Genomic DNA, 123290 nt, shown 5'->3' on the forward strand with positions numbered 1-123290 from the left:
CCTTATTCTAGAAGGATCAGAAATTGGAGGCACCAGTCTCTCAGATGGCAGGGATAAGGGATAGTTTATATAAGGTTTATATAGTTTATATAACATTCTTAGTTTATAAAGTTTTACAGGTCCCTACACCCACTCTTCTCTGACCAGACCCAGGCAAACTCCCAGCAGGAGATGTGAGGTTTATTCTCCAGAGAAATTGAACCAGAATGACCCAGGGAAGGGAGGACAGAACATGAAGCCAGACTGAAAACAGGGATTTAGGTGAAAATCGCTGTATTAATTTTCTGTGGCTGCTATGACAAATTACCATAAACAGGCTGGCTTTAAAACAACAGATATTTATTATTTCACAGTTCTGGCAGCCAAAAGTCTGAAATCAAGGTGTCAACGGAGTCACACTCCCCACAAAAGCTCCTGGAAAGAATCTCTTCCTTGTCTCTTCCACCCTCTGGTGGCCCCAGGTTTTCCTTGGCTTATGGCCACATCCTTCCAATCTTGGCTTCCATCATCACATTGTCTTTCCCTCTGTGAGGGTCGCCACCTAATCTCCCTCTGCCTCTCTCTTACAAGGGTAATTGTATTTAGGACCCAACTGGATAATCCAGGATAAAATCTTCTTCTTAAAATCCTTAACTTAACCACATCTTTTGCTACACAAGGTAATTTTAACTCCTTTGTCAAACAGGGTAATATTCAAAGTCAATATATCTTTGGAAGGGGAAGCATTTTTCTGCCTACCACAGTTACCATAATGAAGAACAAGACCCCTTTTCCTTTCCTGCTACCAGTGCACTAACAGCCAGAATTTCACCCACCATACAGAAAACTGGAGTATTCTTCTCTGAAGAGACCGAACAGTTCCAGAATAAAACACAGATACTGACACTCGGGTGCCCCTTGACAAAAAGCCAATTCACTGCCTGCTTACCCCACAATGAAACCCATTCATCAACATCCCTCTCTGAAACACACAGAGCTTCTAACCAGTTTTTTTTTAGTTCCACATTCTTGGATACGAACGTACAGTCACAGTTCACAAGACATGTGAGGAAAACTTCCAATATGGAAAACTGGGACCAAAACAAATAAAAAGTGAGACGTGGAAGAAACAAAGAGAATAAGCAACAGGAAAAGATATTTTTAAAAACATATAAACTTTATATTTTTAGATACAAGAGAAAATATCAATCCTTGAAACAAGTACAGGATGCTTGATATGGTTATGATAATTATTCCCTCCAAATCTCATGTTGAAATTTGATCCCCAAATTGGAGATGGGGCCTAGTGGGAAGTGTCTGGGTCCTGGGGACAGGTCCCTCACAAATGGCTTAGTGCCTCCTTGTGGTAGTGAGTGGGTTCTTGGTCTATTAGTCCCTAGGAGAACTGATTGTTAAAAAGAGCCTAACACCTCCCTTCCTTTTCTTGCGCCCTCTCTTGCCACGTGATGCCTGCTCCCCTTCACCTCCTGCCACGAGTGGAAGCTTCCTGAAGCCCTCACCAGAAACAGATGCTGGTGCCATGCTTCTTGCACAGCTTGCAGAACCATGAGTCAAATAAACCTCTTTTCTCTGTAAACTACCCAAGCCCAGGTATTTCTTTATAGTAACACAAAATGGGCTAAGACAATGCTATTTTTTATAAATCAAAGAAAAGAAAAAAAGTGATAGAAATTAAAAGTATGATAACCAAAATAAAAACATTCAATTGAAGGTTAAAGTCAAGGAAATCTCTAAGTAGAAAAGAATTAAAGAGTGACAATAGGAGTGTGTAACCTGAGAGACCAAAATAGTTGCCTCTTTATCAACTAGGATGGACCTTAAGTTTAAGGAAACAAAAGTTACCTACTGGCTGAGGGTTCAGGGCTCAACTGGCTTGAAAACTTCCTAAATTCCTACAGATATAAGAAAAAACACACTGTTGCTAAAGTCCCTAACAATAGGAGCTACCAGGCAAATTGTCAGACCCTTTCTAACTCTGATTTACAACCCGGACCACTACAACTCTGACTGGACAGAGGACTGGCCTTACAAACACTCCTGTTAAGCAACTGCAGGCCTCAAGCACGTTTCAGCCAGTCTAAAAAGACTGCACATACAGGCTGGTGTGGTGGCTCACTCCTGTAATCCTAACACTCTGGGAGACTGAGGCAGGAAGATCCCTTGAGGGCCTGAGCAAGAGTGAGACCTTGTCTCCACTAAAAATAGAAAAAAAGTTAGCCAGGCGACTAAAAATAGAAAAATTAGCTGGGCATCATGGCGCACACCTGTAGTCCCAGCTGCTCAGGAGACTGAGGCAGGAGGATCCCTTGAGCTCAGGAGTTTGAGGTTTCTGTGAGCTACGATGACCCACTCTACCCAGGGCGACAGAGTAGGTAGGACTCTGTCTCAAAAAAAAAAAAAAAAAGACTGCCGTATAGTTTACCTTTTGATGTGAAGAGCCAAATTTGACCTCATTTTAATGCTAAAAACCCACCCCAAATTGAACGTGTGATGTATGTCACATATATGTTTACCCATTGTGCATGTGCTGGACTCCCCTCATAAATATGTATAGCTTTTCCCTCAAACCTAGTGAATATGTATGACTCTATTGTGTAATACAGACCCTATGAAGCATAAAAACCAACCTGCACTTTCTGTCTTTGAAGAGAAATCATGTTCAGTCTGGAGAATATCTTTTCCCAGTTTGCAAACTGAAATTGCCTGTAAGTCTCTCCTTTATGCTATTTACCCATCCTGGTGTTGTTTTGAACGAAAAGTGAAATAGGTAGAAAACTCAATGAAGAGATTTAATATCAGAAAGGGAGAACAGGGAGAATAATAGCAAGGAGGAAATTATCAAGTAAATAATACAAAAATGTTTCCCAGAACTAAAGGAGATTAGTTTCCAAATTAAAAAGGATATGCCACGCATCCAGAAAAATAAAAACAAAACCAGAAATATACTAATCACATCATCAAGTGAAAAAGAGGATCATCCCAAAAACTTTCAAAGAGCAAATACAGGTCATATACGAAGTATCAGGTATCAGATGACATCTGTTTTCCCAATGCAGCAATGAGGCCTGAAAATGAAGAAACAGTGGCCTTCAAAATACTGAAAGAAATTATTTTCAACCTAGAATTCAATATGTCAATGAAAAAGAAGCCAAACTCTGTAAAATAATTTAAAGAGGTTTATTCTGAGCCAAGTTTGAGGACCATGGCCTGGAGCCACACCCAAGAAGCCTTGAGTAAGTGGACTTCCTGTGATTGGGTTATAGTTTGGATTTATACATTTCAGGGAGACAGGGATTACAGGTAAAATCATAAATCAATACGTGGAAGGCATACATTGGTTTGGCCTGAAAAGTTAGGACATCTCAAATCGGGGACTTATGAGTCATAGGTGGGTTTAGGGATTCTTTAGTTGGCAATTGGCTGAAAGAGTTAAGCTTTGTCTAAAAGATCCAGAAATGCTTGAGTTAAGATAAAGAAGTCTGTTAATCAGAGACAAGCCACTGGACCTATACCCAGACTCAAGTGACCTGTTAAGTAAACTGATGACCTGCAGGTGTGATTTAAGTTTTGTCTTGTATAGCCTTAGGCCTATTAATGAGTTACAAAGGATATCTCCAAGAAGGGAAGAGGGGCATGATGAGGTGAGTCTGACCTCCTTTCTCATGGCCAGCAACTCAGCTTTAGGGTATTTCTGGAGTCCCCTTCGCCAAGAAGGGGTCTATTTAGTCAGCTGGGGATGGGGTGTCTTAAGATTTTATTTTAGTTCACAAATATTCAGTCAACTATAAGTCAAGTGTGAAAGTAGAATAAAGGCATCTTCAGAAATACAAGCTCTCAAAAACTTTATATGCTATGTACCTTTTCTCAGTAAGGTGTTCTCCACTAAAAAGAAGTAAGCCAAGAAAGAGGAAAGCATGAGAGCGGGGAAATAGGCTACTACCCATGAGACAGGTAAAAATCACTCCTAGGATTGTGGCAAAGGGAAATCCCGGGATATCACTTTGTAGCAGGCCCAGAGAGTAGCCAGTCCAGACCTAAGGACACAGAGGTAGGCCCCAGAGGGATGTTACCAAGTGGGAAAAATTGAATAAACAGATTATCTAAGGATTTGGGGAAGATGGCAGAGTAGGAAGCCCTGGAAATCTGTCTCCCCACCTACACAACTGCACTGGCAGAATCTATCTGGTGTTACCTATTTTGGAACTCCGGAGTCTATTGACTGCTTGCAACTTCCAGGGTGTGGCTTGGACTGTAAATTGTGGCTTCTTTAAGTCAATTTCAGTTCTTAGCACAGTAATAGCTACCCATTCCCCACAGCTCATCCACCTGGCACATATTCTGGCAGCAGCTTGCACACAGCTTGCAGAGCCAGGGTGGGCAAAAAATGACTCTAGCCCAGGCAGCAGAACAAGACCCTGTCTCAAAAAGAATAAAAAATAAAAATCTTCATTAATAATAAATACCTTTATCATTTAGTATAAATAACTTTTTTTTAGTATTGGTATTATAGTTTACACAGTGCCTTTATATTCATGATCTCATTTTTTAATTTTCATAACAATGCTGCAAACCAGGTTTTATCATCATTTTTTTTTTCTTTGAGACAGGATCTTGCTCTGTCACCCAGGCTGGAGTGCAGTGGCACAGTCATAGCTCATTGCAACTCAAATTCCTGGGCACAAGCCATCTTCCCTCCTCACCCTCCCAAAAAACCTGGGACTACAGGCATGCACCACTGTCCCTGACTTAAAAATACTCTTTTTTTTTTTTTTTTGAGACACAGTCTCACTCTGTTGCCTGGGCTACAGTGCCATGGTGTCAGCCTAGCTCACAGCAACCTCAAACTCCTGAGCTCAAGCAATCCTCCTGCCTCAGCCTCCTGAGTAGCTGGGGCGACAGGAATGCGCCACCATGCCCGGCTAATTTCTTCTTATTTTTCCAGCTGATTTCTTTCTATTTTTTCAGTAGAGACGGGGTCTTGCTCTTGCTCAGGCTGGTCTCAAACTCCTGAGCTCAAATGATCCTCCTGCCTCAGTCTTCCAGAGTGCTAGGATTACAGGCATGAGCCACTGCACCCAGCCTAAAAATACTCTTAACAAAATATCCATGTGACTAAATCTTTACATACCCCCTTGTTCTTTCCTTAGGAAAAATTCTTGAAATTACTGTGTCAAAGATAAAAGCATCTTCTTAGACCTTTCACACCACTCTAGCCTAGGCAACAGAGCTGGACTCTGTCTCAAAAAAAATTTCTTTCTTTTTATGGCTGAATAATATTGCTTTGTATGTATATACCACATTTTAACCATTCATCTGTTGATTGCTAGTTAACAGATCAGCTAACTAACTTGGGTTTTTCTATTTTTTGGCTATAGGCCTCTAATATTTTTAACAAATTGTCCCTACAAGAAGACTGACAATTTGCACCACCAGAAATGAGTGTGCCCATTTCCCTGATACTTACCAACAATGCCATGGCGTCAGCCTACCTCACAGCAACCTCAAACTCCTGGGCTCAAGCGATCCTCCTGCCTCGCCCTCCTGAGTAACTAGCTGGGACTACAGGTTCATGCCACCATGCCTGACTAATTTTTTTCTATTTTTAGTAGAGACGGGGTCTTGCTCTTGCTCAGGCTGGTCTCCTGAGCTCCAGTGATCCTTCTGCCTCAGCCTCCAGAGTGCTAGGATTATAGGCGTGAGCCACAGCCCCTGGCCTCCACCATTGCTTTGGTCTGAATGTTTGTATACCGCCACCCTAAAATTCATATGTTGAAAACCTTGTCACTAATGTGATGGTATTAGGAAGTGGGGGCCTTTGGGGTAATTAGATCATCAAGGCTGCCCTCATGAATGCAATTAGTGTCTCTATAAAAGAAGCCCCAGAGAGCTGCCTCACCACTCTCTGTGAGGACACAGCCAGGGAGCATCATTCTATGAACCAGGAAGCAGGTCCTCACCAGACACCAAATCTGCCTCTGCCTTTATCTTGGAGGTTTTGGCCTCCAGAATTGTGGAAATAAATTTCTGTTGTTTATAAGCCACCCAGTCTATGATATTTTGTTATAGCAGCTCAAACTGAGACAACCATTAGGCCTCCCCATCTCCCTAATGAGAATAAATTGCGTTTCTATTTTTTCTTTTTCTTTTTCTTTTTTTTTTTGAGACAGAGTCTCACTAGTTTCACTCTGTTGCCTGGGCTAGAGTGCCGTGGCATCAGCCTAGCTCACAGCAACCTCAAACTCCTGGGCTCAAGCGATCCTCCTGCCTCAGCCTCCCCAGTAGTTGGGACTACAGGCATGTACCACCATGCCTAATTTTTTTCTATATCTTATTTATTTATTTATTTATTTTTCCTTAGTAGAGATGGGGTCTTGCTCTTGCTCAGGCTGATCTCTAACTCTTGACCTTGAGTGATCCACCCGCCTTGGCCTCCCAGAGTGCTAGGATTACAGGCATGAGCCACTGCGCCCAGCCTGCATTTCTTTCTTAACTCTCCGTCAACACATTGTTGATACCTCTACCACAGCAATAAATTCATTTTGGGCCGGGCGCGGTGGCTCACGCCTGTAATCCTAGCACTCTGGGAGGCCGAGGCGGGTGGATCGCTCGAGGTCAGGAGGTCAAGACCAGCCTGAGCAAGAGCGAGACCCCGTCTCTACTAAAAATAGAAAGAAATTATCTGGCCAACTAAAAAATATACATAGAAAAAATTAGCTGGGCATGATGGTGCATGCCTGTAGTCTCAGCTACTTGGGAGGCTGAGGCAGTAGGATTGCTTGAGCCCAGGAGTTTGAGGTTGCTGTGAGCTAGGCTGACGCCACGGCACTCACTCTAGCCCGGGCAACAGAGCGAGACTGTGTCTCAAAAAAAAAAAAAAAAAGTAAGTTGGGAGTATAATGGAAGCAAGTAAGAAGAGAACCTAGATTAATATTTGAGGGAAGCGAAGGCTTCCCAGAGAGGATAACATTTAACAGCCAAAGGCTAAGAAAGTGTTGATTAGGGAGAGGAGGCCAGGAAGAGTGTTCTAGGCAGAGGGAAAAGCAGAGGCATAGGACTGAGGCTCACAGAGAAATGATTCATTTGAGGAACTGAAAGTAGTTTAGTATAGTTGCAGCATAGAGTTTAACAAGAGTTGGAGAAGGGAAAAAAAATGATGCTGAAGTTAAGTAGGGCCAGATTATGTGGGACCTTGTGAGTCAGGCTAAGAACTCTGAACTCCTGAGACAGCTAATTATAGCTGACTTCCCCTCCCTTGGTCTCTACTCACAAACTTGTCTTCCTGTGCCAACCTTAGGAGATAAAACACCTACTAGGAGCTGAAAAGAAAGAGGCAAAGCCACATGTTGTCTACTTGAGTTTATTCTTGTTCTTTAAAAAAAAAAGAAAAAAAAAAAAAAGGTGAGGGACGGAGAGGGAAATAACCCATGAACACTGTGAACAGGAAACAAGCCTCCAAGACTTGGGCATACTCCCCCTACCCTCAACCTTAGTTCTCTGAGAGATTCCCACCCACCCAATTTTCTTTTAAACAAGAAACCCAAATCAGCAGCAAAGGTACCTGGGGTAGTCACTGAGATTTTGAACACTGGGGATAGGAGAGGGCAAGTCCAAAAAATAGGAGCTGGAGAGAAAAGAGAAGGAATGAGGGAGAGGTCAGGCTCTGGAGGACAAAGTTGGGCTGCAAGAGGTGGAAGTGAGCCAGTATGGGGGCTACCCCTCCTGACTGCTGCCGTCCACATTCCGCCAGCCCCAGAGAACCCCATGGTTTGTTCTGCAGTCCATTCCCTATTTCCCAAAGGCCTCACAGGCCTAGCTCCAAGTCCTCTAACTCCTCTTCCAGCGCCCTCCTCCTTGCTAGCTTCTCCAGCTGCTCTTTGCTGGGCTGGCTGACTTCCCCCGCCTGGATCCGTTGCTGCAGCTCTTCCACTTGCCGAAGTTTCTTCTTTAGGTTCTTTATCTTCTTGGCTTTCTCAGTGGTGTTAGCTGAGTCAGGCTGGTCAGAGGTGGTTGTGGGGGCTGGCCGGGAGCCCTGTGGAGCACCGGGGAGTTGGGCTGTCTCTCCCAGAGACACCTTATCAAGAGTCCGGCTCAAGGCCTCTGCCTCTCCTTTCTCTTGCTGCTGCCGCCTCTTCTCCTTTCGCTTCAGGTTGCGTTTGGTTGTCTTGGAAAGGCCTGGTTCACCACCTTCAGGCCTGGATGGGGTGACAGGAGCAGTGGCCTCAAGGCTCAGCCCTGGCGGCAGTTCTGGTTTACTCTTGAAAAACTTCACGTATTTATTCTCATACCTGCAGGAAACAGAAGATGTCAACCAAGTTTCAAAGAATCACTGACTTTTTGATCCCCTTTCTTAACCTTCCAAATTATTTCACTCTTATTACATTCCCGCTTCCTTCCTTTTTATGGTCCCTCCCCAACTTTCCTGTGCTCTGCAGGAGAGGTTGTAGGAGGGTCCCTAGAACCTGAAGCTCTGGATTTCTGAATGCTATTTGGAGGTTCTGATAAACAAAGGTCATAGCACAGGACTAGTCACCTATAACCTTCACTCAACCCTGAATCCCAGACCCTCCCTCTCCTTTCTCAGATAGCTGCCCTCCTTCCATTTCCTTAGGGTTCAAGAGAGCCTGCCCTGAACTTGTGGGCACAAGTATATTCTATCCTTCTGTAGGGACCCCAATAAATACCCCTCCTCAAGCCTAACCACGCACACTGGGACCTCCTCCTGGGGCACATAGCCTTCTTTCACCCTCCGTTGCTTGCGCCAGGTCCCGTCAGGTCTCTGTGTTGAAGCAATGTACTTGCCTAAAATGAGAAAAATTAAGTTGGAGAGTTATTCTTTCTTATTTTCAAACATTTCTCAACATGAGAGAATGCATAAATGTACATATCTTCCCTCAGCACTCATCTGTCCACCAAATGTAACCATTAAAGCACCTTTTCTCATATCAACCCTCAATGCCTCTCTCATCATTATTTACTGAGTGCCTATACACTGTACAACATACCATTCTTGCCTTTAAGGAGCTTCTATTGTGGTAATTTCTTTGGAAAGACAGGATGGCACAGAGGAAAAATTTTTTAAAAACACAAGGCAATAAGCATGGGAACATGAAAGTCAGTAAATGAATAAGAGGCTAAAAAGGGGTAAAAACAAGAACCATAGGAAGGATAAATGACCAGAGATGATACTGTAGAGAAGGGGAAATTTTATGTAGATGCATCTTGAAAAATATGACAACTTTTAGGAATCCATACTATAGATATATAAGCATGGTACATAAGGATATATGTAAAGGATGTTTGTTGATGCATGATTTAAATTAGCAAAAAGCTGAAAGCAACTTAAATGGCCATCAATAAATGCTTAAATAGATTTGGTTTATCCAGACAATGGAACACAAAGTTGTTATTAGAAAGAATGTTAGGGGCCAGGCATGGTGGAGCATGCCTGTAGTCCCAGCTACTGGGGAGGCTGAGGCAGGAGGATTGCTTGAGCCCAGGAGGTTGAGGCTGCAGTGAGCTATGATTGCACTGTGGTCTTCTGCACTCTGGGCAACAGAGCGAAATCCCGTCTCAAAAAAAAAAAAACCAACAGAGAAGCTCTGTGGAGGGAGGACTGAAACTAGAGCTGGGCTTTGAGGAAAGGGTCAAACTAAAGTAAATGAAAAGGGAAACGGAGTAGATTTGAAACAGAAGTTCATTCTAAAGCAAAAATTCAGACATGGGCATATATATGGCATTTTCAGGAGATGGCAAATATACCAGTCTGGCTGAGCCAGAGAGAGGACTAATGTAATGAAGGGAGAATGCTCAGACCTTGAATACCAGTTAAGGGGTTTAACATCTGGCACATGGCATGCATTCAATAAATATTTGTCAAATGAATGAATCCTTTATCCAAACTATTGTTTTAGGGCTTTCAATAATTGAATGAATCCTTTATCCAAAGCAGTGTTTTAGGGCAATTATTCTAGCATGATAAGAGGGTGGATTGGAAAAGAAAAATACTGGAGACTGGGGAAAACAGTTAGGGAAAAAAGACTGCAACAATCCTGGCATAAAAGGGCAGGACAGGCTGAAACAGTGAGAGTGGAAAGGAAGAGACTGATGCCATATACATTATCAAAGAATCAACACTTGGTAATTAACTGACTAGGGAGGAGTACAAAGGTTAGAAATCAAAGGTAATTCAACATATTTTGTATTAGTAATCCCAATATTGAGAATTTGGCATAAAGAAAGAGTCCCAACAGGAAACAATAAAAACAAAAAGAAGAGGGAAGATATAATCATGTGAAAATTATGATATTACCAGTACATAGCTAAAAATTAAAAACAAAGTTCACATCCAATTATATGGGAATGGCTAAATATATGTCTGTTAAAAATGATAATGGTTAAAAATTTCAAAAAATTATCTAATATATGACATAATATAAAACACAATTATATATACCCCATGATTTCAACTACTAAATGTGATATCTATAATTTTAGAAAAGAATGTATAATAATGAAAATGTTATGTTGGGGTTATATGATCATAAATAATTTTTCTTTTTAAAAATTCCCATTTATGTTGTTGTTAAATTGTGGGGTTTTTTAATATATGGTTTTACATTTCAAGCCTAAATGGCTTAGAGAATTATAGGTACACAGAGAAGAGTGAAATTAATTTTGACCATGAAGATTTTGTGGAGGATGTAGCATCTGTTGTGATCCTTGGAAGATGAGCAGTGTTTAGACAAGTGGAGATAGGTGTGTGGTTAAGGAAAGAGGAGAAAAGGAAGTATTTCGGGCATAGGGACAAGAACAAAGGTAAAAATAAAACTAGTCACACCTCTACTTAAAATTCTTTCTGGACTCCTATTGCCCTCAGGGTATATACATGGAGGAGGAAGCTGGACACAAAAGGCCTTGACCTACCTCTTGCTAATCTTCAGCTTCTTAAGCACCTACACTCTCTGCTTTAGACACTGAAATATTCACAAATCTCACCAAGAGGCTTGTCTCTATTCTCTAGACCTTTTTTTGTTTTTGCTTCCCTTGGCCTGGAATAGACTTTCCTTGCTTACCTTAGTTAATTCCTACCACTCTTTAAAAGTCAAGTTCAAGTATAAACTCAAAGTGGCCTTCCCTGATTTCCTCAACCCAAGCCAGGTTAGAAGTTGCCTTTTGTGCACTCACAGCACCTGTTTTAGCCTTTATCATGCTCTAATGTTTAACATAATTGTTTGCGTGAGAGCAGAGATTATCTTTTTTTTGTTCTTTCTTGAGACAGAGAGTCTCACTCTGTCCCCCCACCCCCTCTGCCCTGTAGAGTGCAGTGGCTTCATCATAGCTCACTGCAATCTCAGACTCCTGGGCTAAAGCGCTTCTTCTGCCTCAGCCTTCCAAGTAGCTGGGACTACAGGTGTGAACCATGATGCCCGCCTAATGTTTTCTATTTTTAGTAGAGACGGGGTCTCCCTCTTGCTCAGGCTGGTCTCAAACTCCTGAGCTCAAGCAAGCCTCCTGCCGAGGCCTCCCAGAGTGCTAGGATTATAGGTGTGAGCCACCTCCCCTGGCCAGAGATTGTCTTTTGAACTTTGTACCAAAGAGCCTGGCCCACAGAAGACAGCAAATATTCACTGAATTAATGAATAAATAAATGTAAGTGTCACATTAGGGAATAGCAAGAATCCAGTATGTTTTGGGCAAAAAGCATATGTAATGGGAAAAGAGACTAGGGGTAAATTAGTGAGATTATGAAAGGTCTCCAGTCTCCACTGAGTTGGGACTGAAGCCTTAGGCTGCGGGAGAACACTGAAGGCCAGTAAGGCAGTAGAGGTGATCTGCTCAAAGCAATGCTTTAAGATTAACCTGAAAATGTGTACCATAAACTAAACACAGAGTAAATGAAAGCCATAGCTTCAATGTGAGAAGATTTAACTTAGATGGTCTCTATGCATATTGAAAGGAAAATGAAATTCATCATGAAGGATAAATTAACAGGGTCCCAAGACTGCCAAGATTTGAATTAGAGAGGAAATAAAACAGTGCTACAGTGGATCTGGTGCTTTTCACATGTATTCTCATTTTTCACAACATAGCTGTGAGTAAGTAGTGCATATGGTAATAACATTTATTCACACATGGATTTTAAATGTTTATTGCACACTTACTGTTGTGCCAGGCACTGTAACAGGAGCTAGGCATACAACAATGAATAAAACAAGCAAGGTTCCTGCCTTCTTGTAGCATACATTCTAGTGAGGAAGAAAGATAATAAACAAGATGTTTATTGTTTATTATGATGTTATTTGCTAATTATAATAAGCTAATTATCACTCTTGAATGTGGAAAATTGGAAAATAAAAACCACTGATAGAAACAAAGTACAGAGGAAAAGATAACTTTGTGAAAACAATTAATTCAGTTTTGTTTTTGGAGACAGCGTCTCTCTCTGTCACCCCAGCTAGAGTGCAGTGGCATCATCATAGCTCACTGCAACCTCTAATTCCTGGGTTCAACTGATCCTCCTGCCTCAGCCTCCCGAGTAGCTGGGACGACAGGCGCAAGCCACCACACCCGGCTAATTTGTCCATTTTTTGCAGAGACGGGATCTCACTCTTGCTCAGGCTGTTCTGGAACTCTTGGCCTCAAGCGATCCTCCTGCCACGGCCTCCCAAAGTGTCAGGATTACAGGCGTGAGCCACTGTACCCGGCCTAATTCAATTCTACACAAGTAGTGTTTTTCATGGAATCAGAGAGAAGAGGGGACATTACTAAAAACATATATTTAAGTTAATTGCATAGAGAGTATAGTTGAAGGTTTAAGAGGAGAGGAAAGGCAGGAATAATCTTTTCGAATGGCCATCCTGTGTGGAAGCCCTCAGAAATACAAATAGCCAATTATCACAAAGGAGCACCTATTTTATGTTATCTTGGTTCCATCCTCTGGCCTTGATGGTTTCCAAAGATGAAGTCAAAAAGAAGGGAGAGATTTGATGGGTCCTACCCCTAGAAATAAAAACCAAGGGCAGAATATCAGGACTTTCAGATAATATCTATAAGAATTTTTTAAGCTTTGTTATTTTCCCACTTTTGCTGTTTTGTAATCCTCAATCTGTTTCCTTATATCTATTAGCAATAAAAACCCTCAAACTGAAAAGGGCCGTGTTTTCAGGGGTTGCTGAAAGACAGTGAAGAGACAATACTGCAAGGCTTGGGAGAACTCCAAGGAACTAGGGGAAGTGACTGTTAAAGATGTGTTGAGTCCCCAGGACCTGCTTCAAGTAAGAAAAGAGATCGGAGTCACAGATCCGAGTCTAAGAATGACCTCAGGGCCAACAATGATAAGACCTAGATGTGGTTTCCAACATAGAGAAAATATAAAAAGAGAAGATCAGAGCTGGAGGAATGACCCTGGAAAAATGGTCGTGATCATTTCCCTCAGGGAAGAAAAGGTACTGGCAATGACAGGAAGTGATTCATAGGAAAGGAGAATTAGGACAGTGCTATGCTGTGGAGAACAAGAGTTTTAAGTAAGAGCAGGTGATTAACAGTATTAAGTACTGTTTTAAGGGGGCAGGTGATTAACATTATTTACTACTGCAGAGAGCTCAAGAAAAGGGGAACTGAGAAAAAGGTTACTGATATTGGCAATTTGGAAATCCCTGGTTATCTCTAAGAATATAGTCTCAGGAAAGTGGAGTGGTCAGAAGCCAGAGTACAAATTAATTAAATATAATAAACATTTATTGAAAGGCTCTAATGAGAAAAGTACTATACTAAGTGCTACAAGAATTATCAAGATGAGCAGGATGGTCCCCTACTTTTAAGAAATTTACAGTCTAAGAAAGGAAGAGGTAGGCACATTAGGCAAGCAAAGAATAAGACAAAAGTAAAAATGTCACAAGTATCATAAAAGACACAGATAAATACTAATAAGAGATTTCAAAGGAATAAATAATCACATCGCATTTAATGGGAGAAGGTGATAGGAAATCAGGAAAGCTCAGGGACTTGACTTTAAAGACTAGGTAGCTAAGTGCAGTAATTTACACCTGTAACCCCAGCAGCTTGGGAGGCTAAGGCAGGAAGATTTCTTGAGCCCAGGAGTACAAGACCAGACTGGGCAATATAGCAGACCGTGTCTCAAAAAAAAAGACTAGGTAATAATAAACTAGCAGCCAATATTTCTGCAGGCAGAGAAAAGAAGAGAAAGGAGATGCTAAGAGAAACAACAAGCAAAATCATAGCAGTGGAAAACTCACAGTATGTTAAGAATGATTAGGAAGGAGCATTTATTATTACTAAGTAGCTACATCACACCAGGAACTTTGCATACATTATCTTGCTGAATCTAGACAATGGGTGGATACTACCATTTACAGCTGAGGCAACAGAGTTTCCAAGTGATTAAAAACAAGTCCAGAATCACAAAGGTAGCATGTAGCTGTAAAATGAACTCAAGTCTGGCACCAAAACTTATACATCATCACACTGCTGTTCATCTGTCATATACAGTCTAGATTCACTAGAGGGTACAGGCAAAAACACAGTATGTGATAATACTATATCAAGTGCTTGTATTAAGAGAGTGGTGTCTTGGATGTAAGAATGAACAGTACATATGTAAATTTGATAGTCCCAAAAGACCCTTTATTGAGTGCTTGCTTACCCAGTACAGTGCTCATGTGTTTATATACATTATCTTATTTCATTTTCACAATTTCATCAAGTACTATTCCAGTTTTACAAATGATAAGAAATTTAATAACTTGCTGAAAGGTACAGTTAATAAATGGCATCAGAATTCAAATGAGACCGTGGGTTCCAAAGGCTATGTTCTTTACACTACTATTGTATATTGTGTTATAAAAAAGAAAAAAATACAAAAAAGTTCAACCTCAGTAATAGTCGAAGGAAACAGAAATTAAAACAATGAAATAACATTTTCACCTATAAAAGCAGAATTTTTAAATATGAGAATAACAATGCATTCAAAGCAGTGGTAAAACCAGCACATTCACATACTGGCAGTGGTAAAACCCTTGTAGAAAGCAATTTGGGGCAGAGCGAGGGTGGCTCATGCCTGTAATCCTAGCACTCTGGCAGGCTGAGGCAGGAGGATCGTTTGAGCTCAGGAGTTCAAGACCAGCCTCAGCAAGAGCGAGACCCCATTTCTACTGAAAATAGAAAAAAACATTAGCCAGGCATGGTGGCGAGTGCCTGTACTTGGAAGGCTGAGGCAGGAAGACTGCTTGAGCCCAGGAATTTAAGGTTGCTCTGAGCTAGGCTGACGCTATGGCTCTCTATCCTGGGGACACAGAGTGGAGACTGTCTCCAAAAAAGAAAAAGAAAGAAAGAAAGAGGAAAAAAAAACAATTTGGCTAACACAGCAAGAGAACATAAGGTAGTCTTAACATTCAGCAGCACTTCCCAAAGCTTTTGCTATGTAAAATACTACTTTCATAAGATATTAACAGGGGTTACCCCAAAAAGCTGTCTTAAAGAAGTCTGGGGAATTCTGGGTTAAACACAGAAAAAAAGATTTTGTGTTTGTTTTTAACGATGAGATTTAAATGAGTTACTTTGTTCTTGTTCATGTGAATATGCAAGCTGGGAATATGATTTACAGTTTTCCCCAAATTTATTTGAGCATAGAAATCTTATTTTTATTTTAGTTATTTATTTTGTGGCACATCTCAAGAGTACTACCAACTGTTCTGTGGATCATATTTTAGAAAATATAGCCATTCAGTATGATTCCAATTATGTTATTTCACATATGCTATATATGTACATAGAAAGAAAAACTAAAAAAAAATGTTAACTGTAATTATCTCTGGAATTACTGGTTATGAATATGATTTATATTTTATTTTAATTACAAAAATATTTTCTAAATTTTCTAAAATCAACATGAATTAATTTTATAACTAACAAGAAATAAATTAAGTCCGAGTGTAGTGGATCACACCTGTAATCCCAGCACTTTGAGAGGCCAAGGTGAGAGGATCACTTGAGGTCAGAAGTTTGAGACTGGCTTGAGCAAGAGTGAGACCCCCATCTCTACAAAAAAATGAAAAATTAGCCAGGCGGGGTAGCATGCACCGTAATACCAGCTACTCCAGAGGCTGAGGCAGAAGGATGGCTTGAGCCCAGAAGTTTGAAGTTGCTGTGAGCTATGATGACACCACTGCACTCTACCCAGGGCTACAGAGCAAGACTCTGTCTCGAAAATAAATAAATAAGTAAAATAAAATAAAATAAAAAAATAAATGTGTGTATCCTTCAACCCAGTAACTCCACTTCTGGGAAATGTATCCTAAGAAAATAACCCTAAATGCAGGCAAAGATTTATGTACAAAAACTCTATGCATGAGTCCTTGTAACAAAAATTCTGAAAACAATCTAAAAGTCCAGGTAGAGCATGGTGGCTCACACCTGTAATCCCAGCATTCTGGGAGGCCGAGGCAGGAGGATCACTTGAGGCTAGCAGTTCAAGACCAGCCTGGGCAACGGAGTAAGACTCCATCTCCACAAAAAATTAAAATGTTAGGCACGGTGGCACATGCCTGTAGTTCTAGCTACTTGGGAGGCTAAGGCAAGAAAATCACTTGAAGCCTAGGAATTTGACATTACTTGAGCTATGATCAAACCACTGCATTCCAGCCTGGTGACAGAGGAAGACTGTCTCTTAAAAAAAAAACAAAAAAAAAACCCCACACACAAACTCTGGAAGGCTGAGTCGGGAGGACCACTTGAGCGCAGGAGTTTGAGACCAGCCTCAGCAAGAGTGAGACCCCGTTTCTACTAAAAATTGAAAGAAATTAGCTGAGCAACTGAAAAAAAAAATAGAAAAAATTAACTGGGCATGGTGGTGCATGCCTGTAGTCCTAGCTACTCGGGAGGGTGTTTTTTTTTTTTTTTTTTTTTTTTTTTTTTTTGAGACAGAGTCTCACTCTGTTGCCCAGGCTAGAGTGAGTGCCGTGGCGTCAGCCTAGCTCACAGCAACCTCAAACTCCTGAGCTCAAGCGATCCTCCTGTCTCAGCCTCCCGAGTAGCTGGGACTACAGGCATGCGCCACCATGCCCGGCTAATTTTTTCTATATATATTTTTAGCTGTCCATATAATTTCTTTCTATTTTTAGTAGAGGTGGGGTCTCGCTCTTGCTCAGGCTGGTCTCGAACTCCTGAGCTCAAACGATCCGCCCACCTCGGCCTCCCAGAGTGCTAGGATTACAGGCGTGAGCCACCGCGCCCGGCCGAGAACAACTGTTTAAAAAAAAAAAAGAAAAGAAAAGAAACAAAAATTAAAAAAAAAAAAAAAAAAAATCCCCCACACAAAAAAGGAATAATCTGGTAGTAATGTGTCAGATGAAATGGATGACAGAAAGAGAGAGACAGGAGACTGGAGATGACTATTTAGGAGTCACAGCAATATTTGCAGGATAATGGAAACTAAAATTTTTAGAATTTTAGCAGGCACTTAGAATGGCCCAAATACTATGCTTGGTACTTAGCATATATATAATAATTTCTTCTAATCCATACAATAATCCCTACAAGAACAATGTGTTGGACACTTTTTATGTGCCTGACATGTACCTTTTTTTTTGAGACAGGGTCTCACTCTGTCACTCAGGCTGGAGTGCAGTGGCATCATCATAGCTCACTGCAACCTCAAATTCCTCTCCTCCAGCAATCCTTCTCAGCCTCTCAAAGTGCCAGGATTACAGGTGTGAGCCATCACACCTTTCATTTAAATTTTAATTCTCAAAATAATCCTGTGTTGTAGGAGATTTTTTGTTCATTTGTTTTTTTTTTTTTTTTTTGAGACAGAGTCTCACTCTGTTGCCCAGGCTAGAGTGCTGTGGCGTCAGCCTAGCTCACAGCAACTTCAAACTCCTGGACTCAAGCAATCCTATTGCCTCAGCCTCCCGAGTAGCTGAGACTACAGGCATGTGCCACCATGCCCAGCTAATTTTTTTTCTATATATTTTTAGTTGTCCAGCTAATTTCTATTATTATCATTATTTTTCTTTAGTAGAGACAGAGTCTGGCTCTTGCTCAGGCTGGTCTCGAACTCCTGAGCTCAAATGATCCGCCCGCCTCGGCCTCCCAAGTGCTAGGATTACAGGTGAGCCACTGCGCCCAGCCCTATGTTATAGGAGTTATACAAGGCTTAGACCCCCAAGACTTAAAATTCCCAAGGCCATATAGCTAACGAATATTGAAGATAGGATAAGGCTAACAGCAGTAGGAATAAAAGAATGATATTCTGACAACTTTTGACAATGGATATGAAGCAGGGGGCAAGAAAGGAATAAAAAATGGCACAAAATACTCCAATAGCAATGAAAACACCTAGTGCTCAGATCTTGGTTTCTAACATCACTTTTCAATAAAAGGAACAATCAGCCTAAAGAAATGGCTGATTCTAGGACAAGAGCAGGAAATATTCAAGAGGAGCCTGGAGCATCTTCAAAAACTCAGGAAGAACTAAAAAAAAAAAAAACAAAAAACACAAAAAAACCCAAAACCCACCTACAATCTTACAATGATGGGTATGTCTAAGCGACTTGGGCAAGCTAAAAAACTAAAAGAGCTCCCAATGTCCAAAGCTGGAACATTTGAACAATAAAACAGTAATGGATTATAATCCAGAGTATAAAATATCTGTAAGTCTATACTGATATAATTAAATGATTGAATAAATAGAAGAAAAGAGACAAGTCTCCTGTGCAGAATTCAAAATAATCTCTGTCCTTAAGGAGGACAGCATAACTGTCCACTCCTTATTTGGGGGCTGTACATAGTGGCTTGTCTCCAAAAAGTACAGTATGGAAAGAAGGATCGGAAAAGAGCAACTTTATAGTGGTGAAGCCTTACAAACAATATCTCTGCCAGGTGATCATGGTCAATGTTAACAGTAAAAAAATCACTGTGATACTATGGACCCTGATATGATGTGATAAAAATGTCACTTTAAGGCCGGGCATGGTGGCTCATACCTGTAATCCTAGCACTCTGGGAGGCCAAGGTGGGAGGACTGCTTGAGCTCAGGAGTTCAAGACCAGCTGGATAAAGAGTGAGGCCCTGTCTCTACCAAAAATAGAAAACATTAGCCAGGGATGGTGGCACACACCTGTAGTCCCAGCTACTAGGGAAGCTGAGGCAGGAGGATCACTTGAGCCCAGGAGTTTGAGGTTATAGTAAGCTGTGGTGACGCCACTGCACTCTAGCTGGGGCAACAGAGCGAGACCCTGTCTCAAAAAAAATAAAAAAACAAGGAAAGGCCGGGCGCGGTGGCTTACGCCTGTAATCCCAGCACTCTGGGAGGCCGAGGCAGGTGGATCACTAGAGGTCAGGAGTTCGAGACCAGCCTGAGAAAGAGTGAGACCCCGTTGGTACTAAAAATAGAAAGAAATTATCTGGCCAACTAAAAATATATATAGAAAAAATTAGCTGGGCATGGTGGCGCATGCCTGTAGTTCTAGCTACTCGGGAGGCTGAGGCAGGAGGATCGCTTAAGCCCAGGAGTTTGAGGTTGCTGTGAGCTAGGCTGACGCCATGACACTCTAGCCTGGGCAACAGAGCGAGAGTCTGTCTCAAAAAAAAAAAAAAAAAAAACAAGGAAAGTCTGAGAAACTGTCACAGCCAAGAGGAGCTTAGGGAGACATGACAACTAAATGTAATGTGGTATCTTGGATGAGAACGTGGAACACAAAAAAATTACATAAAAACTAAGGAAATATGAATAATGTATGGACTTTAGTTAATAATAATATATCAATATTGGTTCATTAATTGTAAGAAATATACCATATTAATTTAAGATGTTAGTAATAGGGGAACCTGGTTTGTAGGGTATATGAGAATTCTCTGTAGCATGTTCTCAATTTTTCTATAAATCGAAAACCATTCCAGAAAATGAAATCTATTTAAAATCTTTTTAAAAGAGAGAAAAATGATGCAAAAAGTTGATCTTGGGTTGGCTAGAACAATGGTGCCTTTAACAGAAATGATGGAAAAGCTAATACTGATTTCGGTCAGGTTGGATTTGAGGTGTGACAGTATATCCAAGAGTGAAAGATAGTCACCAAACAATTAGAAAAAGGCATAGGCAAGTTAAGTGATAAGATGGTACTAGAAATAATGAGTACAAAGAGTTAAGAAACAAATAAGCAGTGAGGAAATGGAAATAGCAGGTGTAGATCTGATATTCAAGAAATCTGGCTGAGAAGAGGAAGAAACAGAAAATGATAGGTCTTGATTTTTCAGTGAAACAGAAAGTGAAGTCACCTGCCAAAGGAGGGAGAATGAAAAGGGAGGGTCACAGAGAGCTGAAAAAGGTTAGGAAAACAGCTACGGGAGAGTGTAAAAAATAATTTTTTTTAAATAGGAAAAAAGAATTGGAGAGAAGCCATTATTCTGGCAGAAGCTAACATTAAGCTAGCTAGCTTTTGTGCTAGCTTCTGTGCTTTTTCTCTAGCAACATCCTATGGCCTAGAAGCAGAAGCCAAGAAAATAGTTGATGGGTATGAGTCAAGATAACAGAAGTGCTTACTTAGTATAGAAGGACAAAATGAATGAAGAAAGCAATGAGGATAGTATCAAAGTGCCTAGTCATACAGGTCTAGCTGGGCAGCATCAAAGGTAGCCACAAGGTACTGACAGACTCAACGAAATGCAAAGGTTAAAAACTAGAGAACCTAAAGAAGACAAAAAGCTGATTCTGTGGGATTGAGGTAGTGAAAAAGGTGACTGGTAAGCAGGCTAAATAAAGTCAGTGACTGGGAGCAACTGAAGTGAAAGCAGTGTTATAGATGACATCTAGGTCTTAGTGATTCTGATGTGTAGCTGGTTTGAAAACACAAAGCAAAGTCAATGATCTCATGCTGAGGAACTATGAGATCAGAATATTCCAAAAGTGCCGGAGACACTGAGAATGACAGCAAGGAAGAGAGGAGAGAAAAAAATATGATGCAATAGTCTGGGTCCTTGTGAGCAGATGATGGCACTTAAGTTTTAGAGAAACTGCTATAATTGCATGGCAATACCTTCCACAAGAATTAGAGTAATTGTGGTAGATCAATGATCTGGAAGTAGTAAAGGAAAACAAAAAAGCAGTTTATTCCTTCTTCTCTTCCACATAGTCACAGGGAACAGACAATATCTCTTGGTGGCAGGGTAGGGTGAAATGTGATATCTGGATTTTCATTAAGTTAAGGTAAAGAAAACGATTAAGAGTGAACAGAAGTGTACTAGACGCTAAGTGGTATTTTCAAAACACATATTAAAAGATGATAGTTAAATCCTCATTATTATTGTGCTGAGTAAAAAAGAAAAAGTTGATAGTTAAAGAAAGATCTACTAGGTAAAAATCAGGAGGAAAGACGTACCACTTTGAAATGTGAGGTTGGGGAGAAGCAGCAGAGACCTGGGTTGCCATTAGGTACCAAAAGATAGGTGGGCTGAAGTGTAAGAAACATGGAAAGGAACAGACCAAGAAGCACAAATGGCACATTTTAAAACAGACCGCAGACTGTGTGTACCAAGGCACAGGCACAATATTGCTTCTACAGAAGACTACACACATGCAATGAGGGCTACAAATGCAGAAACACCTTGCATTTGCACAGCATTTTACAAATTGCTTTCACATATATTATCTTACTTGATCATCACTGGGTAGATATTACTACTACGCACATTTTTCTAAAGGTGAGGCAATTAGGAAGTGGCAAAATCAAGATGAAAGCCTTGATTGTTTCCTACACATACACCTCATATACATAGCAGACACTTCAGCATCTCAGATAGCCAAGCTGGAAAGTCTTTAGCCAGAAGGAATAGTGGGTTTCATCAACTTGTCAAAGGACCTGGCAGAAATGCCACTAGACACCTTCCTGTTTGCCTTCTTCCACCTCTGACCCCTAAATCCCTATCACCATCATCGGAGAAGGTAGATGAGGGTAGCGCCATCAAGGAGAAAACTTAACCTGAAAGTTATATTAGGTTCTTCTTCCCCTCACACTTCTGGACCTCACTGACCCAACAAATGAAGATGAGGGAGAGAATGGAAAAAGCACTACATAGCAATGAGGAGGTCTTCAGCAAATATAGCTTCGAGAAAAAGAATGAAAACGGGGCTGGGGTAAGGCAGAAAGCAGGTATAGCTAAGAGATGGGGGGAGGGGAGGAGGGCAGGAATTGAAGGGAACTGAAAGTGTAGAAGCCCCCAGGGCTGAAAAATCCAAAAGAGATATGGGTGCTCCAACCGCTGAAGAAAAGCTAAGGGCCCGTGAGGGTCCTGGAGCAGGGACCAGCATTGAAGGACCCCAGGGTTTGGGTGACCGGAAGCAGAGACCCCCAAACACAAGACCAGAAGGGGGCGCAGGAGACACCCCGTAGGAGAGAATGAATGAGGAAGGCGGTCCGGGGGGCGGGGCAAAGGAGGGGCCCCGGGATGGGCGGGGCACAGACCCCTTTCCAAGTCCGAACCCCTGCCCCGAGAGCCCAGGGAGAAGCGGCTCCGCGCCTCCCGCACTCACCGCCGGTCTCGTCAGTTACATAGGGAGTCGCCATCTTGAAAACGCAAACCACTTCCGGCGCGAGGGGGCCGGGGTCCCGCCCCCTCCCCACCGGAAGTGGAGTCCTAATCGTAGCAAGCCACCATTTTAGTCTTAAAGGGAGAGTGCACAATTTCATGGGCGGAGGTGGAGGGGGAGGAAGAGGGGAAAAGAAGCTGAAGCAGTTAATAAAATAAACTCATGGGCTCTTTTCCTGCCACCGATACCATTATCGAGTGCCTGCTGCGTGTAAAACAGTCCTCGGGGCGCCGAGAGAAGTTCCCAGGCACAATCCCTCTCATCCCAGGCACTCTCGTACGTCCACGACCTGCGCGGGAAAAGGGCGCAAGGCCCAGCTGCACCTGGGAACGGGGGCTAACGAATGAAGAAAGAAACAATATTCAGGCCCTGGCCTGTACCCAGGTCTCAAAGAGTCTTGGTGACACGGGGCAGGCAAATTACAAGAACGCAGTAGGGCGCACGAATGTTGCTGGTGGCGAATAGAAGGCCCCAACTAACCCTCTCTAAGAAGGTGGGGAGGTCGAATTCGCGTGCCGATTGCTCTCGGCCGCCCAGCTCAACTCTCCGGACAGACTCGCGAGAGGGGAGTGCATGGCGGAGGGCGCTGTGGGTCGGTCACCTGTCCCCGCAGCCTCGGGGTTGCCGGTAGCTTCCATGGCCGAAGAGTCGGCGGCCGGATTGGGCGGACGGCCCTGGCCTGGCTCTGCCTCTGGGCGGCGCCGGGGATTTGGCAGCGAAGTGACGAGGACCCAGATCACTTCTTGCCCCGGCCTTCTACACGGGGATCCTCCTCGGGCTGGGCCCTAGGGTCAAAGGGCAGGATGAAGGCTTCTGGGCGGATCTACTTAGTATTCTAATTAACCTCGTCCAACCGCTGAGGATCTAAAGCGGGGCCACTTGCCAATGATCCGGGCCTGTATGGTCACTCCCTTTGTAGGCCTGCCCTGCCCCGTGCCTCCCTATTCTTCAGACTAGCCCAAATGTTCTGCCTCCCCCTCTCCTTTCACCAACTGTTGTTCCTTCAGGGCTAAGTCCTGTTAAACTTGTTTCCCCTACAGCCTGGGAGGGGCTGGCAGCAGGTTCCTCTCCTCAGGTGTTGGCTCTGCCCTCCACCCTCATATGGCTTTTTCCTTTTTGGCCCTTTTACCTTCCTCCATATCTCCCACTTTGGCTTAGGTTAATGTCTAACAATACCCTTGGAACCAGGAAGGAGGTATTAGTGACTACCTCCAACACTATGCAGCAAGCACCATTTAAAAAAATTTTAAAAAAGACCTAGAGGGGGAAGGGAGGGGCAAGGGCAATATACATAACCTAAACTTTTGTGCCCCCATAATATGCTAAAATTAAAAAAAAAAAAAAAAAGACCTAGAGTAATGGCTGACTAGGACCTTCATAAAACAAATTAGGCTCTGAAGTTTTCTGGGGGCCACAGCTTGCCTTCTTTCCCATTCTCCTTCTCCTTGACTTCCACCAGAGGCCCAACACAGGTGGTCTCAAGAAAAAACTCATTTAAAAACTATTTGCATACAATACACAATTTTTGCAAGTGTTCTGACACTGCCATCCTTAACCCCTGCTCTTCTTTTTTTTTTTTTTAACCCCTACTCTTCTTTCACCAGTTATGCCTCAGCCCTGCCTAGTCTAGCATCTTGGCCTTGGCCTTGTTACTAATGATTAGAAGTGAGAGCGTGGGATACTTTGGTCTTCACTGAACTACCTGAGGAGTGGTTTCTGCAGCTTCCAGATGGGCCAATCAACAGATCTTTCTGCAGGGGGGATCATAAAGTGGCCCATGTTCACTACTGAACCCTAGGCCCCTCACTACACCCCCAGACATCCTGCCCCAGCTCTGGGTTTGACAGGAAGTGAAACTCAATTGTCTGCTTAGTAGACCAGCCTGGGCCCCAGCCCTAGGCCCCGGATGTGGCCCCCCACCCTGAGGAGGAAGAGGGGAAAGAAGAGGCTGGGGAGAACAGGCTGTTGTTTTTTCCTTTCCCTTTGTTCATTGTGGTTTCTTTCTTTCTGATTTTGATGATATGGTTGATGAAAGAAATGAGCACCTGGAACCGTAGGCATTAGACACCTCCTCCTTAGATGTTTCTTGGTCTTTCTTCCCTCTCCCCCACCAATAACTGACTTGGGGTATGACAGAGCACAGATTATAAAGAAGACACAAAGAAGCCTAGAGTTAAGACTGATTCCACCTTATTCCTTATTAGAGACATAACCTCATACCCACTTTGAAGTCCTAAAAAATGTATTTAAAAGGAGTGTCTTGCCTGGCGTGGTGGCTCATACCTATAATCCCAGCATTTTGGGAGGCCAAGGTGGGAGGATTGCCTAAGGCCAGGAGATTGAGACCAGCCTGGGCAACATAGCAGGACCCCATCTCCACGAAAAAATTTTTTAAAATTAGCTGGGAGTGGTAGCTCACACCTATTGTCCCAGCTATTCAGAAGGCTGAGGCAGGAGGATCGCTTGAGCCCAAGAGTTTGAGGTTGCAGTGAGCTATGATAACACCACTGCACTCTAGCCCAGGCAACAGAGCAAGACTCTGTCTTGAACAGGGGGGAAAAAAAAGGAGTGTCTTTAATTTTATGTAGGAACATATCTGAAGATGGTGGAGCAGGAAACCGAGGTTATACACAGGGTGGTATTGCTGCAAGTGTTATTTGCAAAGAAAGCTAAGTGCCTTAAATATTAATATCATTCCAGGATTTCTAGATGATTGGCAGAGAGAACTATTCTTACTTACATTGTATGTTTGTGTTTAGGGTAGCTCAGAGCAGGGAGGCTTTATACATACATCAAGCCACTCTTTGGTGCAATCCCTAAACTGGGCTGTGTCTTTGCCTGTACTGCAGAACTAAGTACAGGATCTGATGTATAGAAAACCTTCAGAAGCGTTTATTGACTATGACTAAGGAGGTCATATAGGAAGGGGAGATGAAGCTCTCCTAACAGTGAAGAAAATATTGTTAAGATGAAGGATGGGTACTGGCAGGGCCCTTGTCTTTTTAATATTGGAGGTGAGAGGGTAAGACCTGGAAGGGACACAGGAGTAGAGAGACAGACCCTCTTCAACCTCTGCCCCAGATCTCAGTTTAGATACAACAACAATACTCCTAAACCCTATTACTCAGCAGCTATATTTCTGGTAAAAGAGAAGTCTGTTCCAACAAACCTGTCTTCACGCAAGAACTGCTTAGGTTCTTCTGTTTCCACTAGAGGGCCTCATGTATTCATTCCATTTCCTCTCCATTCCCCACCAAAAATGTGTGTGTGTATGGGGGGGGGGGTGTACATATATACACAATACACACACATACCCTTCCAGTAAGAGGTCTCTCCTCTGCCTCCTTCTCACCCCCAGGTGTAAGAGGGAGGATTCCAGGAATCTTTTTAGGTTCCTGGCTTTATTACTCTGCCCTGTCTCAATGAAGGGTAGGAGGGAGTTAGACAGGGGTTGGGGCGGGGCCAATGAGCAGGATGCCTGGCTCCTCAGTTTCTACCAGTAAGTCCCTAGGCCTCTGTCTCTCTCGCTCTACCAGCCTCACCGCCATCTGTACTGGCCCAAGAGCCCTGACAACTCTAGAACAGATTCCAGGCAGGAGAAGCTGAAAGGATCTCCTTTCACCCCCTACTTTTGGCCAGGGTCTTCTGCACCACCTGCCAAGGTCAGCAGGTAAACTGGGAGGGTACAGCAAGGAGAAAAAGGGTGGACACAGACCAGAGTACTCTTTGCATCCAAACCTTCACCATAGAATTAAGGAGAGAATATAAGTCTTGAAAGGAGGTGTCCTTTGAGGAAAATAGGTCTAAAAGAGAGGTGACGAACCTGGAGAAGGTAGACAGATTGTCTCAAGCAGAGTCAAGTAGTATGGAGCCCACGAGGGGAAGGAGGTGTTTGGGTCTCAGGATGTACAGTCTGGAACTTTAGCCTTGCCCCTGTGGGATCTCCTGGGAGTGTGAAATCAATGGTGGATGGAAAGGACTTGGGTAGGGAGTTGGGCAGGGAGGTCCAGGATAGCAGCAGTGGGGAGAGGGTAAGAAATTGGTCGGGTGGGCAGCTACTGAGCCGTTCTGTTATCAGCCTGCCTCCTATCTTGGCCTTACAGGTTTGGGATGAGGGGAGAGGCTGTGAATGATTAGAAAGAAGGGAAAATAGATAGAAGCAGAGCTGCCCCAGGAGCGGGAAGAAGAGGAGGAGCGCAGGAAATGGAGAAAGTGGCACAGGCCACAGACCTGGACATATTCGGGGAAGAGGGAAGCAGGTTTTGGTGAACTGGAAACCTGGAAACTAGGGCCTTCCCAGAGGTGGGGGCGCTGGGAGCGGGCGCGGACGCGGGCGGGCAGGCTGGGGTTGGGGGCGGGCAGCTGTGTCGTCAGGAGTGGGGCGGCCCCGCGGCGGCCGCGTTTGCCTGGCCCGTCCCCTCCAACCCAGCTCCGGCTCCAGCTTCAGCGCCGGCGCTTCAGCTCCGACCGCGCGCCCTTCCCCCGCCAAGGTAGAGACCCCGAGCCCCCACCGCCCCCTCATGGAGCAGGAGTGGAGCACGGGAGGGGACGACCCACCGGCTGGGTTAGGGCTGCTGGGTCGGGAAGGAGGAAGCGTGACAGCTGGAGCGGGTAGCTAGGAGCGTTTGCGCTGGAACGCGAGGGGCAGCGGGAGGGCTGGGCCAGAACCCGGTAGGCAGCATTTCCCAGCCCAGACCTTCCCCTCCATCCCTCCGCTCACTTGGAGGGTTGGTGAAGCTGGGCTACTAGCAACCCGACTCAGAGGAAAGTCCCTTTTGGAACCTCCACAGCGCTGCAAGGGTGGAGAAGGTTTCTTGTTTGGCCTCCTAGTCCCCAACTTCCCACCCCCATCATTTCTCCACCTGTCACTGGGAAGTTTCTGGAAATACCTGAGCCTGAATCTCACTTTTCACCTTTAAATAAGAGAAATAAGCTTTACTGAGGAAGAAATGCAAATAGTATTGGGCATCTCTTTAGCCTCAGAACATACGAGCCCACATCCCCCAACCATGCCAACATCGTAACTTCCTCATGTACTATGTACGCAATGACACCTTCCACGGACACACACCACACACACATATTACCCCCTTAGCTAGGCAACACTACAATCATCAGTGTTTGGGGACGTTTAATGAGCTTTGAGACTTCAAGCCAAATGTTCCCTCTCAAGACTCACTGACTAGTAGCAGGGTTGGGGAGGGAAGAGTAGACCCTCCCTCCGTTCTGGGAGAGAGAAGGAGGATACTGTTCTAGCTGTGCTTAAGGAATTCAGAAATACAGTTAGTCAGGCCTGGGCCCTCAAACTAGGAGTGCCTGTCCCTTTGGGTTTCTTGCTGGGGCAGCCTGAATGTTCTGGGGGCATAGCTACCTCTTGGGTAATGGTCAACTTATATTACTTGGAACGTGAGCAATGAATGCTGAAGTGAAAAAGGAACCTTTAAATTTCCAAGCACTGGCTTTGGAAATAATATTTACCTTTTGGTGTCTAGAGTCTGATTGTGACCCTGAGACTGTCACACTCTGTCTGAACCTCAATTTCCTTTTCTGTAAAATATGAGGGTTAGTGACTCCTAGCTCTGAGAATGTTCTAAGATTCTCTGCTTTCAAGTCAACTTCTGCCTTTCTCACCCTAAGTCGTCGGTAGGAGCAGGCAGGGAAACCAGAGGAGGGAAGAGAAGGATGAGTCACAAATAGCTGGCAGGCTGGCAGCAGACCCCACCCTCCCAGCCCTGCTATTCGCCTGGACTAGCCCAGGTTATAGCTTCAGGGTTGGGATGGAGGTAGAGGACAGAACTGGACTTGTTCCAGGTCTTTAAGGCCCCAGGATCCTACAGTTTGCTGCCCTTCGGCTCCAGGAGTAGCCACACTTTCAGTCAGAGAAGTCAGGAAGACAACGGAAAAGATCCCAGGAGCCCTTATGTCCAAGGACCCACCCCAGGAATGTCCTTGGACCCTGAAAGTCTAGTTACTAGCCACCTTATCATCCCCTCAGAGGCAAAGTACAGGGTCCTGGCACCACATGTTTGCACCTGACGTGTATAATAAAGGGGGAAGGTGTATAACTGGGCTTCACTGATGCTGGGAGTCCCTGGAATTTATGTCTTCCTGGCTCAAAGACATCATTTTTCCTAATTTCCAGGTGTTTCTCTAGGTACACCCTTGTATAATAGCTAATGTTTATTGAGTTCTAATTTCTGTGGCATACTGTTTGCTATGTACATTGTATATATCATCTTATTTAATCCCTACATTGTTACTGATTTCTCTAGGTACCCATTTTACCAATGAGAAAACTGAGGTTCAGTGAGATGTAGTGACTCATGCAAGAGCTGGCATTCTAAATCGTGCCCAGCTAATTTGGAAGTCCGTTCTCTTAACCTCTACTATATACTGCTTCTCTAGGTTTAAGACCTGGGCAAGAAAGAGTTGGGTCATTGTAAAAAGAGAGGCAGGGGAGAAGTGTCCTGCCTTTTCTCCTTTTTATCATTCCTTGTTTGCTCTCTCTCTATCTCTCTCTATCACTTTCTCTCTCAGATTCCATTTCCTAGAACTTTAGAGTCATCTAAGAATCCCCTCGGGTGATCAGAGAGGCTAATTAAGCCATACATTTCCCATTAGCCATAATACTATTATGTATTCATTCGATCTGTTGGCAGCAGAAGTTGCATTATAGTTGTTGAAAGGGCCAGAGGAGCAGAGTCCTTTCTCCAGGATGTCAGTGTCCCAGAACCCCCTTCTCAGTGTTCCCAGAGAGCAGCTGGAACAAGAATGGTGTGCTGCATAGAGGCAGGCAGCAGAGATATCCCAAGGGCAGAGGCTGCAGAGAAGATTCTTGCCCAATCAGAAAGGAAAGGGGCTGGGCTATTCTTGTAGGCCCTAACTGCTTCCCTGAGCCTGACCCAACAAGCCCTAAATGAGTGGGTGGAGGTCAGAGTGTTTGATGGAGTACCTCAATAAGTGCTTTTTAGCATTATTCATTCATTTGACAAATATTTATTAGCACCTATTATATGTGCTCCAAATTATCTCATATTCCCGTGACTGTCATACACTCTGGCATCCCATTTAACCTTATTTGGATTAATAGTCCCAAAATATGACTCCCCAGCTTTGTATAACCATTTGTATTACCGATATTGAGCACCCACTACATGTAGGGCACTGTTTTAGGTACCAGGGACACATGGTGAACAAGACTGACAACTTCCTGCCCTTATGGAACTTAACATTTTGGTAGAAGACAAAGAGTAAACACTGATGCGAATAACTAGGGAAGGTAATTTCTACGTGTGATAAGTTCTATGAAGGAGACAAAGGAGGCTGCTGTGCAAAGGAGGGAGGCTACTTTAGGATGGAATGATCAAGGAAGTTCTCTTGGAAGAGCTGACATTTCAGTTGAGGCAAGAAGTTGGCTCTGCCAAGAATGGGAAGGGTGTCCCAGGCAAACAGAGCAGTAAATCTCCTGGCCCTGAGCAGGGAAGAATTTGGCATGCTTGAGGAACAGAAAGGAGGGCAATGAGGCTAGATGGCAGTGTGTGAAGGGGAGAGTGGAAGAAGAAGAGGACACAATGACAGGCAGAGGCCCTAACTTGTGGTCCTTGGGCTGAAGCCTTGGGTTTTCCACTTATCAACTGCCTTAGGAAGTCCCAGCTTCTCTGAGCTCCAGTTTCTTCATCTGTAGAATTGCTATTCCACTAATTTCCTATCTCACAGGATTTAATTCTAATTGTTACTAGAATAACAACTCCCATTTCTTGTAGGCCTCCTATATGCCAGGCATTATACAAGGCACTTTTCATATATTATTTTACTTAAGCCTCATAACTGTGAAGTATATTAATAGGTTATCATTCTCCCCATTTTAGAAATGTAACTTGCCGAAGTCACACAGTGGTATTAGGGCTAAGAACGGAACCCAGATATGACTGACTCTAGCTCTGTTTGACTCCAAAACGTGCTATACTATACTAATGTAAGATATATTATTGTAATTGCTCTTATTGAATCATCAAGTTGCCCTCTCAACTTGCTCCGTGGGCAGGATCCACGTGACAGCTCCTCCTTGGTACCTGGGTCCAATAGCCAAAAATTGGGGCTCTCTATAGACACTGCTAACCTAGCAGGGCGGAAAGAAAATCCCAGCATCCACAACTGCAGCGCTCGGCCCCACCGTCCCGGTACCGGGACTGGGAAACCAGGTGGGTGCTCAGAGCCTCTTCCCCTGCTTCCTCCCAACCCGGTGCGCGTGCCCGCCTTCCTGCCCTTCCCCAGTGGAGCCCCGCCGAATGCAGGAGAGGCGGGGCTGGGGCTAGGGACCCGGCCACAGCTGGTTCTGTGTCGCGCGTCAGAAGCGCTAGAGGTCGTTGCGGGGCGTGGGTGGCTCGGGGAGTGGGTGGCTGTGCGAGACTGGGGACCGGGGCTAGAGGCGGAGCAAAATGGGGTCATGTTCGGGAAGGCGAGCCACCGCAGTAAGAACCACCCGGAGGGCCGGTTTTGCGTGCTGGGACTGGGACGAGAGAGAGCGCAGGCTGGGGAGAGACTGCAGAGATTGGGAGTGGCAGGAGAAAGTGCAGAAACAGTTAAGGGACACACCCACAGAAACACATATAGACTGGGAAAGCCAGGGTGGGGTTGGGGAGGTAAGGGTGGTCAGATGAACCAAGACAGATTGGGGAAGAACTCAGAGAGGGAGAAGGATCCAGAAATGAAGGAGAGAAAGTTAGAGATGAATCAGAGTCAGAGAAACAGAGACAGAGGACAGACACTATCTGGGAGAGTAGAAACATAGGAGAGAGGGACACAGGGAAGGGGAGAGATTTAGTGGGGACTCAGAGACAAGGAAAGAACAAAAAGAATAATGGGAGTAGACAATGAATGGAGCAGATGGAAGAAAAGACATGCAGACAGCTGGCTCTTCCCACTGCAAGCTCTTGTCATCTTCCCCCAGGCCTACCCTCTGAAGAGGACCAAGCACCGGCAATACTACTACGAAGCTGCCTTTGTGGCCATCCTTGAGAAAAAGAGACAGATGGCCAAGGAGAAGGGCCTAATAAGCCCCAATGATTTTGCCCAGCTGCAAAAATACATGGAATGTGAGTCTTCCTCTTGGCCCTTCAATTCTGCAGACCCTACAGGAGAGAATCCCTCATGCTTCTCATCACACCCCCTCTCCCACATTTTCCCCAGTGGCCTTGAGCTAGTCTGCTCTTCAGATATGCCTGTGACTGGGAAAAGGAGGAAAGGGAGATGGGGAGATGCCTGAGATCCCAGCTCTCTAGTCACCTTCTCTATACCTAGACTGCTTGCTCCAGTTCACAGAGAAGAAGAGTAAAGAGTGGTACCACTTTGGAGGATCTGAAAGGTTTTTCCTTCTGTAGTTCTCTGTTTCTTCTAGGAATTTCTTCTTTCTTCATCTCATTCAAATTATTTTTCCTGCTGGATGTCTGGGTGGGGCTCCTGCAGAAGACAGGGAGAGCTGAGCTGGACTAACGCTCTTCTCTTACTCTCTTCACACCCTAGACTCCACCAAAAAGGTCAGTGATGTCCTAAAGCTCTTCGAGGATGGCAAGATGGCTAAATATCTCCAAGGAGATGTGAGTGGCAGCTGGGGAATCCTTTTTCCTTGACCAACTCCTTTCATTTTTGTTTTTACTATTCCATTGGGATCCCCAACTTCCAGGGATTACTCTGGTCCCATCTTTTCGCTATCCTCCCACGAGATACCCCAGTGTCCATTGTCACTGCAGCTATTGCTTTAGGACAAAACAAGAGATTCTATTAACTCAGGACTTGGCCCAAGAAACCATACTCCTGCCTCAGATGCTTCTCAGCTCTGTGCTTATTGTCTCTGTCCCTGTTACTCTCAATTCTTTAGTCCCCAACTCCCACCCTGCAGATTCCCCAGGGTAACACTCACTCTCACGATAGGCTATCGGGTACGAGGGATTCCAGGAATTCCTGAAAATCTATCTGGAACTGGATAATGTTCCCAGTCACCTAAGCATGGCACTGTTTCAATCCTTCCAGTCTGGTCACTACTTAAACGAGACTGTGACAAAAGGTATGGTCAAGCAGATAGGACTGGGTTGGACCTCAGAAGAAAAGTCAAATTAATGTGGGTTTGGGAATGAGAGTTGACTTGAGTCACATGCTGTGGGACAGGTGGAGGGAGAGAAGTGGAGGGTAGTAAGGCTGGACCAGGAGCTAGAGGGAGGAAAGCTAAATGGGAGAGTGGGAACAGAGGAGAAGAGAAGAGCCAGACTGGAGGGAACCCTGACCTCAGATCTGCAGTACTTTTTTGTAACCAGATGTGGTGTGTCTCAGTGATGTCTCCTGCTACTTTTCCCTTCTGGAGGGCGGCCGGCCAGAAGACAAGCTAGAATGTGAGTTGCCATTCTGAACTGGGGGTGGGGGTGGGTAAAGGGAGAAAGAAGTGTTCCCTAGCCTCCCTCCCCTCATTCTTTCAGGAGTCATAAAGGCTGACAGGGCCAGACAAAGGTGGGGCCAGAGAATGAGCCCATTTCCTCTGTTCCCCCAGACTGCTGATACCTAATGCTATCCACCATAGTCACCCCCATTCCCATGTCTTGTACATTCCCATGTAGGTGGCCTGGGATGGTCTTGGGGTATGGAGTGTGTGCCACCAGATTCACCGAGGGTGGAATCCACGCTTGTTTTCCCTCCCTTTTTGTCTCCTTTCTAAGTCTCATCCCAAGCTCTAGGCTCTCTCTTCACCCAAAAGCTCTCTCCCTATCTCTGTTTCCCCTGTATTCTGGTATGAGTTCTTTGAATGTCTCTCACAAACTGACCCTGCCCCCCCCTAAAACACCCCACAGTCACCTTCAAGCTGTACGATACGGACAGAAATGGGATCCTGGACAGCTCAGTGAGTTGGGGAACCACTGGGTATGCTGGGCAAGGGAATATGTGTCCATTTGTCTGTGCCCTTCTGCCCCAACTCTTCCAGGGTTTTAGAAAACAGAGGAGGCTAGGGGGAGAGGTTGGGTCCTCTAGGACTAAATTTGGGATTAGGTCCCAAGCTTTTGACCCTCAAAGAGAAGGCTGAAGACAAAAATTGGTGGCCTGCCTTACAAACACAAACGCATTCATTTACTTGGCAGAGGCACCTGAGAATAGACATGGGTCTGGGGGTGGAATCCAGGAACACTGATTTCTGAAGAAGAGTTTGGATAGTGGTAGTGAGAGGGATATGGCTGTGGCTCTTACCCTCTTTGTCCCAGGAAGTGGAAAGACTCATCCTACAGATGATGCGAATGGCTGAATACCTGGATTGGGATGTGTCTGAGCTGAGGCCGGTAAGGCAGTTCTTCATATCCCTTCTTGCAGCTTCTTCCCCATGAATTCTGCATCTGCCTTACCCTGTTTCTGACAGGCAGCCTAGTTCCCCTGACTGATATGGCTGGGCTGGGTGTCCCAAAAGACAGTGGAGAGGTGTCAGTTCTGAGAAGCCACTCATACCAAAAGTCCCTTCCCACTCTCTGCTCAGATTCTTCAGGAGATGATGAAAGAGATCGACTATGATGGCAGTGGCTCTGTCTCCCTAGCTGAGTGGGTCCGAGCCGGGTCCACCACTGTGCCACTGCTAGTGCTGCTGGGTCTGGAGATGGTAAGTAGAAGAGATTTGCCAGGGTGGGGAAGACAGCTGCATTGGGTTGTGAGCACCAGGGTTGACCCTCCAAGGGCTTAGACATTCCCTAGCATCTGCTGTGCCCTCCCAGACTCTGAAGGATGATGGGCAGCACATGTGGAGACCCAAGAGGTTCCCCAGACCAGTCTACTGCAACGTGTGCGAATCGAGCATTGGTCTTGGCAAACAGGGCCTGAGCTGTAACCGTGAGTGATGGGACCTGGGAGTGTGGGAGAAGAGGGGCAGGCTGGCTATCTGTGGAAGCATGGCGCTCTGAACTGAAAGACATTTGGGTTTGAATCCTGGGCTCTGCCACACACTAGTTATGTGACCTTGAGAAAGCTACATAACTTCTCTAGGTCTTAGTTTCCTAAACTGAAAATGAGGTAATTGTGAGCATTAAATAAGTTGGTACAAGAAAAGTGCTTCACATGGTGCATACGTATACTATAAAATGCAATAAAAAGTAGCTATTAGTACTCTTGTTGCACCTGGGCCTCCCTTGCATCATCCAGCTCAGTTCCTGCCTGGCTCATGGATGGTGTGGGGACAGGCATGGGATAGCAGTTGCTCTTTTAGGAGGAAGAATGAGGAAAAGGCACAGGTCTTGGAGGTGAATCCCCACCCTAAACTTAATTCTTTGCCACACCCTCACAGCAAGGGATTGTATGTCTTATTCCAGTGAGTGATCCTTCCTCACCCCCAGGTAAGGAAGAAACAGGGGGAGGGGCTGCAGCTAAGGCTCTGACCTTCTTTCCTCTCCCTCAGTCTGTAAGTACACTGTTCACGACCAGTGTGCCATGAAGGCCCTGCCTTGTGAAGTCAGCACCTATGCCAAGTCACGGAAGGACATTGGTGTGAGTGACCTCATGACTCCCGACTTCACCAACCCCATCCTGGCCCTGCCTTTGGCCCGTGGCGGCCCTCAGCCCCTTCCTCACCCCGTCCCTGCTCAGACCCTCCCGGACAAGGGACTGCCTTTCTTCCCAAGGTCCAATCACATGTGTGGGTGCGAGGAGGCTGTGAGTCTGGGCGCTGCGATCGCTGTCAGAAAAAGATCCGGACCTTCCACAGTCTGACCGGGCTGCATTGTGTATGGTGCCACCTAGAGGTCAGTTTGGGAGCTGTCCCTCCAGGCTGTGCCTTAGGGCCCCTCCTGGAGCTGCCGTCTCTCCGGCCTGCCAGCCACATCTCCCTTACAGTCACAGCTGCACCTGTTCCCAGGGCTCTCTTTCCAGTCTAGACCCTCAGGTGGAGAGGCGGCAGGGTCCCCTCCATGATCTATGTGCTTTCAGATCCATGATGACTGCTTGAAAGCCGTGGGCCATGAGTGTGACTGTGGGCTGCTCCGGGATCACATCCTGCCCCCATCTTCCATCTATCCCAGTGTTCTGGTGAGACCCTCGGGCAGCAGCTGGGAGGGACAGGAGTGCCTCCCCGATTTCCCACACACATAGAATGCCATTTAGAACAGAGAGCCTATATTTTTAGGATTCAAGTCAGACTCATCTGTTTAGGAATTCACATGCGATCCAGCTTTCCTTCCCTCTGCTTTCCTCCCCTCTCAGGCCTCTGGACAGGATCGTAAAAATAGCAAAACAAGCCAGAAGACCATGGACGATATAAGTTTGAGCACCTCCGAGGCTCTGCGGGTACAGGGCTGTGGGGCTTCGGCTTCACGGTTGGGGGCAGTTTTTCACTCATGGCAAGGAATGAAGTGGGGAAGCCTGGGGGTGATTCTAGCTCTCTAGAAGCTCCACCCTGGTAGGGGAGGAAAGAGGGAGGGGAAAAACATTTGGTGGAATGCCAGTCTTCTGCCCCTGTCTCCAGGGGCGACCTTAACTCTAACAAAATCCTGCTTTCTTTAGCCTTATTTTCTTCCCCCAATGCAGATTGACCCTGTTGCTAACTCCCACCCACTTCTAGTCTTTGTCAATCCTAAGAGTGGCGGGAAGCAGGGGCAGAGGTGAGGAGAGATATACTGGGTCTTCTAAGATGGAGAGGGAGGGCCTATGGGGGCTTGGAGGGAGGAAGGGCATGTGTGTGTATGGAAAGGCATACCTTGAGGAGGACGTCAAGAGGGTAGGGGATGGCCGGGCACGGTGGCTCACGCCTGTAATCCTAGCACTCTGGGAGGCTGAGGCGGGTGGATCGCTCGAGGTCAGGAGTCCGAGGCCAACCTGAGCAAGAACGAGACCCCGTCTCTACTAAAAATAGAAAGAAATTATATGGACAGCTAAAAATATATATAGAAAAAAATTAGCCGGGCATGGTGGTGCATGCCTGTAGTCCCAGCTACTGGGGAGGCTGAGACAAGAAGGATTGCTTAAGCCCAGGAGTTTGAGGTTGCTGTGAGTTAGGCTGATGCCATGGCACTCTAGCCAGGGCAACAGAGCGAGACTCTGTCTCAAAAAAAAAAAGAGGGTGGGGTAGGCCAGGTGCGGTGGTTCACACCTATAACCCTGTCTCTACAAAAACTTTTTTTTAAAAATTAGCCAGGCATGGTGACATGTGCCTGTAGTCCCAGCTACGTGGGAGGCTGAGCCCAGGAGTTCGAGGTTGTAATGAGCTATGATCGCACCACTGCACTTCAGCCTGGGCAACAGGAGTGAGACCTTGTCTCAAAAACAAAAAAAGGAGGTGTGTGCTCGCTTCGGCAGCACATGTACTTAAATTGGAATGATACAGAGAATATTAGCATGGCCCCTGCACAAGGATGACACACAAATTCATGAAGCGTTCCATATTAAAAAAAAAAAAAAAAGAGGGTGGGATACAGAATATCGCCCTGCTCTTGCCCCCACCATGAGCTTTCCTTTTTCCCTCACACAGAGTGCTCTGGAAGTTCCAGTATATACTAAACCCTCGACAGGTGTTCAACCTCCTGAAGGATGGTGCTGAGGTGGGGTGAGTAGAGGTTAGGGGCTGTATCACAGTGTTTTTGTGGGTCTGTGTATCTGTATATGTCGGGAGAGAGCAGGGAGGTGTGCATGTTGGGATAAGAGGGCCAGAGGACAGCAAAAGGCCAGAATTCAGAATGGTTTTGTCCCTAGGGCCCCTGGGTATCCCATCCTCTGAGCTCTCCGGCCCATCTTTGCTCTGCGCTCAAAGGATGAAGATACCAGTTTTTCCCAAAAACTGAGGAGTGCCTATAACTCTCCTCATTGTCCTTTTCTCTGCCCTTAATAGGAACTTAAGTCTTTTGACAAAAAGGAAGAGGGTCATAAGAAGTAATCTGGCTGCCCAGGAGATGGGTAGCCTTGGTCTTGTTATCCTTCTTCATCCTTTCTCTCCCCTTTTGTCTCAGGCTTAGATTCTTCAAGGATGTTCCTGATAGCCGGATTTTGGTGTGTGGTGGAGATGGCACAGTAGGCTGGATTCTAGAGACCATTGGTCAGTGCAGGGAGAGGCTCCACCAAGGGGACTAGGGCAGTAATCTTGCCTAGCTAACTCCCTCCATCCTTCTCCTCACCTGCTTCCCCAGACAAAGCCAACTTGCCTGTTGTGCCTCCTGTTGCTGTGTTGCCCCTGGGCACTGGAAATGATCTGGCTCGTTGCCTAAGATGGGGAGGAGGTAAGTAGTTAGAAATTGTTTTGCTGGGGGCTAGGGAGAGTTGGGTAGCAAGGGAAAGGCACACAGAAGAATCTAGGCAGGTAGTATAGAAAGAGGGTTGGGAAAGAAGAGAGGCACAGACAGAAAAATTTTTTTCTTTTCTTTTTTTTTTTTTTTTTGGTAGAGACAGGGTCTTGCTCTTGTTCAGGCTAGCCTCGAACTCCCGGCCTCAAGAGATCCTCCCGCCTCAGCCTCCCAAAGTGCTAGGATTACAGGCATGAGCCACCAGGCCTGGCCAATTTTAGACATTTTGACATATTTCATGTCTTCATTGTATATTCTGCTAATGAGACTCTCATAGGAATTTTCTGCTAACTCAACCTGAATCATGACAATAAAGATATAAATACAGCACTAATGAAAATTTGTGTTGACATTGAATAAAGTCATAAGGTTTAAAGAGAGGGAATTGAAAGGCATATCACTGTGGGAGCTCTGTGGAGGATAGATCAGAGGAAGGAGACAGCGGGATAAGAAATTATCTGTGTTGCCATAGTCCAGGCAAAAGATGATGAACACAGAAGCCTGGGCAGCAGCAGTGGCAGTAATGAGGTCGAAGCCACAGCACTTGATAACTGATGGGTTATGGAGGAGGAGGTAGGGACAAGTCTAGGTTTGTGGACTGAGCAGATGGGGCTGCCATTGATTAAGATGGGAAATACAGGAGGGAGGCCAGTTTAAGGAAGAAAGATTCCATCTTGGACACATTGAGGTGTCAGTGGAGCAAGCAGATGGAGGTGTTGTGGTGGGTAGTTAGAAACAGATGTCAGGAATTTAAGAGAGAAGTCAGGGCTGGAGAGACGTGTTTGTCTACTCCTAGGTGGTAATTGACATTCTGAGAGCAGATGAGATTACCCAGGGAAAGAGGCAAGAGAAGGTAGACAAAGACAGCAGATCCTGGTAAACACCATATTGAACAGTTGAGCAGAAGAAGAGGAGTTATTAAAGAAGTGTCCCATTGCTGCTATAACATATTACCATAAACAGTAGCTTAAAGCAACACAAAATTCTTATAGTTCTGGATGTCAGAAGTCCAAAATGGGTCTCACTGGATCAAAATCAAGGTGTTGGCAGGGCTGTGTTCTTTGCTAGAGGCTCTAAGGGAGAATCCCTTGCCTTTTCCAGTTTCTGGAGGCTGCCTGCATTCCTTGGCTCAAGGCCCCTCTTCCAACCAGCAGTGTTATCTCTCCAACCTCTGCTTCTGTTGTCACATCTCCTTCTGTGACTCTTCTCTCCTGCCTTCCTCTTTCACTTATAAGGACCCCTGTGATTACTTTGGGACCATCCAGATAATTCAGGATAATCTCAAGATCCTTAAATTAATCACACCTGCAAAGTCTCCTTTTCCATGTAAGGTAACATATTCACAGGTTCTTGCTGGGTGGTGGGGAGACTATTATTCTGCCTACCACAAAGAATAAACAGGAACAGTCAGACTGTATCCTCCGTAACTGAAAGAGTGACATTTCAGAGGTAAGTGAGGAGTTTCAAGAGCTAAAATGAGGGCCCAGTGTGGTGGTTCACGCCTATAATCCTAGCACTTTGGGAAGCCAAAGTGGGAGGATCCCTTGAGGGCAGGAGTTCAAGACCAGCCTGGGCAACATAGTGAGACTTCATGTCTACAATGAATAAAAAAATTAGCCAATTGTGGTGGCACACACCTATAGTCCTAGCTACTCTGGAGGCAGGAGAATCGCCTGAGCCAAAGAGTTTGAGGTTGCATTGAGCTATGATGACACCACAGTACTCTAGCCTGGGCAACAGAGCGAGACCCTGTCTCAAACCAAAAAAAAGAGTTAAAATGAGAACTAAAGATATACTATTGGTTTTGGCAAGAGTCATTGTCAATGTTTTCCAAAAAGAGTTGCAGCAGGGGGCTGGATGTAGTGGCTCACGCCTATAATCCTAGCACTCTGGGAGGCTGAGGTGGGAGGATTGCTTGAGCTGGGAGGCCAAGGCAGGAGTATTGCTTGAGCTCAGGAGTTTGAGACCAGCTAAGCAAGAGTGAGACCCCTTCTCTACTAAAAATAGAAAAATTAGCCGGGCATGGTGGCGTGCGCCTGTTGTCCCAGCTCCTGGGGAGGCTGAAGTAGGAGGATAGCTTGAACCTAGGAGTTGGAGCTTGCAGTCAGCTAAGTTGACGCCAGCTAAGTTGCAGTCAGCTAAGTTGAGCTTGCAGTCAGCTAAGCTGCCTAGGGCGACAGAGTGAGAGTCTGTCTCAAAAGAAAAAAAAAGAAAGTTTCAGAGTTTTGGCAGAGTGGGATGGGTGAAAGGCAAAGTACAGTGGGTTGAACCATCAAGGGAATGTGAAGTAGTGGAGACTTATTTTTTAAATCTTTTTTTCTCCCCCTGACTGCAAAAACAATACATGCTGATGGTAAAAAAACAATTCAAACATTTCAGATATACATACCAAGAAAGAGAAAATTCCCTGTAATCTACTCCCTAAAGTTTCAAGAGCTATTTCTCCATGTTCTTCTTTCTAGACACCTACTAGTATGTAAACAATAATAAGATCGGCCGGGCGCGGTGGCTCACGCCTGTAATTCTAGCACTCTGGGAGGCCGAGGTGGGCGGATCGTTTGAGCTCAGGAGTTCGAGACCAGCCTGAGCAAGAGCGAGACCCCATCTCTACTAAAAATAGAAAGAAATTATATGGACAGATAAAAATATATATAAAAAAAAAAAAATTAGCCGGGCATGGTGGTGCATGCCTGTAGTCCCAGCTACTCAGGAGGCTGAGACGGGAGGATCGCTTGAGCTCAGGAGTTTGAGGTTGCTGTGAGCTAGGCTGACGCCACGGCACTCACTCTAGCCTGGACAACAGAGTGAGACTCTGTCTCAAAAAAAAAAAAAAAAACAAAACAAAACCAAAAAAAACAATAATAAGATCATTTTTAGATGTTTTGCTTCTTATTTTAACTTAAAAGTTCATATTGATTATCATTATATTTCAGTAAAGTTAGGTTGCCTCACTCTTTTTAGGACTGAATAGCATTCGATTGTGTGAATGTGTAACACTTTATTTAATCAGTCCCTTATTGATGGCTATCAGTGTAGCATTGAGTTTTTCACTATCACAAACCATGCTGCAGTGAACACCCTCACACATCTATCTGCACACAGATAAGAACATTTCTCTAGGAGAGATTTCTAAAAGTGGAATTGCTGGCTTAAAGAGTATGAACATTTTACTAGTTATTTTCTTTTTTGAAAATTACACAAAATAATCAGTGCGTTGTCACTGTAAAAGATTTAAAGACTTTTCACATACAGGTCTCCTCTTTCCTGTCCCCCATGAAATTCTATGTACCTTCTCAGAGATAAACATTGTTTCCTTTTTATACTCATTTTTCTGTTTTTACACACACATTTTACAGGCTCACATTTTAACAAACATAAATGGACTCATACTACACATCGTTTGGGGATTTTTTTTCTCACTGAGTATGCCTTGGAGATCTTTCCACGGTAGTACATAGAGATAGATTCCACTCTGTATACAATAGCTGCACAGTATTTCATAGTATGGATTTGCCATAATTTATATAACATTCCCCTATTGATGGACTTTTAGATCGTTTCCAATTTTTTACTATTTCCAAGAGTACCTCAACAAACATCTTTGCACATCCATCTCTGTGCACATGTGTTAGTTTCCATAGGAGAAATTCCTAAAAGTGGAATTACAGTGTCAAAGAGTTTTTTTAATAAAATTTGATAACATTTTGATAAACATTGCCAAATTGCCTTCCAAAAATGAGTTAGCAATTTATGGTCCAACTAACAGCAAATGAGAGTGCCAATTTATTAAACTGATTAACACTTGGTTTTCTCAATCTCCTTATACTTTGTCAATCTGATAGGTAACAGAAGGTTAACTGTTTTTTTTATTCTTTTAATTATTGGTAATATTGAGCATTTTTCATATGCATATTAACCATCTGAATTTTTTTTCTGTGATAGGCTTGTTTGTATTATTTGCCCATTTTTCTATTGGCTTTTTTAATACATTGATTTGTAAGCATTTTTTGAATGTCAGGAAAGTTAATCGGTTATATGTGCATTTTTTAGCAGTTTGCATTTTGTCTTTTTTTTTAAAAGACGTATGTTTATTTATTTAACCATACAGAAGTTTAAAGTTTTTGGTTTTGTCTTGTTTTGTTTTTGAGATGGGGTCTTGCTTTGTTGCCCAGGCTGGTCTCCAACTTCTGGGCTCAAGAGTTCCTCCCATGTAGCTGAGATTACAGGCCCTCACCACTGCACTTGGCAAGTCTTAAATTTTTTTTCCCCCATGGGGTAGATGCATGTGGACTTAAATTTTAATATAATTATATTTATTTATTCATCCATTCCTTTTTGGCTCCTAGTTTTGTACCCAATCAAAGATTATGAAAACATTCACTAATGTTTTCTTCTAGTACAAATTCTGCTTCATTTTTTTGCATTTGAATTCTTTTGATCCATCTTGAAATAATTTTGGTATATATAAGGAGTGACTTCTCCATCTAGCACTATTTATTGAAAAATCTATCTCTTGAAATGTCATCATATACTAAATTTCCACATATACTTCAGTCTATTTGGAGCACTCTATTCTTTAATATTGAATTCTTTATTCTATTCACTGTGCCAGTATAATACTTTTGCTTAATACTGTGTTCTATCTTGTGGAATGTGGAGAGAATGCAAGGTGGGGGTGGACATGAGACAGAGAGATTATCCCTATTTGTCACTCACCTTTTTTTAGCATTTTCCTGGATATTCTCTCCAATCTTCCAGATGAACTTTGGTGTCATTTTTATTTATTTATTCATTTATTTTATTTTATTTTATTTTTTTTTGAGACAGAGTCTCGCTTTGTTGCCCGGGCTAGAGTGAGTGCCGTGGCGTCAGCCTAGCTCACAGCAACCTCAAACTCCTGGGCTTAAGCAATCCTTCTTGTCTCAGCCTCCCCAGTAGCTGGGACTACAGGCATGCGCCACCATGCCCGGCTAATTTTTTTCTATATATATTTTTAGCTGTCCATATAATTTCTTTCTATTTTTAGTAGAGACAGGGTCTTGCTCTTGCTCAGGCTGGTCTTGAACTCCTGAGCTCAAAGGATCCTCCTGCCTCAGCCTCCCAGAGTGCTAGGATTACAGGCGTGAGCCACCGCGCCCGGCCTATTCATTTATTTTTTGAGACAATCATAGCTCACTGCAGCCTCCCACTCCTGGGCTTAAGCGAGCCTCCTCCATTAGCCTCCTGAGTAGTTGGGACTACAGGCATGTGACAACCATGCTAATTGTTTTCTATTTTTTGTAGAGACAGGGTTTCACTATATTGCTCAAACTGGTCTTGAACTCCTGGGCTCAAGTGATCCTCCCGCCTCGGCCTACCAAAGTGCTAAGATTACAAGCATGAGCCACTGTGCCTGGCTGGAGTCATTTTTAGATGTGCACACACATTGGAAACAGTCACCCTCCGCAACAGTTTGGAGAAAAGTGTCAGCAAGAGGCTGACCTAAGATTGGTCCACAGGAGCTGTGACTGAGCACCCTGCCTTTTCACAGGCAGGACCAGGGCACAGGATCCCTGGGAATTTGGGCAGCTGTGTGCTGAAAAGAGGTCTTTCTGGGAATGAGCACTCAGTGCTCACCTGTCTTCTCCATCCCTAGGGTATGAGGGACAGAATTTGGGGAAGATCCTCAAGGATTTAGAGATGAGCAAAGTGGTATATATGGATCGATGGTCCGTGGAGGTGATACCCCAACAAACTGAAGAAAAGAGTGACCCAGTCCCCTTTCAAATCATCAATAACTACTTCTCCATCGGTGTGGTCAGTGGAGTGGGGCTTGGGGAGAAAGGAGGAAGTGGGAGCTAAGCAGGCAGAGGCTGGTGGAGGGCAGAAAGGGAAGGTGGAGGTTAAGGGAACTGTGACACAGGGAAATTGGGAGTAAAACACGGTGATGTGAGTCACAACAAAAGAACTTGGGACATGCTGCTGCTTGACTGGGGGTGGGGGGTGAAAGGGAGAAAGGGGGAGAGGGAGAGAGGGAGCTCTGTACGGAGAGGTAAGGCAGGCCTCTGCTCTTACATACCCTGAACTCTCCAGGATGCCTCTATTGCTCACCGATTCCACATGATGCGAGAGAAATATCCCGAGAAGTTCAACAGCAGGTGAGGGAAAGGACAGGGGGGTGTGGGCATGCACAGTGTTAGGGACCAGGTTGTGACCGAGTTTGACTCAGAATGCTTAGATGGGCAGTGGCAACTCTAGGAAAGCCCCCAGCCAAAGCTACCCTGGTTCCCATGGGACTGGAGTTGTCACTTACCACCCCTGCAAGCTCTGTGTCACCTGTTCCCTCTCTACTGGGCCTTATGTTGGAGCTGATGCAGAATGAAGAACAAACTATGGTACTTTGAATTTGCCACATCTGAATCCATCTTCTCGACATGCAAAAAGCTGGAAGAGTCTTTGACAGTTGAGGTGCGTGTGGTAAGACCCAATCCTACGTCTTTTTCAGCTTCTTATATCCAAGTTTCTCCCTCCAGACACCCTTAGAACTTCCCATATTCTTGAGCCTATACTTTTATGACCACCCAGCTCTCCAACTCTGATTTTGCAAGTCCACAAGATACACTACTCCCTAGTTCCCTCCATCCCTTGCCCACCTCCAAATCCTGGCCTTCCTTGTCATCTGCTGAAGGAAGTGGTTATGCTATGAGGTGAGGATCTGTTCCTCCCCAACTGGGGCTGTGCCCCCCTCCCTTAGATCTGTGGAAAACCGCTGGATCTGAGCAACCTGTCCCTAGAAGGCATCGCAGTGCTGAACATCCCTAGCATGCACGGTGGCTCCAACCTCTGGGGTGATACCAGGAAACCCCATGGGGATAGCTATGGGATCAACCAGGCCTTAGGTGCTACAGCTAAAGTCATCACTGACCCTGATATCTTGAAAACCTGTGTACCAGGTGAGAAGAGCTGCCTTGGGAGCTGGGTGGGTGGGACTAAGGGAAGGTGTGACTCTCTTTGGGGACACCCTGCTTATGTTAAACCTATCTCTCTACCTCTCACCCCCAGACCTAAGCGACAAGCGACTGGAAGTAGTGGGGCTGGAGGGTGCAATTGAGATGGGGCAGATCTATACCAAGCTCAAGAGTGCTGGACATCGGCTGGCCAAGTGCTCTGAGATCACCTTCCAGTAAGGAAGACTCCAACCAGGGGCCTGAGGGAGGGAGTGGGCCAGGACAGCAGAAGTGTCATGGGAACGGTGGGGAGGGGCTTTACTAGCTCTTTCTCAGTGAAGAGGGTCTCAGAGCCAACCTGAGAAGTAGTGTTTTGGTATTCAATTGGTAAGGAAATTTCCATCAATCTTCCTTGGCCTTCCACAGCACCACAAAAACCCTCCCCATGCAAATTGATGGAGAACCCTGGATGCAGACACCCTGTACAGTGAGTATTGCCTACATTTGCCAAAAAACCCTCAGGCACCGTGGATCCTAAATCTCCAATCCATAGCTTCTTTACTTGCTGCATACCATTCCTCCCCAAACCCCTATTCCCCAGCCCCTGGCTTCCTTACCATGGCCTCTCCAGGAACCCAGTGATCCAACCCAAATCCCACAGATTTTCCCCCAAATCTCTGATGCTCCAGCCCCAAAGCACCAGGTCCTGCCTCTGAATGTGCTCCCTTCTCTTCCAGATCAAGATCACCCACAAGAACCAGATGCCCATGCTCATGGGCCCACCTCCCCGCTCCTCCAATTTCTTTGGCTTCTTGGGCTGAGGGGGACACCCTCAGCCTCCAAGCCAGCCTTGAACCCACCTCCCTGTCCCTGGACTGTACTCCCTAGGCTCTGTACATTGCTGCCACACACTCCTGCCAGCTCCGGGGAGTGTTCCTTCACCCTCACAGTATTTATTATCCTGCACCACCTCACTATTTCCTGCGCACACATGCAACACACACATACACACACACACCACAAGCCCATAGACTGAAAGTGCCTCATTTGAATAAAATGATTTTCTTTTTCCATTGGGATGTCTGTTAAGTAAGTGGCACACTTCCTTCTTTTACCCTTTCACTCCTTAAATGACATAGATTCTCCTGAGTAGCAAGAAAAAACAAAAACAAAAACAAAACAAAGAAACCAGGACTAGGTTCTGAGTATTTATTTCAGGTTATGGTAGTCTCCAAGGGAAGACTGGAGAAAATAAAGATGTTGCTGTCAACCCCAGGAAATCATGGCATCATATGAGAGTACTCAGACCTGCTGCCCACTGAGGAGTGGGCTGTTCTCACCAACGGGGCAAGTGCGAAAGACCTGGGGCAGACGCAGCCAGTGGGTGCTGCTGTGAGGCAGCTGGGGAATGGGGGGCGCTGAGCCCTGCTTTAGAAGTCTGCGCCTGATATTGGGAGAAGAAGGAGGAAGCTGGTTAGCAAAGGACAAAGGCAGGCTGCCTGTTCTTCTCCAAAGAAGGGGACATACCCCTATTCCATGTCTGCTTGGCCTTGATCCTAGCTCCCTCCCCTTCCCCTTACCTCCAGGGTTTATTCTCTTTTTTCTGTGGTAACCTCTGTCCATTCCCCTCTCACCCTAGAAGCTCCCCTGCTTTGAGGATATTGGCGCCCCAGGCCTGGGGATCTGCCCTTCTTGCAGGTGGAGAACTCAGTTCACCCAAACTGCTCCACTCTTAATATTATTGACAATAGTCATTAATATCATCAATTATTACACTTTTGCTTCAGAGCCAGGTGCTTTACTCACATTGTGTCTAATCTTTACAACAGCCCCACAGGGAAGATACTAGTTTTCCTACTTTTCAGAGGCTCAGAAAGGTTAAGCTACTTTCCCAATGCCCCACAGCAAGACTGCAGCCCACGTCTACCCAGCTGCCAAGCTTGGGCTCTTTCTTGGACACCATGCTTCCTCAAAGGGAGTGGTGGTTCCTTCTCCCCTTGAGGAAGAGTGAGTAATGGTAATGAGGGATAAGGGTGTCTGAGCTGGATGGTGGGGCCCTTACCTATATATCAGAAATGCAAGAACCAAAACAGTCAACACCAGCAAGACGCCCACAAAGACGGGAACCTGCCCAAAGCCTGCTTCTTGACCTGTGAGCAGAATCCCAGACACTGCATTAATCAGCGTCTGCTCCCTGCCAGCTGGCCTCTGCCCACGCCCCTTCTTCACCCTAGCTCTTGTCCAGGTACCTACCTGGCATGACAAGCTGGGTGCTGACCATTGCCAGGCTGTTGGCATCAACCAAAGACACATTGAGGCAGTAGGTCCCTGAGCCACCCTTCAGTACTTGGTGCAGAACCAGCTCGCAGGCTGGGCTGGGTGGCACAGGCTGGCACAGCCGCTGGGCAGGAGGCTGGCACCCTGGTGATGAGATGTCCATACAGGCTTCCTTGGGCAGCCTAAAAGAGGTATCAGCTTATATTGGGGGATCTGGGAAGGGACACTAGACACCAGAGAACCAATCAACAGTCAACCCAAGAGTTATCAGGGCAACCAGTGGTACACTCACCCGCCTTGGCAGGACACAGTCAGCTCAAATGCATCCCCTTCACTGGATGGTACAGCCTGCAGGATCTCAGCATTTTCAATACCCTCTGCAGAGTTGCATGATTATAAGTTGGGATTCCTCTACCAGGCCTCCTTAAAAGCCCATAGACAGGAAAGCCCTAGGGCTGTTCTACCAATCCCATCCTTGTGCCTTCAAAAGAGGACCCTGGCATTTGAATATTCTTCCTGTCCTTCTAGGTAAGTAATTCCTCCCAAGGTATGCTTCCACTGACCTGCCCTAGGCAGCACATACATCCCTCCATCAGCCCCCAAGGTAGGCAAGACTCACGGACAATGTCCAGGGTGAGGGAAAAGGAACCATATCGATACAGAACACAATCCAGGGGGACTTGTCTCTTCACCAGCCTCAAGGTGGCTGTATCATCCAGCAGGGGGCTCAGGGAACCTGGCAGGAGAGGATTGAGGAGGCAAGATCAAGACAGATGACTCACCCAGAGGCAGAGGCCAAGCAGGCATCTTTCCAGGTTGAGCCAGAACTACTGGATCCTGGAGTCACTGGTTTGGAATCAGATAAGATGTGGGAAATCTCATTTTATAGATAAAGAAACAGGTCCAGAAGAAGAAACTGACTGCTCCAGAGTCACACAGTTAGGGACAGAGTTGAAGTTTTAAAAAAAAATCCTCAAATGTGTACTATGCCCCTTACTGTGCCAGGTCCTGGACTAGACATTCAACATGTTAACTCTTTTAAACATCATTATCTCATTCTTCCCTTTTTGCTTTGGGATGGGAATCCAGGGGTGGAAAATGGGAGGATGGGGGTCTCAGAATCTAGGAAAAATTTCTGTGCATTTATACTTGAGCAGAAAATGACATATAAATATTATGCAAATGACCACAGTCTGTTCTCTGGCCTTCCCAATAGTTCTCAGTGGTAGAAAGAGCGCCAAATCCTAACCACTAGGCCACCAGGGAAGACACCCTCAGTGATGGAGAAGCAACAAGTTATCTCCTCATGGCCTAAGGGAAGACTCTGGTTTCCTGAACTCCAGATCTATTTTGTGTCATTAAGAAAGACTTGAGGGCTTTATAGCCAGGCCAGTGAGAACTCTGTGGGGACCATAGTGCTAAGCAGAGGACTAGGTGACATCTGGGTCCTGGGTAAGACTTTCAGAGTACAGCAATGACAAATATCCCACCTCAATGAACCTCACTCACACTGGTTCTCTTACCTGTGATACCTTCTGTAGGCATGATTGGGCTGGCATCTGGACCCTCAGGCTCAGGGGTGGGTAACTCTCCAGCTGTGGTCTCTACCAACTCTGTAGTTGTTACCTGTGCAACTGTGGTTCCAGAGGGCTCTACAGTTGACACCTCTGCAGGTGTTGTGCCTGTAGCCTCTGTAGTTGACATCTCTGCAAATGTGGTACCTGTCACCTCTGAGGTTGGCAACTGCTCAAGTGTTGTACCTGTGCCCTCTGCAGTTGGCACTGGCACAGGTGTAGTACCTATGACTTCTGTGGTTGGCACCCACGGAGCTGTGGTTCCAGGGGGCTCTGTAGTTGGCATCTGACCAGGTGTAGTACCTATGACTTCTGCAGTAGGCACTTGACCAGCTGTGGTGCCAGGGGCTTCTGCAGTTGGCATATGCCCATCGGTGGTGCCTGGAACTGGGGAGGAGCTACAGGAGGTGAGAGGAATGGCAGCCTGCAGGACCACATGGGCAGTGACTAGGCCAGGCTCCAGGTAAGTGTGAGTGACCACAAGAGCCCGAGAGATCAGGGTCCCTGTACTGTCTCCAAAATCCCAGGTATAGGAGAGGTCAGCCCCAGCCAAATAACCACTGGGGTCATGGAGCTGGAGGGCAAAGGTCAGAGGTTGATTTTTCAGGAAGTGCTTGTTTCCTCCATCCAAGGCCTGTAGCTGGGACACACTCACGGAGAAAGGCACCTGGTCTGGGGTTGGAGACAGAAAAGATGTGAGCCCAGCCTGGGCCACAGCTTCTCTTTTCACAGCCACATTCTCTAACCCCAAGCCGACTGCCCAGCGGCCTTTTACTGGCTCTAAGCCCCACATTTCTCTGCCCAGGTCTTCCTGAGGCTGCCCCTTTAGGGTCACACACATTTCCCCTTCCCCTTTCCAGTCCAGCCAAGCCTCCCCACCTTCTCCCCATCTATAACTAGCCTTGCCTCTTCCTAAACCCTTACCAGTAATGGTGAAGGCTGAGCTGGAGTGAGCAAGGGGCACGTAGCTCCGGGGCCCTCGGCGGTGGTAGACAGTTACTTCCATGGTGTGTGTGCCCAGCATTGCCTTGCCTGTCCCAATGCTCAGCGCAGACACTGGGCCCCCTAGAACTTGCCAGTATTGGCCTGAGGTTTTTGAAATGAAAAGCAGGGAGGATGAGGTTACTGGTCAAAGAGGACTGAGGGACAGGATTAGAAACAGGACACTAGAGTAGAGAGGTCAGGAGGTCTATTGAGGATGATTATTTCTGAGGGTGTTTGGAAGGCTGTGGTATGAGGGGCTGCAGAGAAGGGGTCTTAATGGGGGGGGTTCTGTGGAGTGGGACTACAGTTGGAAAAGGGCTACCAGACAGAATTCTGACAGAGAGTTGAAGGGGGCTATGTGCTATGAAAGAGGAAGGAGCCAAGGGGAAAATGAAGATAAAGGAAAATCACAGAAGTTAACAGGTGAAGCCAAAAAGAAAGGTGATCAGGTATGAAGAGGTAAATACAAGTGTGGATGACAGGCCAGAGAAGGGAGTCCCTCACCCCAGGTCTTCCAGACATAAATAAAACTTCTCCTCCGAGACCAAGGGCCAGATGGGCAGGGTTCACCATCAGGGAAGACGCAGGTATCATCAGGTTCTTGAGGATACACTGGCTGTCCTCCCCATACCTGGCTCCCTGAAAGGCAAATACAGAGTCACACTCAAACCCTGGCATTCTTTATTATGCACCAAAACCTCTAAAATTTCTCCTAGAGGATTAGAGAGGGGCTCTGGGAATACTCCCTACCTAGACAGTACATTCTCCATGGTATAACCCATTTGGGGTGGTAGTTGGGGGTGTGGAAACTACAATTTAAGATTCGTATGTATATATTAATACTTATATAGGAAAAAGATTGGAAGGTCATATATCAAAATGTTAGTGATTTGCTCTAGCTAGTGGGATAAAAATAAAAATAACAGCACTAGATAACATTTATTGAGGCTTTGCTGTAGGCTAGAGCAGACCTTATGTTAAGTACCTTATATATTATCACTGTTTTGCTTTTGTTTTTGTCTTTTTTTTTTTTTTTTCTTTGAGACAGGGTCTCGCTCTGCTGTCTGGCTAGAGTGCAGTGGCATCATCATAGCTAACCGCAACCTCAAACTCCTGGGCTTGAGCAATCCTCCTACCTAAACCTCCTGAGTAGCTGGGATTTCAGGCATGCACCACCACACCCAGCTAATTTTTCTATTTTTTTTGTAGACATAGGGTCTCACTGTGTTGCTCAGGCTGGTCTCAAACTCCTAGGCTCAAGCGATCCTCCCACCTCAGCCACCCTAAGTGCTGGGATTACAGGCATAAGCAACTGCACCTGGCCATTACCACATTTTAATCCTTACAACAATCCCTTTATGCTTTGGAAATAGAAGCAAAAAACAATCAAGTAACTTGCCCAGGATCATGTACCAGTGACAAGTTTAAACCTAGGTCTGTCCAGCTTCTGTGTCCACTGGATTCCACTGTCCTCCATTTTAAGGACTGTAATTTTCTTTTTTTTTTTTTTTGTTGAGACAGAGTCTCACTTTGTTGCCCAGGCTAGAGTGAGTGCTGTGGCATCAGCTTAGTTCACAGCAACCTCAGACTCGTTGGCTTAAGCGATCCTACTGCCTCAGCCTCCCGAGTAGCTGGGACTACAGGCATGCGCCACTATGCCCGGCTAATTTTTTCTATATAGATTTTTAGTTGTCCATATAATGTCTTTCTATTTTTAGTAGAGACGGGGTCTCGCTCTTGCTCAGGCTGGTCTCGAACTCCTGACCTCGAGCCATCCACCTGCCTCGGCCTCCCAGAGTGCTAGGATTACAGGCGTGAGCCACCGCGCCCAGCCTATAATTTTCTTTTCTTTTTGTTTTATCTGTGTTTTCTAATTTTACTACAATGAGTACATATTACATACATAACTTGCTGAAAAAAAGTGGAGGGGGAAGGGGGCATTCCCTGAGCTCACTAGGGATACCGGGGACTTGAGCCCCAGGTATAAGGGCCTAGAGTAGACAGGTACTCACCATTGATGATGGTGTTGTTGGCCCAAATTACCTGCCCATCTGGCAGTACCTTTTGGCTTCCAGGGAAGTGCAGGGAAATAGAGAAGGAAGCATTTGCACCAACCAGTGTAGGTCCATCATTACTGACCTTCAGGGACACTTCACCACCTGGGAAGGGAAGCTGCATTAGCTGGGATTCCTTGGCTTCCCCTCCCACATTGTTTCCCCTCCCTATCTTCCCAAACTACATTCAACCCAGTTCTTCTTGCTCTTCTCCCCATCCCATTCCCACCATGCCTTCCCTTGGAACTTCTAAGTTCCCACCTCTCCAGCAGTCAAGTCCCTGGACTTCTGTCCACTCTGGATATAGCTTCCTATTCCAGGCTTTAGTTCTGAGCTGCCTTGAGACACCAAGCCAGTCCTGATCTCTGGGTCCTGAAAGAAATGTGTCATGAGGGTCCTAGGATCCTCACTCAGTCTCTTCTCAGGGAATAATACTCTCTCCCATATCACTCCATTCACTCTCACATTCAAAATGCATTTTAATTTACTGAATACCCACCAGGTACCACTGTTCTAGGTACAAAGGACTTAAGAAATGCATAAGATATGGCTCTGAAGGGATTCAAGGTGAAGTATAGGAAATAGACAATACATGTCTTTTTTTTTTTTTTTTTTTTTTTTTTTGAGACAGAGTCTCACTTTGTTGCCCGGGCTAGAGTGAGTGCCATGGCGTCAGCCTAGCTCACAGCAACCTCAAACTCCTGGGCTCAAGCGATCCTACTGCCTCAGCCTCCTGGGTAGCTGGGACTACAGGCACGCGCCACCATGCCTGGCTAATTTTTTCTATATATATTTTAGTTGTCCATATAATTTCTTTCTATTTTTAGTAGAGACGGGGGTCTCACTCTTGCTCAGGCTGGTCTCGAACTCCTGACCTTGAGCGATCCACCCGCCTCGGCCTCCCAGAGTGCTAGGATTACAGGCGTGAGCCACCGTGCCCGGCCGACAATACATGTCTTGAATTAAATTATTATAATTCAAGACACTCTTTAATATGTGCCATAACAGACATACAGGTAGTACAACAAAATAACAGACTAAATAGATTAGTTCCATTCTAGCTGATTGGGAGAGACTCCAACGGGGAGTTACCCTAGGACCAGCATGAGCAAATGCATGTAGACATGGAAGGACATGGCATGTTAGGGGGATTCTAACAGTGTGGTTAATGCACACTGTGAGAAATGAGGCTGAGAAGATGGGTTGGGGACTTTGAGTGCCAGGTTAAGGATCTTGTAAGGCAACGCCACCTCTGATAGTTTTTTGTTTCATTTTGTTTTAAATTAACTTATAATTCACATACCACAAAATTTGCCCATCAGAAGCTTTTGAATATGATCAAATTTATGTTTTAGAAAGATCACTATGGCAAGCAGTGAGGAGGATGGATTAGAAGCAGGCAGAGATTGAAGGTAGGAATGGAGAAGCTAAAATTATTAACTGACTGAGAGAGGTCTAAGGGGAAAAAAAGGATATGATGGACCTCCATATGCCCTTACCCAGATCAAACAACTATCAACATTTTGCCACATTTGCTTTATCTGTCCTTCTTGGTTGTTGCTTTTGGTTTAAGGGGTAGGGGGTGGAGTTGGTTAAAGTATTTAGAAACAACTCCCAGACATCTTGTTTTTTTTTAATTTTTATTTATTTATTTTTCTTTTGTGAGACAGAGTCTCACTCTGTTGCCCTGAGTAGAGTCCCCTGTGTCAGCCTAGCTCATAGCAACCTCAAACTTCTGGGCTCAAGCGGTCCTCCTGCCTCAGCCTCCTGAGTAGCGCCTGGCTAATTTTTCTATCTTTAGTAGAGATGGGGTCTCACTCTTGCTCAGGCTGGTCTCGAACTCCTGAGCTCAAGCAGTCCTCCCACCTCAGCCTCCCAGAGTGCTAGGATTACAGGCATGGGCCACCACACCTGGCCCATCTTGTTATTTTAACCCTACAAATTCAGCATGTATCTGTAAAAAATATGAATATTTTCTTGCATAAGCACAATGTCATTTCACACTAGACAAAATTATCAAACTCAGTCCATATAAAATTTCATAAGCATCTAGAAAAATGTCTTCTTATAATTTTTAAAATCAGGATCCAAAATGTAAGCACAATCTTTTAAGAGCCTCGGGTGGGTGAGTGTGAACAGACTGTTTCCAGAATACATTACGGAATATAGTAAAAGAAAAAGACTTGAAACTGCAGCACAATGAGGGAGTCAGATTAAGGAGACCTTCCTAGAAGTCTATGAGACCAGGGATATAGATAGAAAGGGAGACTGGGATAGGATGTATGTATTTCATATATCCTCACCGCCTGTCAACTGTGTGCTGGAAACCTAGTTGATGCTGCTGGGAAAGGAGTTGGAATCGTCTCATTGAGCATCCCATCACTAGAGCAAGAGAAGTCATAAGATGCCCCAATCTTTCTCCACTTCCAACCCTCCCTCTTCAAAGCAGCACATGACATTCCAGACCCTCTCACTACCACCACCCCTGCCCCCGCCCCTTGCTCCTTGTCACGAGGCCCCAATCCCCCAGAGCCCTTTCATGTGATGCTCAGCTGAGACCCCTCTGCCTGTCTCTCCCAGGCCCAGAACAAAAGGACTGGGCTGTGTTCACCCATCTATATCCCAAGGGGGGAAAGTGGTATCTCCTTAGCCTTCTTATCCAATACCACATTCTCTTACTCCCCACTTTAAATTCCATACCTCAAGTGCCTGAGACATAACCTAAAATCGTCTCCCACCCATTTCACCCTTTTGGAGTCCCTGCTTCAGCTCACTGCCAAGGGGGCATCAGAATTAGTGCCACAAAGACCTACTATCCTTCTGCCTCTCCAAATATGTGAGATTATTTCCAGGCTCAATCCCAAATCTCCATGTACGGAAGGAGCTCAGATGTCCACATCCTCACTGAATCAAATGGGTGGGAGAAGCCTGAATTTTTGCTGGTACCTCCCATTAGGAGGGGAAAAACCAGGGTAGGTGTCCATCCCCAAATTCACACCTTCTCACCGTCCACATACCCACACTCACCTTCTGTAGTCCCTACAGCCAGCAAAGCACTCATCACAGCCAAACATAAAAGGCACCTTCTCAGCACCAGACCCATCCTGTTCTTCTCTCCAACAACCAAAGTCACTAGGGGGCTGGGATAAGCTCCTATATAACAAAGGGGTGCTCATTTGCATAGCCCTTCCTCTTCTCCCTCCAGGGGAGGCCTGGGAGGGCCCGTAGGACAGGAAAGAGGAAGAACTGACAAGAAGAATTGGATCCTTGGACGTTCCTTTCCCATCTCACTACTCAATGTCAGTTTCTGGTTTCACTGGGTCACTCTCATCTTGACACACTCCATTCCCCGGGAAAGAGTTGACTGAAAGACAGCTATGGAACGCATACCAGACACATGCAGTTCATCGTGGGAGAGTGAATTAATCAAGCCGGGAACTTATTAAAAAGACAGAAACAGAACTTGCATCCAAAACCAGAGAGAGACAGCATTGGAGTAGGCTGAGAGGCTGAGGCAACACTTCTCAGAGGTCGGGGAATCCTTTACAATGAGACTCCCTGGGCCAGGTGGAATTTAATCTTAGGTAAGTACCCATTTTCCCCAGGGGTGGTGGTGAAAATAGAGTTAGAGATCAGGGAACTCCTGCAGACTAGAGACACGGGTAGGAAAGTCGAACCCAAAGCAGATACTTAGGAAAAGGTTTTCAGCTGCCCCACGGAGAAAGAAACTTGTCTTGCCCCTCAGAACCAAACTTGCACGGGGCGGGGTCACTGGCGGCGGGGAGCGAGGCGATCGCCCCGCCCCCGGCTACGTTGGCCAATAGGAAGGCCTGGGGGCGGGGTCATGGAAACGCGGGAAGGAGGGGAGGAGCCTCTGGTGGAGGTCGGGAACTGGGGGGCAGGCGGCAACATTGTTTCAAGTTGGACAAATTGACCAGAGCGAGAGATACACTGCGTTCCATCGCGACCTGGGGCCAAGGTGCTGGGCCCTCTTTCCCCCTCCTTGGCCCCCGAGAGCCGGGGCCCGCTTTCTGCAGGGTTCCCGGGCCCCCGCTCCAGGGCCGGGCTGACCCGACTCGCTTGCGCTTCATGGAGAACTTCCAAAAGGTGGAAAAGATCGGAGAGGGCACGTACGGAGTTGTGTACAAGGCCAGAAACAAGTTGACTGGAGAAGTGGTAGCGCTTAAGAAAATCCGCCTGGACACGTGAGTGGCTTCTATACCCGGGACTCCAGCTGGGGAGCTCCTTGACTGTCCTCCCACCCCAACAGGCGGGTAGCAGTCCAGGGACCGGAAGAGAGCAGGGAGGGACTTCTTTTGAAGTGGAGAGTTGGGTTGGGGGACAGTAGAGGGTTTCCCTAGGGAAAGTATAAGATTGTGTAGAATCCATGGAAAACTTTCTTCCCGAACTGAGCTGGATGATGCCCCCAAATATGCAACCAGAGACTCAGGAAGAGAAAGGAGGCCTCTGGGATAAGGTCCAGGACTCTCCACGAAGTTAGGTTATGTGGGAACCGGTGAAGAGCACCTTTCTGAATGAAGAGCCCTCCTCACTGCCCCAACCCCATCCTCATCTTAGAATTCTCTCTTTCAAGAGAATGGCAGTTAAACCTCACTGGCCCCACTGGTCTCTCTCCCACATTTTTTGTCTTTTACCTGCTCTCTGCTTAACCTTCACCAGGAGGCTTTACTTACCTACCTATGGGAAAAAAGGAAATAAAGACCTTAATGTCTCCAAAAGCCACACCCTGACGACCCAAGAATTAACTCCTTACAGGACACTTTCTCTTCTCTCATTTTCCTAGGGGATGTTGGGATGGTGTCTCCTTGAGGGGAAAGAATGACTGGGCTTGGGGAAAAGGAATATTTGTAACCATATTCTCATCTCTTCTTTCCCAACCTCTCCAAGTGAGACTGAGGGTGTACCCAGTACTGCTATCCGAGAAATCTCTCTGCTTAAGGAGCTTAACCACCCTAATATTGTCAAGTAAGTGTGTGCCTGGGAGGTGATCTGATAGGAAAGGAGGGTGAGTTGTGTCTGTATAATGGGGGCATTTCTCTCCCTCACCTCCATTTCCCGGACCTCCCCTTCCCTAGGCTGCTGGATGTCATCCATACAGAAAATAAACTCTACCTGGTTTTTGAATTTCTACACCAAGATCTCAAGAAATTCATGGATGCCTCTGCTCTCACTGGCATTCCTCTTCCCCTCATCAAGGTAATTCTTCTCATCAGCTCCTCCCCAACATGGGCATGTCTTGGGGTACTGGAGGCAGTCAGTTCAGGGCCATAATTTGTGATCTTGGCCTCCTTCCCAGCCCTCAGCCCCCTGCACAAGCACACACACACACACACACCTTTCTTTTGTGTCTCTTTCCCTGCTCATTATACTCATTAACCCTAGGGTTGGGCTGAAGAATCAAAGTTGAAACTCTAGTGAGTCAATCTAGCAGTTTAGGTGGGAGGTCAGATGAAACTCAGGTAAACGAGTTTTGAGAGCACTTGGTAGATTCTTCCAAAAAGCCCTTCCACCTGTTGGTGGGGAAACTAGCCTGTCTCTGTTGTCTGTTTTAGGGCTGGATTCTTCATTCTCAGAGCTACTTTCAATCTATCAAGAAACATTTATTCAATGCACATTTATTGAACGCCTTCAATGTGCTAGGCACAGGATATGCAAAAAGGATACAAAACTGAACAAGATTTGGTCCTTATCCTCACTGGGCTGCCAGTTCAATGGGAGAAATAGCTTATAAACATGTATTCTAATCCAACATAGTAATGCTTTAGTAGAGCTTTGGGGGCACAGAGCAAACCTAATCCGCTCACTGTGGAGAAACACAGTCCTCTCTCTCTCCCTTGTCAGAGCTATCTATTCCAGCTGCTCCAGGGCCTAGCTTTCTGCCATTCTCATCGGGTCCTGCACCGAGATCTTAAGCCTCAGAATCTGCTTATCAACGCAGAGGGGGCTATCAAGCTAGCAGACTTTGGACTAGCCAGAGCCTTTGGAGTCCCTGTTCGTACTTACACCCATGAGGTGAGTCCCTCTATAAGTCCCTCTGTACATTTCTTCTCTGAGCTTCCCCAGGAGGTGTTCACAAGGGCATTCATAAAGTTACTAAGGATATCTGGACAACATTTTCTCTTTTAGTAGATGGAAAGAATCTCTGACACCCTAAGGAGTCTTAGGGTATGCACAGAATTCATACTGTGGGGCTAACTGGACTTAGATACCAAGCCAGGACAGCTGAATGGCATACCATTAAAATTATGATCATTTGTCTCAAGTTTTCCAGGAAGATCCCAAACTGAGGGTTTGGAAATGTGGTCTGCAGTGACATGTACTATGCTAACTCTGAGCTAAGAAGTTGTGTGTAGCCATTTCTTTTTCTTTCTTTCTTTCTTTTTTTTTTTTTAAGAGACAGGGTCTTGCTCTGTCACTCAGGACAGAATACAGTGGCTTGATCATAGCTCACTGCAGCCTTGAACTCCTGGGCTCAAGTAATCCTCCTACCTCAGCCTCCCAAGCAGCTGGGACTACAGGCACCTGCCACCATGCCCAACTAATTTTTAAAGAATGTTTTTGTAGAGATGGCGTGTTTCCCAGGCTGGTCTTGAACTCCTGGGCTCAAGTGATCATCCTGCCTCAACCTCCCAAAGTGCTGGGATTATGGCGTAAGCCACTGTGTCCAGCTGTGTATAGTCATTTCTGTTAGGGGAAATCAGAGGGAGGGGAAGGATGGAAGCAAGGAAACTATTAAGAGCCTGAGAGTTAGCAGAGTAGTATTGAGGAGCTGAGATATGGGAATCTCTATGCCCTATAAACCACCCCTCCCCTTCCTATTCTTGTCCCCCAGGTGGTGACCCTGTGGTACCGAGCACCAGAAATCCTCCTGGGCTGCAAATACTACTCCACGGCCGTGGACATCTGGAGCCTGGGCTGCATCTTTGCTGAGATGGTATGGAGGCTTGCCCAAGTTCCACCCAGCCCACTCCTCCCCACATCCAAGAACAGCAGAACTGTTTCTTGGCCCAGATCTATGGCCCTTCCATCACAGGGCTCTCTCTCTAGAGTAGCACCAGGGGGTGGTGGGGAAGGATGGGACTGTTGCCTCTGATATCAACCACATGTTAGGATGCCCTCAAACAGTCTTAGTATGTATAATATATCTCTTATTCCTGAAATGAGCTGAATCATTTCTGCATATGTTTTAACTTCAGTCTGCATATATTTGGGAGATTGAGTTCTATTTAATGTCTCCTTCATTTCAGGCCTTCATTTCAAGATTTGTAGACCTTATTGTAGGGTGCCAGGATTGCAGTGAAGCCAACTGCAGTCACTTTATCCATACCCTTCTTTTAAACTACAGGCTTAGATTATGTCCCCCCTCAACCTCTGGCTTTTCAGATTGAAGGATCCTTGAGGCCCAGCCTTATGTGGGAGCTCCCATCCCCTTTAATACAACAGTGCAGTAGGCTGAGTCTTCAAATCAAGTCAGCAACATGTTTTATGGTCCTTTATCTGAGTTGTAACTGGGGACTTGGAGACCATTAGCCCATATATACATATATATATATATGTATATACACACACACATATATATAACGTACATTTATCCCCTAGTGCATTACCTTACAATTGCCCATATTCCTCTCTCAATTCATCAAAAAATATTTGTTAAGCACCTAGTGTGTACCCAGCACCATGCTAGGTGCTGTGGGGAACACAGAAGAAATGGAAGACACAGTCTCTGCCCGCTGTGCTCCTATCTAGAAGTGGCTGCATCACAAGGAGGGGGGATGACCGCAGTGTCTACCCCACACCCCGTGAGTGGCTTGGGATCCCTTTGCTACATGTCAGTGGCACCCCAGACATTCACCCTCTCCCAGCCCCACCCAGCCTTGGGGATCTGCAAAGCCATGGTTGGGGGAAGGAAGGAGGGGGCGAGGAGACAGATGAAGGGACTTCATTGTCTCAGGCTCTGTGTGACTGACCCTATGAAAAAGGCCCTGGGGAGGGAGTCATGGGGCCCTGCTGACCTTCCACTGCCTGTGGGAACCTCCTTTGTACATGGGACAGTTTTGACTGACGTCAACGTGGGTCTTGGCCTTTCCTCTTTCCCCATTTTCAGGTGACCCGCAGGGCCCTATTCCCTGGTGATTCTGAGATTGACCAACTCTTCCGGATCTTTCGGACTCTGGGGACCCCAGATGAGGTGGTTTGGCCAGGAGTTACTTCTATGCCTGATTATAAGCCAAGTTTCCCCAAGTGGGCCCGGCAAGATTTTAGTAAAGTTGTACCTCCCCTGGATGAAGATGGACGGAGCTTGTTATCGGTGAGAGTGGGGAGTGGGCGCCTATTTCCCCTCATTTATTCCCCCAGGGAAGGGCTTTTCCAGGATGAAGGAAGGATAAGACCAGGAACTCTGGTCTCAGTGTTTTGTTTCCCTAGTCCCTCCTTCTCTCCCTTTTGGTGTGCTGGTTCAGATATGGGAGGAGGGAAGTGAGAACTCTGCCTTGGGTAGAAGAAGTTGTGGTTTCCTGATTTCTGGGAACACCTGCTGCCCATTTAGTCCACTATCACATCATTGAAGTCAGCATACATCTCTTCCTCCAGCAAATGCTGCACTATGACCCCAACAAGCGGATTTCGGCAAAGGCAGCTCTGACTCACCCTTTCTTCCAGGATGTGACCAAGCCAGTACCCCACCTTCGGCTCTGATGTCCTTCTCTAAACCCCTACCCCCAATCTCACCCTCTCCTCCATGGTGGGCTTGACCTGGCTTGGCTCTGGGCTGTTTGAACTCAGGTTGGCCCTGTGATCTCATCTGGCTGCCTTAAACACTCACCTTCCTTTCTTGGCCAACCAACTCTGGGAAAACAAGAGTGGAAGGGAGGAATAGGTGAAAATGAAAGAAAATTTTTGTATTAGATGCACTTAAGTCAGACTTCACCACCCTCTCCCTCTCCTCTTAAGTCACTGCTGAGGAGGGCTGGTATTAAAAAACAAAACAAAACAAAGCTGAGTATTCTCCCCCCACATTTGGTTTGCAATCCTAATCTCTGAATGCCCCATAATTATTATTTCCTGTGTTTGGGGATGTCAGGGGCGCCAAGCCTCCTGCTGCCACTGTTTTTGTAAAGGCCAACTGATAGCAGAGGGCTAAGTTGGAACTTTTGAGAACCAAGCAAAATAAAATGTGGAGGGTCTGTTTTAAAGAATTAGGTTTAAAAAATAGATCCAATCAGTTTATACCTTAGTTTTGATGTTTCACCTCACCTAATAGGCTGGCAGACTCAAGACTCAGCCCCAGTGGGGCTACAGAAGAAATGATTGCCCCCATCGCCTTGTATGTCCCTCCTACGGGCAAAAGGGGTTGGGGAGGCTATGGGACAGGGACTGTGCTTCACTCCAATCTATTGCTTCACCTCAGCCTTATGAGGCAGGTGAGAGATGTTTGAATTTTTTTCTTCCTTTTAGGATTCTTAGTTCTTCAGTTGCCAGGAATCCCTGCTCCCATCTTCCTCTGAAGGCCACCCCCTACCCCATAGGAGTGGAAGTTAGGGTTTAGGCATCATTTTGAGAATGCTGACATTTTTCAGGGCTGTGACTGAGTGAAACATTGGGAAAAATATTTCTTTAAAAGAAGGATGAACAATTATATTTATATTTCAGGTTATAGTGATTTTTTTTTTTTTTTTTTTTGTCAGAGTGGGTAGATTTGTTGCCATGTACACCATGGGGTTTTGTAACACAAATGTTAAAAAAAAAAAAAGTATTTTTTTCCTTTTATGATTTTGTCTCTCTCTCCCACCCGTCCTTGAGTGCTCTTGCTATTAACATTATTTGTAATTTAGTTTGTAATTCATTAAAACAATGTTCCTAGTTTTATAGTTTATGTCTTTCCTCCTTTTATTTATTTATTGAAAGAATGGTGTGAGAGAGAATATGAATGTGTATATGTGATAATTGATTTCTGACCCCTCTTTTCCTAATCCCTATCTCTGCAGAGCTACCCACCCCATCTCATTTTGGTTAGTGCTGAGGGTGAGCAAAGTGGGTATTACTATCCCCATTTTATGGCTCAGGAAACAGAAGCCTATGTATTTCCTACTTCACTTTCCCCACACACCAGCACGTCCCCAGGCCCCCAACCAACACGCACAGATACGCACCCCATGTACACATGCATAGAAAGCAACAGTTACAGAATTTCAGTGTTAGAAAGGGTTCATTTCACAGTAAGCTCGCTGATTTTCCTTTTTGTTGCATATCACAAACAACAAAGTTTTCTGAAGATTCTTTTACTCATATTTACATACGATTCAGAAACTACCAATTGTCTATTAAAAATTATTATGAAGAGCTAAAGCGTCTCCAAGCTACCACTTTTTGTAGTTCCCATTGTCTCACTTCACCAAGAAACACCTCAGACCGCCCGCGGGCCACCCGAAAAACTCCTGTCCTCTGAAGCCTCACTAAAAGGAGGAAGCACTGACGTAAGGGCTACTTAAAATCCCAGGCTCCGGATCCTTAGGAGAGGTATTTCCCTTTATGCCCGCAAATCTGTCATGGAGGGCGGGGCACTAGAAGCAGCCCCCGCCAAATCCAGGGGGAGGGGCAAAGGTCCGTATCGGCCTTCCAAAGACTTATTTCAACCCCGCCTTGCCTGCCAGTCAAGTCCCGAATTTCTGCAGTACTGGCTAAAGTTTCAGTTTGACCCGCCTCCATCACTCACCTGATTAGATGTTTATGAGTCAAAAGGCGGGGGTCATGGGGTGTCGAGATTTTATTGGTTGATACATACGCCTGTCAATGGTGTACCGCCCCCTGTCTCCGGGAGCTCGCTTTTTAATGGCCTCTCACCTCATCCATCTTCAAGCTCTCTCTCCATCTATTGGTTTGGGGCCCCGCCCGTCCAGTCCCTTGCCCGTACTTGTTGGTGACAGCGCTCAAGAGACCCGCCTTTCTCCAGAGGATTGGCGGATGAGTGGATATATAGCCCACCCTCGATGGTAGGCGGGTAATCGAGCTATTGGCTGGAGCCCCCGCCCAGGGCGAGGAGGAGAAGGAGGGGCAGGAGGGTTTGGTTGAGCTGCAGCTGTTTGTCTGTTCGACACAGGCTTGGGGCCGACGGGGGAGACGGAGCCCCAGGTACCGAGCTGATGGAGCCCAAAGGGCTGGGGCAGAGGCGCCCAGGAGATGAGAATGGCCTGACCTGAAAGCGGAGGCGGGCCTGGGCCTAAGCAAGGGGTTAGAGTGGCCCGCTGGAGAGGGGAGAAGGGGGCCGGGCCCCGGCAGGCCTAATGGGGGCGCTGAGGAGGGGACCGGGCGGGCTGGGACCCCGAAGTTGGGAAGTCGGGGAGGCGGCTGGTTCTGGCGGCGGCTGGGCCGGTGGCCGGGCGCCGGAGGCCCGGAGCTTGTGTGAGGGCAGGGGCAGGCCTCATTAAGCAGCGCTGAAGAGGGAGGAGCTGGGGAAAGGGACGGGGCAGCGGGTGAGGTAAGCCCATTTGCCGGGAGGTGAGGAGGGGTCAAACCTGACGTCCGGGCCCCGAGGATAACCGGGGCTGGGTCTCTGGAGAGTTGTCTAATTGGAAGGGCCTGAGAAGGGTTTTTAGTTGGGTAAAAGGCATTCTTTTCAGAGAAAGTGGCTATTATAAAAACTGAAGGTGCTGTAGTGTTCAGAGGGATTTGGGTTAGTGAGGGAGAACTGGGGAAAACGAAGAAAGCCTTACTAATGTAGAAGACTAAGGTAGTTGATGAAATGGAAGCAGGGCCTGGTATCAGTTATGGGCCCTTCTGGGAATGCTGAAGGGTTGGCTAGACTAGAGGCTCTGGGTCGGGAGTACCCACTCTTTTGTTCCCTTTAGTGTCTAGATGTGGTAATTTGAAGTTTTTTGGTACTCCCAGGGTAGGAATGAAGATGAAAGTGAATTAATTTTTTTCTATAACTGTTGGCTACTCGAAACTCAGCCCTTGCACTTTCTCTTGACCTCATATCTGGTCTATACTGCAGTCTGTTTCTTCTTATACTGTTTCATGTCCTGAGAAGTTAGATTTGGGGGATGTTTTGTCCACTTGCACACTTAATAATGTGGTCTATCGTGAACACCATATCTCTGACTTAGAAGTGGGGAATGATTTCGTTATCTGCACAGGAGAAAGGGGCTTTGAGATCCTCAGCCATCAAGAGATCTTCTTAGCTTAGTTGGTGAAAACTTTTGTGGTATTTCCCAGGCAGTTAATGGAGTTAGCCAGGCCTGGAACTGTGAGGTGATATCACTGAGGAAGAGATTTGGGGAAGGGTGAGAAATTTCATTCCAAAAGGTTGGCATCACCCCTTGTTCTTTGTCTACTTCTTCAGGAGCCTATGTCAAACTGTGAGGTATCTGGGGAAGGGGATGAATGGCAAAAAGAAGGTCAATTACTAAAGCACAGGAGTAGATAGAGTCCCCTCCTCCACATATATTTTTGACAGTCTGGTAACCTTAGTCCCCCATAGCTTGGAGCCTATTGGATTGTCCCATATTGTACTTCTTCCTTTTTCCCTTCTATACCAATGTCTTTTATCAATACGTTTCTTAATTACAAAAATAATATGTACATATTTTTAAATATTTAAGCTGTACAGAAGTATAAAAAGTGTAAATCCTCCCACACATACATACCTCGCTCGTTATATTTCATTTAAGAAAGTCAGGGATGAGAAACAGCAGATCAGACCCATCTTGCTTTGCTTTGGGGGATGTGCCACCCAAAGGCAATTCTGTTTTCATGTTCCCACCAAACTCTAGTCTTTCATTTTTTCCACAGTTTTCCCTTCCGTAATGATACTCTGTTATTTATTGTCCTCCTTTCACAGTTCATTTTGTCCTCTGTCAAATTCAGAAAAGCAGAAGGTTGTACTATGGGTTGTCATTCAGCTTCTTTAATACGTACACACACACCCTAGTTGTGTGTTGGATATCCTAGGAAATGCCCAAATAGATGGACAAAACTTCTTTCTCTTTTATGGGTAGGATAGAAACATTATGGTGAATCATTTTGTTGGGACAATTACTGCCATCTCTGCTAAAGTGAGGAATTTGTGACCTCTAGAGTCAGTACAGCTGGGGCATTTCATACTACCACCTTATTAATTGAATTTGTCTTTACTGGCTTTAGAAGTCTTCTCATGTGTCTAGCCTTTGTTTAATACCCATCAGAAACCTCAAATGTTGTCTCCCCAAGGAACTTCTCTTACTTGCAAAGCCAGTCCTAGAGAAAGTTGTGTAGGGGTATGTGTGTGTATGTTTTAATCCTTTCTGGTCTTTGCCATTTTCTAACCCCTGGTCATATCCTGTCCATTTCTTCTGTACATCCCTTTGTGGTTTTTCTACCTCCCCCTTAATCAAAGCTTACCTTCAAGAAAGGATCTGATCCATTCTAAGGTGTAAATAACATATAATCACTTAAAATATTAATTTTTCCAAGGGTTTTTACATCTTTAAGAGGGAGCTAAGGAGTGAAATTATCAATATGAAATTTCAAACATAGACCCTTATTTGGAAAGAGGGCTCTCCTATTGCCCTTGAAGTCATACTTCATATCTTTTTTTTTTTCCTGAACAGTCCCTAATGCAGAACATACCTCATATCTTCTATTATTTTACCTAGGAGCAAGGATTGCTCTTCTATACCTTGCATGTTTGTGTGCATTGATACGAACTTGACTTCTGAGAAGGAGGCATAGGGTCGGAGAAGCAAGTGTATAGTTTACTCCTTAATCCTAAAGCATTTCAAATTGGAAAGTAACCAAAGTGTGAGACAATGAACTTAAAATAAGGAAACGCTTTGAAAGGAAGGATACCATAAAACCCTACATATTACACTCCCATTTCCCACGAATATTTTAGGAAAAATTTAGTGATTGACTGAATAGTAATGAAGCTGAATAAGGAGCCACCCAGGTGAGCAAAGTGTGGGCAGATTTCTGGGCAAGGTTGTAGCTTCTGTTTAGGGGCAGTGGGTACATTTTCAGAGTTTCTCCCGGCTCTGTGGTGGTATAAATTCCTTTCTTGTGTTTCTCAAGTCATGAATTAATATATTATGATCCAAAGCTTTTTGACCACTTAACATTAACTGAAAATTCAGGGAACTTTGTTTTTAGCTACAGTTGCCTCAGTGTTTGGGTGGCAGGGCCACATATTGGGTGTGATTAGGCCATCTGAGGCACAGTACTGGGTGACAGGAAAAGCAGTTAGCCCATGTGAGTTGCAACAGTACTTTGTGGGCTGGGTCCCAAGGGGGCCCTCCATCCAAGAGAGATCACAAAGGGGCCAAGGTGAGAATTGGTTCTCTAAGGCCTATTAAAAACATTCCCAAATGGAACGAAGATCTATCCAGATGGCACAGAAGGGGAAGAGCTGATTGGAAAGCAGGATTACTTACATTTAATTAATTTAGGGAGAACCTGTAAGGGATTGGACATTGTGCTCTGCTTTGAAAACTTAAGATGACATAAAAAAAATAGTCCCACTAGAAGTTCCTAGTTGAGCAGATAGATACAATTATTCATATAATGTGATAAATGCTATGATAGAAGTACAGTCATAATACTATTGGACCCTATGGGACACTAGAAGATGGTATAATGAATTCTGGGGTGAAAGAATAATTATGCAATTTCACAGAAGTAACATTTGAGCTTGACTTTATGAGATACCTTAGGATTTTGCTAAGCAGACAAAGTAAGGAAGGACATTCCAATCTTTCCTAGGTCAATAATAGGGAGTTTGTACTACCATGCTGATAAGAGATAAGTATTCTTTTTGCCTCTGGGAGAAATATAAGGGAGAGGGTGAGGGAAGTGGAAGGACTCTTTCATTTAATTCAGTGACTCATTGAATAACATTGGATCAACACAATCAAAGAAGCCAGGTTTGGTGGTGCAAGCCTGTAGTCCCAGCTACTCAGGAAGCTGAGGCAGGAGGATCACTTGAGCCCAGGAGTTTGAAAGTTTGAGACCAGCCTGGGCAACATAGCGAGACTTTGTCTCTTAAAAACAAAACAACAACAACAACAACAAAAACACACCCACAGTGAAAGAGCTGAGCCAAGTAGTGGAACTATCAGTTCAAGATTTTGGTGAGGGCCGGGCGCGGTGGCTCACGCCTGTAATCCTAGCACTCTGGGAGGCCGAGGCGGGTGGATCGCTTGAGCTCAGGAGTTCAAGACCAGTCTGAGCAAGAGTGAGACCCCGTCTCTACTAAAAAAATAGAAAGAAATTATCTGGCCAACTAAAAATATATATAGAAAAAAATTAGCCGGGCATAGTGGCGCATGCCTGTAGTCCCAGCTACTCGGGAGGCTGAGACAGTAGGATCGCTTAAGCCCAGGAGTTTGAGGTTGCTGTGAGCTAGGCTGACGCCACGGCACTCATTCTAGCACAGGCAACAGAGTGAGACTCTGTCTCAAAAAAAAAAAAAAAAAAGATTTTGGTGAGTTAGGTCTAAACAAAGTTGGAGGGGAAATGAAGGATATTTACTGGTTTCTGCCCTATCTTCCCTACTTAGTAAATCTGTCACATTAATCCCAAGGTCCACTGAATCTGCAAAAGTTACCATGTGCTTCCCTATTGCCTCCCACTGAATTGCTTCTATTTCAACTGTCCTGGCAGGAGTTGGTCAAGACCTTCTAGAGAGGAGTAATGATGAATTCATCATTCTGTCAGAAGGATATGGGACTGGATCCCAGTTCCCAGGGAAGGCCTGGGTCTTCCTAACTTGTGTTTAGTCTCAAAGCAAGTAATTACCTAAACTGAATAAAGACAGAAACTCTATCCAGTCTAACCTCTTATTCCAGTCCTGGTGCCCTCTTCAGAATTCATCATTTCCTGCTTCCTTAAGAGGTATAATGGTATAAAAGAGGCAGGAGTAGTTAACTAGGAGCCCTATATTTGCTACTTAGCAGCTGGCTATGTGATAACATCTGACCAGTTGACTAATTTTATGTGCCTCAGTTTCCTCACCTGTGAAATATGGAAACTAGACTAGATGACCTCTAGACTGGCTCTTAGCTGGTTAACTGACTTTAAAGGGCTGACATTTGGGACTGGGTTAGATTCCAGTGGCTATATATACTGGGAACTCGGTCTCTATTGATAGGTGGTAGACTTTTGAAGGCTTCATATGTATTTGGTATAGGAACTCAAAGCTAGCAAATGGAAGGGGGCTTGAGGAATGAAGTCTTGCTCTAGCTGGGATTGGCAGGCTAAGGACCTTTTCTGTTATGCCTACTTGCCTGTCCTCCTTGAGAGAGCTGCCTACACTAAAGAACATCCTCCAGTCCCAACCCCCACCCCCAGTGGGCTGACCTGTGGTCAGGCCTTAATCTTCCCTAGTTAATGGGTCATTTGATAAGCCATTGTTGTGAAGCTGTACTTTCTAAGGGAAGTTAAATCAGATCTCTTCTGAGCTGAAAGGGTTAAAGGGAAGAATAACCTGCTCCATCTTCCTTTTTTTGCCTCTGGTTTGAAGGTAGTACCCATCATACCACTTGACTGATTTGCTTTGGTTTATTTTTTTGCTTTTTGAATGGGTCATTAGCCATTGTCAGCTCTTGGCCAAAAGATGACCACCAGAATAGGGAAGAAATCAATTGAATCTTAGATGTATTATTTCATTTCTGTACCTCTGATCTTTTGAGAGTCTACTGCTTTAAAAATGATAACATTATAAACATGAAATTAAAGATGAAGGCTTAGAGATGGGTAGCCCATCAATTACCGTGAACAGGGAATGCCAAGACCTATTCTTGAGGTTACATATTAGGGTTAACTCAGTAGTTACTAATCTCTGACAATCAGTCCAAGGTTGCTTAGTAGTAAGAAAGTTGACAGTGTCTGGGCTCTGACTTGACTTTCCATCTGTGGGGGTTAGTGACAAGGACTTTGCAACCTAAGTGTGTCTGTGACTATTTCCTATCTTCACACTCCCCCAATCTCCTGGTGTTTTCCCAGGCCTAGAGTGATGTGTTTAGCCATGAGAATTCAGTCCATTCTAACTCCCATGTTTTCATATTGTAGAGTAGTAACATTGAAGCTTAATCTGCCCCTTGGATCAGGCTGAAATATGTAAAAATGTGAGGGACTAAGATTGAAACTAGTAACTTTTCCTGTGTTTCTTGAGAGTGTAGTATATGTATGTCACCTAAAGAAAACTTGATCAGCTAACTTATCATCAGTGTCCTTTTTTCCTATTTTGTCATCTGTTTTTTGTTTTAAAGTTTAGCGTTATGATGGCCTATCCTCTTTTCCTGTGAGACAGTGTATATGAAGTACCACATAAATACCTTTTTAGAAATCATCCTCAAAGATGCTGAGAAATAATCATGAAGTACACATAAATATAAAATGTTTTAGAAATAATTCATTCTTATCATTTCTTAGATGCCTTAAGAAAAGCAAGTTTCTTAAATGTACACAGAACTTTGTTTTTATTTTATTTTATTTCTTCTTTTTTCTTACAGTATGTGACTTTCAACCCAGTACACAGAACTTTAGAAGTGAATTCACATTGTGGTCTTTGCTGCTTTCACCAATCCCCTTCTTTCCCAAAGATCCTTACAGATAAGGAAGCTGAGGCTCAGAAAGGCAAAAAGAGTAACCTATGATCATAGTGCGTTAAGTGGCAAAGCAGAGAACAGAACTCAAATTTGCCTGATTCCAAAGCCCTTACTACTACACAAAATTGTTTCTGTCTTGGTTGGCTCTTCCCACTTTCATGATTGCTCCCTAACCTTAGTAGCAGGGTTGGGGAATCCTCTGACCTCTGGAGAACTCATCATTCAGCTTTCATCTGAATTTTAGTAGTAACTATAGCTATAGGCTGTCCAGAGACTAACTTCCTTCCATCTCTACTAACACATCTTTCAGTGTCAGGCCTCTCCAAAGCAGTGTTTTTTAAACTTTTTTTGATCATGACTCATAGTAAAAAAAATAAAATAAAATTTATGTCATAACTTGATGTGTGTAAAATACACCTACACACAAGTGAAACATTTTTCACCAAATTTTTTTTTTTTTTTTTTTTTTTTTTGAGACAGGATCTCAATCTGTTACTGGGCTGGAATGCAGTGGCATCATCATAGCTCACTGCAACCTCAAACTCCCAGGCCCAGGTGATCCTCCTGCCTCAGCCTCCCAAATAGCTAAGACTTCAAGCATGTGCCACCACGCTCAGCTAATTTTTCTATTTTTTGTAGAGACAGGGTCTCGCTATGTTGCCTAGGCTAGTCTCTAACTCCTGGGCTCAAGCGATCCTCCCACCCTTGCCTCCCAAAGTGCTAGGATTGTAGGCCTGAGCCACAATGCCCACTATCAAAATGATTCTTATGTTTACTCTTTGCCATGTACTTGGTATTTCTTGTTCTGTATCTTTTTTTTTTAATAACTGATGATGATCCAACAAGTGATTTTAAGGTCACTATTGGCTCACAGCCCACAGTTTGAGAAACATGACTCTAAAAGTTTGAGGATGAAGAAAAGCTAAAGAACTGCAACTAATGGTTAAGAGGCTAATTAATACTGACCCTTACGGTAATGGTTCCCAGAATTTTGGATTTCATGGACCAATTAATTTAAATTTGAGGGTTTTTATTTTTCCTTTAGAAAACTATTTTTTAAAATATATTCCCTGTTGGCCGGGTGAGGTGGCTCACGCCTGTAATCCTAGCACTCTGGGAGGCCGAGGCAGGAGGATCGCTCAAGGTCAGGAGTTCAAGACCAGCCTGAGCAAGAGCGAGACCCCGTCTCTGCTAAAAATAGAAAGAAATTATCTGGACAACTAAAAATATATATAGAAAAAATTAGCTGGGCATGGTGATGCATGTCTATAATCCCAGCTACTCGGGAGGCTGAGGCAGTAGGATCACTTAAGCCCAGGAGTTTGAGGTTGCTGTGAGCTAGGCTGACGCCACGGCACTCTAGCCAGGGCAACAGAGTGAGACTCTGTCTCAAAAAAAAAATAATAACTAAAAAAAAAAAAAATAGGTCTTTTTGTTTTGTTTTGTTTTTTGATACAGAGTCTCACTTCATTGCCCTGAGTAGAATGCTGTGACATCAGCCTAGCTCACAGCAACCTCAGACTCCTGGGCTCAAGCGATCCTACTGCCTCAGCCTCCTGAGTAGCTGGGACTAGAGGCGCACACCATGACACCCGGCTAATTTTTCTATTTTTAGTAGAGACAGTATCTCACTCTTGCTCAGGCTGGTCTCGAACTCCTGAGCTCAAGCAATTCTCCCACGTCGGCCTCCCAGAGTGCTAGGATTACAGGTGTGAACCACTGCACCCAGCCAACAATAGGTCTTAGAGGTTTTTCCATATATATAAAATCACACCTTATCCTTCCAGAGAAAATTGATATACTAAGAAAGTATGAAGTTAGAAATCTCATAATTAAGGGATATTCTTTTAAATTGAATAAATTTAGCATTATGGAAAAACTTGCTATATCATCTTTATTTTGATCGATTCATGATAGACCAGTGAAAACTTAAAATGGTACATGTGTGTCTGCATGTTTAGGATTCACTGGCCCAAGGAACTACAGAATACCCAGTAGCTGTGGTCCCTAACACCTGGGCCACTGGTCTGTGGCCTGTTAGGAACCAGGCAACACAGCAAGAGGTGAGTAGCAGGTGGGAGTGTGGGTGGGAGGGGAGCGGTGTAGGCGGTAAACGGCAGGAAAAGTTTCATCTGTATTTACAGCCGCTTCCTTGCTCCCATCACCACATAAGCTCCACCTCCTGTCAGATCAGCAGTGGCATTAGATTCTCATAGGAGCATGAACCCTACTGTGGACTTTGCATGTGAGGGATCTAGGTTGGGTACTCCTTATGAGAATCTAATGCCTCATGATCTGAGGTGGAGCTGAGGCAATGATGCTAATGCTAAGGGGCAGCTGCAAATACAGATTAAATTAGCATTTGTACCCTAAACATTTGTATCCCCATAATTTGCTGAAATTTAAAAAACATTAGCAGAGAAGTTTGACTGCACAATAAATGTGATGCACTTGAATCATCCTGAAACCATTCCTTCAAGACCCCATCCCTGTCTGTGGAAAAACTGTCTTCCATGAAACCAGTCCCTGGTGCCAAAAAGGTTGGGTGCAACTGCCCAGTAGGATCAGAGTAATTTGTCACATCCTTCTGTATTAATCTAGTCTACTTTGGGACTTTAAGTTCTCACCTGTCTCATTTCTTGCTAACTTTCTCTTTACCCTTTTGTTTTTTCTTTCTTTATACCTCTTTCATATCATGGTTGCTTTTTAGGAATATATTGATAACTCATATTGAGATATCCTTTTATATGTGTGTGTGTGTGTGTGTGTATATATATATATTTTTTTTTTGAGACAGAGTCTTGCTGTGTTGCCTGGGCTAGAGTGCTGTGGCATCAGCCTAGCTCACAGCAACCTCAAGCTCCTGGGCTCAAGCAATCCTTCTGCCTCAGCCTCCCAAGTAGCTGGGACTACAGGCATGCGCCACCATGCCCTGCTAATTTTTTTCTATATATATTTTTAGTTGTCCAGATAATTTCTTTCTATTTTTAGTAGAGACGGGGTCTCGCTCTTACTCAGGCTGGTCTCGAACTCCTGAACTCAAGCGATCCTCCTGCCTTGGCCTCCCAGAGTGCCAGGATTACAGGCATGAGCCACTGCACCCGGCCATCTTTTAATATATTAACTTGATCTTTTCTGGATCATCAAAAGCAGGGCCACTAAATAACAATACCTAGCTATTATTTATTAGCACTATGCTAAATGCATCTTTCACTTACTCCTCATAGCTACTCTATGAGGGTGGTATTTTTCCATTTCACAAAGGTGGAAAGTAAGGCTCAAAGAGGTAGAGAAATTTTCTTGATGTCATATTAATAATAACTAGTAGCTTAATATTTAGCACTTTATATCAAATACTTAAGTTCTTTGCATGTATTATTTAATCCTTACAACAACCTTATGAAGTAGGTGCTTATAAGGCTGTTATCCTATTTTACAGATGAGGAAACAAACGTACATATATATTTAATAACTTTCCCCAAGGGTCACAGCTAAGAAGTAGAACTGGAAAACATACCCAGAGAATTAGAGTTCAGAATTGGACTTTGTTCCTCTGCATTGCCTCTTGTATGATATTCTGTCTTTACTATCTAGTAAGTAGGATTACTGAGAGTTTTAACCCCAATTTAACTCCAAACCCACTACCTAGAGTGACAAAATAATGTGTCCCCACATATGCCATAGACTATGATGCCCATAGAGTCTCTATGACTAACTTTGGAGAAGGGGAAGATTAATTTGAACAAAGTACAACTCAAGCAGTGCTTAGGTTTTAGAGAGAGGTTTTTGCATGCTCTATAATAACTACTCTTTGAATTTCATAGCTCCTTACTTTCCCTTAACGGTCACAATGATGAAATATAGTCAGGTTTGGATGATGAAAATCTCAAAAGTCCCAACTTTTCTATTTGTTCCCTCCCTCATCAGCTTCTTTCTTAGCCCTCCTAGAAGGTAAAGGAGTTGATTCAGTGTATTCTTTCATCAAATACTGATTGCTTGCAGACTTATCCCCTATGCCATCCTCTGGAGATGCCTACATGTGTTTAGAAGGTATACGTATCTTTCTCTGCCTCTAATGTGGAAGGCTATAGTTGTTAGGCCCCTTTGATGTGGAAGGCAATCTAATCCCTAGGCACTAGCAAGACAGCTGCAAGTTGAGAGTAGGTCAAGCTTACTCTCAGACTTGATAGACTTTCAGACCTGGAGAGGTGGCAGGAACAAAGTGAAAGAGTTGATACTGAATGTGATCTGTTGGTTGTATTTCTCTCTTCACCTTAACCAGAATTGAGAAAGGATAGATTTTCTGGCAATAGGACTCTGATTAAATCTTCAGAAATTTCTTGTTAGAAAGATTGGTCATATATGAAGGATACAGAACCAGAAGCTACCCCTCTACCCTTAGGAGGGGTGACTCTTATCCCATACCCCTAGAGTTAATCTCTCATTTTAAGAAAGAGCTTAAAAAAAGGAAAAGGAAAAAAAGAGCACAGCACTAGGATACCAAGTAGCTACTGGGGATCTAGGGTACCTGTGGGTAGATCTGATTATTCTTTATGCCAACTGATGGTTGATCAATATTCTGTGACTCAAAAAAAAATTTTTTTTTTAAAGACCTGGTGGGGAATTGATGGGGGATTAAAAACTCACAGTTTTCAGTCTTTCCATTTCAGCTCCCTTGACAGTTGGAGATTATGTGGTAAGGCAAACTCTACTTCAAAAGCAGTTCTTACTTTACTGTTCCCCACTTTTACCACTGGTCAGCTGCCTGAGAACTTCTCAGAAGTATAACCTTTCAATGATGGATGATTACAAGAGCTATGTCCTCATAGGAGCAAGGAAGTGCAGAGATTCTGACCTTCCTTTAAAAAGCGATTGCAGCTTCAATGGACCTATGTCTAATTGTAGCCATTTTTTTCCTTGCAGGATTGTTGAAGCCTGGAAGTCCCCTCCCCTTCCCCCTCCCCCCTTTGCGGCATCCCCCTCCCTCTACCCTTTCCCACTCTGATAATCTGGCCATGACTAGCAGAAGCACAGCCAGGCCCAATGGGCAGCCCCAGGCCAGCAAAATATGCCAGTTCAAATTGGTCCTGCTGGGAGAATCTGCAGTGGGGAAGTCAAGCCTGGTATTACGTTTTGTCAAAGGGCAGTTCCATGAGTACCAGGAGAGTACCATTGGAGGTGAGTACCTCAGGAAAAGAAGAGGTTCAATATTTGATAAGGCTTTCTTTTTTCTTTTCTTTTTTTTTTTTTTTTTAAAGAGACACAGTCTTGCTCTGTTGCCCAGGCTGGGATGCAGTGGTGTGATCATAGCTCACTGTACCCTTAAACTCCTGGGCTCAAGCGATCCTTCCACCTCAGCCTCCTGAGTAAGCTCGTACTACAGGCGCACACCACCTCACCCAGCTAATTTTTTAAAAAAATCTTTTGTAGAGACAGAGTCTCATTGTGTTGCCCAGACTGGTCTCAAACTCCTGGCCTCAAGCAATCCTCCCACCTTGACCTCCCAAGGTGCTAGGCTTATAGGCCCAAGCATCTGCACCTGGCCTGATGAGGCTTTTGAAAGGCGATCTAGGACATGATTGTGGGACTGGCCCTCTTAGTCCCATTCTTTCCCCTAGGAATGGAAACTCTATATAAAAACAAAAGAAATGATTTTTAAAAAAGGAAAAAAAGAAAAATATAGCCATAATGCCAAAAAGCAGGAATATGTGCATCCACTTGCTTCCTGGAAGAAAGGTTGACCTCTGCACACAAAGAAAATTACTAAAATTTTATCTGTCTGTCTTCCTTTTCTCACTCTGTCTTCTTAATCCTAATGAAGTCAGTTGACTGTCATCTTGAGCATATAAAAGTTGGTTTGGAGCTGTGAGTCATGATCAAAGATGTACATCAGAATTACCAGGGAGCATTTCAACCTATGCATGCTTGGGCTGCACCATAGATCTGATTAATATTGGAGGTAAGGTAAGGTTGGTGGCAGTGGCACAGGCATATGTGTTTGGAAAAACTTCTTAGGTGATTCTGATGTACATATCTGGTAAAATAGAGGCTAGAACTATACAACATATAAAGGGCATTTGCCTTTCCCTCCTTCGCTACCTTCTCTCTGCCACTATCCCAAAACAGGGTGCTAATTCAATAAAGGATCTTTTATGAGAACTCCCATATTATTCCTTCCCCCTTTTATTAGTCAGCTTGGGAATGTGCTCCTGGACCTGTAGCAGATAGAGACTAGGTCTTGCTATGATACCCAGGCTAGGCTTGATCTCCTGGGCTCAAGCGATCCTCCAGCCTCAGTCTCTGAAGTAGCTGGGATTACAGGTGCCTGCCACTGTGCCCAGCTAATTAATTCTTGTTGTGAGGCCAGATGTGGTTGCTCACGCCTGTAATCCTAGCACTCTGGGAGGCCGAGGCGGGAGGATCGCTTGAGGTCAGGAGTTCGAGACCAGCCTGAGCAAGAATGAGACCCCATCTCTACTAAAAATAGAAAGAAATTATATGGACAACTAAAAATATACATATAGAAAAAATTAGCCGGGCATGGTGGCACATGCCTGTAGTCCCAGCTATTCGGGAGGCTGAGGGAGTAGGATCGCTTGAGCCCAGGAGTTTGAGGTTGCTGTGAGCTGGGCTGACGCCATGGCATTCTAGCCCAGGCAACAGAACGAGACTGTGTCTCAAAAAAAAAAAAAAAATTCTTGATGTGACTTTTATCAGAAGCTTATAGTTATAGGACACACTGATAATCGACACTTTGAACACACTTTTAGCCCTGGGTTCCTCCCAGGGCTATTAAAAAAAAAAAAAGAAGAAGAAGCTTATTGTTTATGTCATTATTTGTTATTTCTCTATTTTAGATAGAGGAAGGATAACTCTGGTATAAGTGCCAGTTCTTCTCTCTATCCCTCTTAGTTTATGATGTGCCCCATTCCTTAGCCAGAGAAACTTTTGACAGGAATGACTTACCCAAGGGCAGGCTTAATCCTGGTTCCAAGACTTACATGTAAGGAGAACGCTAAACCTTTTCCTGTAGCTGAGTAGCCTGGGTGGTGACTGGTCGTAGAGTGAGAGTAGAGATATTTTGAAGGGGAGTGGGGTGTTCCCATTCATCCTCCCACTTACAACTTCTTCCCCTCCATTCTCTTATCCATAGCGGCCTTTCTCACCCAGTCCGTTTGTCTAGATGACACAACAGTCAAGTTTGAGATCTGGGACACAGCTGGGCAAGAGCGATACCACAGCTTAGCCCCTATGTACTACAGGGGTGCCCAAGCTGCAATCGTGGTTTATGATATTACTAATCAGGTAAGTAGGCTAAGAAGACTGTTCTCGCTTATATGTATAGGAATTAAATTAGGTGAGGGAGAGAAAACAGATTCTGAAAATAGCAAGTTAGCATACAAATTATGCTTCCAAATGCCAAGAAGACAGAGATAATGAATTATCGGAGACCCATGGTTTCAGTGAGGAAAGGCCGCCCAGAAGTGGTAAGTTTTAAGACTAGGTTTTAAAGATGGTGGATGTGGATTGGCAGTCATTACAAACTACCCATTCTCTTCCTCATGTTTTCCTAGGAAACCTTTGCCCGAGCAAAGACATGGGTAAAGGAACTACAGCGACAGGCAAGTCCCAGCATCGTTATTGCCCTGGCGGGGAACAAAGCTGATCTGGCCAACAAGCGCATGGTGGAGTATGAAGTAAGATGGCCCATACAGTCCCTCCCTAACACACTCCCTCTGTACTTGGGGCCTCTTTTTTTCCAAACCAGTCCTCTTTGAAAACCTCATCTAAGGACATTCATTGTCTCATTCCCCAGTTCTACACCAAGTTAAATACAGCAACACTGTGACCCTAATGACAGCCAGGAGATTTTAGAGGAGTCAGAAGAAAATTCCAGAGCAGAGGGGTAGGGAAGTACCAGCTGTGGGGGTACCAGTGTGAAAACAGGAAGGAGGGAGCAATTAAATTTGAGGTAAGGGACCATTCAAGTGTCAGAACCCAAAAGCCCCCTGCCAACTTACCCTCTCCCCCATAATTAAGATTCCTGACATCTGTTTTTTGGGCTGAGTGGACATGGGTTTATCTTGAGGGAGTTGTCACTCAATTATGGATCTAGGGCCAGCTGGCTCAAAGGGGCATTAATTAAGGGGTGGGAACCTCGCTGTAGGTCATGTATGAGAGTGGAAAGGCAATACTTGTTTCCCTCCTATATTCTGAGCACCAGTACATCCAACCCCTTGCAGGAGGCCCAGGCATATGCAGATGACAACAGCTTATTGTTTATGGAGACTTCAGCCAAGACTGCTATGAACGTGAATGATCTCTTCCTGGCAATAGGTAAGGTCAGAGCAGCCTGAGAGCTTCCTATCTTTTTCCCTTATCTATAGGCAAAATCGTCACTAACCCAAGTCAAGGATAGGTGGGACTGTCTCCTCTTTTAAAAATTTTAGATATATGGAAATAACTTTCTGTTGGGACCTCCATCTTTGGCTGCAGCTTTAGCCCCCTTGTGGCCAAGGTAGTTTGCAAACAATGAACCCTCCCCTCTTCAGAACATTCTTTTAATCTCTTGAATTTCCCCTTTCCCTCTGCTTTTCTCCCACCCAATAGCCTTTGGAGTGGGGGTTGAGTGAAATCTACCATATTTTCTTCCCTTCTCTTTTTATCTCTAGCTAAGAAGTTGCCAAAGAGTGAACCCCAGAATCTGGGGGGCGCAGCAGGCCGAAGCCGGGGTGTGGATCTCCATGAACAGTCCCAGCAGAACAAGAGCCAGTGTTGTAGCAACTGAGGGGGTGGCTAGCAGCGAACAAGTATGGAGCTAGCACGAGAGCTAAGAAATAACCTCCATCCCCACCCCTCAGCACACAGCCCCTACGGTAACAGCACACTGAGCCCTGGCTCCCAAGGGCTGCCTCCTGACAGCTCCGTCATGGCACTTTTTAACGCTTCAGCAACCAACACCAGGCAGCTGTTGCCACAGGCCTCCTACCCCCTACGCTGGGGCTTGGGGGTCAACTCCCCCCAGGACTTACCTCCCAAAACAAACTTTCTTCACTTTGTATTATAGGTGCGAGACAGTGACCTACTTATCTTTTCTCCTTCTCCCCAGTGTTCTTCCCCATTTTTTCAGAAAACACTTTCGTCTTCTGCCCCTTCCCCCTCCTGCTTTTGGTCAGACCCTGTTCTTGATCCTGTTTTCCTCCTCTCCCCAGGATGGAGAAGGTGGTGAACCCAAGAACTGAGGAAGGAGGTTTCCAGTTCAGTTACATTAAAGGGCCCTGGGGGAGAATAAACTCAGAGCAGGAGGAAGTAAGGAAACATTTCTTTTTTGTTTTTATTGGGTTGGAGTTTCTCATATTTGAAAACACTGCAGTATCCATGAGTCAGCCTTGGGAGGGTATTTCTAGGTAGAGGTGAAAATGGGGAGGCAAGCTTTCAGGCACCAGGTGGGTGTTATGTTGTTAGCTAGCTGGGTGGAGGTGGAGGTACAGTGTCATCTGTGGCTCTGGAACTCTTCCAAGGCCCAGTTGGCACAAAGCCCTCACCCAGCCTCTTAGGTCGCTTCTCTCCTATAGTGGGGACTGGACCCCAGAGTCCTCCAAAGAATCTTCACTGGTTGCCTGCGTCTTTGGCTCTGCTGTGATATAATTGGAGGAGGGACCAGTTTCTGATATCCGTCCTCTGATTTATACATATGCATTTTCCCCCTCTGGCCTTTAGATGGTCTCAGCCCCAGCCACCATATCCCCCTGAAGTTTGCACTTTAATTGATGGTAATTCAGTTGGGATATTTGTTTTATGGTGGTTTTGATTGATTTACTTGCCCTCCTACCTTCTTTTTAATTAAATGGGACCTGAGGAGTATGTATGAGGTTTTCAGAGGGGCTATGGAGAAAAGTACAAGTGGCAGCTACTCAAGCCCAGTCTCCACTGTTAGCTTCCTCCAACTCTGATCCTTAACCCTCTATTTTTGCCAACCTAACTCTTGAGTATAGGTTTGCCTTTCCTGGAAAATTAAGCAACTGGGAAGTGGTCTCAGGATAGCATAGGCCAAGGTAGGGGAGTAAAGAGGTCAGGCAAAAGGGAGGAGTTTTCTGTTCTTCCCCAGGGTTCACATTCAATTTGAAATCCATTACCATGTCTTTTCTACTTCCCTGTAAATAGGTATGATCTTATTCCCACTGTATAGTCTGGTCTGTCCCCTGCCTCCCATCAGGCCCTATTTCTTTTCTCCTTTGTTAGTATCTTGAGTTTAGTCCCTCCATCCTTATCCCCCATGCAACCAGTGGTTTATTCCATGTACCACTAGGGGCTAGTACCACAGAGGCCTCCTTGTAGCCGCCTCATATCATACTACCTGTTCCTGTGGACAGGGAATGACTAGCACTGGAGGTACTTCACAACTGTCTGATATCATTAGAGTCCTTTCTAAATCTCTAGCCTCTCTTCATATCCCTCATCAGGTGTTTTAGGACGTCTTTGGGAAGCCATCAAGGCAAGAGAGAGCTCTAAGTTCCTTCTTGTTCTAACTCAGAGTTTTGGGAAAATTTGGGAAAGACAGAAGTCACAGTGACTTAGGATTGGAACCTTCTGCCCTTTTGGCTTACAGACTGTCTTCTGTCCCAGAGCAGCTGAGAAATCCATAAAGCTGAGATTCTGAAGGACCCAGCTTAGGTTCTTCCACTTAGGCCTCAATTCCCTTCCTTTTCCAGGGGCAGCCTTAGTTCCCATGGCCCTGAAACACACATACATTTTTGCCTTCCTTTTCCCAGAATCCACTAGCCCCCCAAAGCACCCAGTGCTTCCTTTTTACAAGTGGAAGAACTAGGATGGCTCTCTAAGTCTCTTAGAAATGAAGTTCTTTCTCTGTGCAGCTTTCCCCATGGAGCAGGAGTGAAGATATATTATTGCCTTGGGGCCGGGAAACCATTTCCCCAGGCTTCTTCTCCCCTCCCGAACCCCCATAGGAACAGGATTGGCCTTAGCTTCTGGGCCTATCTGCTGCCTTCCCTCTACTTCCTACCAGCTCTTCTGCCTTTGAGCTCTGTTGGGCTTGGGGATCTTCGTTTTTTATTTCCCAGCTCTTCATTTTTTTTCTTCTGGTCAGTTTTTTAGGGGGGTGGGGATGTCATGTTTTGTTTCTGGTTTTGTTTTTTGTTTTCTTTTTTCTTTTCTTTTTTTTTTTTTTTTTTTTTTTTTTGCTTTTAAGAAAGCATTTGCCTTTCTTCCTCTCCCAACATAACAATCGTGGTAACAGAATGCGACTGCTGATTTACCGATGTATTTAATGTAAGTAAAAGAAAGAAAAAATTGCATTGGAGTGTTGCTTTGTTTTTTGCTATTTATCTGTCTCATACTAGGAATTTGGAAAAAAGAGCACCCAATAATGTTTTATTAAATCAGAAACTTACCCTCCCCTGCATCTTGAAACCTCATTATTCCCTTTAATCTTTTCTTGAACAGCAAAAGAATCCAATTTGGAAAATAGCCCTTTTATGGCTATTACACTTATTTGAAGGCTATTATATAGCTCACCAAATCTGACCCTACTTTATCTTTATAGGCCCTCTTAAAAGAATGTATATATGTGTGGGGTGTGATCTATGGATCTTTGGGCCCGTTGATGGGATTAATGGGAGGAGGTGGTATTTGTGAATCCTTTGAAGTAATACATAAAAATTTATGTGCATTTTTCTAGGGTCCATTGCTATATTAGTTTCTCAAAGGGGTCTGTGACCTATAAAAATTAAGATAAAATCACTGAATTAGCTTTTTTGATTGATCATGTGGCTTCCACCTCAACAGGAAAATTTCCCTTGGATCTGCTCTTGACTCCTACTGTACTCCAGGCCCTCAGTCCATCACAGTCTAAGGGGGAAAGGTGGGGAAGAAATAGAAAAGATTAGCTATGGTTGCAGGAGGAGTTTTAAATTCCAGAGAATCTGAAGGAAGACAAGAAAGAAAACTGGTGTACACAAACCTGGCATTCCAGTCCCATCTGTGTCAACTTACCCCCCACTCTGGCCTTGATCAAGTTACCTAGTGCCTCGTGCCTCATTTCATCAGTAAAATGAAGAAAAGTTGAGGCATAAAGGTCAAATATGTAAAGCATGTGTGTGGCACACAAGTTAAGTAACACTATTTTTTTTTTTGAGACAGGGTCTCACTCTCTTGCCCAGGCTGGAGTGCAGAGGCATGATCATAGCTCACTGCAGCCTCAAACTCCTGGGCTCAAGCAATCCTCCTGCTTCAGCCTCCCAAGTAGCTGGGACTATAGGCATGTGCCACCATGCCCGACTAATGTTTTTCTATATATTTTTAACTGTCCAGATCATTTCTTTTTATTTTTAGTAGAGACAGGGGTCTCGCTCTTGCTCAGGCTGGTCTCAAACTCCTGACCTCAAGCGATCCTCCCACCTCGGCCTCCCAGAGTGCTAGGATTACAGGCGTAAGCCACCGTGCCCAGCCAAGTAACACTATCATTAGGAAGGAATCTTATCCTGTTGATTTTAGACAATCCCTAACTGACTTAGTGACTTCTCTGTATCCTGTGCTGAATGCTGAACATTTTTTTTTTTTTTTAAATAACTGGTAGGATAGGTCAGGCATCTGTCCTCTCCAATGATTTAATTGTACACAGGTTGGAAACCTTTTCATTTCCAAAGTGTAGAGCCAAAATCAACCTTTCACTGTCAGTTCCCCTTTCCTTCTATCTGTTAGTAGTACTACCTTCCCTCCCCAGGCTTCTTGATTCCTGGTAAAAAGCTCTAGTTGGAGAGCAGAAAGGAAAGGCAAATGATCGTCCAAAATTAAAGGTGAAGACATTCACTTAAACTGATTAAGATTGTAGCTCAAGCAGCCAGGCTGATGGCTCACACTTGTAATCCTAGCACTCTCGGAGGCTGAGGCAGGAGGATCCCTTGAGGTCAGGAGTTCAAGACCAGCCTGAGCAAGAGCAAGACCCTGTCTCTACTAAAAATAGAAAAAAAAAATTAGCGGGGCGTGATGGCGTGCCCGTAGTCCCAGCCATTCGGGAAGCTGAGGCAGGAGGGTCACTTGAGCTCAGGAATCAGAGGTTGCAATGAGCTATGACGACCCCACTGCACTAGCCAGGACTGCAGACCAAGACTGTCTTAAAAAAAAAATATATATATATATATAGCTCAACCCTCCGGTCTCTAGAGGGCAGTGTATGGACACGTTTGGCCATGATCAGATCCTAGGTTTGATAAATTTTTAGTCCCGCGCCAAATGACAAAAGGGCAATAGAAAATTTATTCTATTGGTGTCCCTTTCTTGGAGATAAGAGATTATGACTTTCATACTTTGGGTTGTTAAACTATCCTTGCTCTTGGTAAAGAGCGACTGTTTTTAATGACTACGCAAAGTAAAAGATGCTATTCATTGTTGGTTCCGTAACTTGGGGAGAGATTCGGCTAATTCAAGGAATCTCGAATTCTTGGAACCACTATTTTAGGCTTCATTTCTGCTGTCATTCCTGGTTATGAGAATTGAGCGATTGACCTTGCTTTCCCTAAAAGACAAACAGGGCTATTGTTGCAACACAGACACTTGTCAAAAACTAGGTAGAAGCGGAGCTCTCCTCCGCCGGGAGAAACTCGGCTATATCCCTAGGCCTCCGCCAGGGAACGCACCAGCGGCCTCTCCGGCTGTAGGGGCGGGGCGGGGGCGTCTCAAAGTCTCCCCCCTCCCAGCTCAAGTATTGGAGTCCTCACTTTACACTGCCTGAGTTCCGAACATCAGTGGGCATCCCATTCCTTGAGCACCGGGGCTATAATCAACTCAACTGCTGTCTATCCAGAGTGATAGCAAAAAGAGCCAGTCTCAGCTCAGAGCCCTAGTGGCGCCCCGCCTGCCTCGGTTCCAGGGGGTGGGCACAGCAGCTGGGAGGCGGCCCGGGGCCCGCCAATGGATGGGGGACTAGCTGAGGGGCGTGAGTGTTCCTTCCTCCGGCCAGACATCTCCGCGCTGGCCCCACCCCTTTGAGAGCACTGGCGTAGCAGATGAAACTACGTTAGTGAGGACACCGAACGGTGAGGACGCTGAACCGGGTAAGCGGGCTGAGGGTGGGAGAGAGAAGAGGAGGAGGAAGCTGTGCTAGCCAGGACGACAGACCGAAACTGTCTTAAAAGACAGTCCGGCGGGGCGGCGGAGAGGTTTTGGCACCCAGCAGTTCTCTGAATCTCAAGGACAATAAAACTACCAGTACCTGCCTCCGCTCTTGCTGCCTGGGTGCTCTTAGGGTCCTGGGGTGTTCCTACAAGACTACCTTGTGCTAGCTGCTGGGGCAGTGGCATAGGGCCTGCTGCTTGTGCCTCTAGATGCAGGACATATCCTCCTATCCAAAGTGCCCCTGGGGAGTCAGGAGCCATTACCTGCACCAACGGTGGCATTTCTGTATTGCAGCAAAAGGTCGCCCCTCCCAAACCTGGGATTCTGGGCTGACCGAGCTCACCGGCGAGTCAGCCCTACCTGCACTGCTCCAGTGTACTTCAAAGAGGCTGCTGGGATTGAGGTAGGTGGCAGGGAGAGGGAGGGTCCTAAAGCCCGGAGGTAAAGTGAAAACTGCTCCTAATCCCATCTCCCTGGTGGGTTCTCTGCCTCACTATCCATGACCCACCCACTCCCACACAGTTGTTCTCCAGCATCTCATTAGCAGTTGGGACACTTCTTACCTCTCCTCACTTTGGCCACTTTGCCCCTCCTGGGTCAGTGTTCAGCCCATTGCTGTGAGGAAGAAACTCACAGACCAGGGAGCAGAAAAATTATCTTCCTTCTCCAGCCCATCCCCAGACACCCTGGCCATTAACTCCTCAATTGCTTGAGTTCACTACAATGGCATAGATAAGATTCTGATGGGGGCGTCTGGTTGGGGTCCAGTTCCCAGCTGGGTTCAATGTTTTTTTTAGGGTGGGTGGAGGGAGAAGAGGGGACAGAAAGGCCTTCAAGACAATGTTATTAGAATTTCACTTTCCTCAGTTTCAGTTACCCATGGTCAACCACTTGGAAAATAGGTGAATATAGTACAATAAGATATTTTGAAAGAGAGACCACATTTACATAACTTTTATTACAGTATAATGTTATACTTCTATTTTATTATTAGTTATTGTTAATCTTACTGTACATAATTTATGAATTAAACTTTATCACAGGTATGTATATAGAAAAATATAATATATAGAGAGTTTGGTACTATCCACTGGGTACCCACTGCGAGTCTTGGAACTTATCCCCAGCAGATAAGGGGGGACTACTGTACTTGCTTACTCTTCTTATCAGCTCTGTCAGCTAGATCTCATTTCCAAGATGAGGATGCAAGTTCAGAGACACTTGGTATGTTGCCCGGGGAATAGGGCTGGTTAATAAATGGCAGGATCCGGTTTCACAAACCCAAGGTAATTTTCCTCCAGAATCTGGCTTCTTCACTCAATTAGGCTGTTCTTTTCACTTGCTTGTCCCTGGTTAAGTCAGTCTAATGCTCAGTTGCCCTCTGTTAACTTCAGAAATAAAAAACTGGCAAACTGGACAGTAGAGATTTGGCTGCTTCCCTTTATTCTCTTGGCCCCATGCATTGTTCTCTACAGTGGACAAAGTAGAGAGTGGAGAATGGAAGATAGGTGATTCTAGAAGCACCTGGCCTCCTCCCCATCCCCCGCCATCCTGCCAGCACAGTCTTTGGCTCTGAAGTGCTTTAAGTTTTCTCTAAGGGCCCATTTGGACCCCCAGTCTCAAGTCTCCCCATTTGCCCAGAAAGCTCCTTGCTGACCTCTGTGTCTTCTCCCACCCATTCCCTTTGGCCTCCCTAATGACCCCTCCTAAGGGTCTTCCTATCTTGATCCCAGAATCTTCCTCCTACAGGTCTGCCACAATGCTGCTGCTGCACAGAGCTATGGTTTCCGGGCTCCGACAGGCCTGCAGGTAGGCCCTCCCATCCCAGGACTTGCCTCCTAGCTCCTATCTCCTACCCTCAGTATTTTTATGATACCTTATCTTACCTGCCAGATAAAAGGGAGATAGTTGAGAGAATGGCCAGGTAGGAAAAGGAAAGCCAGATCCGAATTGTCCTGCCTATCCCTGGAGAAACTAAGTTCCAGGAAGGAAACAATGGCCAACCAGGGAGAGGTAAACCTCAGGTGTTCACTGGCCCTTTCATATGACCCTATGTGCTACTAAGAAGACCTCTCTCTCTTCCAGACTCAGGTCAACCCCCTCAAGGCTCTGCATTCAGGCCTGCTCTACAAATGATTCATTTCAGCCCCAGCACCCCAGCCTCACCTTCTCGGGTGATAACTCTGGCACTGGGGGATGGAGAGTCATGGGGACCCTACTAGGTCTCGGTGCAGTGTTGGCCTATCATGACCATCGGTGTAGGGTAAGTAGGGAAAGGGCTTCATTGTGAGAACAAAGGAGTCCTAATAAGCTCCACAGGCAACCCAGGCTGTGACCCATGTTCTTGCTGTTACCACAGAGCTCATGGTGACACTGTCTTCACGTAGAGTAGAGATGGAATCTGCCACCTTCAGTTCCCAGTGGCCTAGACTCTGGGTTGGGTCAGGGTGAACTAGAGTGATTTCTTTTTTTTTTTTTTTTTTTTTGTTAGAGTCTCGCTCTGTCACCCAGATGTCACTGGCTGGAGTACAGTGGCATCATCATAGCTCACTGTAACCTCAAACTCCTTGGCTCAAGCGATCTGCCTGCCTTAACCTCTTGAGTAGCTAGGACTACAGGCGCTTGCCACCACACCTGGCTAATTCTTCTATGTTTTGTAGAGATGGGGTCTCACTACGTTGCCCAGGCTGATCTCCAATTCCTGGCCTCAAGCAATCCTCCTGCCTCAGCCTCCCAAAGTGCTGGGATTACAGGTGTGAGCCACCATGCCCAGCCAATTACTTAATATTCTGTTTCATTTTGCCTCACCCCACCCCTGCCTGCAGGCTGCTCAGGAGTCACCACGAATATACACCAAGGAGGAAGTGAGTTCCCACACAAGCCCTGAGACTGGGATATGGGTGACTCTGGGCCATGAGGTCTTTGATGTCACAGAATTTGTGGGCCTACACCCAGGAGGCCCATCAAAGCTGATGCTAGCAGCTGGGGGTCCCCTAGAGCCCTTCTGGGCCCTCTATGCTGTTCACAACCAGTCTCATGTGCGTGAATTACTGGCTCAGTACAAGATTGGGGAGCTGAACCCTGAAGACAAGGTACCTTCCACCTTGGAGACCTCTGACCCTTATGCTGATGATCCTATACGTCACCCAGCCCTGAAGGTCAACAGCCAACGCCCCTTTAATGCAGAGCCCCCCCCTGAGCTACTGACAGAAAACTACATCACACCAAATCCTATCTTCTTTACCCGGAACCATCTGCCTGTACCTAACCTGGACCCAGACACCTATCGTTTGCATGTAGTAGGGAGTCCTGTGAGTAAGTCATTATCTCTGTCCCTGGATGACTTGTACAAGTTTCCCAAGCATGAGATCACAGTCACTCTGCAGTGTGCTGGTAACCGGCGCTCTGAGATGACTCAGGTCAAAGAAGTAAAAGGTCTGGAGTGGAGGACAGGGGCCATCAGCACTGCACGCTGGGCTGGGGCACGGCTCTGTGATGTCTTAGCCCAGGCTGGTCACAAACTGTGTGAAACGGAGGCCCACGTCTGCTTTGAGGGACTGGACTCAGACCCCACTGGGAATACCTACGGAGCATCTATCCCTCTGGCTCGGGCCATGGACCCTGAAGCTGAGGTCCTGCTGGCATATGAGATGAATGGGCAGCCTCTACCTCGCGACCATGGCTTCCCTGTGCGGGTGGTGGTTCCTGGTGTGGTGGGTGCCCGCCATGTCAAATGGCTGGGCAGAGTGAGTGTGGAACCAGAGGAAAGTTACAGCCACTGGCAGCGGCGAGATTACAAAGGCTTCTCTCCATCTGTGGACTGGGACACTGTAGATTTTGACTCAGCTCCATCTATTCAGGAACTTCCTGTTCAGTCGGCCATCACAGAGCCCCAGGACGGGGAGACTGTAGCGTCAGGGGAGGTGACCATCAAAGGCTATGCATGGAGTGGTGGTGGCAGAGCTGTGATCCGGGTGGATGTGTCTCTGGATGGGGGCCTAACCTGGCAGGCAGCTGAGCTGGATGGAGAGGAACAGCGCCCCAGGAAGGCGTGGGCCTGGCGTCTATGGCAGCTGCGAGCCGTTGTGCCAGCTGGGCAGAAGGAATTGAACATTGTTTGCAAGGCTGTGGACGACAGTTACAATGTCCAGCCAGACACCGTGGCCCCAATCTGGAACCTGCGAGGTGTGCTCAGCAATGCCTGGCATCGTGTTCACGTCCATGTGGCCTCATGAGACTATGGAATAGAGCCATCTACACCCCAGAAACACCTCAGCCCTTTTCCCCACCCTTTGGCCTCACTGCTTCAGAAAAACATTTCCCACCTCTCTACTTCTTAGGTATGGCCTTCCTAAGCCATACCCAGGTACACACATTACACACACATTGCACATTTCCACCAGAAAACCTCCCTCATTGGATACTATGTTACATACCCCTTCTGGCCTCTGACCCTGTGCCAGGAGGTGGCAGCTGTTGGAACAGGGGGCTAGAAGTGAGAAAAGTAATTTTGGAGACAAGCACTATTTTCTCTGCCCCCCCCCCCCATCACCATCAAGGCCTTGTTTTGCGTTTCTTCTTGGATTCTTCAGAGAATCTGTGTGGCATGTGTAAGAAAAGTATTAATAGTTATATGCTACTTTCTACTGCTTCGCTGATTGCCAGAGAGTTGTCAGGAGAGCAAGGAATCCAATCCTTTCCCTTTATAATTCTAATTTTCAAAATACATCAATAAAATGTCTCTTTAAGATTATGACTCTGGGGCCTCTTGCACCTGGGGAATGAATATATTGCAGGAGGGAGGCTACATTGGTAGTGAGATGAGCAGTGAGACTAGCCCAAAACAAAAGGTGGGGGGAGGAGAGAATGGAAGCAGGCTCTGGGAAGTAAAGAAATGGAGCTTCCTTCTGTGAGGTTTGTTAGCATATGCAGCAATGCCTAGGTGATTAACCTCAAGATACCCCCAAAGAGGAGATGATAAAAAATTTGGCACACTCAAATCCTTCTCCCCCACAATTCCTATGTACTTAGCAGGAAAGGCAAAGAATGCTGAGGTTAAAATCAATATTGTCTTAGGAGGTACAAAGACAAAACTTGGCACTCACTAGGAGCAGACGTACCAGGGCACGTGGGGCATCCAATGTGTATCTAGTTTGCAAATTAGATGTAGATGAAGGGGTAGTCTTTGAGTTACACTTTGCAAGCGACGGCGCCTTTTGGACTTGAATCTTTCGGCGCTCGGCTACTTTCCCCTAGCTTCCTCTCCCTTTTTTCCCCAGCAGTCTCCCCGGCTTGGGGGCGCTCGGTGTTCGGCCACGCCGCCTGTCGCCTGGTAGTGGGACCGGAAGTTGTTAGGGGGAGGGGGGGACGGCTGTGATGGGGGGGAACGTGGGGGGGGGCAGGTCCCTCCTCAGGTGAAGCTGCTGATGGAGATGGAGCCGCCGCCGCCGATGGGCGCCCGGGTCCTGGCTGCGGCCTGGCTGCCGCCGCCTCAGTGACCCCACTCCCCCCGCACTGGGCCACCCGGGCCAGAGTGGGGGACCCCCGCCAATCCGCCTCCCTCTCCCAGATCACCGTCCCCTCTCCCCCACCCCTCACAGCCTGCGCGCGCGCGGAGACGCCTCAGGTGAGTGAGGGGCGGGGCTTGAGCAAAGCGGGGGCGGGGCCTCGGCAGCGGGGGCGGGGCTTGAGGGGCTAGGGCGTGAAGTGAGGGGAGACGTGGACGGGGGCGGGGGCCGGGGAAGCTGGCTCGCAGAGGGGCAAGGGGTGGGCTGGGGCCCAAGGGGCGGAGGCTGGCTCGGGGCAGTTTGGCCTGATGCCCCAGTACTGAGAAGGAGGTAACAGGGATCTGGGGGCCCTAAAAAGGCGGGAGACGGATCAAGGCAGAAGGCTGAGGACAGGCAGGAGCTGGCATGCGCGAGGCTCCTCCGTGGGGGTATGGCTAGGGTAGAACAGAGGGACAGGAGCAGTACAGAGGGTCCCTGAACAAAAAAAGTGAGGGACCCAGGGGTTGGATCGAAAAGGCTGGAGAAAAAAAAGTAGGCCTAGGTGAGAAGATCTGGGAAGCAGAGAGCAGAGTGGGAGAAACGTGGTAGAGAAGAAACTTAGGATGGAGTGAGAAGTGCTACCTGGGGTACTGTGTAGGGTGGGAGATGTAGGGAACTTGGGGAAGCAAGGTTGGTAAGGAAGATGCATTGCATATAAGCCCTAAGAAAGAAATGCAAGAGACAACCCTAGGCAGGCATCTGGATGGGAGCTACAAACTTCGGAAGCAGGCTGTCTGCTTCCTGAATATTTAAACAGTCGTCCATGTACCTCTTCACAAAGACCCATCCCCAGTTATTTCCTTACCCCTTGTCTGCTACAGAGTTTTAGATTCTCACTTTTTGAACTTTCATTTGATTTCTATGCTTTTTTTTTTTTTTAATTGTGCCTGGTCCTGTCTGGGGACAGTGGAATGTTTAATTGAATGTAGACTTTTAGATATGAGATGTTTATGAAATAAGGTACCCCATTCCCTCTCCAAAGTCAAGAATTTGCTAACTCTGCTTCCAGGAAAATTTTTTTGCATACCTTTTTTCACCCTATTTCCTCGTCTCATAAGCAAAACTGTCTACTGTGGTAGCTCCTGCTGTGCCTGTTTACCCATCCTGATTCCTCAAAGCATCAATAGTGGGCATAGTTATGTTCCTGAGATGCTCATGTGTTAGCTCTAGGTCTTTCATCATCATGGCCAACCAGATGACCATTGAAGCCTGGCTGTATTCCCTTACTGACACTTGCTCGCTTTGCCTGGGTGAAGATACATATATGTTCATATCCTTAGAAAGCATGAAAAACAGTTGTCAGACTACCTAGCATATTTCCACTTAAGATAACTCAGATTCTGAAGACAAGCCCAGATAAAAGGCCAAAACAGACAATCTTTGAAAGCATAGTGTCTTGTTTGGTAGGGTTGTATGAAATGCACAGCTGGTAATCCTCACCTCCTCATAGGCCTGCCAGTCAGTAAATCTTGCTTTGTGGTTACAGGAGGGCTTCAACCTTCCCAACAGCCTAAAGCCAGAGAATTCAGACAGCCCCTTGGGTCATGAGAACAGTCAGATGAGTGGGTCCTGAGATAAAAATAAAGTCTTTTTTTTTTTTTTTTTGAGACAGAGTCTCGCTCTGTTGCCCAGGCTAGAGTGAGTGCCGTGGTGTCAGCCTAGCTCACAGCAACCTCAAACTCCTGAGCTCAAGCGATCCTCCTGTCTCAGCCTCCCGAGTAGCTGGGACTACAGGCATGAGCCACCATGCCCGGCTAATTTTTTCTATATATATTTTTATCTGTCCATATAATTTCTTTCTATTTTTAGTAGAGATGGGGTCTCGCTCTTGCTCAGGCTGGTCTCGAACTCCTGAGCTCAAACGATCCGCCCACCTCGGCCTCCCAGAGTGCTAGGATTACAGGCGTGAGCCACCACGCCCGGCCAAAATAAAGTCTTAAAAGACGGAAATAGCCTTACCATTGGGAAGCAGGAGAGATTTCACTGGAGCTTCTGGGGTGGGCCTCAGGGTGGTGGAAGCTGCCCTCATTTTGGCAGCTTCAGAATTGTATCTTGTCCTAGTCAATGGATGTTAATGTCTCAAACACAAAATATAATGTCTTTTTTGCCCACTGAGTACAGTTAATTAGTTCAGCTGTAGCATCTGAGCAATCCTCTTCCTCTCAGTAGGTTAAGGGTAAGGCATATTTCAGGACTTGGCTCAGAAATAAGCCCTTTTTTCCAGTGAAAAGTTTCTTCTTTATTTCCTCTTAGTTTGAAATCTGCAGCTTGTGCTTCTCAGCATGGGAGAAACTTATCCCATCTTTTATCTTACCCCCCCCACACACACACACCAACATCCATAAAGGAATTATTTTTGCCAAACTGGCCATCTCTCTCTCTCTCTCCCTCCTCTTCTCCCCCCTCCTCCCCACCCCCACACAAAATAACCAAGGAAAGAGAAGTTATTATTGGGCAGGTATTTCTAGCATCATTTTACTCTATAGGAACAAATAAGAGTGGAACCCTGTGAATGTGGACAATGCCACAGGCAGAGGGACTCCCTTTCTTTATAGGTCTCTTGACTCTGCTGGAGAAGGCTTTGAATTCCAGGCTGATTGATTTGCTTCCTCTTCTGAGAAGAGTTATGGACTCTGTTCTGGAAACAGAGAGAGAGAGAGATTCAAGGTTTATCAGACAAAAGCGTCTCTAAGAAAGGGTAGTGATGATATGAATGACCTGGTCTCTGGGGTCAGAATCCACCTTGTAGGCCCTGATGCAGTACATATGCTGGGGTAGTCCTTGGGCCAAGGACCCCTGTTTCTACCTTAAAGAGACTTAGCATCTAGTTTGGCATTTTCCTCAGGCCCATAATCTCTGAAAAGAGACATAGGAGGAAGAGGATTATTTTTCCTCCTATCCATAAGTTTCCAGTTCAAGGATGTATTTAGGTCACCAAGATGCAGACCCAAAAACTATTCATTTTATAACCCAAGGAAGAAGGCAAGCAGAGTGGCTCAAACCTTCCAACTGGGGCAAGTTTAACTTTGTGCTCTAGTGGAAAGAACCCTCTCCTAGTAACTTGGGTTCTACTTGTCCTACTTCTGTTGCTAACTAGATAAGTGACTCTGGGCTTAGTTTCTTCTATTAAAAACCAAGAGATTGGAGATCATCTCTCAACTCCATTGCAGCTCCTGATTTCCCAGGTTCTGGAGCACCCCCACCCTAGGCCCTCCACATAAAGAAGAGAGAGGCTTACCAAATTGGATTATCAGAGCAAGATTCTTTGTTAGTAGAGGAGCCTGAAAATATCTTTCTGGCCCAAACAACAGTGAGCTCTTTTGATCAGCATGTATCAGGGACTCTTGGCCACTGTCTCTTCTACGTTTTTGCCACCCTATCCCACTCAGAATAGTTAATTGAGACTTCCATGTAATTTTAAACTTCAGCCGGGCATGGTGGCTCACGCCTGTAATCCTAGCTCTCTGGGAGGCAGAGGTGGGCAAATTGCTCGAGGTCAGGAGTTCGAAACCAGCCTGAGCAAGAGCGAGACCCCGTCTCTACTAAAAATAGAAAGAAATTATCTGGACAACTACAAATATATATAGAAAAAATTAGCTGGGCATGGTGATGCATGTCTATAATCCCAGCTACTTGGGAGGCTGAGGCAGGATTGCTTGAACCCAGGAGTTTGAGGTTGCTGTGAGCTAGGCTGATGCCATGGCACTCTAGCCAGGGGGACAGAGCAGGACTCTGCCTCAAAAAAAAAAAAAAAAAAATTTCAAACTTCACTTGAGAGAGCTTACCCTGTTTTGGGCATCTTTGGCTTCAAAACTGATTATTACAAAACTCAACTTGAACTCCTCTGCTCTACTTTTCCCACTCCTGTCCAAATATAAAACTGAACAGCAGTGACCTTTGGGGGCCTTTTTATAAACACAGGGCAATACTCAGGGGTACACCCAGAAAACCCAAAAAGTGTCATCTCATGTCCACCACAACTAGTGATTTAAAATGTTCAGTTTGGCCCTTGTCCCTTAGCTCCTCGAGTCCTGAAATGAGACATGGGATGGGTAGGATTGTTTCTCCTCCCACCCATAAACCTTAGCCTTCTGTCTCTTTTGCAGTCTGCATGGGGAGGACAGGGAAGCACAAAGAACAAGAGAAAAGTTGCATCCACCTGAAATCTAAAAGGAAACAACGAGGTGATATTTTCCCACTGCCCAGGTGTTGTATTCCCAGCTTTTACCCCTTATTTTTTAGAGACTGGCCATTCCTAGGATGACCTGATCCCTTTTGCACTGCTTCCCAAGCACTTAGATAATGAAGCTGAGCTGTCTTCATCTGTATTATATATAGACAGAAGGTCACCATCTATCGCCTGGTGAAAAAAATGAGTCAGACCTTTCCACTGTAAAGACAGACACATGGGCTGAGTAAAGGTTGGTGGGTTTACTTCAGAGAGCACTAGGTTGACCCTAAAGATCATTTCAGAACTGCAAATTGCTCAATGTCTAGGTCTTTTTCCTCAAAAGGGGAATGCAGTCAGTTTGCAGACAATGCCTAATTCCACATTATTCCCTAACCCTTTACCCCTCTCCAATTATACAAACCCCTGACAGACAGCAGAGTCAGCTGTGTGATTCCAACATGTTTTCACTCAGATTTCATTCAGTTCAAGAAGGCACAGACAGTAGAGGATGATGCTGTGGGTCTGATCTACTTGTAGTACCTGAACTGCTCACACCCAAAGTACATGGGAAGTTCTGTTTTGTTAATAACCAGTGGGCTCCACCTCAGAACCCAGGTGCTGTGGGAAACTGGAGAAAAATTTTCCACTTCTCCCTGTTATGGTTTGGGAATAATAACCAAAATGATGGCATGGATCCTTGCCACTCTCTCCACCTCCACCCTCTTTCCCAACATCCTCCTCAGTACCTTTCTGCACACTAGGCCACAATGAGTATGCTTTAAATTCCAATTTTGAAGTGTCACTGCATTAAACAGCAGGATTGGAGGATTTGAAGAGTTCAATTACTTGTGATGTCCACCTTATTTCAGGCTTTCAGAACCACTATATAAAGAAAACTTGACTTTCTCACATTTTTATCACCAATAGTGGGAATGTTTTGGGGTATATAGGGGTGGTAGCTGATGCCTGACCTGCCCTTGGAAGTCAGAGTCTGGATTGGTTCTCACTGCTGCTTATCATTGATTCTGGTAGGACATCTTCTGTCTAGAAAGGATGCCCATTCCTGCTCAAATGTGATATCATGTTAATGGGAGAAAGGCAGAACCATGGAGGACTCTTGTTATGCCAAGTGGATTGAAAAGAACAGGGAAGGCCCGGCGCTGTGGCTCACGCCTGTAATCCTAACACTCTGGGAGGCCGAGGCAGGAGGAGGGTTTGAGCTCAGGAATTCGAGACCAGCCTGAGCAAGAGCCAGAACCCATCTCTACTAAAAATAGAAAAAAATTATATGGACATCTAAAAATATATATAGAAAAAATTAGCCGGGCATGGTGGCGCATGCCTGTAGTCCCAGCTACTCGGGAGGCTGAGGCAGGAGGATTGCTTAAGCCCAAGAGTTTGAGGTTGCTGTGAGCTAGGCTGACGCCACAGCACTCTAGCCTGGGCAACAGAGCGAGACTCTGTCTCAAAAAAAAAAAAAGAAGAAGAAGAACAGGGAAGAGCCTGGCGCAGTGGCATGCACCTGTAGTCCTAGCTACTCAGGAGGCTGAGGCAGAAGGATTGCTTGAAGCCAGGCGTTTGAGGCTGCAGTGCATTATGATTGAATCTAGCCTGTTAATAGCCACTACACTCCAGCTTGGAAACATAGTGAGACCCTAAAAAATAAATAAATAAGACAAGCACAGTGTTGTGCACCTGTAATCTCAGCTACTTGGGAGGCTGCGGCAGGAGGATCACTTGAGACCAGGAGTTTGAGGCTGCTGTGAGCTATGATTGTGCCACTACACTCCAGCCTGAGTGACAGAGCAAGACCCTATGGAAGGAAGGAAGGAAGGAAGAGAGCGAGAGAGGGAAGGAGGGAGGAAAGGAGAGAGGGAGGGAGAGAGGGAGGAAGGAAGGACAACAAAGAAAATGTGTCTCTTACAATGACCAACCTTTCCTCCCTCCTCACAGAGATACTTCCTTTTGAACTGGAAGACTAGCTGTTTCTAGTTGCTTTGTATTCAGCTCACTAAACTGAATTTACAGTACATATGTGCCTACCTCCATCACTAAATGACGTTTATGTTACTTTAAAGCCAGTTTCCTTCCAAGACCTTTGAGCCAAACCTGTCTTGTGTAACTAACTTCTCTCTCCTCAGACCTCCTCCTCTTGCAACGTGTCTCCAATTGGCACTGACTAATTTGACCCAGTTCCTCTAAGGAGACATTAAGATCTGCCTGCCTGCTTAGGCAGGGAAAGAGGTGCTTTGAGAGGTGAAGAGTGGGAAGGCTGGGAGGAATGTGCCACAGGGAGACTTGAGCAAAGAGTAAAGTACATCTGCTGATTTGCTCCTGGCTCTCAGAAAACCAGGACTGGGAACAGCAGAGTCTCAATTCCCTCTCACTTCCAGGGTTACCGAGTTGGCATTTAGGCCAGTTGGAGGCAGCTAAGTACTGATTTTGCCCAAGATGTGTCACAGAGCACCTGTTAAGAGCAATTAAGAAGCAAGAAAGCTCAGTTTACTGTTCTGAAGAAAGTCCAACTCAGGCTGGGCGCGGTGGCTCATGCCTGTAATCCTAGCACTCTGGGAGGCTGAGGCAGGAGGATCACTCGAGGTCAGGAGTTCGAGACCAGCCTGAACAAGAGCGAGACCCCCGTTTCTACTAAAAATAGAAAGAAATGATTTGGACAGCTAAAAATATATATAGAGAAAAAATTAGCTGGGCATGGTGGCGCATGCCTGTAGTCCCAGCTACTCGGGAGGCTGAGGCAGGAGGATTGCTTGAGCCCAGGAGTTTGAGGTTGCTGTGAGCTAGGCTGATGCAATGGCACTCTAGCCTGGGCAACAGAGCAAGATTCTGTCTAAAAAAAAAAAGTCCAACTCAGAATACAGCTCCTTCAGATCCTTCTAGAAATTGTTTTGGGGCCATTTGGGCAGGAGTTCAAGAATAAGATACACGTCCTGAGCCAGTGTTAGCTGAATGCTATGCTTCAACTGCTCTGCCCACCTAGTGCTTGTCTAGCCCCTTGTTCACATGGGCATGAGGCATGCTGTGCCCACCCCCCTCAACAATTATATCAGCATATAGAGCCAGTTCAACTTGTTCTTCTTAGTAACAGACCCCACTCCCACGGGGATCACACCAAAGGAAAAGATGCCTTAATTGATGTTAGAACCATGGAAAAGCAAGAAGATCCATGAAGATCTTGAGTAGCCTGGCTTTTGAAAGGAGCCATTATTGTTTAAAGGAAAGTACACCTCAGAGAGGCAGGCGAGATCTTGTTCCTGTTCCATTCTCACCATGAGCCCTGGGACAAGTAACTTAACTACTCTGAGCTTCAGTTTCTCCAAGCAGAAAACAGGGAAAATCCTGCTCAATCTTGCCTCTCTTGCATGGGGATGTATGTGAGGGAAGTTACAAGTGGCACTTTGAGCTTTGCATTCATTTTGAAAAATCCCAAAGGGCAATTACAGAGCCAATGATTTGGAAATGAAAGGGGACCCTGAGTACCAGACTGCCCTCCCTCATCTTTGTATTTCTGCCTACCTCAAGTTCTGTAGCTAGCTCCAGAGGGTATGAATTCTCTAACTACTATGGACATGGGCTCTTCTAATCATTGCCCCTAAGGGACCCTTCAAGGAACCATTTATAATTGTGGTTTGTTCTAGTGGTCCCAAAGCTCAGTCCATTCCAGGGAGGATGTCAAGAAAAGAGGAGTTGAAACTAAACTTAGACAATGTTTTTCCTCCACATCCAGGCTTCCTAGGGAAATAGGGTTGAGACTAGGAATCTATCTGATGAAATGTAAGGGAGAGTTGCTTTGTGAAGTGAAGGTAAGCCCATGTTTCAGGTATTCTCATGAGCCTTTTAAAGGAGTCTCTCAGCTCCAGACAAGGAGGGCAGCAAAACAGACACTTTTCCCCTGTGTGCCCTATTGTACCCCATCATCCCACGTCTCTCAATATAGCATTACAAGCAAACCAAATTTTCATCTATCAGCCTCAGTGAGATTTTTCAAAAACACGAAAGAATCCCAGTGGCAGCTCAGGCTGTTCCCTTGCCCGACTCTTGCTCCCCTAAATCTGCCTCAGGGGCATTTATTTTTCATTCGATGAGTGAATGAAACCAATTTTGGATATATGTAAATTTCTACCAGATAGAATTTTTCCCCCTCCTCCCACAGGCTCCTAAGCAGATAATTCATTGCAACAAATTACCACTTTTAATTTTCCCCAGTTCCTGATTGTTGAATACTCTACTGCCAATGTCTGCTTACCTTTCCTCACCTGCATTTTAAATTCAGACTCCTCCCCTTTTTAAAAAAACAAGTATAGCGGACTAACTGATGAGAGGGTGGGGAAAGCCACTTACTGCACCTTCAGTGGAGGCCTTATCACTGAACCCTGGGTGGGCAGCTCCCCTCCACCTTCTCCTTCCCTGTCGCCCTCCCTCCCACCACACACCTCAAGAAAGAATCCCTTGAATGACTGAATCCAGCTTCTTCCTCTTATTTTTAATACTACCCCATCCTTAACTGAGGTATAGAGCTTCTGAGGGCTGAGGTATAACCTGTCTCCTGCAGCATGAGCTCCACCTACAGGGAGAGGGTCTCCTCTCATAATCCAGGACCATGCTGGGTTAAGATAGTGTTTCCACCCTAGAGTTTGGGGAGGCCTGCAGAAGTTGTGGGTTGGAGGAAATCTTGGGGTTTATAAATCAGGGTACATTGTCTTTCTCATCAGGACAAAGTATGAGGTTTTTCTTCTTTAGAATAGTATCAGACCACGACTAAGTGATGCTTTAGGTTTCTTACTAGCTCAAGAATGTTACAGAAAAACCTCCTCCTTCCCAGATCTAGCTTCTAATAGCAGCTATTTTCTCTTTCAGCAGAATCTCTTTAAAATGGACATAGAAGACTGCAATGGCCGCTCCTATATGTCTGGTATGCCTCTGTGTGTTCTATTTGCAAGGGGCCGGGAGCAGACACTCTTCTGTGGAGCAAGGCAGAGAGCCTTCAGCCTAGGCACATGACCTCTAAATGTTCTAGTCACACAGCTGACACTCATGCTTGCTTGGTAGTTCTTGGTAGTGTGTAATTATTTTGGTGATTTTTACATTCCCTAAATAGTGATTCTCTTTCCCAGATTTCTTGGGGTTAGGGAAATAGGAAGGGAATAGGAGGGGAATATGAGTGGTTACCACTACAGGAATGATATGAAGGAAATAGGTAGAAGGAAGATTTGGTTCCTTCTGCACTCTAAAGTCACCAACCAAACATGAAATTCTGTCCCATCCAGGTAAAGAGTGGAGCAGGGTTTCAAACCTCAAAGGCCTGCAAGGGCCACGTGGTTATTTCAATGAGTGAAGTCAGGTTAGGATAATAAGCAGAAGAGAATGGTGGTGGCTGTCATGAACTGATGAACACATGTCCCACCTCGAGGGACAGCAGCTATTCGGTGTCCACCAGTCACTGCCATGTAGTATATCTAGTGTGGCCAAAACTTCCAACTTTTCAAGACTAATCAGAAATCCACATTTTTGTATAAAATATCTCTATTTCAAAATAATGACTCAATATTTTAAAAAATATTCCAAAGAGCAAGTCAGACTTATCCATGGGCTGAATTCAGCCAGTGGGCCACCAGTTTTCAGCCTTTGAAGGTAGAAATATAGAGCCCAAATCTCATTTCCCAATCCTTTTCCACAATCTTAACATGTTATAGCTTTTCACACCTGCCAAATATTCTTACTAAGGCAGAAGAGATCAAAGTTTATAGTATAAATGGCTTTTAAAGATATGAAAGTAATCAAATTTAACAAGTTTAACAAACAGAAAAGAAATTAGAAACTTTGTCTAGCTCCCTCTCTGAGAGTTTAGGGAAGGGCCTAAGACAGAATTATCTCTAAGATGGAAGGAATCATTGTTTAGACCATTAGCATGTCAGGGTAGGAAATTATTTATTAGAGGTAAGGGAAGCCAGAATTGGGTTTTTCTTTCTGTTGTTGTTGTTTTTTATTCTTTTGTTTTGTTTTGAGACATGGTTTCACTCTGTTGCCCAGGCTAGAGTATAGTACTGTCATCATAGCTCACTGTAACCTAAAACTCCAGGGCTCAAGCAATCCTCATACCTCAGCCTCCTCAGTAGCTGGCACTACGGGCTTTAAGAAAAGCCCGGCTAATTTTTTAATTTTTTGTAAAGACAGGGTCGTGTTATGTTGCTCAGGCTAGTCTCAAACTCTTGAACTCAAGTGATCCTCCTGCCTCGGCCTCCCAAAGTGCTAGGATTACAGGTGTAAGCCACCACCCCTGGCCTCAGAATTGGGTTTTGATGTGATGAGTATCCCCAGCAGAAACCCAACCACCATTGTGGAAATAACCTATAGTTTATTTTTTACTCTAAAGTGGGACCAATGAATTATTGGCATGCACTAATGGAGACAGCAAGGTGGGTCAGACACACATATGAGAGTCATTGGCAACACCTAGGTAATGTAAGGTAAGACATTGACCCTATTCTAGTTTAAGGAGAGAAGGAGTTAGAATGGGTAAAGGCATTCAATACCTGCCACATGCTGGACAGAATCACAGGGATCACATAGACTGATTTAATTGGAAGAGACTTTATTGTAACTAAAGTCATGGCCCTTCTGAAGAACCAGCCAATACTCCTACCTTCTGGTCAGTTAAGTCTATTCAGAAAACCATGGGCCGGGCGCGGTGGCTCACGCCTGTAATCCTAGCACTCTGGGAGGCCGAGGCGGGTGGATCGCTCAAGGTCAGGAGTTCGAGACCAGCCTGAGCAAGAGTGAGACCCCGTCTCTACTAAAAATAGAAAGAAATTATATGGACAACTAAAATATATATACAAAAAATTAGCCGGGCATGGTGGCGCATGCCTGTAGTCCCAGCTACTCGGGAGGCTGAGGCAGTAGGATGGCTTAAGCCCAGGAGTTTGAGGTTGCTGTGAGCTAGACTGACGCCACGGCACTCACTCTAGCCCGGGCAACAGAGTGAGACTCTGTCTCAAAAAAAAAAAAAGAAAACCATGGCTGGGCACTTTGGATTACACACCTGTAATCCCAGCACTTTGGGAGGCTGAGGCAGGAGGATCACTTGAGGCTAGGAGTTCAAGACCAGCCTGTGCAACAAAGCAAGACCCTATTTCTACAAAAATTTTTTTTTTAAAAATTAGCCGGGCATGGTGGTGCATGCCTGTAGTCCCAGCTACTTGGGAGGCTGAAGCAGGAGGATTGCTTGAGCCCAGGAGTTTGAGGCTGCAGTGAGCTATGATCATGCCTCTGCACTCCAGCCTGGGCAAGAGAGTGAGACCCTGTCTCAAAAAAAAAAAAGAAAGAAAGAAAGGAAGGAAGGAAGGAAGGAAGAAAAGAAAACTACTATTGAGTAACAGGTTCACTCAGGACCCTGCTTTAGTGCTGGGGAACACTCAGATGGATAAAAACTAGTCCCTGCCATGAGGTAGGCATATGAGAAACTATGAAAGTAGCTGAGGAAATATCCCATGGAGTTCTTTTCAGTACTATCTCTGGAGAATAGTGGATACTAGCAGAAAACTGCTGAGGATATTTGCTTCACTGTGCTATGAAACCAAGCTTTCCCTGCTTTCAGCAGATTGGCATTTCCTAGATAAGAAGTGGCCTCTGCACAGGATGTTTTTTGAATGAAAGTAGAAGCCAGAAACCTTTCATCTGTACTTTGAGAATTCTAGATGTCAGCAGCTACCATAGAAAGGGAAAAGGAAAAGTCAAGAAAGGGCTACCATGAGCTCTGGAAAGTGCCCCCTGTAGGATTGGGCATGGCTGCTATAGTCACTGAAGGAGCACCTGCGAGCTCACCACTGACCCATCTCTCCTGGGCTGACATGGAAACAGAGGGAAAGGCTGCAGTGTACAGTCCTCCTAAAGCACACCATGGGCCTTTCACAGGTTATCACAGCTCTTCCACCTCCACTGCAGGGGACCTTCCCTCACCTGGCCACTTGATGAAGGGAGTTATCTCTCCTGTTCTTTAAAGAGATTTTAACACCTCACAGAACCTGATTCAGAAAGTCCATCTTTTCTCCCCTTTTCTCCTTCTAAAGGTACAGATCATTCCCTCCCCAGACAGGGGAGAAGGGAAGATAAGCAGGAGTCCATTAATTTACCGCAGGGATCCCCCCTCCCCATTCCCCTATCTTTCAAGGGAAACTGAGTTGCTCAAACCCAGCTAATGCAATTAATTGACTGAACAGTGCTTGCCCCAAGTTTTCTGGGATTGTGAAATGTTTAAGGGAATCTTAGTAGAAAGGGATTCAGGGATAGGCAGCCCAAAGTTTTACGGCCCCTCCCACCCCCAAATTCTTAGAATCAGAAAACGTAGTTTTCCAAAGTAGGTCAGTTTGTCAGTGAGCAGCTCCTCTGAAAGGGAAGGGAGCAGAAGCCTTGTCCTGATAGAGGGTGGATTCATCCAGGGCTGTCGGCTGCTGGGGCCCCTGGGGCACAGGAGGGAGGGGAGGTGGTGAGACTGTACCGGCCTTTTTGCCTGGAATCTGAAAGAACTCGGGCCACAGAGCAACACTAGCCTGACACCAGACTGTGCTGGGCCCTCTCACTGCTGGGAAGGAGGGGGCTGTCAGTCCGCAGATCTAGAGAGCAACCTCCCTCTTGGAGGAGGGGGGAGAGAGGGAAAGAAGAGGGAAAGAGTGCCTGAGTTTGGTGGGGAGGGGCTTTCTGCTGATCTGAGAGCCTCGAAGCTGCCCGTGTCCTGGGCCCCATGACCTCTGGGGCCTTGGCTTCCCCAGCTGGCAGAGGATTGGGCCTTCCCTGGGGGCCCCCCCCTTTTCTCCCTCCCACTGGCAGGCCCATCCATCTCTCTCTCTCTCTCTCTCACACACACACTCTCTCTCTCTTGCCTCTCTCAAGCATTTGTTGTGCAGTTCTTCTTTGTCTGCTGGGCACGAGGGCAACGGCATCTGCCTCTCCCTCCCTGTGCACACCCCCACCCCCTTCACTGTCTTGGAAAAGGGATGCTGTAGCCTAACATCCCCCTACCATACACAGACATTCTCTCCAGCCCCCTCCTCAAGAACATCCAAGCGTTCTGTTTTTCTCTCCCTCTCTCTCTCTCTCTCTCTCTCTCTCACACACACATATATACACACACACACTCAACACACATACACCCTGGGCTGAGCTGTTCTTGCTGGCTGCAGCCGTGGGCCCCTGCTCACCGTGCCGCTGCCGCTGCCTGCGAAATGACGGCGGTTCCCCTCACTTCCAGGAATCCACGCTTCCTGGAAGGTGAGTGGCTGGGCTCACCCCTGCCTGCCACCGAGACGCAGACATGCACACACCACCCGCACTCCCTCGCCGTTTCCAAGGCGGCGGCCGCGTTCGCACCCCAGGGTCTCACCGGCAAGGGAAGGATAATGTAAGTTCAGGCAGAAGGCGGCTAGTGGAGGGGGGAAGGGGGGTGCTGGGGCTAGGGAGCCAATTCAGTAACAACTCCCAAGCCTGAGGAGAGGGAGAGGATGGGCTGTGTGTGTGTGTGTAGCGGGGGAGGGGGCGTTCCTCCTTGTACTTGCGGAGGATGGGAAAGGGTGTTTGGTGTTGCTAAGCAAAGACGGTGACTTGGACAGTGGGAGCTTGTGGTGACATCTTGATTAGGCCTTGGGGATAGAGGCAGAGCTGCCTGGGGTGAAATGCAGAGACAGGCCTGGGTGGGAATTGGTAGTAGAGAGAATCAAGGTAAGGAAGAGGAGCCTTGGCAGCAGATGCCTCAGCCTTGAGCAGAGATCTGAGGGGCCTCAGCCTCCTCCCCACAATAGAGCTGAGGATGGGCGTCTTTCTTTGCTCTTGCACTATTCCCCGATAGCAGGTTAGCATCTTGCCACCCTGGAGCCCATGGTCAAGAAAGGGAAAGCAGTTATGATAAGGTCCCTTGCAGAGAAGTGTGGAGGTTCTCCAAGCTCATGGTCATTCCCTAGAGGCAGCCACTATTTGAAGGGAGCAAGGAAGGGCAGCAAGAGCTGAGGGCTAGTCTCCTTCAACATGTGAAACACATTTAGCTTGTGGGCTGTTTCCCAGTTCCTTTCTTTCCTGCTGCTTTTCTGTCCTTTACCTACCTCCCAGTTCCTCTGATGTGAACCTCATGATTTGGCTTTGCCCTCTGGGGGTTCAGCCAATCTATGATGACTTTGACCAAGAAAATTTCTGAAACCAGAAAGCAGCCTTAATTCTTGGCTTTGACAGTCTGGGATTTCTTGGGAGTCCCAGACATTTGAAATTCCCTCACTGGGGTTTCTGGGGCTGAGAGAGGAACTGCTGAACTTCCTAAATCTTACTGTAGTCCCCTTCACCCCCGTCTAGAAATTCAAGATCCTTGGGGCCCCAGAAAGACTTTCTGAACCCCTGAAACCAATTCATTTTTATGTATTAGCCCCATTAAAGTAGGCTTGAGCCTATTTTCCCTCTTAACTTTATCGTAGGGAGGACACCAGCATTAAAGGGCCTCTTTTTTTTTTTTTTTTTTTTTTGAGACAGAGTCTCACTCTGTTGCCCAGGCTAGAGTGAGTGCCGTGGCATCAGCCTAGCTCACAGCAACCTCAAACTCATGAGCTCAAGCGATCCTCCTGTCTCAGCCTCCCGAGTAGCTGGGACTACAGGCATGCACCACCATGCCCGGCTAATTTTTTCTATATATATTTTTTAGCTGTCCATATAATTTCTTTCTATTTTTAGTAGAGATGGGGTCTCGCTCTTGCTCAGGCTGGTCTCGAACTCCTGAGCTCAAACGATCCGCCCACCTCGGCCTCCCAGAGTGCTAGGATTACAGGCGTGAGCCACCGCGCCCGGCCGTAAAGGGCCTCTTGAATTACCGGTGTGACTCTGGAGGCTCCCGCTCTTCCTCCTGTTTCCACACCTTAATTGGGAAAGCCAGAAAGGATGCTTCCCTTCATGTTTACAAGTATCTCTTTAAAGACATTTTCCCCCATATATCGAGCCCCTGGCCCCAAGAGGCAGCCTCAGCCTAGTACACTGGGACCAGCAATGGATTTCTAGCAAGCCCACTCATCTATTTAGGGTCAAGGCCCAAATGCCAGAGCCCAGAGCCCTGTTCTTCCCTGATTACTAACGTCCAGTGATTTAGGGCAAGTCAGCACTAATATTTGAAAGGCAGTAAGAAGATACCCTTTTTCAGCCCTTCTAACCTTAGTAAATCCTACACGTAGTTGAAAGGACATATTTTAAAACTGGCTCTGAGTCTGTAAGTCTCAACCCACAACCCTGAGATGCTTACTTCATGATATGTGTGTGATTCTGATTTGGGGCTTTTTTAGGTAACCGTGGCTCACCTAAAGAGCCCCAGCTGGGAGAACTCAGATTCAAGCCATAAGGCTTTATCTATAGATAGTGAACAAATTTCCTCAGGCTTTGATGGGAAGAATGGGGGAAATGGGACTTTAGGAGAGGATATGAATGGAAAATGGTCCCAAAGTCCTGAGTGGTTGTTTTCTTCCCACTGACCAAAGCTGGAGAGGGATCCCTCAGGAGGGTGTGTTCCGGATTTCTTGCCTCAGGCCCAAGACTCCAACCATTTTATAATGGAATCTTTATTTTGTGAAAGTAAGTATGTACATAGCTGGGCACTTGGGTAAAGTACTAATAGGTGGACTTTAGGGATGAATTTTAGGGTTTCTCTCTCTCTGTCTCTCTCTCTCTGTCTCTCTCCTTCCGTCTCTCTCTCTTTTCCATACTTAGGCCTGTGGGCATATATCCATGCATGTTCATGTTAGCAGATAATATAGAAAGCTATGGGTATGTTTATCCCAGTAGGTATGTTTTCTTTATATGTATCTACATATGTGATATGTGTCTGTGTGTGTGTTTATCCACGTGTTTTTATTTCACCTATGTATTTGTGCAGAAGATTGTGGGGAGGAGGGATTTTTTTTTTTTAAAAAGACATACATATATCTTCAGGTATATTATCTAATTTCAAAAAACACCATGAAACTCTCAAAAATCATTTTTATAAAGCAATTTGTCAACAAACTAAAATAAACATATCGAGAATAAGCTGATTATTTAACTGTCAAGGCAACATCAAATAGTAAATATGTGATTAGAATCTCAGATAGAAGGCTTTCTATAGTAGTCAAATTTTTGCTGAATTTAGGAAATCTAATGGGCCCTACTCTCCGCAGCTGACACAGTACCTCCTAATTGGCTGTGTAGATAGTGGTGAAGGACATGGGGACTTACTGTCTGTGATCAGATCCAAGTTCCACCAGTACCAGCTACATCACATTAGGCAAGTAACATAACCTCTCTTGTGCCTCAGTTTCCTCATCTGAAAAATCAAGATGATATTAGTACTCACTTCATAGGGTTATTATGAAGATTAAATAATTCATTTTAAGTGCATAGGATAATACCTGCCACATAGTAAACATTCAATTAATATTAGCTGATTATTATTAATATTATCATTAGATTCAGGGACAATTCCAGCTGCCTTTCCTGCAGATCCCAAATCTGGTACTGGGAGCTCCAGAGAGGAATCGTAGGAAGGAATGTCTGTCTTGAACATTTGTCCCTTCCGAGGCCCCCATTTTCTTTTCTGCCCTGGCCCGCCCAGCCCCAGCCCTGCTTCCTGTGGACGTCAGGCAGTGATGCTCTTCCCCCCAGGCCTAGATAAAGGTAAGGTAGGCAAGGCCCCAGCCACTGAGCTCACAGAAGTCAGCACCAGGCACCCAGACTGGTAGGAAGGCACAAGGTATGGTGTCCAGCATAAAACACTGCCTTGTACGTGGCTATCAAATAAATGTGAAATTTAACTGAATTTTTTATAAGATTAGGCAATGGACAGTAGATGGCTCCAGCTCCAGCTTTACTTGCCCTCTTGTTCTCTCCTCCAAGGTAGCGGGGACTCATCTCTGGAGAAGGAGTTCCTTGGGGCCCCAGTGGGGCCCTCGGTGAGCACCCCCAACAGCCAGCACTCTTCTCCCAGCCGCTCACTCAGTGGTAAGTGCAGCCTCCTACCCGCTCCTGGCAGTAGGCATCCCGTGTGCGTTTGGCTCTCAGTTTGCCTTCCACTGGCAACCATTTCCCCACTGTCGCCTCCCTTTGGTTTCCTGCTCAGAGTCTCTAAGAGCAATAAGGAGCCCAGTGTCTAGGGTTCTCCTGGTTTCCAAAACGAAAGTGAAGAGTCACTGGCAGACTAGAGTGGAATTAAAAAAGGCATGGGTGGGATTAAGGTGAAGGTTCCAAAGAGAAATTCTGGAATTGGAGAAGCAGGTAGATAGAAATGGTCATTAGGTGGAGTTAGACAGGAAATAGAGAGTAGAAGGGCCTCCCCATCTCCCCACACCCCATTCTCCTGCCCAGACAGGGTCCCCATGACTGCCCCTCCCCAGCTGGCCCTAGATCTGTGACATTCTCTAAATGGTTGGAATAGCCAGGAATGTAGGTCAGAGCTAGAGCCAAAGCCTTCTCCTCAATGGCTCCTCCTTCCTTTATCCCCACTGCTCAGCCTCAGATTTTTATGGAGGGGGTAGAGGGGTTCAGTCTAATGGGGTGAGAGGAAAATGTAAGCCATGTGTGTCTTCCAGTTTTGCTCCCTCGTTAGCTTGCCGTCCCCCCTCAGTCTTCCTAGGACTGTTTTCCCGCCACTGTTACTTGCTGGCTTCTTGCCCAGAGCCAAGCCAGACATCTTTCTTAATGACAAGAGAGTAGAAAAAAAGGTTCCTCTTAGTCGCTCCTCTCCTCAGTGACAAAAGACATCCTATATACCCCCAACTTTTTCTCTTTGCAGCCTATTTGCCTGGTGGGTGGGAGAAAAGGAAAAGGTTGTTTCAGGTTCTAGTAGGACTCTGATATCACCACCTGCAATACTAGGGTGTTGGCCCCTTTTAAGGCCTGAATGTCTCAGGGCCTAAAGGCACCCTCTTGGACTTTAGGAGTGCCATTCTGGCATGAGGGCAGGTTCCCCTTTTGCCTGTCTCTGTTCTAAACACCATCCCACCCTCCAGCCAACTCCATCAAGGTGGAGATGTACAGCGATGAGGAGTCGAGCAGACTGCTGGGGCCAGATGAGCGGCTCCTGGAAAAGGACGACAGTGTGATTGTGGAAGACTCGTTGTCGGAGCCCCTGGGTTACTGTGATGGGAGTGGGCCAGAGCCTCACTCCCCTGGTGGCATCCGGCTGCCTAATGGCAAACTCAAGTGTGATGTCTGCGGCATGGTCTGTATTGGACCCAACGTGCTCATGGTGCACAAGCGCAGCCACACTGGTGAGTAAGCCAGAGGGACTCAGGGAGGAGCTCCCAGGGTGGGGCTGAGAGGCAGAGGCAGTGCTGGGACAACGGTAGAAAGAGGGCTGGAGGAGGCCATGCTGGGGCTAGGGTGTCCTCAGAAAGGGAAGGGTCTCTCCCACACATTTTCTGGCTGACAAAAAAAAGTGGGAGGGAATGGAATTTGGATTCCACTCAACACCTGCACTTTCCTGGCACTTTCCTCAACTATTGTCATTTATAAATTAAAAAAATAAAATATTAGGCTGGGCACGGCGGCTCACGCCTGTAATCCTAGCACTCTGGGAGGCCGAGGCAGGAGGATCACTTGAGGTAAGGAGTTTGAGACCAGCCTGAGCAAGAGCAAGACCCTGTCTCTACTAAAAACAGAAAGAAATTATCTGGACAACTAAAAATATATAGAAAAAATTAGCCGGGCATGGTGGCTCATGCCTGTAGTCCCACCTACTTGGGAGGCTGAGGCAGTAGGATCGCTTAAGCCCAGGAGTTTGAGGTTGTTGTGAGCTAGGCTGACGCCACGGCACTCACTCTAGTCCAGGCAACAGAGCAAGACTCCGTCTCAAAAATAAATAAATAAATAAATAAAAATAAAATAAAAAGTTAAATTAAGAAGCTGATTTTTTTTCTCAGGATATGATGGAGGGGAAGGTGTTGTAGCCTCAACAAGGATCCTATAGTCCAATAGGGATAGAACTCCTAGGTATTGTTTGGGCCCTCCCATCTCATAATTAAAAAAACAACAAGGGCCGGGCGCGGTGGCTCACGCCTGTAATCCTAGCACTCTGGGAGGCCGAGGCGGGTGGATCGCTCAAGGTCAGGAGTTCGAGACCAGCCTGAGCGAGACCCCGTCTCTACTAAAAATAGAAAGACATTATATGGACAACTAAAAATCTATATAGAAAAAATTAGCCGGGCATGGTGGCGCATGCCTGTAGTCCCAGCTACTCGGGAGGCTGAGGCAGTAGGATCGCTTAAGCCGAGGAGTCTGAGGTTGCTGTGAGCTAAGCTGACGCCACGGCACTCACTCTAGCCTGGGCAACAAAGTGAGACTCTGTCTTAACAAAAAAATAAAAAAATAAAAAAATAAAAAATAAATAAAAATAAAAATAAAAAAACAACAACAGAAAACAGAAGCCTCCTCTTCTCAGCTTCCTCAGGCTTTGGGCTCCTAGAGCAGAGTGGGCCCTGTGGGGCTCAGTTTTTGGTAACAGTCTTTTGGCCTTGTGTTCCAGGCCTGGTGCCCCTATCCCTGCCACACATCTCTAATCTACACAAAGCGGCATTAGTGTGTGTGGCACAGCTCTGCCTTCAGCAGTGTGTTCAGAGCACCTTCCCTTGGGCAGGGTAGGGCAGAGCGTTGGGGGTTAGGTTCAACCTTGAAAGTTCCTCATGCCCAGTCCTCTGGAATCTGTTCTTTCACTTGCAGGTGAAAGGCCCTTCCACTGCAACCAGTGTGGTGCCTCCTTCACCCAGAAGGGGAACCTGCTTCGCCACATCAAGCTGCACTCTGGGGAGAAACCTTTTAAATGTCCCTTCTGCAACTACGCCTGCCGCCGGCGTGATGCACTCACTGGCCACCTCCGCACACACTCGGGTCAGTGACTATCCAGTGGGAGAGGAGGGGATGGGGCTCTTTTCCGCACACCCAGTGAATAGAGCTCAGTGACTTCTCTTTATTTGGGGAGTTACAGTGTCTGTGACTGAGGAGGGGAGAACACTTATAGAGCAAATACGGCCCTGTCTCTCTAACCCCTCCTCTGGGCAGTAGGGCCCCATGGGGAATTTGGGGGACTCTTTGATGGGGTATTTTATATCCATCACATTCTGTGACATGGAGCAAAAGGAACATGGGCAATGTTCTTGGCTGTTAACAGTCACCCTCCCTGACTTTTGTTTTTTAAAGATTGTTGATGCCAAAGTTGCTGTTGTGTGCATAGGGTAGTACATTCATCGAGTGTGAGGCAGGTGGGAGGGAGAAGAGGGGAGAGGTATATTCACACCTAATGAGTGCAATGCACACCATCTGAGGATGGACACTCTTGAAGCTCTGACTCGGGTGGGGCAAAAGCAATATATGTAACCCAAACATTTGTACCCCCATAATATGCTGAAATAAAAAAAAAATTAAAAAGTTAAAAAAAAAAAAAAAAAAAGATTGTTGATGCCAGAGCCCTCCCTGCTCCACCACCCCTCATTTCTGAGCTCCAGGGAAATCCCTCCTCCCACTCCCATCCGCTCCAGGCCCCACACCTGTCACCATCTTCACCCTCTCCCTGCAACACCAGGTCTTGGGCAACCACTATCTGTCCTCTCCTTTACTTCCTACTGGATCCTGTAAATATTCATAGGCCTCTCATATTGGAAGAAGGGAGCCTAAGACCTCCAAATAGGAAAAGAGTATCCTATTTCCCTGTCCCTAGAAGTTGTCACCTTCCCAGAGGTATAAGCAAGTCCAGAGGGTGCTTAGAGGTCAATGTGTGGAACAGTGCCAGGACGCTGGATTAACAAGGTTTTCTAGCCCAGGCAAGACTACTTGAATCAATATCTGTCTGAATCAGCTGGACACACAGCATTTTTCAGGCATTTTACTATGCTGTAGGCTTTTGGCTCAGACTTGGGAAGAGGCCAGGAGCTGAACTGGCAGGAAGGAGTGAGCTCAAGACTGGGAAAAAGCAGGAAGAAGGGAAGAAGGGAAAGAATTAGTAGGGTCTGTCCTTGGAAACTTTCCTGGCTATTTTTCTCTTTTCTTAAACTCTCCTGAGCAGGATTTAAAGAGACAGAGCAATCATTTTACCACTCTCTACTTTCTGCATCCACTTACCTTGTTCCAGGTTCTCCCACCTTGTAACTGGGACCTCTTTATCTCTATGTATGTGGAGAAACAGGGAGAAAGATCATCGTTGATTCATACTTTATAATCTACAGAGCATTTCACTTGTGTCTCTTCATGTGATCCTCATAACAATTCCAAGGTAGATGTGATTATCCCATTTTGTTGAAAAGGAAACTGAAGCTGTCGGGAGAAAATGAATTGCGGGTTAGAAAGCTATTCTGCAGCCTAGCCAGAACCCCACTGTCAAGCAAGGTCCATTGCCAGCGATACGTATTCCTTCTCCTCAGAAAAGGGGCTGCTCCCCCTGCTGGTTTGGAACAAGGCTGACTTGGCCCCTAGAATTCTTACCAACTACCGTGAGGTCAGCTGGGTGGATTTTGGGTGTTGTTCTGTAGGAGATTATTAACAGAAGCAGACACAGATGTACTCTTGAGTCCCACCCATTTCTGTGAGATACTTTCTGTTACAACCCATGTTATAAGAAAAAAGGTGTTTAATGCATGTTTTCATTTATATGTGAAAGCTAAAAAAGTTGATATCAGAGGAGTAGAGAGTAGAATAGTGGTTACCAGAAAATGGGAAGGGTGTGGAGGGCGAGGGATAGGAAGAGGTTGGTTAATGGGTACAAAATTACAGTTAAATAGGAGGAATAAGTTCTAGTGTTCCATAGTACAGCAAGATGACTATAGCTAATAATTTATTGTATATTTCAAAGTACCTAGAAGAGAGGATTTTGAATGTTCCCAACACAAAAAAATAATTAATGTTTGAGGTGATAGATATACCAATTACCCTGATTTGATCATTATACATTGTACACATGTATCAGAATATTGCATGTACCTCATAAATATGTACAATTACTATGTAGCAATGAAAACTTTAAAAAGAAAAAAGAAAGAAAAAAAGGGGTTGGAGAATCACTCCTTTCCCAGATGTTAAACCATTTCCCCAGAGGTCTTGGGTAGATAGGGACCATGGTGTTCATCTCATTCCTACAATACTAGGGTTTAAAGAGCAAGAGCAAAATGGCAGTAGACTGATTTAGTGAAGGCCCAGCATAGGCATGGAGAGGGGGTCAGTGAGTAGTAATTACCAGCCTCCTAGAGATACTTTCTCCATCTCCCTGCTCAATAGTAGCAAGATACATAAAATATACAATACCTGTTTCTCTTCACCTTTTTGTCTCCTCTCACAAATATCATGTCTTAAGGGTTGTCTTTAAATGATGTACCACTCTGTTTTCCCAGTTTTTTTCTTCAGTAGAAATAAGATCTTTATAACCTGTTCTTTATTTAAAAACAAAACCAAAAACAAAAACAAACAAAAAAACCCCAAACTTGGTGTTCTCTTCTTTTTACTCGTCTCCTTTATTTCCTTTTCTGTTCTTTTGTTTTTTGTCTTTTTTCAGAATTTCTCTATCAGGAATGGTCTTTCTAGGGCTCTCTCGGTATCTCAGTGTAGAGAGACAGAAAGACAAAATAATCAGTAAAACCAGGCCAGGACCGGAGGTAAAATACAAGTAAAGGTCAATGAAAACCATGCCTCCCCACACTGGCAGATCTAAGGGCTCTCATTTCTGTCACTCCAGCCCACCTATTTCCCCCAAACCAAAGCACATAGTTCGTAAGCAGAAAATCCCCTTGTCTGATAAACAGCACTTACATCCGCCTGCCACGTGGAAAGGTTAAACCACAGTCTGGGCCCCAGACTCTGAGATCCTGGGGTGGTGCCTGCCTGCCTGTCAGGAAGGATCCCCTACAAAGTCCCTGGGTTTCCACTTCCTTTGAGCAGCAACTTGGCCATCTTGAAGCTACCACCAGTCTGAAGCTACATGTCCTGGGATCCCCTCACTCCCATAGCTGCACGTTATACCTCATCCCCAAATATGGTTCTTCTGTCCATGGTTACAGCTGAAGTTGGGGAAGGAAAGACAAACAGAAGAATTCAACTTAGCAACGTCTCTTCTTCCCCATGCAGTGTACATTTGTTCCCGGATGATTCTGCAGAGCCAGGGCACAGGGAGAAGTAACTGTGATGCCATCTCTCCTCTCTCTTCCACAGTCTCCTCTCCTACAGTGGGCAAGCCCTACAAATGTAACTACTGCGGCCGGAGCTACAAACAGCAGAGTACCCTAGAGGAGCACAAGGAGCGGTGCCACAACTACCTACAGAGTCTCAGCACTGAAGCCCAAGCTTTGGCTGGCCAACCAGGTGGGGCTGTGGGCAGTACTATGGAGGAGTTATGGGCAGAGTGACAGGGAGTGCAGGACAAAGGCAATTCCAGCACTTCCTCCCACGGAGGAATGAGGTCTGTGGAATAGGGGATAGTTACCCCAGTAAGTCTGTCAAGCACCCCATCCTGAGTACCCTATGTGGTACAGAGCCCGGTCTGTGATAGGTGCCTTAGGGAGCTCTAGAGGTAGGGGAAATTTGGGTCTACGTCCTCAGTCTAAAGGGGGAGAAAGAATACAAGGTGTATAAAATCAAGGGCCAAACGTATATAAGTGTCCCCAAACAATCTAAAATGTTGCTGGGATGAGCTTTAGGTGGGTAAAGTAAACACAACCCAGTTTCCCAGTCATCAGGTATGACTTCCTTAGATACTGACATGCTGATTTTCTCCAGGCAAAGGCATCTGGGCCAATGCTACCCCTACTCAACTGCTACTACCTGTCCCAACCTCCCTCCCCACTAGGTGACGAGATACGTGACCTAGAGATGGTGCCAGAGTCCATGCTGCACTCATCCTCTGATCGGCCAACTTTCATTGATCGTCTGGCCAACAGCCTCACCAAACGCAAGCGTTCCACACCCCAGAAGTTTGTAGGTAAGAATCCAGTTGGAAAGGAGACATCAGCTTTAAGCCATAGCTCAAGTAAATCTGAGATCCAGTTGCCATTTGACCAGAGATTGTGGTCTGGAGATTTGATTTAGGGAAAGAAAGCTGTCTGGTGGTCTCTGGTACTCAGAATCTACGTGCGTGCAGAATAGGAAGGGAGTGAAGAGGGAGGATGTACCTCGAGGGAGTGGAGAGGGGTACATGTCGAGGACTCTTGTGGTGTTTGTAAGAGGAGGGGGTCAAGGGCTCAGGCTCTCCCAGTTTTTGAGAATAACAAGGACTTTAGTCTGTGTGGGCCCTTAGAGTCAGAGAGAGGAAGTGAGGATGACCAGGCACTGGTCATTAGCTCTCTAAGGACCTAGAGCTTTATGGAGAGTAATGAAGTATTAAAGATCTATGGGCTAGGATTGAGTCCTTCTTTAAGATTATAGCCTAGAGTCAGGGAGCAGCCCCACAGAGGACCTGACCTCGGGGGAAGCAAATGAGGAGGAGTAAATAGTGTTACATCCAGCCCCATGGTCAAGAAAACAAAGAAGGAATCCTGGAGAGAGCTTAGGAATCCTCCAAACCCAGCCCTGCTGAGACCCTCTTCTCCACAGGCGAAAAGCAGATGCGCTTCAGCCTCTCAGACCTCCCCTATGATGTGAACTCGGGTGGCTATGAAAAGGATGTAGAGTTGGTGGCACACCATGGTCTGGAGCCTGGCTTTGGAGGTTCCCTGGCCTTTGTGGGTGCAGAGCATCTGCGTCCCCTCCGCCTTCCACCCACCAATTGCATCTCAGAACTCACACCTGTCATCAGCTCTGTCTACACCCAGATGCAGCCCCTTCCTAGTCGACTGGAGCTTCCAGGGTCCCGAGAAGCAGGTGAGGGACCCGAAGACCTGGCTGATGGAGGTCCCCTCCTCTACCAGGCCCGAGGCCCCCTGACTGACCCTGGGGCATCCCCCAGCAATGGCTGCCAGGACTCCACAGACACAGAGAGCAACCACGAAGATCGGGTTGGGGGGGTGGTATCCCTCCCTCAGGGTCCCCCATCCCAGCCACCTCCCACCATTGTGGTGGGCCGGCACAGTCCTGCCTACGCCAAAGAGGACCCCAAACCACAGGAGGGGTTATTGCGGGGTACCCCAGGCCCTTCCAAGGAAGTGCTTCGGGTGGTGGGCGAGAGCGGTGAGCCCGTGAAGGCCTTCAAGTGTGAGCACTGCCGCATCCTCTTCCTGGACCACGTCATGTTCACTATCCACATGGGCTGCCATGGCTTCAGAGACCCTTTCGAGTGCAACATCTGTGGTTACCACAGCCAGGACCGGTACGAATTCTCTTCCCACATTGTCCGGGGGGAGCATAAGGTGGGCTAGCGACCTCTCCCTCTCCCCTCAGTCCACCACTCTACTGCCCTACCTACAACAGGTGTCTATCCCTGTTCCCACATCCCAAGTTTTGATTTGTAGCCCCCACTACTGGCTACCTAACTTCACACCTAACCCTGACTCCTCCTCACCTGTTCTCTACGCCCCTGACCAATTTAAGCATTGTGATGAAACAGGCCTTTTGCTTGTTTCTCCTTTTTCTCTTTCCCTCTCATCGCAGCATACTTGCTGAGTTATTTATTAATTAGTTGATTTTTCTTTTGCTTTTTTTTTTTTAACCTATGTCACTCACTTGCCACTCCCCCACCCCCCTGCCCACAGCTCCCTTCCATGTTAGGCCTAATTTTTCTCTCTTTGATCCAGTGTCCTCCAACAGCCCCAGAGTAGGAAGCCCCTCTTAGTACTTACTAAGAGACCTTGAGCTTCTTGCTTTAAGTCTTCACCCTGTACATTATCTAATTCTTCAGTTTTGATGCTGATACCTCCCTCTAGCCCTACCTTAGCTCTGTGGCATTATATCTCCTCTCTGGGACTCTTCAACCTGGTACTCCATACCTCTTGTGCCCTCTCACTTTAGGCAGCTTGCACTATTCTTGAATGAATGAAGAATTATTTCCTCATTTGGAAGTAGGAGGGGCTGAAAAAATTCTCCCCAGGCACTGTGGGACTGAGGGTCCTCTTGATGTTCCCCTAATAATATGAGTTCCTCAAATCCTACATTCAGGATCTCCCTCTAGGATGTGATATATCTTTTCTCTCTCCTCAAACAACTCCTCAACACTGCTCTAGCCTCTTCAACCTGCCAGTCTTTACAGTGGTGGCTTTTCTCTCCTTGCAGTGCCCCAATTTTATATTCTCAGGGGCCAAGGCTAGGTCTGCAACTCTGTCTCTGACACATTGGGAGCCACAGGTGCCTAATTGGGAACCAGGGCATGGGAAGTGGGTGGGTGGGTCAATATTCTTCTCTTTCTTCTCCACCTCTCAAACTTCTTCACTCTAGTGACCTTCCTAGGCTCTCAGGGGCTACTCCCCATCCTATGAGAAACTAGTGGGTTGCTGCCTACTGACAAGGGGTTATCTCAACCCCTCGGTCATGCTGCCTTCTGCTTTTCTCTCCCAGCGGATTCACCCTCTCATTCCTGGGTTCCTGGCCCTATTCTTAGGATCAGTGGCAGAGAGAAACTCATGTCTCTTTTCTCTCTTCTAATTTTCAGTATAACCAAAAATTATCCCAGGACGAGCAAGGGCATGTACCCCTCACACCATTCCACCCTTGTTCCAGCAAGAATGGGATGGGGACAACTGAATTGGGGTCATCCTTTACTGCCCCCTTCTACACTCAGCTCCCAGACATAGGGTAGGAGGGGGTACTCTTCCTGGCTACTGCAGAGACCCCTGCTTATTTGGGTAACCTAGGATTAGCAAGAAGGGGCAGGAGGAGATACAAGTCCACTGCAAGTGGAAGTCTCTTTCTACAAGAGTTTTCTGCCTGAGGCCACAGCCATCCCACTCTCTGCTTCCTTGAGATTCAAACCAAAGGCTGTTTTTCTATGTTTAAAGAAAAAAAAAAAAACTAAAAACCAAACACAACACCTCACAAGTTGTAACTCTTGGTCCTTCTCTCTCTCCTTTTCACTTCCCTTCTTTCTTTCTTTCCACATGTCCTTTCCTTATTGGCTCTTTTGCCTCCTACTTTTCTCACTCCCTATCAGGGATATTTTGGGGGGATGGTAAAGGGTGGGCTAAGGAACAGACCCTGGGATTGGGGCTCTTAAGGGCTCTAAGAGGAGTCTACCTTCCCTTCTTGTGGGAAGGGAGACCCTAAAAAAACTTTATCCTCTCCTCTCTCCTTTTTCTTCCCCATTACGTGGTTAACCCAGGAGAACCAGATTGGCGGGGAGAGGCATCATGGGGTGATTGTTCCTCCTTGACAATGTAGCAATAAGTAGATGCTGCCAAGCTCAGAGGATGGGGAAGTTAGCTTAGAGGAGAGTGGTCTCTAGAGAAGGGAAGAATCTTCTCAACAGCACCCCAGGGTATTAGCTCCTTGCTTCAGGATGGCAGCAGAATTGAGATTAATATCTGGGTTTTTCCTGAACTATTCTGGTTATTGAGCCCCTTCCCATTAGATCTACCCCGTCCCACCTCTTCTGTGTCTGCTGTGTATTTGGTGACACTTCAAAAGGACTAGTCCCCTCTGGGGTATCAGAGCCTTAGGGTGCCCCATCCCCTCCCCCAGTCAGCTTTGGCACCTGTAACCTCCCGGAACATGAAGGACTATGCTCTGAGGCTATACTCTGTGCCCATGAGAGCAGAGACTGGAAGGGCAAGACCAGGTGCTAAGGAGGGGAGAGAGGGGCATCCTGTCTCTCTCCAGACCATCACTGCACTTTAACCAGGGTCTTAGGTACAAAATCCTACTTTTCAGAGCCTTCCAGCTCTGGAACCTCAAACATCCTCATGCTCTCTCCCAACTTCTTTTGCATAAAAAAAAAAAGTAAAGAAAAAAAAAGAAAACCACACACTGAAACCCACGTGGAGAAAAGAGGTGTTTCCTTTTATATTGCTATTCAAAATCAATACCACACACACAAAAATTTCTAAATGAACACTTTTTCAGACCTTTTTTTTTGTGTGTCAGTGTCCAGGCTGCAGATAGGATTTTGTAATACTTCCAGCAGCTTCTTTCCTTGTGTACATAATATATATATATATATTTTTAATCAGAAGTTATGAAGAACAAAAAGAAAAAAAATAAAACACAGAAGCAAGTGCAATACCACCTCTCTTCTCCCTCTCCTAGGGTTTCCTTTGTAGCCTATGTCTAGTGTCTCTTTTGACCCTTACCTTTTCACCTCCTCCTTTCTTCCTCTGGTTCCGCCTCCTCCTCCTTTTTTTTTTTTTTTAAGAGTTTTTCTCCTTTCTCAAGGGGGAGTTAAACTAGCTTTTGAAACTTATTGCAAAACATTTTGTATATGTAATATATTGTAAGTAAATATTTGTGTAATGGAGATATACTACTGTAAGTTTTGTACTGTACTGGCTGAAGGTCTGTTATAAATAAACATGAGTAATTTAACACCGCTGGTTGTTTCTGCAGACTTCCTTTCGTTTCTACTGGGAGGGAGGAGGGAGGCCTCCTTACAGCATGTTGTACCAAATACTAAACAGTTTAGGAGGTGAACAAGTCTAAGATCCAGAGGAAACCAGCTAAGAGTGCTCAAATTGTTGCTGCATAACAGAAGAATCTTCAGCCTAGCGTGGGAAGTGGAGGAGATCTTCCTACCAGGAGTGCTTTAGGACAGCAGAGAAAGCCTAACTTGCTTACCTATCCAAAGCAGAAATTCATCAAACATTTGTTGAGTAACTATTATGTGCAAAACACATTATATGCCCAGGGAGATAATAAGTTACAATACTATGAGTGATGAAAATAATAAGATCTACCACTTCTTGAGCATCTCATAAATGCTAAGCACTGTTCCAAGTATTTATTGAGTTGTACAAACACCTACGAAAGAAGGATCACAATTACTGGTGAAGAAATAAAAGCCCAAGAGAGAATAAATAAATACCTTGTCCAAGGTTCATCAGTCAGTAAGTGACAGGATCAGAATTTGAACCCAGGAGTGTGTGACTCCAAAACCTGTGCCCATCCCTTTAGGTCAAGGAATGTAGCCAGTGAAATCCCCAGGCTATAAAAATCCAAAGAAAAGCCAAAGTAGAAACATCAACTTTGTTCTGTCTTAAATATTAATGATTTTCTGTCCCCTTAACTCTGAACCTTGTTTTGTTCTCTTCCATCTACCTCATCATTATTCCCTATAATAATGTCTACCTTCTATTCATGAGACTACATGAAGTGAAAACTGGAGGCACTCCCATCTAGAAGCTATTACTTTCCATGTCCCATTGAAACTAACAGATTCAAAGTCAAAAGAGACAGTGAAGCTGGACCTGTAGTCCCAGCTAGTGGGGAGGATCATTTGAGGCCAGGAGTTTGAGACCAACTTGGGCAACATAGTGAGCCCCCCATCTCAAAATTAATTAATTAATTAATTAATTAAGAAATTAAAAAGAGACAGTGAATATACTTGCTTTGACTTCTAAACAAAAGAAAATATATTTTAGCCCCAATAAATGTTAAGAGAAACCACGATGGAAGGGAAGTGAATCTGGAGTTTTCAGACTCTAGAATGATTCATAAATGAACCACTGGTTTACATCCATATCATCACGGGAGGCCCCTTTGCCACTCTAATGTCTGAATGCTAGGAGGCCCCTTTGTTACGTTAATATATTTAACTTTGGAGACAACGGGGTTGTTGGCTGTCCATGGATAACCACTCCTGCCCAATGCTCAAGACTTCCTGATGGCTCTTCCGAGGGAAATGGAGCTCATACATAAGAAAGAGTGTCTCAGTCAGGGTTCAGACTTACAGGGAGTAGTGAAATCTCTTTAGTGGTTCTTGATCAGAGTTTCTTAAAATAAAAAGGAGACTAGAACATACCAATACACTTTATGTTGTAAGGGTCAGTGTTTCATGAAGCTTGTGTTTCAGCTTTGCATTTGCAAAATGTATTTGTGCTATGTGTCTGAATCAAAAACGTTTAAGTCACTGGTCCAGGCTATACCTCTATCCATTTGTTGGTTAGGTGAGATACACCATAGTACAGCAGAACCAGAACACTTCTTACCAGCTCTGTGTGACCTTGAGTAAGTTATTTAACCACTCTGCACCTCAATTTTTCAATCTTTAACACACTGACAGCCATACTAGAAAAATAGGTTTTTCCATGGGGCCATGTTGTTTTATTAAAATGATACTTTCTAATTTGTTACTTTTTATTGTTTTCTCTGCGGGTGAGTTATATGCAACGCAATCCATGTTTTTAGAATTAAATTGTCAATATTAATTGTAACAATAAGCATATCAACAAGTAAGATTTTCGCGAACCAACTGCAGGATTTTGCTTCCTGTGGCCCAGGGCTCAAAACTACTGTGAGTTAAATACAACTCACACGGCAGTCAATGTGTTAAAGTGAGGATAATAATGGTACCTACCTTATAGGTTTGTTGAGAGTTAAATGAGTTAGTATTAATAATGGCTTACTACACTCCTGAGCACTGTGCTAACAGGATCCAGGGATAAACAGGTGAGTGAGAACCAGCCCCAGCACCAACGCACTTGTCCATGGCTCCTCATTGTGAGGTTTCCTCCATACTGGAAGAAGGAATTCACAAAACGTTTGTTTCCTCTCAGGTTTTCCTCTTCACAACCCTAAACCTAGTAGCAGGATTGTCAGAGAAATAAATCGAGGGCGTTTCCCGGTGACGTAGCGCCACCTTCGGTCTAAGGACTTGGGGGCCACGGGACCTCTCGGCTTTGCACTACAACTCCCATCAACCATCTGTCCTTCTTTCGCCTCTAACGGAGAGCGCGCCTTGTGATCTAGCTCCGGACAACTTCCGCTCCTAGCGCCTAGTAAACCGGAAATTATAGCGCCCGCGATTGCGTCCGGAGTAGGGCGCCGCGAGGCTTGCCGGGAGACGTATAACTCTAATTTTCTTCCGCCAGCAGGCTAAATAGTCCCACAGGCATTTTGTTCTACGGATAAATAAACTCTAGGAACTCCTTTCCACCATAGAATTCAGCATAAATGCTGAATGATAACCAAAATTTAGTCTAGCGGGTTGTAGTCCTTGACACCCGTCTCCTAAGGATTCTTCTGGTGTGAGCGTAGGATTCTCGTGCTATATAAGGAGGCCCGGCGGATCGCCGGATCCTCTTTCGCGTCTTCGCGTCCAAGATGGTGAGTTGTGTCTCGTGGTGTGCGCGGAGGACTGGGTGGTGGCTGAGAAGAGCAGGTTCTGGGAGTGTGGGGATTTGGGAGCCTAACGGGCCGAGTGTACGTATGCGTTTGGGCTTGAAGAGTTTTGCGGAGCAACAGGAGATCTCAGTGGCGCCTTTCTGGGGGGCGACCTACGCGGCATGTAGCCGGAAGGGGGCTGAGGCTGGGTACGGTGCACTCCTTTCCTAACAGGATCTCCATCCTGATACAGACAAAGAAAAGAAGGAACAACGGTCGTGCCAAAAAGGGCCGTGGCCATGTGCAGCCTATTCGCTGTACGAACTGCGCCCGATGCGTGCCTAAAGACAAGGCCATAAAGAAGTTCGTCATTCGAAACATAGTGGAGGCCGCAGCTGTCCGGGACATTTCTGAAGCGAGTGTCTTCGATGGTAAGTGAGCCATCTCCGCTAAGTGTGTAAGGATCCTAGTACCTAAAACCCTTTCCCCAACCTTGCCTTTCTGCAGGCTGTGTTCGTTGGGGCTTCTCAATTTCCACGTATCTTTAAGGTTTTTGCTGTTAGAAGAAAAGTAAATATTTTTCTTTTTTAAAAAAATTAGTTAGCTAACAAGAAGGTTCAGGAGTAGATGTTAGGGCTTGTGCGGCTGTTGAAGGAACTGCATTCTTGGTTTAAGGTGTGGATTTGATCCCCATGATATCAAGGTGAGTTCATAGGATGTATTCAGTTTGTGAAACTGACAGTTGTACTTACATGCTTGGGTATCAGAAGCTGAATGGTTGCTTTAGGAGTGAAAAAGGTTTGTAGATGTGCCTGACAGACGTTTAAGTAGTTTTAGTTTTGACTGAGCATGAACAAGAATAGTGCAAAATGGGTATATGATACTTAATGTTAAATCTTTGTGTTCTTTTCCTCAGCCTATGTGCTTCCCAAGCTGTACGTGAAGTTACATTACTGTGTGAGTTGTGCCATTCACAGCAAGGTAGTCAGGAATCGTTCTCGGGAAGCCCGCAAGGACCGAACACCACCACCCCGATTTAGACCTGCGGTGAGTATTTAAAATAGGAATATGTGGAAGCCAGGGGGTAATGGCTAAAAACATTTTGTTCTCTCTATGGTGGTGGATCACTTGAGGTCAGGAGTTTGAGACCAGCCTGAGCAAGAGTGAGACCCCATTTCTACTAAAAATAGAAAAAATTCCCCAGGCATGGTGACATGTGCCTGTAATCCCAGCTACACGGGAGGCTGAGGCAGGAGAATCTGTTGAGCCCTGGAGTTTGAGGTTGCTGTGAGCTGGGCTGACCCCATGGCACTCTAGCCCAGGAAACAGAGCAAGAGGCTCTATCTCAAATATAAATAAAAGTAAATAAAATTTGATGAATAAAATTAATTTAAAAAAATTGAAAATGTTACAGGGAGTAGCTGCTAAAATAAGAAATAGAAAATAAGGCCAAGTGCAGTGGCTCACGCCTGTAATCCCTAGCACTCTGGGAAGCCAAGGCGGGAGGACCACTTGAGGTCAAGAGTTCAAGACCAACCTGAGCCCAGCCTGAGCAAGAGCGAGACCCCGTCTCTACTAGAAAAAAATAGAAAGAAATTATCTGACCAACTAAAATATATATATAGAAAAAAATTAGCCGGGCATGGTGGCGCGTGCCTGTAGTCCCAGCTACCTGGGAGGCTGAGGCAGGAGGATCGCTTAGGCCCAGGAGTAAAAAGACCAGCCTGAGCAAGACCCCGTCTCTACTAAAAAATAGAAAGAAATTATCTGGACAACTAAAAATATATAGAAGAAATTAGCTGGGCATGGTGGCGCATGCCTGTAGTCCCAGTGACTCGGGAGGCTGAGGCAGAAGGATCGCTTAAGCCCAAGAGTTTGCGGTTGCTGTGAGCTAGGCTGATGCCACGGCACTCTAGCCAGGGCAAAAGAGCAAGACTCTGTCTCCAAAAAAGAAAATAAAAACATTTTGTCCTTATGTGACACAAGGAATGTCAAGTTCTGTGCCTAAGATTAAGCTCTTAAGGCAGGTGAGACCTACGCTAAAACATTTTGCTAGAGATACTCCGAAAAAATTATTAGAGCTGGGCATGGTGGCTCATGCCTGTAATCCTAGCACTCTGGGAGGCCGAGGCGGGTGGATAGCTCGAGGTCAGGAGATCGAGACCAGCCTGAACAAGAGCGAGACCCCGTCTTTACTAAAAATAGAAAGAAATTATCTGGCCAACTAAAACATATATATTAAAAAAATTAGCCGGGCATGGTGGCGCATGTCTGTAGTCCCAGCTACCCAGGAGGCTGAGGCAGTAGGATCGCTTAAGCCCAGGAGTTTGAGGTTGCTGTGAGCTAGGCTGACGCCACGGCACTCACTCTAGCCCAGGCAACAGAGCGAGACTCTGTCTCAAAAAAAAAAAAAAATTGTTAGAATCTGGGGGAGTAGTATCCTCCAACATCTACCAGCTGTATGTGCATTTATATCCTGAATACGTTGTTAGAGGATGGTGGTCAAGTTCTTGGGGGGGGTGTCTTAAAATTCACTGGTTTTAATTAACTCTTTTACTCCTCTTTCAGGGTGCTGCCCCAAGACCTCCACCAAAGCCTATGTAAGGAGTTGAGTCCTTGAGTACTGAAGAAAAACTATGCGTTAGGAAAAAATAAAATGGAAATTATACTTAATGTAGCATGTTGAGTATGTCTGTGCCAGATAGAGTGGGAGTTTGTGTTATACCAGGTGTTCAAGTGTGAATTGTCACATAATGTTTTCCTTGGAAAGAAAGCTACCCTGTGTGAATTGAACTTTAACTCTTGCAGTCTTATCTTTGGCCTCCCCAGTTTGCATAGCTTTATGGGAAAAGGAGGGAGGGGAGGGATCTGAGTGTTGGGTGAATTCAACCTGGCCACATTTAAGTGGACATCCCAAAAATGGGTGAAGATCTCTAGGAGAGCAAGGGAAAACTGAACATTGTTAGTGAGGGGCATATTGGG

The 123290-nt window shown here is 45.8% G+C and overlaps 8 protein-coding genes, 1 long non-coding RNA gene and 1 other non-coding gene across 41 annotated transcripts; 7 read left to right on the plus strand and 3 right to left on the minus strand.

Annotated features, from left to right (window-relative positions):
* Nucleotides 1-7344: 7344 nt before the first annotated feature.
* Nucleotides 7345-23367, minus strand: PYM1 (PYM homolog 1, exon junction complex associated factor). 2 transcript variants are annotated; one of them, XM_069491789.1, is made up of 3 exons: nt 23202-23367; nt 8706-8799; nt 7345-8285 (listed from the first exon to the last, which is right to left on the minus strand). In XM_069491789.1, exons 1-3 carry the CDS (start codon nt 23236-23238, stop codon nt 7802-7804), a joined length of 615 nt encoding a protein of 204 aa, XP_069347890.1. In that variant the 5' UTR covers nt 23239-23367; the 3' UTR covers nt 7345-7801. The 2 variants fall into 2 exon arrangements, with proteins under 2 accessions (XP_069347890.1, XP_069347889.1); XM_069491788.1 differs by lacking the exon at nt 23202-23367 and adding an exon at nt 22544-22771.
* DGKA (diacylglycerol kinase alpha) lies at nt 22787-45902 on the plus strand. 15 transcript variants are annotated; one of them, XM_069491771.1, is made up of 24 exons: nt 22787-23093; nt 31551-31695; nt 32123-32196; nt 32531-32663; nt 32911-32985; nt 33439-33488; nt 33844-33918; nt 34110-34229; nt 34342-34456; nt 35019-35107; nt 35242-35361; nt 35546-35644; nt 35819-35902; nt 36143-36216; nt 37083-37157; nt 37558-37643; nt 37735-37824; nt 43523-43683; nt 43960-44024; nt 44244-44334; nt 44621-44819; nt 44929-45049; nt 45240-45300; nt 45551-45902. In XM_069491771.1, the coding sequence occupies exons 1-24, from the start codon at nt 23046-23048 to the stop codon at nt 45632-45634; spliced, it is 2334 nt and encodes a 777-aa protein (XP_069347872.1). In that variant the 5' UTR covers nt 22787-23045; the 3' UTR covers nt 45635-45902. The 15 variants fall into 15 exon arrangements, with proteins under 15 accessions (XP_069347872.1, XP_069347876.1, XP_069347881.1 ...); XM_069491775.1 differs by lacking the exon at nt 22787-23093 and adding an exon at nt 26089-26270; XM_069491780.1 differs by lacking the exon at nt 22787-23093 and adding an exon at nt 26089-26270 and having other exon boundaries at nt 33868-33918.
* Nucleotides 36895-37001, plus strand: LOC138397682 (U6 spliceosomal RNA). The gene has a single exon (XR_011235814.1). It is a non-coding gene; the product is annotated as a U6 spliceosomal RNA (small nuclear RNA).
* A 107-nt stretch (nt 45903-46009) lies between the features above and the next one.
* PMEL (premelanosome protein) lies at nt 46010-54853 on the minus strand. Of its 5 annotated transcripts, none has more exons than XM_069490207.1 (12): nt 54730-54853; nt 51964-52074; nt 51661-51807; nt 50153-50287; nt 49589-49750; nt 48851-49336; nt 48614-48724; nt 47710-47826; nt 47383-47467; nt 47067-47272; nt 46876-46963; nt 46010-46257 (listed from the first exon to the last, which is right to left on the minus strand). In XM_069490207.1, the coding sequence occupies exons 1-12, from the start codon at nt 54803-54805 to the stop codon at nt 46116-46118; spliced, it is 1866 nt and encodes a 621-aa protein (XP_069346308.1). In that variant the 5' UTR covers nt 54806-54853; the 3' UTR covers nt 46010-46115. The 5 variants fall into 5 exon arrangements, with proteins under 5 accessions (XP_069346308.1, XP_069346307.1, XP_069346306.1 ...); XM_069490206.1 differs by having other exon boundaries at nt 46876-46984; XM_069490205.1 differs by having other exon boundaries at nt 46876-46984; nt 48614-49336.
* Nucleotides 54854-55599: 746 nt separating this feature from the next.
* Nucleotides 55600-61595, plus strand: CDK2 (cyclin dependent kinase 2). Of its 4 annotated transcripts, XM_069489614.1 has the most exons (8): nt 55600-55907; nt 56611-56688; nt 56799-56919; nt 57565-57735; nt 58556-58657; nt 59382-59525; nt 59831-60034; nt 60316-61390. In XM_069489614.1, the coding sequence occupies exons 1-8, from the start codon at nt 55792-55794 to the stop codon at nt 60418-60420; spliced, it is 1041 nt and encodes a 346-aa protein (XP_069345715.1). In that variant the 5' UTR covers nt 55600-55791; the 3' UTR covers nt 60421-61390. The 4 variants fall into 4 exon arrangements, with proteins under 4 accessions (XP_069345715.1, XP_069345716.1, XP_069345717.1 ...); XM_069489615.1 differs by lacking the exon at nt 59382-59525 and having other exon boundaries at nt 60316-61595; XM_069489616.1 differs by lacking the exons at nt 58556-58657; nt 59382-59525 and having other exon boundaries at nt 60316-61595.
* A 1217-nt stretch (nt 61596-62812) lies between these two features.
* RAB5B (RAB5B, member RAS oncogene family) lies at nt 62813-80567 on the plus strand. Of its 3 annotated transcripts, XM_069491604.1 has the most exons (6): nt 62813-62853; nt 74226-74480; nt 76456-76607; nt 76877-76999; nt 77546-77639; nt 77975-80567. In XM_069491604.1, the coding sequence occupies exons 2-6, from the start codon at nt 74318-74320 to the stop codon at nt 78088-78090; spliced, it is 648 nt and encodes a 215-aa protein (XP_069347705.1). In that variant the 5' UTR covers nt 62813-62853; nt 74226-74317; the 3' UTR covers nt 78091-80567. The 3 variants fall into 3 exon arrangements, with proteins under 3 accessions (XP_069347705.1, XP_069347703.1, XP_069347704.1); XM_069491602.1 differs by lacking the exon at nt 62813-62853 and having other exon boundaries at nt 74264-74480; nt 76498-76607; XM_069491603.1 differs by lacking the exons at nt 62813-62853; nt 76877-76999 and having other exon boundaries at nt 74264-74480.
* Nucleotides 80568-83284: 2717 nt separating this feature from the next.
* On the plus strand, nt 83285-88189 carry SUOX (sulfite oxidase). 4 transcript variants are annotated; one of them, XM_069489310.1, is made up of 5 exons: nt 83285-83356; nt 83730-83838; nt 85185-85244; nt 85521-85698; nt 86261-88189. In XM_069489310.1, the coding sequence occupies exons 3-5, from the start codon at nt 85195-85197 to the stop codon at nt 87668-87670; spliced, it is 1638 nt and encodes a 545-aa protein (XP_069345411.1). In that variant the 5' UTR covers nt 83285-83356; nt 83730-83838; nt 85185-85194; the 3' UTR covers nt 87671-88189. The 4 variants fall into 4 exon arrangements, with proteins under 4 accessions (XP_069345411.1, XP_069345410.1, XP_069345412.1 ...); XM_069489309.1 differs by having other exon boundaries at nt 83304-83374; XM_069489311.1 differs by lacking the exon at nt 83285-83356 and adding an exon at nt 83385-83479.
* A 650-nt stretch (nt 88190-88839) lies between these two features.
* Nucleotides 88840-117579, plus strand: IKZF4 (IKAROS family zinc finger 4). Of its 5 annotated transcripts, XM_069490048.1 has the most exons (12): nt 88840-89061; nt 93088-93165; nt 98028-98079; nt 99541-99634; nt 102415-102564; nt 104666-104759; nt 106056-106160; nt 107168-107428; nt 108876-109043; nt 112347-112496; nt 112981-113112; nt 113724-117579. In XM_069490048.1, the coding sequence occupies exons 5-12, from the start codon at nt 102478-102480 to the stop codon at nt 114482-114484; spliced, it is 1758 nt and encodes a 585-aa protein (XP_069346149.1). In that variant the 5' UTR covers nt 88840-89061; nt 93088-93165; nt 98028-98079; nt 99541-99634; nt 102415-102477; the 3' UTR covers nt 114485-117579. The 5 variants fall into 5 exon arrangements, with proteins under 5 accessions (XP_069346149.1, XP_069346152.1, XP_069346151.1 ...); XM_069490051.1 differs by lacking the exons at nt 99541-99634; nt 102415-102564; nt 104666-104759; XM_069490049.1 differs by lacking the exons at nt 88840-89061; nt 93088-93165; nt 98028-98079; nt 99541-99634 and having other exon boundaries at nt 102040-102564.
* LOC138396558 (uncharacterized) lies at nt 91440-106093 on the minus strand. Its single transcript, XR_011235714.1, has 3 exons — nt 106031-106093; nt 93210-93341; nt 91440-91619 (listed from the first exon to the last, which is right to left on the minus strand). It is a non-coding gene; the product is annotated as an uncharacterized lncRNA (long non-coding RNA).
* A 2653-nt stretch (nt 117580-120232) lies between the features above and the next one.
* On the plus strand, nt 120233-122981 carry RPS26 (ribosomal protein S26). The gene is made up of 4 exons (XM_069490210.1): nt 120233-120311; nt 120562-120739; nt 121225-121355; nt 122877-122981. Exons 1-4 carry the CDS (start codon nt 120309-120311, stop codon nt 122910-122912), a joined length of 348 nt encoding a protein of 115 aa, XP_069346311.1. The 5' UTR covers nt 120233-120308; the 3' UTR covers nt 122913-122981.
* The last annotated feature ends 309 nt before the right edge of the window (nt 122982-123290 follow it).

This window comes from Eulemur rufifrons, chromosome 16 (genome assembly GCF_041146395.1).
Source record: "Eulemur rufifrons isolate Redbay chromosome 16, OSU_ERuf_1, whole genome shotgun sequence".
NCBI classification, from domain to species: Eukaryota; Metazoa; Chordata; class Mammalia; order Primates; family Lemuridae; genus Eulemur; species Eulemur rufifrons.

What these genes read in the sequence shown, in the direction of transcription:
- CDK2 (XM_069489614.1), top strand. Translation starts at nt 55,792, where the DNA reads ATGGAGAACTTCCAAAAGGTGGAAAAGATCGGAGAGGGCACGTACGGA. An exon ending in TTCGTACTTACACCCATGAG is followed by an intron (nt 57,736 to 58,555) that starts GTGAGTCCCTCT and finishes CTTGTCCCCCAG; the next exon opens with GTGGTGACCCTGTGGTACCG. An exon ending in GCTGCATCTTTGCTGAGATG is followed by an intron (nt 58,658 to 59,381) that starts GTATGGAGGCTT and finishes ATATTTGTTAAG; the next exon opens with CACCTAGTGTGTACCCAGCA.
- DGKA (XM_069491771.1), top strand. Translation starts at nt 23,046, where the DNA reads ATGTTGCTGGTGGCGAATAGAAGGCCCCAACTAACCCTCTCTAAGAAG. An exon ending in CTAAATATCTCCAAGGAGAT is followed by an intron (nt 32,197 to 32,530) that starts GTGAGTGGCAGC and finishes CTCTCACGATAG; the next exon opens with GCTATCGGGTACGAGGGATT. An exon ending in ACAGGGCCTGAGCTGTAACC is followed by an intron (nt 34,457 to 35,018) that starts GTGAGTGATGGG and finishes CCTCTCCCTCAG; the next exon opens with TCTGTAAGTACACTGTTCAC.
- PYM1 (XM_069491788.1), bottom strand. Translation starts at nt 22,700, where the DNA reads ATGAAATTGTGCACTCTCCCTTTAAGACTAAAATGGTGGCTTGCTACG. An exon ending in TGTAACTGACGAGACCGGCG is followed by an intron (nt 8,800 to 22,543) that starts GTGAGTGCGGGA and finishes TTCTCATTTTAG; the next exon opens with GCAAGTACATTGCTTCAACA. An exon ending in CCCCAGGAGGAGGTCCCAGT is followed by an intron (nt 8,286 to 8,705) that starts GTGCGTGGTTAG and finishes TGTTTCCTGCAG; the next exon opens with GTATGAGAATAAATACGTGA.
- PMEL (XM_069490205.1), bottom strand. Translation starts at nt 54,805, where the DNA reads ATGGGTCTGGTGCTGAGAAGGTGCCTTTTATGTTTGGCTGTGATGAGT. An exon ending in GGCTGTAGGGACTACAGAAG is followed by an intron (nt 52,075 to 54,729) that starts GTGAGTGTGGGT and finishes CATTTCTTTCAG; the next exon opens with GACCCAGAGATCAGGACTGG. An exon ending in CTCAGCCTTCACCATTACTG is followed by an intron (nt 49,337 to 49,588) that starts GTAAGGGTTTAG and finishes CTCCAACCCCAG; the next exon opens with ACCAGGTGCCTTTCTCCGTG.
- RAB5B (XM_069491604.1), top strand. Translation starts at nt 74,318, where the DNA reads ATGACTAGCAGAAGCACAGCCAGGCCCAATGGGCAGCCCCAGGCCAGC. An exon ending in CCAGGAGAGTACCATTGGAG is followed by an intron (nt 74,481 to 76,455) that starts GTGAGTACCTCA and finishes TCTTATCCATAG; the next exon opens with CGGCCTTTCTCACCCAGTCC. An exon ending in TTTATGATATTACTAATCAG is followed by an intron (nt 76,608 to 76,876) that starts GTAAGTAGGCTA and finishes ATGTTTTCCTAG; the next exon opens with GAAACCTTTGCCCGAGCAAA.
- SUOX (XM_069489310.1), top strand. Translation starts at nt 85,195, where the DNA reads ATGCTGCTGCTGCACAGAGCTATGGTTTCCGGGCTCCGACAGGCCTGC. An exon ending in GGGCTCCGACAGGCCTGCAG is followed by an intron (nt 85,245 to 85,520) that starts GTAGGCCCTCCC and finishes TCTCTCTTCCAG; the next exon opens with ACTCAGGTCAACCCCCTCAA. An exon ending in ATCATGACCATCGGTGTAGG is followed by an intron (nt 85,699 to 86,260) that starts GTAAGTAGGGAA and finishes CCCTGCCTGCAG; the next exon opens with GCTGCTCAGGAGTCACCACG.
- IKZF4 (XM_069490048.1), top strand. Translation starts at nt 102,478, where the DNA reads ATGCACACACCACCCGCACTCCCTCGCCGTTTCCAAGGCGGCGGCCGC. An exon ending in TCCCAGCCGCTCACTCAGTG is followed by an intron (nt 106,161 to 107,167) that starts GTAAGTGCAGCC and finishes CCCACCCTCCAG; the next exon opens with CCAACTCCATCAAGGTGGAG. An exon ending in CACACCCCAGAAGTTTGTAG is followed by an intron (nt 113,113 to 113,723) that starts GTAAGAATCCAG and finishes TCTTCTCCACAG; the next exon opens with GCGAAAAGCAGATGCGCTTC.
- RPS26 (XM_069490210.1), top strand. An exon ending in TGAAGCGAGTGTCTTCGATG is followed by an intron (nt 120,740 to 121,224) that starts GTAAGTGAGCCA and finishes TCTTTTCCTCAG; the next exon opens with CCTATGTGCTTCCCAAGCTG. An exon ending in CACCCCGATTTAGACCTGCG is followed by an intron (nt 121,356 to 122,876) that starts GTGAGTATTTAA and finishes CTCCTCTTTCAG; the next exon opens with GGTGCTGCCCCAAGACCTCC.